This window comes from Hyperolius riggenbachi, chromosome 1 (assembly GCF_040937935.1).
Source record: "Hyperolius riggenbachi isolate aHypRig1 chromosome 1, aHypRig1.pri, whole genome shotgun sequence".
Taxonomy (NCBI): domain Eukaryota; kingdom Metazoa; phylum Chordata; class Amphibia; order Anura; family Hyperoliidae; genus Hyperolius; species Hyperolius riggenbachi.
The window spans coordinates 152,500,940-152,645,118 of NC_090646.1; the positions used below are offsets into that span (position 1 = coordinate 152,500,940).

Genomic DNA, 144,179 nt, shown 5'->3' on the forward strand with positions numbered 1-144,179 from the left:
AATACTTACCCCAGTAGTACCCCAGTAGTAGGAGGCCTCTGGGTTTCTCAAAGACTTCCTGGATCCTTGTAATAGCCCACTGTTACAGTGGAAGGTGGGTCCTTGTTCATCATATAGCTATGCTCCTGGCCATGGACAAGTGCTTCCATGCTTAATGTGTGGGAGTGCATGCTCTGTAGAACAAAACTATTCAAGCAGGGCTTTTTTCTTCTGTGGACGATTGCTTCATTCTTCTGGGCATGCATAGACCTAACTTGTGTATGCCCAGCAGTCTGGATGTGCTTTTCTATGGCTGAGATAATGGCCAGAAGAAACCGATTCAACAAGTTTTGTCCAATAGGTTTAGAAGGACCTTGCACTTGTCTAGGACCATCTAGAGACTTCCAACTACTGAGGTAAGTATCTAGTTTTTTTTCTCCCTTTATTTTAGGTCCTCTTTAAAATATTGCTCCAAAAACCCTCCTTTCACTTCTTAACTGCTGTAGGTTCATGTGTAAAGAATAATTTTCATCAACATCATTGTCACTCGAATCTTGCACCATTTAAAAGATTAGATTTCTTCCTTTTGCTCATTTCTAGTCAGCAGGACCATATGATTAATTTAAAAGTATGTCATTAGCATGGACCAAATTAAAACCTATCTTAAATTACAATTAATTTTGGCAAATAAGCATCCATTGATCACTGCCACTTACATTTATGGAAATTAAATAACTCATTCGGTGTCCTACTGACTTCATATTTTACATCTGATTAATTTCCCGTAATGTTTAATTAGAATACAAATCACTTTAGAGTAAAGAAGAATCAATAATAGACACCCCACAGCTATCTGAATTGCTTGATAAAGCATTTGATTATTTTTAATTATTTACTTAGTCCCATTCAACATATATATGATTGGACTTCGCACGTATATTTTTCAGTGGAAGACAGGTATTTATGTAAGATGACCTTTTCCTGATACATTGCTCACTAGCTATAAAACTGAGATGAATAATGACTGCTTCCCTATGAAGGAATTTTTTGAGCACAAAATAAATTACGGTCAATTGACTGAACTTTTCTGATGTGTAAATTGAATCATTCCTACACACTAGGGTTTCATAATTAAAAAGCACTTTTCACTGTGGGAAATTTTACTGAATTTCATATTAAAAGAAAAAACAAACCATCAATCAGGAGGAGGTAGAGTTTCTCAAAGAGCTCAACCCATTAAACTTGAAGAGTACAGGCAAACGGTGACTGATTTGCTTCAGGAAACTGTAAATCTTTTAAGACTTAGTGCTGTACAAACATTAATGAGCAGATTACTTATGTGATATTCTGTTCTGAAGCTGTTTGTAGATTTTTTCAGTGGAACATGTTTCCAGTTCTTAGAAGAAAAACAGAGAGTGAAATAATAAGAATATATTAAAGGGAACCTATCAGGAGCTAAATACGTGCACTGCCATGTTCAGCCCCAAACAATTTGCACTTTGGGAATTCCAGCAGCACAGATCGCATATATTTTTTGATAGTACAAGTTGTGGGAGTGAAGCTGTGGAAGTGAAGATATGTTCCATTCAGATGTAGACTTGGGATGATCCCAGTGAATGCAACCCAAAGTCAAAGATCACATCCAGTAAATGAGAAGAAAACTACAGGCCTGTACAGATGCCAAACGAAACTCAGATGAGGCATCCAATAATGACTGCCTCTGCCAAAACTCCAACATGTGTACAGCACTCCCAATGCCCTCGACCAGCGATTTGCCTGGTGGATCACTTCAGCCAAGCGACGGGAGACAACATTTTCTCTTACTGTGCCCTCTGCGCGACATCACTCCCATCAGGGATGCTCATTACGACCTCGGAATCATGGGTATCCTGTGATTACAGGGCGATTTAAACAAACATGCAGGGCCGGCCCGCTCATGAGGCGGGGTGAAACTTTTGCCTCAGGCGGCACTTCTTGGGGGGCGGCAACCGCCCGTCCGTGGGTGCGGGGGGCCGGCCGCCGAGCTGGAGGGGTAGCGGGCAGGAAGGGGGGATTGGGCCTAGCGGTGGGTCTGACAATTCAGTGGGCGACGTTGAAGGAAGTGACGTCAGTGGAGCGCACGCTGGAACCGGAAGAGGTGAGTGATCCCCGCCCGTCCCTCTTACTATCGGCAGCTACGGAGCTATTTAAAGCTGGAGGTGGAGCGCAGATCGGGGGACCCAGACGAGGGAGGGGGGGTCCGACCCCCCTCCCCACCGCTAGGCCCAATCTCCCCTTCCTGCCCGCTACCCCCTCCAGCTCGGCGGCCCCCCCACCCACGGCTTGGGGGGGGGGCGGCATTTTTTTCTAAATTTGCCTCAGGCAGCAAAAAGTCTAGGGCCGGCCCTGCAAACATGGGCTCAAAAACAGAATCTGTGATCAGCTGCGATCATGGTTTCCGATTTCGAATGCATCTATAATTTCATCTGCATTCCACCCATAATCACGGCTGACGGCCGTAATCACGAGTCGAAAATCCATGAATAATTTAATGGTTAATAGCAATGCTCCCGTATGTGCTAGAAACACCAACTTTGCAGTGTATGTTAAGGAGAACCGTGGAAACTTTTTTTTCAGAAAGACTTTATAGTTTTTGAGAAAATCAATTTTAAAATTATAGTGCAGTGTGTGGAAAATGTTTCCCTTGCTGCTGAGGATGTTCATTGAGTGAAATTTAAAGAAAAATGATGTGGGGTCCCCCCCGAGCCTCTTTAACCCCTTGTCCCCTTGCCCTGCAGGCTGGGATAGCCAGAATTTGCTATTTGCTTTGCTATTAACCATTAGTCATGGGTAATCACGGATTCTGACTCAAAACCGCATTCCAATTCGGAACTCTGACTCTATCCGCTAATCACGGTCACTGCCAAACCGGAAGTGGGCGGAGCCTTGATAAAAACCATTTGAATCCAGAATTGGGGGTATCCAAGCAACACTGACTCCCATGCTGCTCCACCCCTACCGCATAGAGCAGAATACTTTGCACATTTGCAAAGCGAGCAAGCAGTCTGCACAGCTTCAGCCTTGCAATGTTGCCTGAGGGTTTGGCTCCCAATACCCGTTGACCAATCAGGAGCTTGTATACAATAAAACATGTATACGGTCCTTTAATGCAACTAACAGTGGTTTCAGGACAATTTAAACGCCCACAGTAAAAACATAACAGAATAAAATGTTTAAATTGAAAAAATTATAGGACAGTAAAGTAATGCAGCGTGGGGTTTGTTTCTAGTCTTTTGTAGTAGGTGTTGCTGGAGAGCTGTCTGTTTACTTCTTGAATAGAGCTGGATTTATTCAAAATCACTACAGCACCTCCTTTGTCAGCTGGTTTAATTACTATGTTGGCATTGCTTTTAAGGCTCAGTATTGCTTTCCTTTCTTGAGTATTGAGGTTGTAGAGTGTCTGTTTTTGTTTGTCCAGTATCTCTAATTTGATTATTTTTCTGAAGTTGTCAATATACTCTTCTAATTTCTTGATTTAGGTGTCCAGGTACTGCTCTTCTTGGTTTTGCTATTTGCAGGTTCAGTATCTTCAAATGATGAATAATTAGATCTGTTGTGAAAAAATTCCTTTAGCCTTATCCTTTGAAAAAATTCTTCCATGTCACTACAAAATTCTATTTCATCAAATCTTTTGGTGGGGAAAAAGTGAGTCCTTTAGATAGAACAGCTAATTCAGTCTTGCTTGGGTTAAAGCTGGACAAGTTAACCACAGGTAAAAGATTGTCAGTTTTAGGCTCTGAACGGGGTACACTTGTATTGTCTTCCAGAATTATGTTTTCAGCTTTGAGTCTAAGGCTGTGGAGTTTCTTTTTCTTGTTTTGTATTAAACGGTGCTGTAATTGTTTGTAGAATTTATGTAATGTATATTTCATGCTTTCTGATGATGGTCCTTGCAGTGTAGAATAGAGTAAACGTAGATTATCTTGGGCAATTCTCTTTTTGCTGTAACAAACCTTAATGAGATGATTCCTCATCCTTTCTGATGTTCTGAAGTAGAGTCGCTGTGCAAAATTGGTATTGAAGGTATGTTGAACTGGGTTTCTGATAGTAATACCTTTTGGTATCAGATTTTCTTTTTTGCACTTGGATAGAAAAAAGATGTCACTGTCCAGCTGTGCTAATTTCTTCAGTAAGGTTTTACATTCCAAATGTGTGCAGTACATTATGGTATCTCGCATGATGATATCCGCAAAAATGTTTCTGTACCGTGTTAGCCAAACAAATTATATAGGAAGAAAAAACAACGTTTTGTAAAAAATAATACCTTTTAATGGCTAACTGATAGAGTTAAATTATGCAAACTTTCTGGGATCTAATACCCTTCTTCGGGCATATTTCCAGATGTTAGCTGAAGTAAAACACTGATGCTGGTAAATAGTAAACACTAAGATGACAGTTGTGCTGGTTACTGTTTATCCGTTAGGTGTCAGGTGATCAGCAGGCTGGAGCCCATGCTGGGTGAGAGAAATATCTCTGTAAATGGACAATTGTGTGTAAAAAAAAAATCAAAAAAATCTAATTTACAGAGATATTTCTCCCACGCAGCATGGGTATGTGTAAAAATACACCCCTAAACACATTATATTATTTCTCTTGAGTACAGCAATATCACATGTGTGACACTTTTTTGCAGCCTAGGTGCACTAAGGGGCCCAAAGTCCTATGAGCACCTTAAAGAGACTCCGTAACAAAAATTGCATCCTGTTTTTTATCATCCTACAAGTTCCAAAAGCTATTCTAATGTGTTCTGGCTTACTGCAGCACTTTGTACTATCACAGTCTCTGTAATAAATCAACTTATCTCTCTCTTGTCAGACTTGTCAGCCTGTGTCTGGAAGGCTGCCAAGTTCTTCAGTGTTGTGGTTCTGCTATGAACTCCACCTTCCAGGCCCCTCTATGCACACTGCCTGTGTGTTATTTAGATTAGAGCAGCCTCTCTCTTCTCTCTTATCTTTTACAAGCTGGATAAATCGTCCTCTGAGCTGGCTGGGCTTTCACATAGTGAGGAATTACAGACAAGGGCAAAGCTGTTTGCAGGAAGAAACGAGCAGCCTGAAACTTCAGTGCATGAGAACAGGGGGAAAGAAACACACAAATGATCTCTTGAGATTCAAAAGGAAGGCTGTATACAGCCTGCTTGTGTATGGATGTATTTTCTATGTGTGGACATACTGTACATCAACCTACTTCCTGTTTTGGTGGCCATTTTGTTTGTTTATAAACAAACATTTTAAAACAGTTTTTAACCACTTTTAATGCGGCGGGGAGCAGCAAAATTGTGACAGAGAGTAATAGGAGATGTCCCCTAACGCACTGGTATGTTTACTTTTGTGTGATTTTAACAATACAGATTCTCTTTAAGGCTTTACAGGGGTGCTTACAATTTAGCACCCCCCAAAATGCCAGGACATTAAACACACCCCACAAATGACCCCATTTTGGAAAGTAGACACCCCAAAGTATTCAGAGAGGGGCATGGTGAGTCCGTGGCATATTTCATTTTTTATGTCACAAGTTAGCAGGAATGGAAACTTTTTTTTATTTTATTTTTTTTGTCACAAAGTGTCATTTTCCGCTAACTTGTGCCAAAAAATAAAATCTATAAACTCACCATGCCTCTTATTGAATACTTTGGGATGTCTTCTTTCCAAAATGGGGTCATTTGGGGGGTATTTATACTATCCTGGAATTTTAGCACCTGATGAAACATGACAGGTGCTCAGAAAAGTCAGAAATGCTTCAAAATGGAAAAATTCACTTTTTGCACCATAGTTTGTAAACGCTATAACTTTTACCCAAACCAATAAATATACACTTATTGGATTTTTTTTATCAAAGACATGTGGCACAATAAATTTGGACAAAAATGCATATAGAAATTTTACTTTATTTGAAAAATGTCAGCACAGAAAGTTAAAAAAATCATTTTTTTGACTAAATTCATGTCTTTTTTGATGAATATAATAAAAACTAAAAATCACAGCAGCAATCAAATAGCACCAAAAGGAAACTGTATTATTGACAAGAAAAGGAGGTACAATTAATTTAGGTGGTAGGTTGTATGACCAAGCAATAAACCGTTAAAGCTGCAGTGGTCTGAATGGAAAAAAAGTGTCTGGTCCTTAAGGGGTTTTAAGACTGCAGTCCTTAACCAGCCGGGCGGTATGGACGAGCTCAGCTCGTCCATCACCGCCGGAGGCTGCCGCTCAGGCCCTGCTGGGCCGATTTTCATCAAATAAAGAGCAGCACACGCAGCCGGCACTTTGCCAGCCGCGTGTGCTGCCTGATCGCCGCCGCGAGCAGCAGCGAAAGAGGGTCCCCCCAGCCGCCTGAGCCCAGCGTAGCCGGAACAAAAAGTTCCGGCCAGCGCTAAGGGCTGGATCGGAGGCGGCTGACGTCAGGACGTCGGCTGACGTCCATGACGTCACTCCGCTCGTCGCTATGGCGACGATGTAAGCAAAACAAGGAAGGCCGCTCATTGCGGCCTTCCTTGTTTATTATGGGCGCCGGAGGCGATCAGAAGAACGCCTCCGGAGCGCCCTCTAGTGGGCTTTCATGCAGCCAACTTTCAGTTGGCTGCATGAAATAGTTTTTTTTTTATTTAAAAAAAACCCTCCTGCAGCCGCCAGGGTGGTTAAAGAGACACTGAAGAGAAAAAAAAATTATGATATTATGATTTGTATGTGTAGTACAGCTAAGAAATAAACCATTAAGATCAGATACATCAGTCTAATTGTTTCCAGTACAGGAAGAGTTAAGAAACTCCAGTTGTTATCTCTATGCAAACAAGCCATTAAGCTCTACGACTTTCAAAGTCGTGGAGAGGGCTGTCTTCTGACTTTTATTATCTCAACTGTTATTGAACTATTTACTTTTTCTCTGCCAGAGGAGAGGTCATTAGTTCACAGACTGCTCTGAAAGAATCATTTTGAATGCTGAGTGTTGTGTAATCTGCACATATTATAGAATGATGCAATGTTAGAAAAAACACCATATACCTGAAAATAAAAATATGAAAATATTTTCTTTGCTGCTAATCTTCTAGTAATTATTCATAGTACACAACCAATTCACTATATCATATATTTTTTTTCGCTTCAGTGTCTCTTTAAGTGGTTAAAGAAATACTATTAAAGTATCTCAATTTCTGGCAGCAGCATTAATCAATATGGCAATAACAGTCAGAACGAACACAGCATATGTTTCTGCTGTGCAGTGTGTCTTTTTTTTTTAATACACCTTGCAGACAGCGCCCCCTGAACAAACTGACGACGGCAGGTTATTGCGGCAGCTCATTATGCTAGAGGTGATGCCACTTGCTGAGTGCAGCTGTGGATTATACTATTTTTATGCTCCCCCACAACAGTGCAAGTTATGTAGTGTTTTACTATGAGGAGGGAGAGACAAAAGCTCTCCCTCCCTCACTCCAAGTCTGCCCGGCCGCCAATAACATGCTTACTTGTCCTCTTCTGTTTGCGTGTGAAGGGAAACTTCAGTGTGCAGCGGCTCAGCACACAGAAGATTCCATTCACATTAGTGATGTCCGGTTCATGAGTGATTGGCTCATTTGAGCCGGTTCTTTCCTGTGAGTCGAGTGATCCGACTCATCACACTGAACCAAATCAGTTCAGTGGATGAGCAAGGAATCCTTTCTCATCCACTGAACTGATTTGGTTCAGTGTCTTTCTCATCCACTGAACAGATTCGGTTCAGTGTGATGAGTCGGATCACTTGACTCGCAGGAAAGAACTGGCTCAAATGAGCCAATCACTCATGAACCGGACATCACTAGTGTGAAGGGAATCTTCTGTGTGCTGAGCCGCTGCACACTGAAGTTTCCTTTCACACGCAAACAGAAGGGGACAAGTACGCATGTTATTGGCCGGGCAGACTTGGAGTGAGAGGGAGGGAGAGCTGTTGTCTCTCCCTCCTCATAGTAACATGCTGCATAACTTGCACTGATATGGGGGAGCATAAAAATAGTATAATCCACAGCTGCACTCAGCAAGTGGCATCACCTCTAGCATAATGAGCTGCCCCAATAACCTGTCGCTATCAGTTTGTTTAGGGGACGCTGTCTGCAAGGTATGTTAAAAAAAGACACACTGCACAGCAGAAACATATGCTGTGTTTGTTCTGACTGTTATTGCCATATTGATTAATGCTGCTTCCAGAAATTTAGATACTTTAATAGTATTCCTTTAACAGAAGGTTTAAATTGTGGAACAGGATTCATGACTCCTTATGTAACATGATTGATTTGACTTCATGATCTTCAAAAACCTGCTGGATTTCATGTATGGTTGCACTAACTCACTGGCTCCAGCCTGCTGATCACCTGACATCTAACTGCTAAACAGCAGCCAGCACAAATACCATCTTCATGTTTGCTATTTCCCTGCATCAGTGTTTTACTTCAGCTAACATCTGGAAATATGCATGAAGAAGGGGACTAGAAGGGGACTGAAAGCTTGCATAATTTAACTATCAGTTAGCAATTAAAAGGTATTCTTTTTTACAAAGTTGTTTTTTCTACCTATATAATTTGTTTGGCTAACACGGTACAGAAACTTTTTTGCTACTGTATTCTTAAAATCAATGAGGGTAAAATGGACAGTGGGGCAACACTTCTGTGAACCAGGACACAGCATGCAAGATCTAAAAGTACTTGTTCTTAAGGGTAACTTCAAAAATGAACAATCAAGAAAAAATTCTTAGTACAAATTTATGAAAATGTTCAAAACATTAACAGAAGGTTTAATGTGATGATTTGCTCAGCTGCCTGTGCAGGCAGGCAGCTTTTTGACCATTGTGTAGGTTTGCATGCTGCAGGACTCTGGAAAGAAGAGCTTCTGTCAGTTTTGCAGCTTGTGCTTGCAGAGGAATTTGCATACGTTGTCATGCAAATTGCCTGGCCACATTCATTGGAGGCGTGTACTATAAGTACTATGTCTTTTCCACAATGCTGGGCTGTTCATAAGGAGTCTTCCTGTGAAACACTCTGGAGAGTGTCAGCCATGCTCTTTGTTTGAAGATCAGTTTAGAGTTTTCCTGGAAACTGTGCTAGGCAGGTTCCCTAGTGCCGTTAGGATTGTTATATGTTTTGTTTGTCTGTTGCGATTGTCCTGTCCCAATGGTGGTTGACAGGAAATCGTTCTGATCTCTGTTCTTGGAGTATAGCTGGTGCAGCGGTTGCTACCAGCTATCTCTTCTGATCTGTCTCACTGGGATCGCACTAGCATCTTGCGCTAGCGCTGTGGATCCTTCTGTTCTGTCTCTTTGGATCGCGCTAGCCACTTTTCGCTAGCGCTGTGGATCCTTCTGTTCTGTCTCTTTGGATCGCGCTAACCACTTTTCGCTAGCGCTGTGGATCCTTCTGTTCTGCTACTCTGTACCTGGATTGCACTCGCTTCGCGCTAGTGCTGTGGATCCTTCTGTTCTGTCTCTTTGAATCACGCTAACCACTTTTCGCTAGCACTGTGGATCCTTCTGTTCTGCTACTCTGTACCTGGATCACACTTGCTTCGCGCTAGTGCTGTGGATCCTTCTGTTCTGTCTTCCTGGATCGCGCTAGCCAATTTCGCTAGTGCTGTGGATCCTATCTCTCGCTTGTCCCTGTTTTCGTGTGTCTGTCTTGTCTGCTACGACCGCTTGCTGGAGGCTCGGTGAGGTAACCGTTAAGCAAGCGTTCGCGTCCTCTGTTTCATGTTTGTCTGTCAATGGTTAGTTAGGCGTGCTTGTCTCTATTGTGCTTATCACGTGGAGACCGCGCATAACCGCGTGCACTGTTGCGAATGAGTGCGGTGTTCGCGGTTAGCTAGCGTTTGTTATTTTCCGTATCTCCTCATTGTATGATTTGCTGTGCCTTTGCTATCCTCGTATTCTGTTCTGATCTGCCTTGTGTCACTTCTGGCAATCGCCTTTCTTGCGGTTGCATTTCTGTTTCGTATCTGCTGTTGTGTGTGCGCGGTCGCGGGGTGGCGACTAGATTGGCGCACACACATACAATCTGTCCCTTTGCTTGTTCTCATTCGCAATCGCTTCTCTTGCGATTTCGTTCTGCGCTTCGTACAATTCCTGTCTGGCATTTGTGGAGGTACAGAGGATTGGTTCCTCTGCACTCCCCAGCGCCATCTGCCGACAGGAATTTCCCTCTACGTGTGCGTAGCACCTTTTGCTGGGTGCCTGCAATTATACGCTTGTGGAGGATTTCCGCCGTATCAGCGCACGCGTTGTGCGCTGCTCACGGAGAAAGTTCCACAATCGTTACATTTAAATTGTGGAACAGGATTCATGACTCCTTATGTAACATGATTTATTTGGCTTCATGATCTTCAGAAACCTGCTGGATTTCATGTATGGTTGCACTAACTCACTGGCTCCAGCCTGCTGATCACCTGACACTTAACGGATAAACAGTAACCAGCACAACTGTCATCTTAGTGTTTACTATTTACCTGCATCAGTGTTTTACTTCAGCTAACATCTGGAAATATGCCCGAAGAAGGGGATTAGATCCCAGAAAGCTTGCATAATTTAACTCTATCAGTTAGCAATTAAAAGGTATTATTTTTTACAAAGTAGTTTTTTCTACCTATATAATGTGTTTGGCTAACACGGTACAGAAACTTTTTTGCTACTGTATTCTTATGAGAAATGTTTTGTTAAGCAGGAACAGTTAAACAGAGCTCCAACTGGGCAATTTAAAGCCAGTTGCTTTTGGTAATCCTTTTCACTTTGGCACATTTCTGGAACATATGTTTTTTCTTTCTTTTTAAAGTGTAAACCCTATTGGATGCTAGGGGCCTGATGCAGTAAAGCTCAGTAAAATTGCCGTGCACAGGGAACGCACAGCAATATTACTGTTGGTCTGTTACTATTGCAGAGAGAATAAAGCCATTAACCCTTAGCGCCTTGTGGGTTACCATTGCAATGCATCCATTGCTGGGGTAACCAAATAGAAAATGAAAAGAAGAAGCGATGATCGGCACAAGATAGCATGTAGCCAGTATTGCGGGTAACAGGTGTAGCAGTTGTGCCTCCAGACAGCAGTTTTCAATGGATAAAGTATGGAGAGGAAAAGAATCCGGGCACCAACCACAGAAAGATCCAATCAGTTCACACCTTTATTGCATCCCCAATAAACCCGATATAGGGCTTGATTCACAAAGTGGTGCTAACTGTTAGCACGCCTGTGAAAACCCCCTTAGCACGTCTAAACGAGCTTTTACACGCATAAAACTTTACGCGCATAAAACTTTATGCGCGCACTGCACAGAGCGCAGGGTGCTCCGCGCGAAGTGCCCATTAAAGCCTATGGGACTTAGCGCGCGCATAGGACTTTGCGCGTGCAAAACTTTGCGCGCGGTACTTAGCGCGCGATCTGATTGAGAAAACCGGTGCTAACCTACTTAGCACCCTGGTTAGCGCACCTACAGACTTTAGACGTGTTAAGTAGGTTAGCACCGCATAGTGAATCAAGCCCATAAATGGCAAAGTGTAGGCCTGACAGCCGTTCCGCAGGTACAACCTGTTTCGTCAGAGGAAAGATTTACAAAGAGCCTACATTTTGCCTCTGACAAAGCAGGTTGTACCTGAGAAGCGGCTGTCAGGCCTACACTTTGCCACTTATGTTGGGTTTATTGGGGATGCAATAAAGGTGTGAATTGATTGGATCCTTCTGTGGTTAGTACCCGGATTCTTTTCCCCTCCATACTTTATCCATTGCTGTGGTAATGCGCATTACACCATGTGTTACCATAGCAAGACACCGCTTAACCCTGTATTGCATGTTCTGCTAACAGCAGCAGCTACTCCCCCATGCTAGTAATGGTAAAATTGCTGAGCATGGCAACTTTACCAGACTTTACTGCATCATAACCTATGTGTGAAATGTCCATCATGCAGTTCATGCATACATAGGAAAGAAATTTTACAATGACCGGAGGGAAATAATTATACATGGTATCCGAACATCCTATTAAGGTCATATGAGGTTCTTGTTTATATTTTGTGATGCTGCACATACACCAGTAATCACAGGGCATGTAACTTGCTATAAATAAAAGCAGACATGGTTGGACCTGGTGGCTACAAGTACAGCCTGCCATTCCCATGGTATATATAGAAGTGACTTGGAAAATGATCCAAGGTCTCTTCATTTCACTTTCAATATGTGCTTCTGACCCTCATTATCTCTGGCTTGTAAAAGCTGCCATGCTTTGCTGGAAACATATAAAGTAGTCAGGAAATGAATCATCTTCCTTACTTCTTGGACATCAAAGTTCTACTAATAGTATGAATTGTGTGCTGATGCTGAACAATGTAATTTTTCCAGCTGCTGCTGCATACAGCAAATCCAATGTTGGCCTTGGTAGTACCAGCTGAAGAAAGAATCATTTGTAGGATTTACTGCTTGGTGACCCATTAACAGACTTTCAGAAAGGTGGCCAGTGTTTACACTAACAGCGATCAATATTCACTTGTTTCCTGAGGGACAACTGACAGCTGATCTGGAAGCCAGTCAGAGCCTGATATGTGAAAGAGTTATTACAAAAAAAATATATATATATACAGTATATCATTATTTACAGCCACTGGTCTGTTTTAAACACAAGATTACAATCTGCTTCTACCACTTGTAAGAACAAAATCGAATGTGATTAGCATGTGTATAAATGTAATAATGATTCTCTGACTGAAGACAGTTTGAATTGCAAGTTTGATACATGAAAAGAGGTCTTAAAGAGAAACCGTAACCAAGAATTAAACTTCATCCCAATCAGTAGCTGATGCCCCCTTTCCAATGAGAAATCTTTTCCTTTTCACAGACGGATCATCAGGGGAGTCTGTATGGCTGATATTGTGGTGAAGACCCTCCCACAGTGTGATGTCAGGACTATGGTTCTGACATCACACTGTGGGAGCCTTGTTACATTGTGGGAAATAACAGCTGTTTCCAACTGCCAAAAAAGCAAGCAGCATCACCTTCCACTGACATTATCTGCCAGCAGTAAAAATGTCACCATGTGATAAATGTCAGAATGTAGATCAGGGAGAGGAAATATTTTACAATGGGCAAACAATGACTAAATAATTTATACATAATTATTGTAAAAATGAAGCACTGTTTTATTACATTATTTTCACTGGAGTTCCACTTTAAAGAGACTCTGTAACAAAATGTTCAGCCTTAGTTCTTCTATCCTATAAATCCCTTTGCCTGCTCTAATGTGCTTACTGCAGCTTTTCCTAATTGCACAGTGGCTGTGTTATCTCTGTTATATGATCTAATCTGTTTTCTTCTGTCAGCACAGTCGGCTAAGGCTGGAATGTGTGGAATGTGCAGGGCTGCTTGTGATTGGATAGAAGCGATACACACCCTCTGCAGGCCCCCTGCAAGCTCTGTATGACTCACACACTCTGCTTATGTGAGCCTATCACAAGCTGGTTAGTTTGTTTGTAAACACTGCGTAAAACTGGCAATTACAAGCCAGGATTGCAGCAGGGAGTGGCGGAAACAGAGGGGCCCAGGAGAACATAATGAATAGAATGGTATGCTTTTTGCTGTAAAAATGTTAGAGTACAGATTCTCTTTAAGGCCCATAGAGATGTTAAACAATTGTTGCCAGAAACCATCAATGTTGTCTTTTTTGGGTAACTGTTTTAGTCTTTGCTATAGACATGCTGTTTGGTTATTATTTATTTATTATTTATTTATTGTATTTATAAAGCGCCAACATATTGAGCAGCGCTGGACAATAAATAGGGATACATACAATATTTAGGGGTGACATACAGCAAAATGACAATACCTGAATACAAGAAAGATCAGTTCATGCAGCACAGTATGAGTACAAGGTAATGCTTAGTCAGTCACTGGATGGAGCATGGAGATTAAGCAAGTTAGGTTCACTCAAGAGGCCTAGCATGGAATCACAGTAATGGAGGTGCATAATCAGGTTGGACACAAAAGGAGCAGGACCCTGCCCAAAGGCTTACAATCTAAAGGATTGGTTACAGCTGAGCTGCCTATCCTGTTCTATGAAAAAGGGAGTTGGCACACGGAGGAGAAGATGAGATGGTGGAGGTAAGTAATAGTGGTAATTTGTCTCCATCAGTTAACAGATCAATAAATGACACAAATATGGCATATACAGTGATGTGAATTTTTTTTTTCCCCCTTCCTGATTTCTTATTCTTTTGCATGTTTGTCACACTTAAATGTTTCTGCTCATCAAAAACCGTTAACTATTAGTCAAAGATAACATAATTGAACACAAAATGCAGTTTTAAATTATGTTTTTTATTATTTAGTGAGAAAAAAAAACTCAAAATCTACATGGCCCTGTGTGAAAAAGTGATTGCCCCCCTTGTTAAAAAATAACTTAACTGTGGTTTATCACACCTGAGTTTAACTTCTGTAGTCACCCCCAGGCCTGATTACTGCCACACCTGTTTCAATCAAGAAATCACTTAAATAGGAGCTATCTGACACAGAGAAGTAGACCAAAAGCACCTCAAAAGCTAGACATCATGCCAAGTTCCAAAGAAATTCAGGAACAAATGAGAACAAAAGTAATTGAGATCTATCAGTCTGGTAAAGATTATAAAGCCATTTCTAAAGCTTTGGGACTCCAGCGAACCACAGTAAGAGTCATTATCCACAAATGGCAAAAACATGGAACAGTGATGAACCTTCCCAGGAGTGGCCGGCCAACCAAAATTACCCCAAGAGCGCAGAGAAAACTAATCCGAGAGGCCACAAAAGACCCCAGGACAACATCTAAAGAACTGCAGGCCTCAATTAAGGTCAGTGTTCACGACTCCACCATAAGAAAGAGACTGGGCAAAAACGGCCTGCATGGCATATATCCAAGGCGCAAACCACTTTTAAGCAAAAATAACATTAAGGCTCATCTCAATTTTGCTAAAAAAAATCTCAATGATTGCCAAGACTTTTGGGAAAATACCTTGTGGACCGCCGAGACAAAAGTTGAACTTTTTGGAAGGTGCGTGTCCCGTTACATCTGGCGTAGAAGTAACACAGTATTTCAGCAAAAGTACATCATACCAACAGTAACCAGTGGTGGTGGTAGTGTGATGGTCTGGGGTTGTTTTGCTGCTTCAGGACCTGGAAGGCTTGCTGTGATAGATGGAACCATGAATTCTACTGTCTACCAAAAAATCCTGAAGGAGAATGTCCGGCCATCTGTTCGTCAACTCAAGCTGAAGCGATCTTGGGTGCTGCAGCAGGACAATGACTCAAAACACACCAGCAAATACACCTCTGAATTGCTGAATAAAAACAAAATGAAGACTTTGGAGTGGCCTAGTCAAAGTCCTGACCTGAATCCTATTGAGATGTTGTGGCATGACCTTAAAAAGGCGGTTCATGCTAGAAAACCCTCAAATAAAGCTGAATTACAACAATTCTGCAAAGATGAGTGGGCCAAAATTCCTCCAGAGCGCTGTAAAAGACTAGTTGCAAGTTATCGCAAACGCTTGATTGCAGTTATTGCTGCTAAGGGTGGCCCAACCAGTTATTAGGTTCAGGGGGCAATTTCTTTTTCACACAGGGCCATGTAGGTTTTGAGGTCTTTTTTCTCACTAAATAATAAAAACCATCATTTAAAACTGCATTTTGTGTTCAATTATGTTATCTTTGACTAATAGTTAACGGTTTTTGATGAGCAGAAACATTTAAGTGTGAGAAACATGCAAAAGAATAAGAAATCAGGAAGGGGGCAAATAGTTTTTCCCATCACTGTATATGTACCTAGGGATTAAGTTGGGCATACATTATAGCAATATGTCACGTCAATGTCCAGTGATAGGCCAGTCAGACAATATTACTCAATAACGCAATGCATTGTGTACAGCAATGTACACAATGGACACATTTCTTATACTATATACTGTAGAAATAGCATGACACACGTCCTACAAGTAATGTGTGCATTGTGTATGTAGGGAGAGCTAAACAATACCTATCATGAAGTTTACATAAACACCGTGTTTCATAAATCTGCCCTACAGACTCTAACAAAAATTATTAAAAACATGAAGGCTCCGTTGGTTCAGGATTAATTATTTTGTCATTCAAACATTGCTGACAAAACATCATTCTTCAATGTGCGTATGGCTGTGCAGCAGTGTAATTCAGGTGCAGACAATAGCCGGACCCTGAATTACTTCTCCCTCTGAGTTGCTATGACTCAGAGGGGTAATAGTAATTAACACCACCTTTTCAGCAGCAGCAGAGTGAGCTGTCATTTGGGTATGCCTCAATGGTGCATGTTTTGTAGAAAACCACAAACATTTATAGGTGAAGTAATTAGTGTCTCAGCAGAACTCATGAACCACCTGTGTGGATTTCTACAAAACATGCACTGTTGGGGGTACTTAATGGACCTCAGTCGTAAAAATATTAAAATTTAAAATACATGTAAACATATACAAATAAGAAGTATGTTTCTTCCAGAGTAAAACGAGCCATAAATTACTTTTCTCCTATGTGGCTGTGACTTACAGTAAGTAGTAGAAATCTGACATTACCGACGAGATTTTGGACTAGCCCATCTTCTCATGGGGGTTCTCGGGGTTTCTTTGTTTTTAAAAGCACTTAGTGATTGGCAGTTGCTCTGTCTAACTGCCAAGAAAGTGTATAGTGAGCAGGGAGGTTGGCCAGCATCTTTGTATAAATCTTTTTCAGGGAATGTCTTTATAAAGAATAAATAAATAAAGGCCATGCTGAGAATCCCACATGAAGAGATGAACTAACCCAAAACCTGTCAGTAATGTCAGATTTCGACTACCTACTGTAAGTGACAGCAACATAGGAGAAAAGTAATGTATGGCTCATTTTACTCTGGAAGAAATGTACTTCTTATTTGTATGTGTTTTAAATGTTAAGATTTTTGTGACCGTTCCTCTTTACTGAGGTGTGTGTGCGCGTGTGCCTGTGTGTGTGGGTGGTGCGTGTCTGTGGGTGCTGTGTGTGTGTGTGTGTGTGTGTGTGTGTGTGTGTGTGTGTGTGTGTGTGTGTGTGTGTGTGTCAAGAGGTAGAATACCACAGGGAGGAGTTAGTATTGGGTTTGCACTTCATCCAGCAATAAAAAAAAAAACTAAAAAAAAAAACTTGTGGCTTCAGCGTGTGGTTGGTATTGGATGAGATCTAATGCTGAGAGTGGCAAGTTGAAAACAGTTAATTTCAGGAGACATTTGCTAACGGTATCCTGCCTTTATGCTGCTACACCCTAAATTTGTTTCAGACAGGTGAGTGAACTGAATATACAAGAGTGAAACTTTCTTCAATGGGTACATAGAAACATACATACTCATATCCATTCCTAGGACACCCCCATTGCTTTAATGTGACTTTTCTGTTTGTCAATTTGTCAGAAAGCCAGACAATGAGAAATGGAAATAAAAACTTAACAGAAGGTTACGTTTTAAGAAACTGACTGCTTCATCTGCCATTGGATTTATCAATGACCTCTTAAATTAAAAAAAAATACAAGATTTCAGAAATAAAATCTATTTTTTAAATTATACTAATAAATAACAGCCTTTTTTCAGCTGCATGATGCCAAATATAAAATATTTTACATTTATTGGAGGAACCCCTCCCTTCCTTTCATATTGCTGGGACAGAATCTGGCAAACTGGTGGAGTAGATGGTGTCTGGCAAAGAAGGAATAGCTAATGGCTGCCACCTGTATAACCCTAGTTATGAAAAGAAAAGGGTGAAAAGCATGCACTGAAATGCTCATAGGCTTGAAGGAGTGTTTATTCATCTTTGTATGTGTCAGAGTGGTGCAACTAAATATTTTGAATTAAAAAAATATTTGGTTTGGGTCCACTTTAAACAAACAAGAAAACTTCTACTGGATAGAAATACAGGAAGCCATAAAAATGCAGTCCTTTTGCTATGCTATTTACTCCTATACTCCTTTTGCTATACTATTTACAATCCTTTAACTAGGAAAAATACTTACCTCAGTAGTGGGAAACCTCTTGTATAGTCCAGAAGCTTCTCAGAGTCTCCTACAGCCCACTGTTCAAGTGCAGGGTCTATCTAAACCTATTTGGCAAAAGCTTGTGTGTTAATAAGTGTTGTTGTGGTGTCACTCATGACTATTGGATGGGTGCATTCAGATTGGGCATGTGCACATGCCCAATAGACCAAAACTCTTGTGCATGCAGGGTAAAAGCAGTGCACAAGTTGCTTTGTTCTACTGGGCATGCATAGGGCTTGATTCACTTAAGGGTGCTAAGTGTTAGCACACCAGTGAAAAGCCCCTTAGCACGTGCAAAGTGACTTTGCATGCGCTAATGCGCGCGCAAAAGTTTGCACGCACAAACTTTAGTGCTGCACGGCGCGCCCAAAACGTTGCATCGATGCATGCTAAACGTCACACCGGTGCGCGCGAAATGTCGCACCGTCCGCGTGCAAAATAGCCTGAAAAGCTATTTTGCGCGCGGACGGTGCGTCATTTTGCGCGCAGCGGTGCGATGTTTCGGGCTCATCGGATATCACATGATCAGTAACAGCTTTGACCGTGCACACTACTTAGCACCCTAGTTTGCATGGGCAAAACTTTTAGGCATGCTAACTCTGTTAGCACGCTTTTAGGGAATAAAGCCCATGGACTTTACTTGCACATGCCCAGTCCATGTACACTCATTCACATCCAGGTATGCCACCAGAAGATGAAGAGGGACCTTGTGCTGCAATGGTGAGCTTTACAATTATCCGGTAAGATCTGAGATACTCACCTCATCCTAAGTGCCTGCTGTCCCCTGTGGCTGTGGTGTCTTGAGTGCTCCCGCTTCTGTAAAAGTAATCAGCAGCAGCAGCAGCCACCTGTTGTACTCACTCCTCCACTCCTCTCTCTTGAACCTGCGGTGATCGGCTGCTTCCTTCTTGCACTCCTTCCCTTTAGCGTTGGCACTTCCTTGGCAGACGTGACGTGACCAGCCGCTATGCAGAAGGAGTGGGAGAGAAAGAAGCAGCTGACCACTGCAGGCTTAAGAGAGGAGGTGAGTGATAACTGTGGGTGGCTGCCGCTTCTAATTACTTTTACAGGGGCGTTCAGGATACTGTGACCACGGGGGATATTCCACGCACATGGAGGGGGACAGCAGCTGATCGCCGCAGGCACTTAGAATGGGGTGAGTAATAGCGGCTGACGCTTACTACCTTTAACAGGGGACACGGGGAGACACAGGGGACATGGAGGGGGACACAAGGGGTATGAAGGGAGAAACAGGGGACATTGAGGTAGACTCAGGGGAAATGGAGGAAGACACAGGGGACATGGAGGGAGATACAGGGGACATGGGCAATGGAGGGAGACACAGGGGACTTGGAAGGAGACTCAGGGGACATGGAGGGAGACACAGGGGACATGGAGGGAGACACAGGGGACATGGAGGGAGGGAGGCACAGGGGACATGGAGGGAGACACAGGGGACATGGAGGGGGACACTGGGGACATGGATGAAGACTCAGAGGACATGGAGGGAGGCACAAGGGGTATGAAGGGAGAAAGAGGGGACATTGGTGTAGACACAGGGTACATGGAGGGAGGTACAGGGGACATGGGGCATGGAGGGAGACACAGGGGACTTGGAAGGAGACTCAGGGGACATGGAGGGAGACACAGGGGACATGGATGGAGACACAGGGGACATGGAGGGAGAGAGACACAGGGGACATGGAGGGAGACACAGGGGACATAGAGGGAGACACAGGGGATATGGAGGGAAACTCAGGGGCATGGAGAGAGACACAGGGGACATGGAGGGGGACACGGGATATGGAGGCAGACACAGGGGACATGGAAGGAGACACAGGGGACATGGAGAGGGACAAGAGGTAGACACAGAGGGGACAGGAGGCAGACATGAATGAGGACAGGAGGACACAGAGGGGGACAAGAATAGGACACCAAGAGGGACAGGAATAGGACACCAACAAGGACACAAAGGGAGGGCAGGAGGAGGACACAATAATTGGGGGCGGGGGCACCTAAAAGATGCCCCTGGATCATAGACGCACAAGATTTAGTATATTTTTCCCCCTTGCTTTTGCCCTCTAAACCTAAGTGCATCTTATAGTCTGGAGCATCTTATAGTCCCAAAAATATGGTAAGTTTCTAATTCCCTCCTTCCCTACTACAGGTTTGCTTTGAAATGTAACTAAACGTGTGCTGCTTAAAATGTATCTTTAGTTTCACCACAGAACACTAATGCTGTGTTTAATTTTAGTTTTTTTTTTTAAATTGCACATTTACCTGCCAGAAAGCTTATTTTGTTTCTTGCGCCACTCCCTTATCTTCACACTGCGGCCATAGGATTACCTTGACCAAATGTCCTGTACATATCCTCTCACATCCTGTTCAGCCATACACTCATGTTTTCCTGCTCTTTTTGCAGATTTTCCAGAAGACACTGTCAGTCCAAGTAATTCCCTTGATGTTACACGCAAGACTATTACGCATGTGCATGTGCACACAATGGGGAACATGGAAGTATATGAAGAGTCCACTATGGGCTTGGGAAGACAAGGGGAGAAAGGGATGGTCACCAATGCTGCTTTTCTTATAATTAAAAAACCTTTAAGCTGGAAATGTATTAAGAAAATGTAGCAATATATTGTTTTTTCTCATAGATGTTGTAAAACCCTTTTGGCCGAGCAGACTAGCATTAACTTGTTTACTGTCGAGTAGATGATTATCACTTTTGGACATCAAGGCTACACAGAAATCCAGAAATGCTTCAACAAGGTTTGTGGGACAATAATTTATTTTCTTCATGTGTTCATTTAATTTGGAGGTGTTAAGTGAAGAAAACATTACCCTTCAATTATTCTTTTGTCATTGCTTCATGCACACAATTGAAAAATGAAGACTCCTTTCATTTAGTGAAGAAAGATTTCAATTTCTTTCACAATTTCTCACAGGATTTCAAGGGACAAAGAACAAGGACAGTTACAGAGGAGCTAGGGATGTCTTTATTTCCAATTAACAACTCCAATTACCACACAATAAATCTTGCCACGTGTAGAATAATGCATAATTCTTTTTCTTTTGACAGCAGTGTTACAGCATAAAGCAGGTCATGATTTTAAGGTAGATCAATACAGCATTAACTACTTGGTTAATGTGATAAAAATAATTTGCTATATGGTTTGATGTTCATGTAGTGATTTGAGCCAAAACAAGAAAAATAAGAAATGTTAAAGGTTTCCTTATCATGTTTGTTTGCTTGTTACATTTCTTGTTTGAAGTGAAGCTTCTTTTTTGTTTTGGAAAAGAAAAAAAAAATTAAATGACCTCATGTCAGTTTTACAAATTATGAGGACTTTAGAAAACATGATATAAGGTTATGTACTCAGGTCGCATATTGGTTGCAAGCCACTGCTGAATTGGGCTAATGTCGATAGTGAAAATATCTTTAATGCAATTTTATTGGTATTTTACTACTCAGTACCTAATTGTAATGGAAAACCTCCTCCTAATGCTGCTCACAATTCCCCTACTAATGCCTAAAGCTAATCCCAGTCCTAATGCCCAGCACTACCCCCATCTATGTGTTATTTATGGTTATTTATGCTGGCTAGAGCACAGTAAAAGGTAAGGGTTAGGCATATGGTAAGGGAGTGTAACACACATTATTCTATTTGCAATGTAATTTAATGCTATTTGTAATGTGTGTTACGCAAGTAGCATAACATGACCCATCTACTGCAGGTTGCACTAATTGCATAATGTGCGGTACACTGTTGGCAGTAACAATGGTAATATTGTTGTGTGCTGCCTGCGCCCAGCAATATTACCGATGATCAGAGCTGTATTAAAGCCAAATGGGTCCCTAAGGAAAATAGCAGATCTGGGCCCCCCTCCCTCAAGCCACCTCATATCACCCTCTGTTCCCCCGTGCCACCTCTTGTCCCCATGTCCCCTCTGTGCATCCCCTTGTGCCCCTGTGTCCCCTCTGTAGCCCCCATGCCACCTTCTCACTCACTCTCACACAACACATAGAGACACTGCCTGTCACACCACAATGTACAGAGACACTGCATGTCACACCACAACGCAGAGATACTGCCTGTCACACCACAACGCAGAGACACTGCCTGACACACCACAACACACACACTGCCTGTCACACCACAACACACACACGTACTGCCTGTCACACCACAACACACACACATACTGCCTGTCACACCACACAACACACACATACTGCCTGTCACACCACAACACACACACATATTGCCTGTCACACCACAACAGACAGAGACACTGCCTGTCACACCACAACACAGACTGCCTGTCACACCACCATAACACACAGAGAAACTGCCTGCCATACCACACCGCACAGAGACACTGCCTGCCACACCACACAGCACAGAGATACTGCCTGCCACACCACACCGCACAGAGACACTGCCTGCCACACCACACAGCACAGAGATACTGCCTGCCACACCTCACAGCACAGAGATACTGCATGTCAAAACACAAACACACAGAAACGCTGCCTGTCACACCACAACACACACACTGCCTGCCACACCACAACACACAGAGGCACTGCCTGTCACACCACAACACAGAGACACTACCTACCACACCACAACACACAGAGGCACTGCCTGTCACACCACAACACACAGAGGCACTGCTTGTCACACCACAACACACAGAGGCACTGCTTGTCACACCGCAACACACAGAGACACTGCCTACCACACCACAACACACACAGACACTACCTGTCACACTGCAAGAAGTGTGCAAGCAAAGTCAAGAGAATAGCTTTGAGAGATAATCCAACCATATTTTCAGTGCTCTGAAAGTCATGTTAGTTTCCTCTACCCCCGGTAATCCATATGCCTGTGCAATGCTTCTGTGGCTACCAATAATCACACTAGATACTGTCATTTTCCAGACATAGAATCTGTCCCAGCAGCACAGAACAATACATGTGTAGATTGAGTGTACAAGCAATGAAAGTTACTGAATAAGGAAGCCAGCATTGTGACAGGACAGAGCTTGCCTGCTGTCCTTCTCACCATCTTTGCCTGCCAGAGAAGAGAGATGCCTGGGACAGAAGACTGAGAGAGGAGGAAGATCATGCAGGGAGAAGTAACAGGAGATAGTGTCAGACATCTCTTTCACTTTCAGAAGACACTAAAGTTGATGGAAAGCCTGCTGTGAGCCTGCTCTGGAAATGCCTGTTCTCCTCTCCTGATTCATGCTGAAGCCCATATTCATGTGATGAGAGGAGACAGGGCATACATACAGTGCAGGGAAACAGCCATAGCAGATACATGCAATGCAATGCTGCCGGAAGTCAGGGCTGCTTCCAGAACCTGGCTTCCTGTTGTTGCCTGGTGACACACAGCCACAGCTCTGCAGCGTCTCTCAAGGGCTAAACTATTAACTGAAGTGGGGAGAGCAAACCTTTAGCAATTAAAAAAAAACAAGTGGCTCTGTTCTCCAATGTTCTCTCCTTCCCCCCCCCCCCCCCCCCACATCCTGCAGCAGGACCACAGGAGCCTTGCTGGAATTACAGGCACGCTGAGCAGGGATGAGCAGAAAATATGCCAGTGCGAATTTACGCATCGTAGTTCGCATCTACGCATCGTAGTTTGTAGATGAAGTTTCAAAACTACACTTACGAATTTACGTGTAGCAAAGTACAGCTACGCGTAACTTATGCCCAGTATGCGTAGTTAACATGTGTATTGCATAGTGAACTATGAATGCGTTACTCGCATCTAACTTTCCGCGTGCGACTGTATGCTCACAAATTTACGCATTGGAAAGGGGAATGAATGCATAGAAGAATTCCCGGTTTAGGCATTTAAAAGGGAATTAATGCGTAACATTTTCTAAATACGGGCATAAGCATCCGCATATACTATGCTTCGCACTACGCGTAATTGCGTATTTTATTGCGTATTCTACGAAATGCATACGAATCGAATATTTGATTTTGAAACCGTAGTTTGGCGAAGCGTAATTGTTTAAAACTACCCATAATTTGCTAAATCCTATATGAACTCAGAATTATTTGCATCTCGTTTACCATCCCTAATGGGTTCTGTACCAGTTGAACTTTCTAATTCACAGTCCTGTCCAATCAGAATTCAGGAGTTGGCTCCTGACATGAGTGTTCACAGTATTGCAGTAAAAAATGAAGAAATAATGGTGCTTGTAATTGGTCAATTACATTGCATAATTGCGATTACAGTATGTACAGCATACTACGTTTGTGAATCGTAATTACGCCTACAATTACTTGTAATTCGCCTTAAATACGTACAAATATTTACTAGTATAATGTGCATGCACATCTATTAGTTAAATATTCGATGCAAAAAATGCTTTCATATGTGAAAAAAAAAAATTGCATTGATCAACCAGTTTACTGTAGACGTATGGCTATTATTTAATTATTCAATACGAAAAATGCATTTGTATGCAAAAGAATGGTCGCGTCTAAAATTATGCGTAAATTGCACTAACATGTGTAATCACAATAGTGATTACATTTACATACAAAATGCTTTACTCATAATCTGCAAATTTCGCATTACGATTACGATACGTAACTGCGATTCGCGATGTGTAATTACGTATAAGCATAATTTCTGACCACCACTAAGAAATGGTGCTCTGCAGAAAGCTGCTGTGATCATTTGTATGGTAAAGTTATCTTAAGTTCGTGTTACAATTACCGTATATTCCGGTGTATAAGACGACTGGGCGTATAAGACGACCCCCCTACTTTTCCAGTTAAAATGTAGAGTTTAGTATATACTCGTCGTATAAGACTACCCCTCTTCCAATGCCCTGGAATCTGAACAGATTACAACATCAGGCAGGGGAAGGACTCAGGACTTCCAGTGGTGGAGATCTGATCTGTGGAGCAGTCTGGCATGAGTACAAGAATGCTACCAGAACACTAATGCTGGGGTGCTGGAGGCATGGTGTCTGATGGATGGTGGACATACAGCCGTAATTCAGAGTCAGGAGCGGGCACTGTGACCCTTCTTACAATGTGCAGCTGATTTCATGTGACCGACCTGCAGGCAAGCAGTGTTGTGCCGATCCGGGAACAATGGTGGAGGGCAGCCCCTTTGGCGATGTGGCAGGCGAAAGGTAGCGGTGATGAAAGGAGATCCCGATGTGTGCAGTGGCATTGAGAGTAGCAGTTTCCAGCAGCGGCAGACCCACGATGCGTCTGGTTTCTGACGATGAGGAGCAGTCTAGGCAACAGAGTTCCGGGACCAGGCAGCGGTGACGAAAAGAGCATCCTTGCGACGCACAGAGATAGAGTGGCCGATTTCCGCTTCCTGTATCCCCTAGTAGCAGCGAGATCCAAGTTAGAGCACATGCCCTGATCAGCTGACCGCTAGATCAGCGGGCAGGCGCAGCTCAGCGGCTGAAACTCGGGTACTGTGGGCAAGCAAGCCAGTGTTCCTGCATCCCACTAGAGCCCTGTGACCGTGAAGCCCTGTGGCCGTGACTATCAGTGCAGCACCATTTTAGCACCCACTAATTTAAAGCAGCTGACCTGACACCCAGCGTATACGTCAACCCCCAACTTTTCAGAATATTTTCAGGGGTTAAAAAGTTGTCTTATACACCGTAATATACGGTACAAATGGGAATCACAGAACATGGGACTCTTACATATCTGTGAAGGCTGCAAGTGGTTTATTTGTCCTGTAATCCTACATTACCTAAATCACAGTGATTATCTATTGGACTGAATTATTCTAAATTATGCACTCATAAACTTGTGTTGTTTCTATGGAATACTTCAAAGAAAACTCAAGGTTTGTTAAAAAATGCAAAACAAATTCAGGAAGAAATTTGAATTGACAAAGGAGAGTATATTGTTACTGGCACTGAAGCACTGATATCAGGCACCTTTTATGACAGCCTCTCTGAGGGCTTTCAGCTTTACAAGAGAGAAAAAGCTAGTGCTTTCTATACAGGTAAACACTGGGGAAATTGCCATTTCAAGCTGATAAAAATTCACAGTTAAATAGCAGCAGAATTATACTATTAAAAATGGCAGTGTAACGATTGGTGTCAGCAAAACAGATTTTCTGATTATTGGTGATCTTCAGTATCACCAATAATACAGATGCTATACCTGATTATGTTGTGATTAGTGTTGGGCGAACATCTGGATGTTCGGGTTCGGTGTGGTTCGGCCGAACATGCCCCTGATGTTCGGCATGTTTGAGCCGAACCCCGAACCCAACCCGAACATGTCCCTTTGGGGCCCCTATAGGGTCCCAGCATAAAGGGAGAGCATGCCCCGAGCGTGGGGGGGGTCAGAAATGCCCCCCACCCCTCCCCGCTAAGCTCTCCCTTTTGCCGGTTCCCTATAATGTTAAATTTAAGCCCCCCAAAAGTACCTGAGGAGGAGGGCAGGAAGCGGGCAGCCAGAGATGCTAGGCACTAGTACCATCTGGTACTTCCGCCCTCTCTTGACGCACTTCCTGTTTATATTTGAAGTCGCATCAAGAGAGCGCAGAAGTACCGCGATGACGCGAACGAGGGTACGCGTCATCTACATGATGACACGTACCCTCGTACGCGTCATCGCGTCATCGCGGTACGTCTGCGCTCTCTTGACGCGACTTCAAATGCAGAAGTACCGCGATGACGCGAACGAGGGTACGCGTCATGTACATGATGACACGTACCCTCGTACGCGTCATCGCGGTACTTCTGCGCTCTCTTGACGCGACTTCAAATGTAAAAGGGAAGTGCGTCAAGAGAGGGTGGAAGTACCAGATAGTACTAGCACCTAGCATCTCCGGCTGCCCGCTTCCTGCCCTCCTCCTCAGGTACTTTTGGGGGGCTTAAATTTAACATTATAGGGAACCGGCAAAAGGGAGAGCTTAGCGGGGAGGGGTGGGGGGCATTTCCACCCCCCCCCCCCCTGCGCTTGGGGCATGCTCTCCCTTTATGCTGGGACCCTATAGGGGGCTATGTTAGGCCGGACACGGCTGTGTTCGGCCGAACAAAGAAGGCCTGTTCGGGTTCAGGCAGCGTGCCCGAACACCCTCCCGAACACCATGAGGTGTTCGGGGGGTGCCGAACCGAACCCGAACAGGCCAAGATCCGGGCAAACCCGAACAGTGGCGAACACTGTTCGCCCATGAGTAGTTGTGATCTGCAGAATCACCAATAATGCTAGTATAGCCAGACACTGGACAACCAATGTGAGATAGTGTTTGGTGCAACAGTAATGAGTAAGAGGAGATCTCCCGAAGAGCGGGTGACTCAGACAGTACTGCAGCCAATGATCACCTGAGGAGCAGGCAATTAAGACTATACTGCAGCCAGTGGACACCTGAGGAGCAGGGACCACTGACTGTGCTGCAAAGGCTGATCACCTGAGGAGCAGGCGATTAAGGCTAAACTGCAGCCAGTGGATACCTGAGGAGCAGGGACCACTGACTATGCTGCAAAGGCTGATCACCTGAGGAGCAGGTGATTAAGACTATACTGCAGCTAGTGGACACCTAAGGAGCAGGTGTTACAGACAGTGCTGCAGCTGAGCTTCACCTGAGGAGTAGGTGAAAGCTACTACAGATCCCTCACCAGTGGCTAGGCCCACCGGTGAGAACAGGAAGGTCAGACAAGCAGAGTAGGCAACGTACGGACAGATAAAGTACAAAGACAGAAGGCTGATTCAGTGTCACGTCCAGGCAGAGTCGGCAACAGGAATAAGATGAGCAGAGGTACAGAGTCGACAAGCAGGAGAATAGTCAAAGGAAGCAGAAGGTCATAACAGATAATACAATGCAATTAGTACTTTAAGCTATCAACAGAATCTGGCTAAGTGTGGATCCCCAGCTCCAGCTGGTTCTAGCACACTTTGGGATCTGACAAGGGTCTGAGCGCTAACACGTTAGCATTCGCAACAGCAGACACGGGGCAACTGACAGACTAGTACTATATATACAGAGATGCCCGGCAGTGCCGCCCCCATCACTCAGCCAATCCAAAGTACCGTTGGAGTCAGCTGACTAGGCAGATCAGCTGACTCCCCTTCTATTCGCATAAAGGTCCTGCCGCCTGCCGCGGGCGCGCCTAGCCCTCAATCTATGTGTAATAGAAGGACCAGGCAGAGCAGCATGTAACTGCGTGGCAGAGGCCGCCGGCTGATACGCGGAGATAGCCGCCACGCCGCCTGCCTCTGTGGCGCTATCTCCGCTATCCACTACAGGCAGTTTGATGAAGATTACTTAAAGACTGGGCGTTAATTAAGCTTTACTTGCCTGATTCAGACTTACTCCTGATGGATACTTATACATACAGTATATATATATATATATATATAAAAAATATTCAAATGTATCTGTTATCGTGGTTGTTGCAAGACTGGTAAAAGTACTGTAAATCACTATTAATTCCTGCAGATGTACGGTATGTGTTCATCAGCAATGGAGCAGAGGTTGTGGTTAAACAGGTTGTATTCACAGCCCTGGGTTAAGTAACAGGTCAAGGTTGATCAGTGGTGCAGCAATGAGAGCTCTGCAAACAGAACACCCAAATACTTCTGCCTGCCACTGTTCAGCACCGAACAAGTGGACAGGGTCAGGAGACGTTCACTGCCATGCATGTCATGCTGTGTTTCACGTAACTCTGATGACTCTTTCTTCCAAATAGGCAGTGAACACCTCCTGACCCTGTCCACTGTGACCCTGATCTGAACAGTGCTGAACACAAAGTCTGAACTATTCAGGTAATGGGTGTTATACTGTACTGTAATGCTATACTGAATGTGAACACCCACACTACTTGCCTCGTATAACACCTTTCTTCTAGGCATGAGACCTGAAGAAGTGAGCTAAGTCCCGTGAAACCTTTTGGAAAATCCAGTACCAATAAAGCATCCAGCTAGCTATTAACCATTATTTTGACTTTAGATTTTTCAGGAGTGTAACTACTTTACGTATTTACAGTAACTCTTTATTTGTTTAATTTGCTGTTGAGAGTCACCATAACATGCAAAAAAAAGATACTTCATTTCACTTCTCAAATATCACTGTGTGTGTCTCCTATATGATATATTTAACTGACGTCTTTTATCGTAAAAACCAGCGATTTATACAGGAAAATCATGACAATTAACAAGGTTGCCCAAACTTTCGAGAGAGAGAGATTCTCAGGTATATAATCCCTAAACTTCCCTACTCTGAATGGAGAGATAGATTTCTAATTACCTCTAGAGACTGTGGTCGAAATCTTTTGGGAAATCCTTCTATCCATTTATTTTCTGACATTAGCCTTAAACAATTAACAAAAGAAGGGCATTTAAGCCAGATGATAATGGCTTTGTATTTTTCTCTTTCTCTTTTTCCTTACACCTTTTTTGCTATAGCAGAGGACATGGAGTAATTTCCTCTATGTAGGGATGGTGGAAAGAGATTAGTAGGATCGTTTGTAGCACTCATATAAACACAGTTATCAAGAAAAAGGAAGTCCATCGGGCTCTAAGGTGATCACCAAGCAATCTACATTAGGCTAAACAAAGGCACTGACATGTATATTTAATAATATCCAAAAACTATAGGACTCACATTGGCTCTTATTCAATTTACTTTTTCTCCTGACTTTTTATCTTCTTTTTAAAATAACTTTTTAGGAGTTTGCAACAACAAAAATGACAAAAATGTGAAAAAGTACTAACAGTTTGCGAATTTTCTTGCTTGCTGATGGTTTCAAAGGCATTTTATTGATAAGGTGAGAACATATAAACTTGCTGAAAACTAAGGAGAAAAGCTAATGGCATATGGGCCATGGTCTTCAGTCGCTACTATATACAGTGGGATGCGAAAGTTTGGACAACCTTGTTAATCATCATGATTTTCCTGTATAAATCGTTGGTTGTTACAATACAAAAATGTCAGTTAAATATATAATATAGGAGAGACACACAGTGATATTTGAGAAGTGAAATTAAGTGTATTAAATTTACAGAGAGTGTACAATAATTGTTTAAACAAAATTAGGCAGGTGTATAAATTTGGGCACAAAAAAGAAATTAAATCAATATTTAGTAGCTCCTCCTTTTACAGACATTACAGCCTCTAAACGCTTCCTGTAGGTTCCAATGAGAGTCTGGATTCTGGTTGAAGGTATTATTCCTCTTTTCAAAACATCTCTACTTCATTCAGGTTTGATGGCTTCCGAGCATGGACAGCTCTCTTTAACTCATACCACAGATTTTCAATTAAATTCAGGTCTTGCGACTGATATGGCCATTCCAGAACATTGTACTTGTTCCTCTGCTTGAATGCCTTAGTGGATTTTGAGCAGTGTTTAGGGTCACTGTCTTGTTGAAAGATCCAGCCCGGCGCAGCTTCAGCTTTGTCACTGATTCCTGGACATTGGTCTCCAGAATCTGCCGATACTGAGTGGAATCCATGCGTCCCTCAACGTTGACAAGATTCCCAGTTCCCGCATTGGCCACACAGCCACACAGCATGATGGAACCACCACAATATTTTACTACAGGGAGCAGGTTTTTTTTCTTAGAATGCTGGGTTCTTTTTCCATGCATAATGCTCCTTGTCATGCCCAAATAACTCAATTTTAGTTTCATTAGTCCACTGCACCTTATTCCAAAATTAAGCTGGCTTTTACAAATGTGCTTTAGCATACCCCAAGCGGCTCTGTTTATGCTCCATGCTCCCACTGCATTACTCTTGCATACAGCATCTCCTTGTGTAAAGTGTGCCAAATAGTTAAACGATGCACAAAGACTGAATCTGCAGCAAGATGATGTTATAGGTCTGTGGGTTGACTCTGACTGTTCTCACCATTCGTCACTTCTGTCTATCTGAGATTTTTCTTGGTCTGCCACTTCGAGCCTTAACTTGAACTGAGCCTGTGGTCTTCCATTTCCTCAATATGTTCCTAACTGTGAAAACACACAGCTGAAATCTCCAAGACAGCTTTCTGAATCCTTCCCCTAAACCATAATGGTGAACAATCTTTGTCTTCAGGTCATTTGAGAGTTGTTTTGAGACCATTATGTTGCCACTCTTCAGAGAAATTATAAGAGGAGGGAAAATTACAATTGACCCCCTTAAATACTCTTTCTCATAATTGGATTCACCTTTGTATGTAGGTCAGGGGTCACTGAGCTTACCAAGCCAATTTGAGTTCTAATAATTAGTTCTAAAGGTTTTGGAATCAATAAAATGACAACAGTGCCCAAATGTATGCACCTGCCTAATTTTATTTAAACAATTACTGCACATTTTCTGAAAATCCAATAAACTTTATTTCACTTCTCAAATATCACTGTGTGTGTCTCCTATATGATACATATATGATATTTTTTTTATCGAAACAGCCAACGATTTATACAGGAAAATCATCACGACAAGGTTGCCCAACAAGGTTGCCCAAACTTTCGCATTCCACTGTAATAAGTGCATCTGATTTATCCACTTTTGTATTTTGACCGTGTCTCTGGTACATACACTTAAATTATATATTAAAGTGTCTTCTTTCTTTCCTCAGGTCTATTAAACATTTGAATCCTTATTTATTAATTTACCTGACCAACCAAACTATTTTTATAGGGAGCAGAATGCTACATGTTGTACTTCAGTTAAAGTCTTTTTTTGTTCATTAATATAACTATGTTTTGGCTGAGGACCATTTTGTAAGATTTAACCATTTCACCTCGAAGGGTTTTAAAAAATAATGAAAATGTATTTCATTTTTCTATGGGAAGGTGTATAATAGGGTATTTGGATGTGGTTTTACTTTTTGGCCACAAGATGGAGATACAGAGTTAGTGGTTTCTAAAAATAGAAACAGAACCAAGTGTTTGTATTTGTTTATATTTGTGTAAATACAGGGACGTAGATACTCGTGCTGGGGGAGGTGAAAAGGTTAAACACAGTGGGCTTGATTCACTAAACTGTGATAACTGATATCACGGTCGCGCTAATGTTTTGCATGCGTTATGATGCGCGTAATGGTTTTTTTTGTGGAATCGTGAATTTTTGCATGCAAACAGTCGCGTTTTTGCACAAAAATTCACGTTTGCACACAAGAATTCGCAATTGGATGAGGAAATATAAAACATATAAGGTGTGCAAAATGCTAGCACGACCATGATATCAGGTATTATGGTTTAGTGACTCAAGCCCAGTAAGTGATCAATTTGTTTGAATATGGAGATATACAGGAACTATGGTAGGTGATTATTGCTTTAGGGCTAGTTCCAAGTGCTCAGTTGTGTTGCAGAATAAATCAGCATTTCAACTCACTACCCATACAATTCTATGGACCTGTGTACAGTATTGCATTGTAACTGATTGCGTGATTCCAACTCGCTGCACGCAGGCTTTGTATTAAAGTCTGTCAGTCTCCGTTGCAGTTCACACTCATTATAAAGCATTATAACTTGTATGTTATGCAAATGACCACTGTGAACCTAGCCTCAGAGTCACTGGTTCTTGGATTTATGTTTATGACTTACTGAAGATGTTGCATTATATTGAACTTTGTTTTGAAATGATTATGCCTGTTTGTTGCCCATTGTTATTGATCCACAGGATCTTGATCATAGTTATATATACTTCTGGACAGATCTTAAATCCAGGACCAACTTTTGTAATGTACAGGGTGCAAGAGAAGTAGAATGAGCCCCTGCAATGACATATGACATCATTTGCTTCTCCTATTCCTTTAGATTGTAAGATCACAAGGGCAGGGCTCTCTCACCTTTTATGTTTTGTTTATGGATTTTGTTACACATTATATTCATATTAATGATGTCACTGTTATTACCAGTTCTGTACTTTGTACTGGTTCTGTATTTTGTACCAACTCTGTATTTTGTATACTGATGTACAGGGGTGTTGCTAGCTTCAAAGATCAGTGGCACATGCCAGAGATCTATTCTGGGGTTCCCTGGATGTCCCCCAGGCAGAGTCAGAGCTGTGGAGCATCTGTAGGGCATGCTGGGAGCTGTGGTGCCCAGGGCCGGATTTGTGGAAAGGCCCCCAAGGCACAGGACTAGGGCGAATTATATTGCTACATTGCATGGGGCGGCCGCGGGTGACAGGTCAACTAACTGACTGACCTGTCACTCACAGCTGAGCCGCCCGCTGCTGCCCCGCTAGTGTGTGTCCCCGTGTCCGCAGCCACCTGCTCCGCTTGCCGCTCTGCATGCAATCATGTGAGCAGAGAGGCAAGGCGGGTAAAAGCGGCTGCGGTTGCCTGGCAACATGGATGGGAGGCGGGATCCCAGAGGAGGCCTGAGAGCAGATCGGATCCCGTCTCCGAGTGCCGATGGTGGTGCGCCCTGGCCCTGCCCGCCCCCTGCCCTGGACTCGAGCGAGCCTGCTGCTGCCTCAGTACAAGGCAGGCTTTCACTCTGGAGTCCCAGCCAGGGCCAGGCAGCTCAAACTTCTTGCAGCTGTGAGATAGCGAGGGAGAGCGCATCCTTCAATAGGGCGCCCCCGCTGTCAATCAGTGACGTGACGTCACAGATTTACACAGCGCTGGCCAGGAGTCTAGGGGAGGTCTCGCGGTGCCGCTGGGGCTGATGGATATGAAAGCCTCAGTGCGCGGGCGCTCTGCAGAATGAGACCCCCTGGCCCCTTAGCTAATTATCTGCTGCGCACATCCCTCCTTCCTGGCTGGCTGGCTCGTGGCTCCAGATTTGTGACAGAATTGACTGTAAGTTTTTGCTGCAGGCTGCAGCCGCATGAAGCATGATGCCTAAAGGGGGTCCCAGTCACTCACTGCCTAAAGGGGCTACCTGACGCTCACTGCCTAAAGGGGGTCCCTGTCTCTCACTGCCTAAAGGGGGTCCCTGTCTCTCACTGCTTAAAGGGGTCCCAGTCTCTCACTGCCTAAAGGGGGTCCCTGTCTCTCACTGCCTAAAGGGGTCCCTGTCTCTCACTGCCTAAAGGGGGTCCCTGTTGCTCACTGCCTAAAGGGGGTCCCTGTCGCTCACTGCCTAAAGGGGGTCCCTGTCGCTCACTGCCTAAAGGGGGTCCCTGTCGCTCACTGCCTAAAGGGGGTGCCTGTCGCTCACTGCCTAAAGGGGGTCCCTGTCGCTCACTGCCTAAAGGGGGTCCCTGTCGCTCACTCCCTAAAGGGGCTCCCTGGCACTCACTCACTGCCTAAAGGGGCTCCCTGGCACTCACTCACTTCCTAAAGGGGCTCCCTGGCACTCACTCACTGCCTGAAGGGGCTCCCTGGCACTCACTCACTGCCTTAAGGGGCTCCCTGGCACTCACTCACTACCTAAAGGGGCTCCCTGTCACTCACTCACTGCCTGAAGGGGCTCCCTGGCACTCACTCACTACCTAAAGGGGCTCCCTGGCACTCACTCACTATCTAAAGGGGCTCCCTGTCACTCACTATCGGGGTCCCTGTCACTCACTACCTAACTGGAGGCACCTGTCACTCACTAGCTAACCTGGGGGTCCCTGTCACTCACTACCTAACTTGGGGGGCTACCATATTAAGGGGGCATTCTGCCTATTTATGTAAAATGCTGTCTATTTATGTGCCTCATGACTGCTGAATTTGTCTTGTTGGGAGCCTTATGATTTGTTGGGGGCCTCAATATTGCTGAATTTGTCTTGTTGGGGGCCTCATGATAGTTGAATTTGTCTTGTTGGGGGCCTCATGATTTGTTGGAGGCCTCATGATTGCTGAATTTGTCTTGTTGGGGGCCTCATGATTTGTTGGGGGCCTCATGATTGCTGAATTTGTCTTGTTGGGGGTCACATGATTGCTAACTGCGAGACTATGGGAAAAGCTGAATCCTTATCATATGAGACAATAGCATTAAATCTACTTTTTTAGCTTTTTAAAACAGATAATAAAACTGGGAGGTTCTAAAAAATTGAACACATTTTTCAGGAGTAGGATAGGAAATTGTTTATCTTCACAGTTTATTTTCAACTTGGATTTTCCATAATGTTCATGTATGAGTTAAAACGTTTGTACAGTATTTAGTTTAAATTGCTGTTGCCACTTTGCGATAGATAAGTGACTTTTGGGTTGCAGTTTGGGCACTCGGCCTCCAAAAGGTTCGCCACCACTGTCATAATCTAATGTCCCACCATTGCTAGGTTCATGTAAATTTGTCTCCACCCGTTACCACACCTATATTCTGGTCCATGGCCCACCCATTTTTCGGTGCGGCGCGATAAGCATGCAGCACAACGTGATCCTCATATTTTTGGCACGCTAGCTGCAGTGTGCTGAATTCTGCTGCCTACAGTATGTACAGTATACGCTGTTCTCTAGTGCCTGCACTGTGTGCTGATTTACCTCCAGTGTGTACAGTGTAAGGTGTTACTCTGTGCCTTTACTGATTGTAAACCAGCTATATTGTATGCTGATCCCTGCTACTTTCAGTATGTACAGTATTAGCTGTAAAGCCTGGTACACACATACAATTTTTATTAGCCAATTTTAGCTCTGTTCATAAAATTCATTGTCTGTTGGCCCACTTACTGCACGGGGGTGGTAAAATTGGGGGGGGGGTCAGTGATTGACCAATCAAAATTGTATGTGCGTATACATCTTTGATCCATGCCTATACTGATTGTAAATTATCCAAATAAAGGACAGGGGGCTCCATCCAATATTTCGATGGGCAGGCCCGTTATCTGTAGCTTACACCGCTGCTAAGTTCATGTACATTTGGCCCCACCCATGGCCACGCCCACTCACCTCATGGCCACACCCATTCTTTGCCGTGGCGCGCTGAGCGCGCTGCATATACCTCCCCGTCTGGTGCCCACAGGTGCCCCCGATCTCCAAGGACCCTAGAAACGCCCCTGATGATCGCTAGTCAGAGTGTTGGACTTTTGGGGGGGGGGGGGGGCGCTTGGTGACAGCAGGCCTAGGGCACTGGAAAGTACAAATGCGGCCCTGGTGGTGCCTCAATGGTGGGCGCATGCTGGGAGCTGTCATACATTAATGGGGGTGTGTTGGGTGCTGTGGTGACTCTATGGGGGCATGTTGGGTGCTGTGGTGCCATGCTGGGTGTTGTGATGCCTTTATGTGGGTATGCAGGGAGCTGTGGTTATTCTATGGGTGCAAGATGGGAGTTGTGGTGCCTCAATGGAAGGCCTATGGAAGCATGGGAAGGGGTCCACTAGAAGATCATGGAATGATATGGGGGACAACCTGGCAGCAGGCCAGCCCGCCCAGCAGAAAGCCAAACCAGTCAGCACAGAAGCCAGGTAACTCTGTCTAGTTATGTTTAAGTGAAACTGCGTATTTGTGTGATATGCTGTATTTATTTATGTATTGTATTCAATGAGAGGGGGGTCTTCCTCCAACATTTTGCTGGGAGGGCCTACTGAGACCGCTGTTAAGTTCATGTAAATATGGCTCCACCCATGACCACACCCACATTCTAGTGCATGGCTCCACTCATTTTTTGGCTGGAGTGCCCAAAAGTGCCCCGGATCCCTAAGGACTCTAGAAATCTGCTGGTGTATACCATTGTCTGTATTATTTTGTACCCCATGTTTGCTTCTTACTTTGTACAGCACCACAGAATATGTTGGCGCTTTATAAATGAATAATAATAATAATGACTAACAGCCCATGAAACATAATCATATTATTTTTAGGTAGTGAACCCTGGCCAGTACAGTGTTAATGTACAAATTGCACTAAAATTTCTGATGTTAAAGTGTACCTGAGTCTGGATAATTAGGTACATTTATACTTACCTGGGGCCTCCTCCAGCCCATGAGGTGCATGGGCTTCCTCACGATCCTCTCCCGCTGGTCCGTTCACTGGATATCCCTTTCAGTAATATGGCCAGTCGTGGCCAGTTGTATGCTTCCGCCCAGTATGGCTGCGGGGAGCACATGGGGGATGCACATGCAGCCGAGCCGCGTGTGCACAAAATATTACCTTGAGGGATATCCAGTGAACGGAGTGGCAGGAGAGGACGGTGAGGCAGCCTACACACCTTATGTGGCTGCAGAAAGCCCAAGGTAAGTATAAATGCACCAATTTACACCATATCTGGTTCCCTTTAAAGAAAAGCAGTACTGTATGTCCTAAACCAGATGTCCATTGGTGTTTGGTGACTTAGTAGTGCCATATAAACTACTATTTCATCTTATGATAACAGTAGATCAGCAATGCCTGATTATTGGCTTGCGTAATGATTTGATGAAATGCTGTCACGGCCTTTAATATATTACAATATTTATGCAACACAAAAACTTGTATGTGTATTGATTCACATTAAAACTTCTAATTTAAAACCCTTGAATATTATTAATAGTGATGCACTTACTGTTTTCTGTAGTTAACTGTAGATTGGTATATTCCCAGTTGCAAAATCCAACATAATAACTAAGTGGTCTAGGAAAATCAATGATTTTTATTACAACAGTCTTTGAAAATTCAATATTCATTTTTTATTTAATGCAATTTGGTTTACTTGAGTACATCCACTACATGTGTATTCTCATGTATTAGAAATGACTGCTTAAATATTCTCATCCAGTACCCAAATCTCTTATTGTATCATTGCTGTAATTTCAGCTTTGTTAATTCGCTCATGGCATGAATGAACGCTCTGGCTTAAGAGCTTGCCTTTTGTAAATGTTATTTCATTTTAATGAATTCTCACAGCAAGGTAATATTTTAACCCTGAAATCATTATATTCAGCATGTAGAATTATTATTGAAAATTAAAACAAATATTGCCCTACTTTTGTTTTAAATGATTCAGATTAACTTTTGATTCACATTCAACTGCTGTTATGTTGGCTATTTTCTACTTTTTATACAGTTTACAGCTTTAGATTTAATCTTTACCAGCGAACAACAATTACAAATGTACAGCATTAAACACACGTTGTCAAATTGACTCATGACGAGCAACATGCCCATCCATACAAGTAAGAAGAATGTTTCCTGATGGCTTTGCTGAAACAGTTCCACAATATTTTCATTAATGATCATCTCATAAGAGACCCAGGATTATTACTGAAGCAGATCCAACCATGTAGGAAATTTCCCTTTAGAGGTTTCAAGGCATAATTAAAGGACATTTTGTATTTGAGTTTTGGATAATATGGAAAGCGGCTACAAGTCCTTTTGAATGTTTTATGGTGCGAGTGTCATCATAGCAGAAACTTTCCCATACTTTCAGTCCTGGAGCCCCCCAAGAGCTTTGTGGCTTGCATATAAATTGCTGTGGTCCTGGTGACAGGAAACAAGGGAACTAGAAAATTAATGCAGAGGATGAACACCAAAGGGTTTTGCAGACGGACAGAAATTTCTACCCCCCTCCCTCATTCCTTTATCATGTAGACCAGCTTACCATTAATGGATGAAAACTATTCAGGTAGACTTACCTGCTGCAGGTAAATCTCTTAAATTTAAAAATTTTGAAGTTTGTTGAAATCATCATTTTTATTGAAACTTTGAAGATAGTATAAGAATAACTCAGCACAGTTCAATCACAAGTCATAGTAGAAGTAAACCACTGTACTGTACTAGATGTAAGGCCACAGAAGGTGAGACAGCTCCAATCCATTTCAAATCTAATGATTTTTCATCAAGTACAAAAGCAACGTTAATGCAACAGTAATGTTGGAATAAATTTCTACCATTTACATACTAAACGCTATGCTTTTACAAAGATCATCACCTCTTTGCATTTTGCACTGGCTCTCTAAAGGAAAGCGTAAGTTATTTTTAGTCAGATGAGAAATGTTGAAGCTAATCAATAGTGGAGAATCATACTTTGCATTGTGGGAGCAGTGGCAGAGTTCTAGAATAAGATGGACTGAGCTGGAGGTAAATTGAGCATCACCATGACTACAAGTCTATTTATTATTATTAGTTCAACATAGTTTAACTTGGTCCAACTATAGCTGATGATGCTTCAGTGCTGGTACTGCACTAGCACTGCTAGTGTTAACCATCCATTGGTCCTGCCTTTTATTTAATTTTTTTTTTTTGGGGGGGGGGGGGTTGAAGAGGCAGTACCATGCTAACTGCGGTCCGCTGCCACCTAAAATATACTAAATTTGTTACAGTCGTGCATTGTATTGAATTAAGACGATGTTCACATCTATTAGAAACATAAAACTAAAACACCTACAGGGCTTAAGATTTTATTCTTTTTACTTATTATACTATAGTCATATTTACATAGTTTTCTTTATTAAAAATCAATGTACCATCAATAAATATACTTGCAGAAAAATAATCATGTTGAACAAATACAATATAGGGACAGGTACATATCGCAATATGAAAGCAACACTCTCAATAAAAAAAAAGGAAAAAAGCTTTACAGGACTGTGTGCTGCAACGAATACAAGGACAATGAGAGGTACATTAGTTAAAAACGGGTATGTTATATCAGGTAAATATGAAGCCTTAACCACTTCCCAACCACAATTTTTTTTCCCTTAAAAACCAGAGCAATTTTCATATCACGCTCCTTCCATTAATTCGCTAATAACATTATTAATCACACAGAAATTATCTATATATTGGGTTTTTTTTGCCAACAATAAGGCTTTCTTTGGGTGGTACTTTTTGCTAGGAATTTGTGAGAAAACGCGGAAGAGCCGCCGCCATGAGCCAGCGGCAGGCGGCTCTTTCCGCGCATAGTGGCGCCACACACGGAGAAGCAGCCGCCTCCTCTCAGTATGAGGCGGCTGTCTCCGTGCAGGGCTCAATGGAGCGCGGAGAAACCGCCGCTTCGGACACGGCGGTTAGTGCGCATGCCTCCACTGCGGAGGTACCGCAGAGCGGGGCTGGTGTGGCTGGGACACGTAGTCCCTCTAGATTTAGAGTGACGCGCGCACGCGCACTCAGGCAGGGTTTATATGACAGCCAGAAGTAGTCAGCTGACCAGGCTGGTCAGCTGACGCTGGCTCCACTACTCATTGGTCCAGCACCGTGGGAGGTGCAAGAGAGGTATATGTGTATATATACTGCTAGCTGGTCATTCCCCTGGTGTCTGGCGTTGCGATCACATACGTGGGAGCACCCAGATCCGTAGTCAGATCCGCAAGTGTGCCGGGACCAGCTGGAGCTGTAATCCTACACTTAGCTAGATTCTGTTGATAGCTTAAAGTACTAGTTTGATTGTGACTATCTGTTATGACTTCCTGCTTGCCTGACTATCCTCCTGAACTCTGATCTTACACCTCGATATCTCTGATACTCTGTTGCCGAACCCCGGCTCTTCCCTAGACTCTGCTTCTGCATCCTGATTTTGTACCTTGATATATCTGATACCCCGTTGCCGAACTCTGCCTGTACTTAGACTCCGCCTTTGTCTCCTGATCTTGTACTGTATCTGTCCGTGTGTGTATGACCTGGCTTGTCCGACCTCGAGAACCGACCTTACCGTTAGAGGTTCCTTGCTCTGTTAGCGACCCTTCCTCCTGAGGGTTACTTTCAGACTATCCTTCCTGCTGTCAGCCCGACTTCTCCCGTCTTGGAGAGTCCGGGTCTGCGGAAGGTATCTGTGCAGTACTCCTTACTGCACTGAGGCCTAGTCCTCTAAGTGTTACTGTTACACCAAACACTACACTCTACTCAGGTGAACAGAGGTTAGCTGGTATATCGGATTATCGGTGATACTGCAGATCACTTATAATCTGGCATACATCTGTATTCCCTGTGATACTGCAGATCACCAGTAATCAGATCCTCTCTGTGCTTCACCGATCGTTACAGAACGCCAGACCAAAAAACAGATGGAAAACCGCACTGACCCTCTGACTGTGCTTGCCACTTTCGGTGGATAGCATCCATCAAGCACTGGGCCAGCACAAAGCCTTGATTGACGCCCTTTCAGGCTCCGTGCGAACCCTCCAGACGTCAGTTGATTCAGCGCGATCCCCTCCTAGTGATGACATACGTATGCCCGTACCTGATAAATTTTCCGGCCACAAGTCTGACTTCCGGAATTTTAAGAGTAGAGTGTTGTCATATTTCGAGTTGAGACCCCGATCCTCGGGGGCTGAGACCCAACGGGTCATTTTTATTAAAACCTTGTTAACTGGTGACTCCCAGTCCTGGGCATACAACCTGCCTCCTAAAGATACAGCTCTGACCTCAGTAGAGGAATTTTTAAGGCTATGGCCGTAATCTACGACGACCCAGACCTTGCTGCGACCCCGGAGCGGAAACTCAAGCTCCTACGGCAAGGCAAGGGTTCAGTCGAAGACTACGCGGCCGAATTTCGTAGGTGGTCAGTTACCGCCAGATTTGACACCTATGCCCTGATGGATTATTTCCTGTCTGGGTTGTCGGAGGAGGTCTCCGACTTAATGTTAACCTTACCCGAGCCCAAAACAGTTGATGAGGCCATTTCATCAGCCATTCGAGTTGACCGTAGGCTACGCCATCAGAGGCAGACTAGGGGCAGTAACCGGGTCAGGGTGACATCTTATGCGTCACCTGCTGCTGCACCCTTAGCAACACCATCTCCGTCTGTCTCATCCTCTCTGGCCCTGCCTCCACCCGAGCCGATGCAGATTGGTCGATCAAAACTGACCCAGGTGGAACATAGGCGGAGAATAACAGAACAACTGTGCCTGTATTGTGCAGAAACGGGGCACAGAGTGCGACACTGCCCTAACAAGCCGGGAAACGAGTCTGCCTAGGAGTAGTGGGGGGTGACACCCTAGGCACACCATTCTCACCCCAAAAAGAAAATAAAATGCTTCTTCCCTGTACGATTACATGGGATAATAAGACCGTAGCCACTGAGGCTTTTATTGATTCTGGCTCAGCGGCTAATTTTATGACTGTTGAATTTGCTCAGGAGTTGGGTATTCCTCTCACTCCAGTGAGTCCCCCCATTCAGGTCACGGCAGTAGACGATTCCCCTCTGCAACGGAATCGTCCCCTGTCACAGACCCCACAGGTGAAGGTCACGTTAGGGGCACTGCATGGGGAACAATTACAGTTTTTTGTATTGCATATGTCAACCTCCACTATCATCCTAGGCATGCCATGGTTACAAGTCCATTCACCACAAATAGACTGGGCTACGGGTCAGGTAACCAGATGGTCCGATCATTGTCACCAGCAATGTTTAAGGAGGGTGACTTTGGGCCAGACCAGGATTAAGGTGGAGGGGGTTCCGGAACAGTATATGGAATATTCTGATGTATTTTGCCCCAAGGCAGCGGATAAGCTACCCCCACATCGCCCTTTCGACTGTCCCATCGATCTCCGTTCAGGTTGTGTGCCCCCCCGGGGTCATTTGTACAATTTGTCGGGGTCTGAAAAATTGGCCATGCAGGATTACATTCATGAAAATTTGGCCAAGGGTTTCATTCGCCTGTCCCGGTCGCCCGCTGGGGCAGGTTTCTTTTTCGTTAAAAAGAAAGACGGAGGCCTACGGCCCTGCATTGATTACCGAGGTCTTAATAAGATTACGGTGAAGAATCTCTATCCGCTACCTCTGATAGACGATTTATTCACACAGATCACTGACGCTAAGATCTTTTCTAAGCTGGATTTGCGGGGCGCGTACAACCTAATACGCATAAGAAAGGGCGATGAGTGGAAAACGGCCTTTAATACACCAGACGGGCATTACGAGTACTTGGTGATGCCTTTCGGGCTGTGTAATGCCCCGGCCGTTTTCCAGGAACTCATCAACGAGGTCTTCAGGGAGGTGTTGGGGAGATTTGTTCTAGTGTACCTTGATGATATACTTATTTTCTTCAACAAACTCTCTGAACATAGGACCCATGTGAAGTTTGTGTTGAATAAACTGAGGCAAAACTCTTTATACGCTAAACTTGAGAAATGTATTTTTGAAGTTACGTCTGTCGCCTTTCTGGGGCATATAATTTCCACCACAGGCCTGTCTATGGACCCTGCCAAGGTCTCCGCTGTTCTGGAATAGCCTCAGCCGGTTGGGCTGAAGTCTCTTCAGCGGTTTCTTGGCTTTGCTAACTATTACAGGCGGTTCATAAAGGGGTACTCCATGGTCATTTCTCCCCTTACCAGTCTCACTAAGAAAGGGGCAGATACCACTCACTGGTCTCCTGAAGCTCTACGTGCTTTCTCCACCCTGAAGGATCTATTCTGTTCGGCACCCATACTCAGGCATGTGGATACGTCTTTCCCATTTATTGTTGAAGTACATGCTTCGGAGGTCGGAGTGGGGGCTGTGCTGTCTCAGCGATCGGGCGTGCAGGGTAGAATGCACCCCTGTGCTTACTTCTCCCGTAGATTCTCTCCAGCAGAAAGGAACTACGATATAGGCAACAGGGAGCTCCTGGCCATTAAATTGGCTTTCGAGGAATGGCGACATTGGTTAGAAGGAGCAGAGCATACGATCACGGTTTACACTGATCACAAAAACTTAGAATACATCGAGGGGGCTAAGAGGTTAAGCCCCGTCAGGCTCGATGGTCGTTATTTTTCTCCAGGTTCAGTTTCATTATTACATACACTCCGGGTAGCAAAAATGTTAAAGCAGATGCTTTATCTAGGTGCTTCGAGCCAGAGACAGCACAGCCCTTCGTTCCAGAGACCATTATTCCCCAGAAGTTGGTACTAGCAGCTACTGAGACTTGGGAAGATTTAAAAGAGACTTTGGTTCCCTTCCAACAAGACATCCCAGAAGGGAAGCCCACAGGGGTGATGTTCATTCCCCTACCTTTTCATCTCCAGGTTCTAGAGATGTTCCATGCGCATAAGAATGCTGGACATCCTGGGGCATCTAGAACACAGGATCTGGTGGCCAGATGTGCCTGGTGGTGGCCTTCCTTGGCAGCAGATTGCAGGGAATATGTTAGGGAGTGTGCGATTTGTGCGAAAAGCAAACCCTCCCGGCTGGCACCTGTCAGTACTTTGCAGCCCTTGCCTACCCCGAGTGAGCCGTGGACCCACCTGTCCATGGATTTTGTGGGCGAGCTTCCCGGATCCGAAGGCATGTCGGTCATTTGGGTGGTGGTCGACCGCTTTAGCAAAATGGCCCATTTTGTGCCCTTAAAAGGACTCCCCTTGGCTCAGGAATTGGCCAAGTTATTCATTGTTCACATTTTCCGTTTACACGGCATTCCAGAAAATATAGTCTCTAACAGGGGAGTCCAATTTGTTTCCAGGTTTTGGAAGGCTTTTTGCCATCTAATGGGCATGAAGCTGTCATTCTCATCGGGCTACCACCCACAGACAAATGGCCAGACTGAGAGGATAAATCAGTCATTAGAACAATTTTTGAGATGTTATGTTGCGGAGGCACAAGACGACTGGGTCAGATTCTTGCCCTTTGCAGAATTTGCTCAAAATAACTTGAGAAATTCCTCCTCCGGATTTTCTCCGTTTCAGGTGGTGACGGGGAGATCGCCCAAATTCTCCCCCTTGCCAGTTGTCTCTTCTCCGTTTTTAACCCTGGAAGCCTGGCACAGGGCATTTAAAGACATCTGGGGGACGGTGAAGAATAATCTGTAAAGGGCATTCCAGTGTCAAAAGGGTCAGGCTGACAAAAGACGCTCATTGGAGTGGAAGTTTCAGCCAGGAGACTTGGTCTGGGTGTCCACTCGTCACTTGACCCTGAGACAGCCCTCGGATAAACTGGGCCCCAGGTTTGTGGGTCCATTTTCAGTAGCCAAGAAGATCAACAACGTTACTTATTCCATTGATCTTCCCACCAGCATGCGTGGGGTAAGATCCTTCCACGTATCTCTGCTTAAACCAGCAGTCCATGTGGGTCCCACTCCTCCTCCTCCTGTGGTGGTAGATGACCAACCTGAGTACAAGGTAGAAAAGATTTTGGATTCACGCCTTGTACAGAACTCGGTACAATATCTTGTGCATTGCAAAGGATACGGCATTGAGGAAAGACGATGGGTACCAGGGACGCGCATGCATGCCGATGAGTTAAAAAGGGAGTTTCGCACTTTGCACCCAGAAAAACCTGGAAGCAGCTGTCCGGAGTCCACTCCTCGGGGGGGGGGGGGTACTGTGAGAAAACGCGGAAGAGCCGCCTCCATGAGCCAGCGGCAGGCGGCTCTTTCCGCGCATAGTGGCGCCACACACGGAAAAGCAGCCGCCTCCTCTCAGTATGAGGCGGCTGTCTCCGTGCAGGGCTCAACGGAGCGCGGAGAAACCACCGCGTCGGACGCAGTGGTTAGCGCGCATGCCTCCGCTGCGGAGGTACCGCAGAGCGGGGCTGGTGTGGCTGGGACACGTAGTCCCTCTAGATTTAGAGTGACGCGCGCGCACTCAGGCAGGGTTTATATGACAGCCAGAAGTAGTCAGCTGACCAGGCTGGTGAGCTGACTCTGGCTCCACTACTCATTGGTCCAGCACCGTGGGAGGTGCTGGAGAGGTACATGTGTATATATACTGCTAGCTGGTCATTCCCCTGGTGTCTGGCGTTGCGATCACATACGTGGGAGCACCCAGATCCGTAGTCAGATCCGCAAATGTGCCGGGACCAGCTGGAGCTGTAATCCTACACTTAGCTAGATTCTGTTGATAGCTTAAAGTACTAGTTTGATTGTGATTATCTGTTATGACTTCCTGCTTGCCTGACTATCCTTCCTCCTGAACTCTGATCTTGCACCTCGATATCTCTGATACTCTGTTGCCGAACCTCGGCTCTTCCCTAGACTCTGCTTCTGCATCCTGATTTTGTACCTCGATATATCTGATACCCCGTTCCCGAACCCTGCCTGTACTTAGACTCCACCTTTGTCTCCTGATCTTGTACTGTATCTGTCCGTGTGTGTACGACCTGGCTTGTCCGACCTCGAGAACTGACCTTACCGTTAGAGGCGGTTCCTCGCTCTGTTAGCGACCCTTCCTCCTGAGGGTTACTTTCAGACTATCCTTCCTGCTGTCAGCCCGACTCCTCCCGTCATGGAGAGTCCGGGTCTGCGGAAGGTATCCGTGCAGTACTCCTTACTGCACTGAGGCCTAGTCCTCTAAGTGTTACTGTTACACCAAACACTACACTCTACTCAGGTGAACAGAGGTTAGCTGGTATATCGGATTATCGGTGATACTGCAGATCACTTATAATCTGGTATACATCTGTATTCCCCGTGATACTGCAGATCACCGGTAATCAGATCCTCTCTGTGCTTCACCGATCGTTACAGAATTATTTTATGTTACATATATTTTAAAGGGAATAATAAGAAAAAAAATGAAAAAAAAATATTTCTCAGTTTTCGGCCATTATAGTTTTAAAATAAAACATGCTGCCGTAATTAAAACCCGCACATTTTATTTGCCCATTTGTCCTGGTTATTGCAACATTTAAAATATTTCCCTAGGTCAATGTATGGTGCCAATATTTTATCTGGAAATAAAGGTGCATTTTTTCAGTTTAGTGACTTCTAATTATAGATATCTAATTAAAATCCTTTATTTGCAAAATTAACAGTAATATTCCTTCCTGGCTGTAAGGCTTGGTGGTGTATTCTCCACAGTCAGCATGCAACGCATGAGCTGACGTGGAGGAGGTACACACACTAGCACAAGGAAACAGGCTATCCCTAGTATAGTGGAGGGGAGGACTGACTCCAATAGGAGATTGTGGCGCACAGAGCCAGTGCAGATCCAACAGCCACAAACAATACTTTCGCTATAACGTCTCAGCGCAAATTAGCGCTGAGCGCATAAACCAGGACTGAGGAGATCAGGACAGGTAGACAGAAAGAACCCTTGCTAGCTAGCCGCTACGTAGTGACAGCAAGCGTCCAAAACAAGACAGACTGGAATGAGGCAGCCAATGCGTTTGCAGCGATGGCGTGCCTCACAAAGACATAGTCAGGAAATAGCAGGATCAAGATAGATGAACGTAACACAGACAAATATACAATAAGTATGTTTTCCTAGCGTATTACTATTACAGCTATCAATGCAACTATTTGTAATGTCTGACTAACATATGTATATATCGGCAATGAACCGATATATGACATAAGCAGGAACTCTGACTAGGACAGGAGTAATACAGGGAACAGGACTCAGAAGGATTCGCTATCTCTTCGCAGAGATGAACACAATCCACAAATGGTAACAGAACAGGATTCAGAAGGATTCGTTATCTCTTTGCAGAGATGAACGCAATCCACAAACGGTAACAGAACAGGATTCAGAAGGATTCGTTATCTCTTCGCAGAGATGAACGCAATCCACAAACAGAACCAGGAGCAGGGTAACTACCTCAGCACGGGTGATCACGGTACGCGCAACCTACCAAAACGTGCTGGAAAGCTGACTAAATGCACACAGGATATAAACAGTTCGTGTACGTATACATCAGCAACACTGATGTATCAACGTAACACGAATACAAAGAAAATAATAAACGTGCTGGTATGCATATATATTGGCAATGAACCAATATATGATGCAAAGACCAGCAAAGTATCTTTAGAACAAGAAACACGATCGGGGGCTGAAGCGACAGCAAGGCAGGCTTAAACTGAAGCTATGAAAACCCGAGGAGTCCTGCAGGAAGCAGATCTTTATACTGAGGTCATCCAATGGGAGCAGACATGCAGATTCCCACACAGGTGAATGATAATCAGTCACAAGCTGACAGCATGGAAAGACAGACAAAGCTATGCAGCTTGCATGGAAAGAGATCAGAACTGCCTGAGCTGCAGCACTACTATTTCCAGCAATACCTGCTGCAGCAGCGATCATGACAGTACCCCCGCCCTTAAAAGCGGATTCCAGACGCTTTTCAAAACTGAAATTCCAAACAAAACAGTCTGACTGATAATTCATGATGACCGGGACAGCCCGGCAAGACCGAATTCCAGAATCAGTCCCCACAAGACTGGACCCATCAGAACCAGAACCTACAGAACCATGCCCATCAGTATTACAAGCCCCAGTGTGACACCCATCAGAACCATGATTTCCAGAAGAAAGCCCTCCGAAACTCCCTGAGCGATACCCACCGCCTTCCAGGAACCGTTCAAAAACGCCAAAGCCTTTGCAATGCCCACCGGGACTGTCTTTACCAACACAAAACCCACTGTTGAACCAGTCCAAGGCACCAGGACAAGTTTTCTCAGAGACCTCCCAGAACACCTTGAAGCTCCAAAGAGATCCCCATAGGTCAGAATGCCCCTTAGGCTCACATGCAGAACTATCAAGAACCCCTATGGAACCTAGGGCAATTCCCGAGTCAGGGCCACAAGGACAAACATCAAGATTAGGGCTTTCAGGGACCAGAACCATCTCTGGGCATGCAGGCAGACTGGCAACATCAGAACATGTTCCCACTAAGGAAGCATCAGAGCACGCTAACACCTTAGACACACTTGGGCATTCTGGCACACAAAGAACATCTGGGCACACTGGCACAAGAGAAACCTCTGGGCATGTCAAGGAACTGTGAGCCTCAGGGTCAGCCTCAGGGTCAGCCAAGACAGGACCAAAACCAGGACTGGCCAAAAAAAATCATCATGACTAGACTTCGCAACTACTGGACTTTTACACGAGAATGCAGGATCAGACTTAGATGTCGCTGATTCCAGCAAAGTCAGTAACAAATCAGATTCAGGGGCACTAACAAGACAGGACAAATCTTCTGATGTATGCACTGAACCAGATAGGGACTCCACAACTACCTCTGGACTGGACAGAGACTCATCTAATACACTGTATTGGAGCTCATGAGGCGCTGCAGAACAAGTCAGTATTGCAGCAGCCCCCACTGGACTAGGCAAAACTGAGGAATTCCCTGGACAGGAAGGGGACTCTGGAACCTCTGCCACAGCGGCCAGAGAACCAGAATCTTTCAGGTAACAGGGCTGGGTTTCAGGAACACTCATCAGACCGGACTGAAATTCTGAGATTTCTATCATTTTGACCAGAGAATCAGAATTATCCATGTTACAGGGCAAGACTTCTGAAACATTCAGAGGACAGGGATGGAGTTCCTCGGCTGTTACAACACTGGAGAGGGACTCAACAACATTGGTTAAATCAGACTGTGTACAGGGCAAGGTATCTAACACACTTGCTGACGAGGACAATATTTCAATGGCTTCTGCTTTGCTGGGCAGAAATTCATCAAGTTTTATTAGAGCAGACTGTAATTCCAAAACAGCTGCTAGACGAGTGAATATTACTGCAACACCAACTGAGGTAAGCAGTGCCTCAGACTCCTCTGCTAGAGGGTTTGAAGTATCCAAAGTACTGGGTGAAGCATAAGACTCTGCGACCACAGCTTCACTGGACAGGATCACTGAACAGTCCATATTGCAGGGCAAAACCATGGAAGCACCTGCTGGACAGCATAATGATTCTGTGACCTGAGTTTCATTGGAGAGATCTACTGCACAATTCATGGTACAGGGCAAATTTACTGGAACATTTTCTGAACGAGGTAATAATTCTGTGATTTCAGGTTCACATAGCAGATGCTCTGAGCTATTCACTATACAGGGCGAATTTACTGGAACATTTTCTGAACAAGGTAATAATTCTGCGATTTCAGGTTCACATAGCAGATGCTCTGAGCTATTCACGAAACTAGAGCGAGGTGTAGAAACAGGAAGATCAAGACACAATGTTTGCGCATCTGAATCACCATTCATTTGTAAAATTGGAAAATTCAGATGCTGGGGTTCTGAGGTTTCTAGACAGGATTGCTGGGACTCGGAAACTAATGTAGTGCATCTATTGGCATCTGCTGGATCAGACAGGAGTTGAACTTTATTAACACAGGTAATTTCTGCAGAAGTGTTTGCAGAGACAGGCAAGATTTTTCTGGTGTCTGTTTCACTGAACAAAGACTCATGAGTACTGGCTAGGCTGGACTCGGAAGTCAGCAGGACCTCTGGATTCTCTGCTGAGAAATTTGCGCAGGGCAAGGTTAAGAATGTATCAGTGGCTTCTGTTTTACTGGTAAGTAACACTGAGTTATCCATGGTACAGGGTGGAATTGCAGGAACTTCAATTTCACACAAAAAGAGCTCCGAATCACCTGCTGAATCAGCGAAAGGTGCTGAAGCAGGCGGGTCAGAACGCCATATTTGCGAATTCGGAGTCACATAAAAATCATCCAAAATCAGTTCCCACACATCAATCAAAGGAGCCACACAGTCATACCTACACACACCAGTCTCTATTAGGTTATAGGCTGACTTAATGCATGCATTCAATACCATTTCACTTTTTGCACTGTAAAATTGACAAAATGAACTTGAATCATTCTTCCATTCACAGACCAGGGCTTCCATCTCTCCCCTCTCGAATGGAGGATCCCATGCATACTTAACAGCGAAACATTTAGGCTGATCACAGTTGGCAGATATGATTGTGGCAGGCACATGTATAGGGTTAATTAGCAGGTGATTGGCAGATTCCTTATTCTTAAGAATCTCCAATACCTGTAGCAAGTGTTGAACTGTAGTGTATGCAAACTTCCCTTGGTTCACAAATAAGTTGATTTGTTCAATACTCTGTAATATCTCCTCATAATCATACTCAGATAATTCTTTTAAACAAAAATCTTTATTTTCCCTAGCCAGGGAGGAAAGTTCATTAGTAGTCTCATAAGTCCATATAACTCCCCTGAAAGACAATTGCATTTCATTATCTGTTAATGGCAGAATCTCATTATAGGTCTCAGTCGCTAAGGATAACGACTCTGCAGATCGGACATGTTTCTTAGAACGTTTGCATTTTGCCTTAGACCCTGCTGCCTTTGGTGATTTATTCAAAGCTGCAGGAAAATTATCAGGAACACTCTCTGCTTGCTGATCATTTTTGCAAACAATTGAAGGGGAAGCTGATTGGCCTGCTGCCAGGAGTTCATTTAGAGGAAAAGGCAATGGATCTATGCGCAACCAGTTATGGATCACAAACGCTAGAAATTCCAGCGGTCTCTCTTTCAAATCGGAATGATTGAGAACATCAAATGCCCACGGAAACAATTGCCCTTTAAACAAAATATAACTTAATTGGAGTGCCCAGGTTGAAACAGGAGTCGCTTGGAGATTGGGATTGGCCAGGAACCTGGCACATTCAGAGAAAAACTCATTTTCTGTTTCAGAGTTAAGTTCTTCAAATTTCTTAAAGGAACAGGAACCATAATTAACAGTGTCATACTTTCTGGGAATCCCCCCTACAATGGGGATTGGTAATGGGGTTTTCATAATGTAAGGCTTGGTGGTGTATTCTCCACAGTCAGCATGCAACGCATGAGCTGACGTGGAGGAGGTACACACACTAGCACAAGGAAACAGGCTATCCCTAGTATAGTGGAGGGGAGGACTGACTCCAATAGGAGATTGTGGCGCACAGAGCCAGTGCAGATCCGACAGCCACAAACAATACTTTCGCTATAACGTCTCAGCGCAAAGTAGCGCTGAGCGCATAAACCAGAACTGAGGAGATCAGGACAGGTAGACAGAATGAACGCTTGCTAGCTAGCCGCTACTTAGTGACAGCAAGCGTCCAAAACAAGACAGACTGGAATGAGGCAGCCAATGCGTTTGCAGCGATGGCGTGCCTCACAAAGACAGGACAGGATAGTCAGGAAATAGCAGGATCAAGATAGATGAACGTAACACAGACAAATATACAATAAGTATGTTTTCCTAGCGTATTACAATTACAGCTATCAATGAAACTATTTGTAACGTCTGACTAACATATATATATATATGTAATGAACCGATATATGACATAAGCAGGAACTCTGACTAGGACAGGAGTAATACAGGGAACAGGACTCAGAAGGATTCGCTATCTCTTCGCAGAGATGAACGCAATCCACAAATGGTAACAGAACAGGATTCAGAAGGATTCGTTATCTCTTTGCAGAGATGAACGCAATCCACAAACGGTAACAGAACAGGATTCAGAAGGATTCGTTATCTCTTCGCAGAGATGAACGCAATCCACAAACAGAACCAGGAGCAGGGTAACTACCTCAGCACGGGTGATCATGGTACGCGCAACCTACCAAAACGTGCTGGAAAGCTGACTAACTGCACACAGGATATAAACAGTTCGTGTACGTATACATCAGCGACACTGATGTATCAACGTAACACGAATACAAGGAAAATAATAAACGTGCTGGTATGCATATATATTGGCAATGAACCAATATATGATGCAAAGACCAGCAAAGTATCTTTAGAACAAGAAACACGATCGGGGACTGAAGCGACAGCAAGGCAGGCTTAAACTGAAGCTATGAAAACCCGAGGAGTCCTGCAGGAAGCAGATCTTTATACTGAGGTCATCCAATGGGAGCAGACATGCAGATTCCCACACAGGTGAATGATAATCAGTCACAAGCTGACAGCAGGGAAAGACAGACAAAGCTATGCAGCTTGCATGGAAAGAGATCAGAACTGCCTGAGCTGCAGCACTACTATTTCCAGCAATACCTGCTGCAGCAGCGATCATGACACTGGCATTAACATATTAAAAAGTCTATAAGTTAACAATTTTTTATTATTATTATTTTTAAATTGTCTTTTTAATTTTTTTTATAAGTATTTTATTTGGGTAACTATAGGGTAGGAATGTAATGAGTTAAAATGTAATAAAGTACTCGGAAGTAGTTAGTGTATCTGTTGACGGGAATGAAATGCCGGCAGTAGCGTGATGCCGGCTTTTCATTCATGGCGGGGACAGCATTCGGGACGGGAACAAGCTGTTCCCAGTCCTTGTGAATTAAGCCCAATTAAATGAATCAAGCCCAATTAAATGAATGTGCAGATAATTCTTTTATATCCCTGAAAACCAAATCATAGATTCAATTAGGGATGGTCGAAAATGCTGATTTCTGATTCTGATTTCTGCAAATGCCAATTACCGATTCCACGGAAAGGGGTTTTGGATCATTTTGGTAATAAAGTTGTACAATTTTTTTTAAATAGTTGTTTTTGTGGCATACACCATTGTTTTCAGATGTCCGCTATTATGCGGACATACTTGGTGCAATACTGAATTCTCTGATTGGCAAAATGCTTCCAAGTTGGAAGGATTCGACCACTCACAGGCTGCAGAAGTTTTCCATGGAAATTTGAAAGACAATTTTAGACAAATCACAAGACCCAGTAAAACTCAGTAGTATCTGAGTCTTGTGATTTGTCTAATCAAAAAGAGCTGGCACATCCAAGATGAATACAGACACCTCGGGACTGTATGGGGTTTACTATGTCTTTAATAATGTCTTCTTGCCCTTTTTATATCTATGTTTTCATGTGACCCTACAACGGACCAGGTAGGAATACTTATTTTTGTCCCTTTTTTTGTAACAATTTTTATTAGGATTTGATGTGACTGTTTCTCTGCACCGTTTGCACATTAATGGGCTTGGAGTGGTTGCTTCTCTATATATTTTTTTGCCTTTGATGCTACCTTTTCAGCGCATCACTACGTGTGCCATCTTGTGGCGAGTTAGCATGCTACTCTGGCAATGCATTATACCATACACGCCGCCCTGAGAGACTGCAGTCCCTGATGATGTAAACATGCCCAGCCCCTCGCAGTCTTTGACCCAGAGGTTGGCTGAATAGTGGGCGGATTAGAGGTTGATTTGCTTAGAAGGAAACACGTTCTGGATGGCGCATTTTTTAACTGTGTGTTGTCGCTGCACCTCCCGCTGAGCGGGTGGTGGGGGGGGGGGTGGATGGTTTTGTAAAGGTATGTCTGTCTATTGCTAGCTTGGCATGTCCAAAACCACTCATTTTCTGATTTGCATGTTATGGGATTTAGTTTCCTATCAGGTCTATCAGGACTCCACCCACACTGAGAAGTGGTATTTAAAGGTGTCTTTATACCACTTTTTTTTAGAGTAGATGTGATGCTGTATGGCTTGAAAAAGGTCAGATAGTCCGAAACAGCAGGGCTGTTGCTGTTACAGATTGCTCATTATGCTGCTTTAATAAAAGAGCTTTAATACATTTGATGGTGCCAACTCCACTGTGGACTCATAATTTCAAAGTTGACATACTCACTTTAATTTGCTTGACATTGTGGTTAGATTTTCTGTTTCATGTTATATATAACATCAATATGTGATAAGTCTTAACAAAATTATCTTAAGAATCACTTCCCAGCAAGAACCTTGTCTGTTTTGGGGTTATGCTTATCTGTTACATTGACAATTAACTCATATTCAGTAGTTACTTCTAAATATGAAATGGAAGAACCAAAGTGGTATACCGTAACGCCTCTTCAGTTTTAGACTTTCCACCTGAAGTAGCTGTCACAAACTGGCAAAACATATAGTAAAGTTTGTGTCTTAACCACTTAATGACAATCTGACTTATAAAAATGTCCTGCTAGAGCCTCTTAATGGCTCCAGGACATTATTATAAGTCAGACAGTGCTGCTGCCATTGTGCGCGTTCATGCAGGGCTGCCACTTCAATGAAGGCAGGGAAGGCAGCTGCCCCAGGGCCCCGACTGCCTGGGGGCCCCAGCCCCCGCTGGCAGCAAAAATAAAAAATCTGCGCAGCCTGGGACACTGTGCTGTGCGTCGTGCACATGCCTGCTGCTGCTGCTGCTGCCTGTGTCCTGGGCTGCTGACTCTGTTGTGGGTGCCGGCCGGGTGCGGTGCGGAGACCGCGAGTTATAAAATTTGAGCCTGGCCAGAACTGGGGACATGGAGGAAGGAAGAGATACATACCGCTACCGCCACTTCCAGCGTCAGGTCTCCATGGATACCACCCAGCGTCCTGACTCCTGAGCCGTCCTCTTGTCCACTCAGTGCTGCCGGCTCCACCTCCTGGATGCACATCATGCAGGCATGGACGTCAGTGCGTGGACGTCCATGCCTGTGAGGAAAGAGGAGAGGACATCATCACGTGACGTCAGCGTCATCACTGGAGTGGCGGCATCAGCGTGCGGACTCGGAGAGCCTGTCCGGAGCCTGACTGACTGGTATATCTTAATGGTAAGTCAGTCAGGCAATCCATATGTATGTATGATAATGTTATAATAACGTGGATGTGCGCGGCGGGGGTGGCGGGGGCGAGTTAGCCGGGGGGGACTTTGGTGGTGATGGGGGTTTAGTTGGTTGTGGGATCCATGTTGTCATCTAGGGGGTCCCCTATATTTTTTCTGCCCCAGGGCCCCCTTTCACCTAGAACCGGCCCTGCGTGCATGTGCGCGCATCCGCGGGTGCACGTGCATCCACGTGCACGTGAAAATAGTGAAAAAAAAAACCACCAAAGAAAGAATACACCTTTATTTCCAAATACTATATTGTCACCATACTTTGTACTAGGGACATAATTAAAATTTTGTGATAACTAGGACAAATAGACAGGTAAAATGTGTGGGTTTTAGGCACAGTAGCAGTGTTTATATTAACCACTTCTGTGCCAGGGGGGTATTTTTCTGATCGGTGCTGCGTGGGCTCTCCATCCCGCAGCACCAATCAGATAGCAGCCAGGGCGATCATACTTCCCCCCCTTTTTTCCCCACTAGGGGGATGTCCTGCTGGGGGGGTCTGATCGCCGCCGGCTGCTTGCGCTTGCGGGGGGGGCTCTTTAAAGCCCCCCTCCGCAGCGCTTCCTGACCTCCTTCCCCTTCCCTCCCTCTCCCTCCCCGTGTGAGCGGCGCAGGACGGATTTCCGTCCTGCGCCTGATGGGATAGGCTTTAGCCTATCAGATGCCGGCGATCTCCGGCCAATCAGAGGCCGTTGATGGCCGATCTCCTCTACGGCGCTGCTGCGCAGCAGCGCCTTATATATGTAAACACCGGGGAAGATCTTCCCCGCGTGTTTACATTTACCCTGCGAGCCGCGATCGGCAGCTCGCAGGGTGTTCACGGAGACACCCTCCGTGAACTGACATGGAACGCCCGTTTCCATGGAATCCACTTCAGGATTCAGGGGCGTATTTAAGCGTACGCAGAATCCTGAAGTGGTTAAAACTATAGGGGATGAAATTTGAGAAATAGTGTAGTGTATTTTTTCATTTTTCCCTTGTTTTTCCTTTTAAAATGCATAGAAAATAAAGTAATTATTGAAAATAAATATCAACCCCAGAAATCACAAGAAAACATGAAAATACTCAAAGTAATTTTGAGATCAGTTTTTCAACTACGTTTTGGTACTTTTACAATTGCAAAATGCTGAAAAGTTATTTTAAATAGAAGATGAAAACTGATCTCTTAGGAGAAAACTTAGTTAACTGCGTAAGGACGAAAGTGAGTTAAATAAGGGCTCACGTCTATAATCCCTTCTACCACCAACTGAAATAGTAACATGCTGAAGATTTTCTCAATTCTTCAACATGTTAGAAACATGAAGGAATTAAAAATACATACTTTATTTGAATATTTATTTCTGAGGATGCACTGGAATTATGTAATCAGCAGACATGCAAATAATGCTCAGTGGAGTTCTACTGAACAACAGAGTTAGGCAAATGGGATATAAAAGTGCAAATAGTTTACAGCTGCATTCATTCAAATTTAAGATGGAAGCAAATAATGTTCCGGATGGCAAGTTCCACTGAACAAGCAGATCATATACCATTGGTTTAGATGGCCATCAATAATATAGTTCCTTCTAAATATTTTACAGTTATCCGCAACTTCGATTTATAAGTTACATTAACATATTACCTAGGATATTAAATGTTGAAAATAGTATTACGTAAATGCATCAAAGAAAATGGATATGAGAAAACCACGGTGAGACGCTTAGAAATAAAGCTGTAGGAATTTACTGAAATGTAGCCAGTTAAAGAGGAACTCTATGGCCCATACGCAATTAACTTTTTTCCTGAGTTTTCATAGAGATGTTTTCATATCTTATTAATAGAATATGTTAGATGCCCCCAAGGAACACAATACTCAAATAGGTTTGATATAGTTTTATACTTACATTTTAAAACTTTTTAAATTTGTAGGTGCTGAAAAATAATTTTGATTAAAGTTTCATTCGGTATCGTCACCATAAAAATCAAATTTCAACAGCAACTGGTCTGAGTGTATTAAGTGATAAAGATGCTAATCCTGCATTCAAAACTTTCAAAACGTTTTCTGCTGTTATGATTTGGAGTTATTATCATATACCTTAGGAGCACTGGCTCTTTAGTAGTCGGTGCCAAAGAATTGCATGCTGGGGGTTCTTTTTATCTATAATATATTCCTCCTCTTCCCTTTATTTCCCTGTCTGTTGCTTATCTGAAACCTGATCCCCTACTCACTTGTGTTTACAACCAAGGCTGAGGTGACTCAGTGATTGGAGGAGACAAGCAAAAAAGTAAAGGGCAGAAATGACATCACGAGTTATCCTTTACTGTGGGCAAAAGACATGGCCCCCACCAGGAACAGAATTCTCTTCATTTACTATATAACATTCACTGAAATCAAAACGTGGACAGTACAATACATGTGTTATGTAAGTAGATCAAGTGTTTATCTACTTATATATTTGTTTTTTCCCTGGAATAGTATGGCTGATCCTACTGCTTTAAAGTTGCAAAACAATATTCTGGGAGAAAACTCAGAAGAAAAAGTTAATTGAATTATGAACCATAAATGATATGGTCCTCTGTCCCATTCACTATTATTGGCTTAGTTGTGCTACCTAATATTTTGCCTAATATTTTTGTCAAATATAAATATGACACGATTTGGTGATGACACTATGATTAGGATTAGGAAAGCATTATGTAATTATGAAATATATATTTAATAACAAGTAAAGTGTTTGCACCTGTATTTGTTATTAAATATGTATTCCCTAATTAAATAATTAAATGCCCACCCTTCTCCCCCCCCATTCAGTATAGATCATCTGGATTGTCCCCCATTCCCTATGCAGAGAGTGGATCAGAACATAAATTAGTCACCTACCCAGGACCCAGCCACATGATGAAAGTCTTCCTCCGGGGGGTGCTTTATCTCTATGCTTAGCTCGTTCTCTGTTGTCATGGGACAGATAGCAATTTCAGCATAGAGATAGGAAGCCTCAGAGGACATGGAGAAGATGGGCAGCAGGATAGTGGGGAGGTGAGTGATAATACAGCTCTGCTGTGCACCTTGCACCCGGCCCTCCCAGTGGTATACACACATGTAGCTCAGGGTTACCAGCCGCTAGCTGCTGCTAAAATGACCTTGATCTACACTCAAGCATATTGCCAAGGGGGTTAACTTGTCGGTTTGGCTTTCAATAGATACAACTGTTTAAGATTGTTTCTTTTTATTAAAGTTTCAAAGGTAAGTCAAAGGGAAAAGTATAGCAGAATAGAGTTATATATTTGATATACAATGTGAAAGACACACTGAGGTAAGTAAAGTTAAAACATCAGACAAGAATGAGATGTACAGACATGTCGCAGTTAACGTGACAAACTCACTATTATGTTTTCATACTAAAATCAATGAACAACATGACCTATGAACTATAAACAGTCGTCTTGATTTCCTAATACAGTTAACTAAAATGTAAACTGTAAACACAATTATAACCTGCTGTGAACTATAAATTGCAATCTGTGAGATCCCACTTCAAAACCATGTAGAAGATCATTAGGATGGTACAGTAGATCAAATTCAGATGGTTTGCTAGACCTTTCACCTGGGATCATAGGAGGGTTTGCAAAAGGATCCTTAGAGGATTCATCAAGTAGTCACATGCCGCCCAATAAAAATATTAAGTTGTCACAATCACCCAGATAAATTAATTACCGTATTTTTTGAAATAAAAGACACTCTTGCATGAAAGACCCACTTAGGTTTAGAGGGCAAAAATCATGTAAAAAAGAAAAACTAAACCTAGGTGTGTCTATCGTTCAGAGTCATCTTATGACCTTTTGCTCCCCCCCCCCCCCCAACTGTTGCTAAGCTACTCTATGCTATGCTGACCAGATAAACTACACTGATCCTTGCTGCCCGACCAGCTAAACTACACTACACTACATATCACACTACACGTTCACTGTACTGTACTGTACTGTACTGTACTAACACTACACTATACTAACACTAAACTAACACTTAACCTACACTAAACTAACAGTTCTATACTACACCTGATCCTGCTACCGTGCTCCTCTCCCCCTGGCTCTGGTCCAGTGGATGCCGATGCACTCAAGCTACAGAATGAGAAGACCAGAAGAGGCTAAAGCTAAAAGGATGGATGAAGGAAGAACCTAAATCTGTCCCTCTGGTCCAGGGGCCCTGGTGCTGTTACAACCTCTGCACCCCCTATTGATACACCACTGAATATCACTTTTACTGAGATTACAACTGTGCTTCTACAAAGGTTATTACTGCTTCTACTAATACTGTTACCTCTGCTATTACTGACACATTTGTTAGTAGCACTGCTACTGATATTTCTGTACTTTTGCTACTATTTCTACAACATTTGCTGATCAAAATAATAGTAGGTCACTAGTCAATTAGGCCCTTTAAAAAAAAAAATGGACGATAGATTGACCCATAGCGTGCATGGCCACCAGCGCACATTTGCGTGCGTCCTGAACACCCACATGCCCAATATCACTTGCACACACGACCGCTTGGCACCTGCGTACTCCTCACACACAGACAGATACATGCTGCATCACACAGATGCAGCCCAGGGATGCAGATTCCTGGGCTTTATCAGGTAGGAATCTGATTAGAACTTTCTAAGAATGCATCTGAGGACTGGAATGAGGTTAATGATCCATCAAGATTTATGCTATACTATATACTGGAATCTTTGCATTTAACCAATCACATCTACAAAATAAGATTTTTTTTAAATCATTATTTCTCAGTTTGTGGCCATTATAGTTTTAAAATAATACATGCTAACAGAATTAAAACTGACATATTTTATTTGCCCATTTGTCCTGGTTATTGCAACATTTAACATTTTTCCCTAGCCAATATTTCATTTGGAAATAAAGGTGCATTTTTTTTCAGTTTTGCGTCCATCCCTGATTACAAGCCCATAATTTAAAAAGTTATATTAGTATACCCGATTGACATACATATTAACAAAGGTCAGTCCCTAAGGTAACTATTTATGTAATTTGCCAGCTATGGGGAGTGTGGAAGGTCAGGAGTTAATTTAAATAGAAAAACAAGGTAACTAGGGATCATTTGCTGAAAAAAAAGGGGGATGTAATTTTACAATTTGGCCACAAGATGTCCTCAGTGGCGTATTCAGTCTCGGTACTATTGGTATGGAAACGGAAGGACAATGTGGCTGGGATTTGTGAATGGCAGAGCCGTTTGAATAGATGGCTGCAGCCATTCACACGGGGAATTAGATCAATTAATGGGATCTGTTTTACCATTCATTGATCTAGCGGCTGAAGATCGGCGGTAATGAGCGGCGGTACTAGAAGGGGGGGCGAGCGGGGGGGGGGGCCGGCAGGAGGGACGTTGTACCTACGCCTCTGCACACAGTTGTGGCATTTTGCATTAGCGTATTTACTCGTCCTGGCAGAGGGGAAGTGGTTAAATTGGTTAGAACTAAACCGTGTTTATAAAATTACCTGCTTCATAAAATGAATCTAAGTCACATGTTTTAAAAACAATGAAGGTTCATAGTTAATTATTTTCACTAGCATGCTGTGTAAAAGAAAGTCCATCATTTTAAAGCATTATAATATTAATTTTAATATACCTATTTTTTTTTCTTTGAACTGAGAAATCTGGCCACCCGCTATTGGCAGAAACTTGGGTGCCACCATAGGTGCCTTGATAGAGTAAGCATGGGGGGAGAGTTAAGTTTAGGCATGGAGGTTGTGTTTTTAAGGGTTAAGTTTGAGGGGAATGGTTAAGGTTAAGCATGTGGGAGTTGTTTTTAGGAGTTCGGCGTGGGAGTAGGTATGGTTAAAGAGGAACTTCAGCCTAAACAAACATACTGTCATTAAGTTACATTATTTATGTTAATTAAAATAGATAGGTAATATAATCTCTTACCCACCCTGTTTTAAAAGAACAGGAAAAGGTTTGCGATTTCATAAGGGCAGCCATCTTTTTAGTTGAAAGAAGGTGACAGGGAGCATGAGACATAGTTCCAACTGTCCTGTGTGCTTATCACCCCTCCCAGTTGCTAGGCAACATGAATAACAACATAGGAAATCCCATCATGCTTTGCACAGCATCAGGGCAAAAAAGCCCGGGCAGTTTTCTTTGATGGGGCAGAGCTTAGCTAAAAATGAGACTTCTATAAGAAAAACAAAGGTCTGATGCTGTGAAACTGTTAAAGAAACAGCAAGCCTTTTCAGTTCTGCTGAGTAGATTTTTAGTCTGCAGGTTCACTTTAACTTTAGGCCTCGGCAATGGAGGGTTCTGTGTGAGAATAGTGTTAGGTTAAGTTGTAGTAACATATCAGTATTATTTACTGATATTTTACTAAAGCAAGTTACACTTTTAAAACTTAAAATATCGTTGAATTTTACTGATATTATTCTACTAACCGAAATCAGGCCCCACATTTTTCTGGTACTGAAACCAGGATAAACAACATAAAATTGTGTATTCTAAATAATTTAATACATTCTTCTTTATATAATTTATTAATTTTTATATAACTTTTATAAGTCACAATGGTGCCTCTTTAATCTCTTTCCACACCTAAAAAACGAATGAAGTAATGGTAGCATGTGGACCATTTCAGCCACAGATGGTAAAAGAAAGGAAAATAATTGTAGATAATGAATTTTGTTGACTTACTAAATATCTTACTTTTCCCAGGCATGAAATCAGACAAATTGGAACACCCCCATTTGGCAGTTTCTACTAGTGCAAATACAGAATGGCTACATCTTTTATACACACATAGAGTTGGGCCGAACCTCCGATTTTCGGTTCGCGAACCGGGTTCGCGAACTTTCGCGAAAGGTTCGGTTCGCGTTAAAGTTCGCGAACCGCAATAGACTTCAATGGGGATGCGAACTTTGAAGAAAAAAAAAATTATGCTGGCCACAAAAGTGATGGAAAAGATGTTTCAAGGGGTCTAACACCTGGAGGGGGGGATGGCGGAGTGGGATACATGCCAAAAGTCCCCGGGAAAAATCTGGATTTGACGCAAAGCAGCGTTTTAAGGGCAGAAATCACATTGAATGCTAAATGACAGGCCTAAAGTGCTTTCAAACATCTTGCATGTGTATACATCAATCAGGTAGTGTAATTAAGGTACTGCTTCACACTGACACACCAAACTCATCGTGTAACGCACCGCAAACAGCTGTTTGTGTAGTGACGGCCGTGCTTTACTGGTGCGCACCATGGCGAGAGTGCAGGTTTTGGTGGCTTTACAGCCCATATGGTCACCTGGCTGATGTAACTGAATGACAGAACAGTGACTGTCCAGCTGATCAAATTTGGTCTGACCACAATGAGGCAACGACCTTATTATCGTGGGTGTGCCCCCCGAGACACTCATCTAGGCGCCGGTCATTGCTCCATTGTGATACGCAAGCCCCTTCACCACGGCAAGGTAATGATCACGAAGGGGAATGGGCGCATGTACATGCCTTTTCTTTTGTTGTTGCAGCTGCCCGCAGTGCAGCCAGAAAAATTAGGCAGTCATGTACAGTGGCGGTTCACTAAAAAGAACAGGTATGCAGTGGCGGGTCCACTGAACAGAACAGGTATGCAGTGGCGGGTTCACTTAACTGCACAGGTATGCGCACTGATGCGGTGGGTTCACTGAACAGAACAGGTATGCAGTGGCGGGTTCACTTAACTGCACAGGTATGCGCACTGATGCGGTGGGTTCACTGAACAGAACAGGTATGCAGTGGCGGGTTCACTAAACAGAACAGGTATACAGTGGCGGTTCACTAAACAGAACAGGTAAGCAGTGGCGGGTCCACTGAACAGAACAGGTATGCAGTGGCGGGTTCACTAAACAGAACAGGTATGCAGTGGCGGGTTCACTAAACAGAACAGGTATACAGTGGCGGTTCACTAAAAAGAACAGGTATGCAGTGGCGGGTCCACTGAACAGAACAGGTATGCAGTGGCGGGTTCACTTAACTGCACAGGTATGCGCACTGATGCGGTGGGTTCACTGAACAGAACAGGTATGCAGTGGCGGGTTCACTTAACTGCACAGGTATGCGCACTGATGCGGTGGGTTCACTGAACAGAACAGGTATGCAGTGGCGGGTTCACTAAACAGAACAGGTATACAGTGGCGGGTCCACTGAACAGAACAGGTATGCAGTGGCGGGTTCACTAAACAGAACAGGTATGCAGTGGCGGGTCCACTGAACAGAACAGGTATGCAGTGGCGGGTTCACTAAACAGAACAGGTATACAGTGGCGGTTCACTAAACAGAACAGGTATACAGTGGCGGTTCACTAAACAGAACAGGTATACAGTGGCGGTTCACTAAACAGAACAGGTATGCAGTGGCGGGTCCACTGAACAGAACAGGTATGCGCACTGATGCGGTGGGTTCACTGAACAGAACAGGTATGCAGTGGCGGGTTCACTAAACAGAACAGGTATACAGTGGCGGTTCACTAAACAGAACAGGTATACAGTGGCGGTTCACTAAACAGAACAGGTATGCAGTGGCGGGTCCACTGAACAGAACAGGTATGCGCACTGATGCGGTGGGTTCACTGAACAGAACAGGTATGCAGTGGCGGGTTCACTAAACAGAACAGGTATACAGTGGCGGGTCCACTGAACAGAACAGGTATGCAGTGGTGGGTTCACAGCACAGGTATGCAGTGGTGGGTTCACAGCACAGGTATGCAGTGGTGGGTTCACAGCACAGGTATGCAGTGGTGGGTTCAATGAACAGGTATACAGTGGCGGGTCCACTGAACAGAACAGGTATGCAGTGGTGGGTTCACAGCACAGGTATGCAGTGGTGGGTTCACAGCACAGGTATGCAGTGGTGGGTTCACAGAACAGGTATGCAGCCAGACAGGAACAAGCTAAGCCTAACTAATCTTTCCCTGAGAGACAGTCTGCAGCAGCTCGCCCTACTCTGACTAATGCAGGCACACGAGTGGCCGTAATGGCCGCCGCTGCCTGCCTTATATAAGGGGGGGTGGGGCTCCAGGGGCTAGTGTAGCCTAATTGGCTACACTGGGCCTGCTGACTGTGATGTAGAGGGTCAAAGTTGACCCTCCATGTGCATTATGGGGCGAACCGAACTTCCGCAAAGGTTCGCCTGCGGGACGCGAACGCGAACCACTGAAGTTCGCATGGAACCGTTCGCAGGCGAACCGTTCGGCCCAACTCTATACACACACAGGGCTGGTTCTAGCTACAATGAGGCCCACTGGGAAAAGAAACCTGGGGAGCCATCAAAGCAATGTTAGAGGCCCCTTTGTGTCCAGAAAATACCCCCACCAACCCCCAGGACCTCTGAGCCAACTGCTGGGTCCCACCAGGCATAGGTATGATGGGAGTAGGGTGAGCCAAATACTGGGAGATGTAATTTGGGGTCTGCCATTCGCCGAATCCCTTAATTACTTGTGCTGTGATGGCACTGAGCGCTGGGTGCCCAAAATGAACTGCTTTGCCCACCAGGTCTCCCTCCAACTTTATTGTTGTTCCCGGGTCTCCTCTAAAGTTTTTTTGCAGTGTAGCGACTCACCTGTCCTGATGGTGAACTCCTCCAGTAGTCTGTGGCTCTATGCATTCCCATCTTCGCAGAGGCACCTCTCCTCTGTTACTTGGCATGTTATTATGTAATTATGCCATGTCACTGTCACTGAGAAGATGTGACCAGCGGGATGAAGATGGGCCTATGGCCCTGGGGCAATTGCCCAGTTTTCTCCTATGGAAGCAAACCTGTACATACAGCACTGTAAGAAAACTAAGATAATATTTGCAATAAATACTTTTTATGTATAAAGCTGAACTGAAGAAATAGTTCCCCTCCCCAGTCCCCAACAACAGTGAATGTTACCTTTTAAGTAAATCTTAACTTGAGAGTGAAACTTTGGCAAGTGTTTAGCTTTAATACATACATATGTACTTCTGTAACGGCTTCCTTTATGTTAACTTCACCATTTGCTGACACAGCCTTTTCAATAAGAGAGTATTAGAACTGATGCTGATTAATTTACAGTACACCCCTTAACATTATGACTTCTCTCTGTTGTGTTTCTGTAGTTCTTATGCTAGGTACACAAGATACAATTTTCTGGCAGATTTATCTGCCAAATTGATTTGAATTTTGATCGATTTTCGGATCGATTTCCATGAAAGTGAACGGAAATCAATCGGAAAATCGACTGAAATTCAGATCGGACATGTTGGAAAAAATCGATCTGGCAGGTAAATCTGAAAAAAAAATTGTATCGAGTGTACCTAGCATAATGTTTATACTGGACGGAAGATTGCGTGATCAAAATGAAAGGACAATGAATTGTTTCCTCATTAAAGAGAAGAGCCATGAACCACATGATACAAATTTTTAAGAGTCTTTTAAGAATTTGTTAAATATAAATGTATATGTTAATGCTTAAATTGCTGATGTATGGATACATACATAGTATTGGCATCTAAATTGATGCTCAGAGATCAGTTTTGGGATACACCTTTTTACCACTGATTACTGACAATGACAATGAACTGGGGCAATTTGCCTTTGAGGCAAATAGTGTCAACAAATAATCTTCTTGACTCATACCTAATAACTTGATGCCCATTAACTCTCCAGTGGATATAGTTTTATGTTTATATATTATGTATTTCTACAAGACAAACTTTTCCAGACCTTGTTATTGAGCACATAATATCAATCTATCTATTCAATATTCATTACCCTAAGTTGAAATTGACATGTTCTACTCCAGGCATCATATGCTGAAGGTGCCACAAGCCTATAAAGTATTTAACAAAATTATTTATTAATTCCTTTTCCAGTATAAATAACACTATATTTAGTGTTATATTGCTGGCATATTGGATTTCTACCCTGGAGAACTTATTATGTATTTTAATACCCGAGGCTACAAAAAACATACACTAAAATCTCTTTTAAAGGTTACTAGGTTTAAGAAAAATCATCAGTATTTCAATTCAATCTGAAGCAAGCATGAGAAAATCTGTTGTAGAGATAGTGAAATAATTATGTAAATTTAAATGCTAGAATTATAACTGAAGACTAACTTTTTTTTTTTGCATTTTGGAAGTGACCTCATTGTTTTTAAAGAAAGTTTAACAGCCAATCACACTTCATTGTAACTCTCACATTTACTAACTAACCAAAAATAATAGGTCATACACGGAACATAAATAGATCAAAGATGTCTAGAGTGCAATGTACAGCACAACTGATAGTTTACAGCCATAATGCAGGTCAAGCTACAGAACACACAGTAATGTGCTTTTGGCCACATGTGAAATAGATAAAATCCCTGCATTTTACAGTTATAATACATTACATCAGAGGTATACCCCATAGCCCCTATCACTGAGCATTATATGTGTGGGTTAGATCACAATACAAGTGATTTTTGATATTTAGTGCTAGTCTAGAAAAAATTCTAGGACAATGTAAGCTTAATTGTTCTCAATGTGGACAGTTTCTCCTGCAATTTTGGTGCTGGCAGGCACCTGTAAGATCCCGCAGGAGGCATTTTTCCTGGCCCAAATTAGTAATTTGATCCCCAGAGGAACCAGTGGACAATGTCTGTAAATTGTAGTGAATCCCTATCATGTGCCAGTTAGCTCATCTAAGTGTCAGTCACCATCTTTGAACTCCTGCCTGTAAAGTGTTCACCTAACTCCTGCAAAAGTGTCAGTTAGGGTCCTTTTACACTTAATCAGTTGCTCTCAGTTAAAACGAAAAGAAAACTGATTTTCAAAGTAATGCCCATGTTTTCCTATGGCACCTTTTACACTTAACACGTTTTAACTGAAATCTTCTTCCCAATACACTGCTATGGAGAAAACGCGTACCGATGTGCACTAACGCGCACTAATGCATACTAACGCATACCAACTGATTAAGTGTAAACAGGGCCTTAGCCCTAGTTTTTTTTTTTTTTTTTGCTTCTAGCTTGAATGATTACTTAATGATCGCTGAAGTCATTTATAATCCCTGGACAAAAGAAAAAGAATGTTACTGATGTATCTGATTTACAAGGAAAGTGCAAATACCTTCTTTCCCTCGCCTCTTGTCTATTGTTTGCAAACTCCCCACTCCAATCCAATAGTCCAATATTGCATACAGTCTAGTTGTGTACAGTCCAATTAATGACATACCTGTGTCCTGTGCTTTGGGTATTAGGTCTGATTAGCAAGCTTTCCTATAGAGCAATTATCTGTCTGTGTCCATCCAGAGCAATAACAACTTCTTACTTTTTGGCTCACAGCCAAGCAGTATGGTGTGTTCCAGAACAACGGGAAGTGGCAAATGAGTGGAAGGTGCTATGCTACAGAAGTTACAATAGCGGCAACCAGGGACTTTCCACTTTAACCCATTGCTAAAGTGGAGTGGGGCGAAGGCACCTGTACACACTGTAAATTTTGCCTGAAGCAATCATAATAATTCCATGCAAAGAAAATCTTAAGTACTCTATGTCCAAAGCTCATGATTCCATTAAAGAGCCAAAATGAATAGACCATTAAAATAACTCTAATGACCAGGGGATGGGGAGGGGCTAATTTATAGGGGTTTACAAGTGTATTTATTCCTTCAACAGCATCATTTTTGAAATAAAATGAAAAATAAATTAGTTTAATTTTAAATAAGGTTGGTAGTAAATGCCAGCAATGTATAGTGCTGATAAGACTAGAAAAGGTGAATGTACAAAACAAACCAATCAAGATACAGTAGAACACCCACATGCAAAGAGTGTTACTTTCTATGTCCGTACATCTCACACTTTCTCAGTTTCAGCCTCATTTTTACTTCTACAGGATTAAAAATAAATCCTACTGAGATATAACCTTCCATTTAAAGGCTGTCAATGATGTGTCACAGAGGCTTAAAATAATTGGTATCATAGGAGCAAGCAGCATTAAAGAATAATCATCTTTGTGATATAATCAATGGTTGCATGTACGGAAAGGTAGATGATAATAAAAGTGCAATGTCTTTCTCATTTCCTGCACAAATTGCGATGTAAAGAGAAATATAACGGGCCTGCCAAATTACGATTTTTTTGCTCAATCAAGAAAGTACACACTGAAAATAAATTGTCTCTTTCTATATGTTAAGCTGCTGTAATGATCAAATTCGATTTATAAAACAAAATGATTTTAGTGTGTCTGCCTTTTTGTCCTTAAAGCTTATGTCAAAAGATTGATAAGCCGGTGATTTTAGACAAGTTAGGTGTATTACAGACTTTAATTGAAACAACTACACCTGATTAATTCATTGCCATTTTGTCCAGGAGATTATTTTTCGCTTTCAGGCACTGTGTCAGTGGAGATGAGCAGGTACATAAATCACAGAGATGATGATGGACTGAAAGGTTACTAACCATATTAGAAACAGCTAAAATGGTCGTGGTGAGCCTGTTTTTTGAACTCTAACTCTTTGGCTTGGACTATGAGTACAGGGACATTCTTCCTATGGAGTGACAAGCTATGCTTGTTGCAGTTGAGCTGCAGGTAAACAGTAATTGTGTTTAATTTTTCCTCTTATTAAACTACTTACAAAACTGTGTTTTATCTGATGTCCACGCATATTGTTCTGGTGCACAATATAATAATCATAATAATCAGTCTATTTGTTTGGAGATTTTTGTGAATAGTCATTTTCACAATTATGATTCAATTGTAATTACGATTTTGTGGTTAAAGCATTGAAATCTATAGGCATGAGAAAACCCATTTTTGCTTATTCTTGCAAATCTTTTGAAAGCTATGGGAAATCTATAAGAAAGTTATATTTTTGCAAAATTATGCATCACTGGGAAATTAAAGGACAACTCTAATGAGAGGGATATGGAGGCTACCATATTTATTTCCTTTTATATATTTATTTCCTTCCTATCCTCCTGCTCCTCTTAGCCATAGACCCTGAACAAGCATGCAGCAGATCAGGTGTTTCTGACATTATTGTCAGATCTGACAAGATTAGCTGCATGCTTGTTTCTGGTATTATTCAAACACTACAGCAGCCAAATAGATCAGTAGGGCTGCCAGGCAGCTGGTATTGTTTAGAAGGAAAGAAATATAATTACATAGTTACATATGGCACCCTCCATTTTCTTCTCACTTCAGTTGTCCTTTAACCTCTTAAGGACCACAGGCTTTACCCCCTAGTGACCAGGCTATTTTTTTAAAGGGCTCTGCAGCTTTAATGGCTTGCTGCAGAGCCACACATACATGCACACAAATGAATCCCCCCCCTTTCTGCTCATCAACAGAGCTTTCTGTTGGTGGGCTCTGATCGTTGCTGCAGGCAGTGATTATTTTTTAATTAATTTTATTAATTTATTTTTAAATAAAAATGATGATTTTTTTTCTCTACCCGTTCCCTCCCCACCCCCCACTAGCCAATCAAGGTGATCGTCTCTCAAAGACATCAGCCTATGAGAGCCGATCACTTTTTGAGCCTCTCTAGCGGACAGCCGAGTGACATGGGTGTCCCCAGTACAGTGGTCCTGTAGATCGCAACGCTGCACCATGTAAATAGATGGCTGCACCATATCTCCTAGCGGCGATCGTCGTTAGAAGACTGATGACGGAACGGAGCCCTGTCATTCAAGTGGGGATGCGTGATCCCCAGCAAAACACGCCTGCAGGACTTGACGCTAATTGGCGTTACGCGGTCCCGAGGAGCCGCCGCAATCACACCAATTGGTGTAACACTGTCATAAAGAGGTTAAGCATGATAATTAAGATTGCATACAAAATAAATTTTGCAATAATTTGAAAAAATATTGTAATTTGCATTACAATATAATTCTAAATTTTGCTGCAAAATAACTATTGTGCAAAAACTGAGCTTATCGCTAGTCTTTGGTGGGAGTGCCTTACCTTCATTGCCAAACTCAAGCTTTGGGGTATTCCCATTCTCTTCAATAGCTACCTGAAAGGTAGGGATGCTCATTCAGATTTTCAGAATTGAAATTTCCAAATTTCCGAGTTCCATCTTCCAATTTCCGAGTTCCGATCGGAGATTCGGATTTCCAATCGGAATTCGGAAAATGGAACTCGGAAATCAGATTTCTGCGGAAATACTGCATTACTGCAATTCGGTAATTTCAGCCCAATTACAGAACTCGAAAGCATTGGACCAATCAGAGAATGCGGAGGCAACTTGGAGGTATTTGGCCAATCAGAGAATGCAAAAAAATGACCATAAAAACACTACTCGGAAATCGAAAATCCAAACTGGGAAATCGGATTTCTGTGGAAAAATTGCATTACCACAACTCGGTATTTTTAGCCCAATCACAGAACTCAGAAGCATTGGACCTACTCTAAGGTAGCACTTCTATTCAACAATGATTACAATATATCACATCTTTTTTAATTCCGTCCTCAGCAACTTTCCTTTCCAAGATGAGAGCTGACAGTCCACATTCATCACATATTTAAATTGGCCCCTTAGCTACACCTCCATAACTAGGCTGATAAGCGGATATAAATGATCAGTGCAATGCTGCCAAATTCAAGTTTCAAATTTATTTTAATTTTATGCAGATTGGGACTTGCCCAATCAAATGCAGTAAGGGCTGGAACCCACAGGAGCGCTTTTGGCAGCGTTTTGGCAGCACTGCGATACGCTAGCAGTTTGCCAAAACGCTGGGCTAATGTTAATGGATGGGGCAACTTCCACAGGAGCGTTTGCGTTTCTCAGAAACGCAAACGCAGGACCTGCAGCATTTTGGGAGCGTTAGCGCTTCAATGTAAAGTATTGAACCGCTAGCGGAAACGCTCAGCAAAACCTAAACTGAGCGGTTTTGCTAGCGTTTTGCGGTTCAGCACACTGTAACAAAATGAAAAATAATTAACAGGACCAATCAGGATAAAAACGCAAAACGCAAAACGCTAGGCACCCGCTGGGGGAAAAAATACAATGTTGCAAAACACGACCAAAAACGCGCATGAATCCGCTTGCAAACCGCTCAGACAAAACGCTAGCGGTTGCGTTTTGCGTTTGCGGTTTTCAGTGGGTTCCAGGCCTAACTGATCATTTTAATAAATCTAAAGGCAAGCTTAAAGGAGAACTATAATGAGAGGGATATGTGCTGCCATATTTATTTTCTAATAAACAATACCAGTTACCTGGCTATCATGTGGATCCTCTGCCTCTAATACTTTTAGCAACAGACCCTGAACAAGCAGCATATGCAGATCAGGTGTTTCTGAAATTGTCAGATCTGACAAGATTAGCTGCATGTTAGTTTCTGGTGTGATTAAGACACTATTGCAGCCAAATAGACCAGCAGGGCTGACAGGCAACTGGTGTTGTTTAAAAGGAAATACATATGGCAGCCTTTATCTCACTAATATTATAAATGTGAAAGTTTGGATGGTTGTTACTTAAAGCGGAATATAACCCTGCATTTCAACTTTGCTCTAAAACATTATTTACAGCATATTATATGCAAAAAGCATTTTTTTTTTTACTAGACCAGCATTGGAAGGGTTAAACACAGAGGTTTTAAGTTCCGTGCAGACGTTCAGATAGTTACATTCTATTTAGTTAGATGTATCTATTGATAAACAGTTACACACTCTTTGGCTGTCCTCCAAGCTCCTTCTCAGTGAGAGAGATGAGTCACAATAAACACTTAAAAGATACATATTTGTAAACAAAAAGTATCTAACTGAAGTTCGGATGCGTCTGCAGAAATCTCTAGGGACTTTAAAGCCCTGTGTAACCCTTCCAATGCTGGTCTAGTAAAAAAAAAAATGCTGGTTGCATATAATATACTGTAAATAATGTTTTAGAGCAAAGTTGAAATGCAGGGTTATATTCCGCTTTAATACCAAACAATGGTTGAATGGATTTGAATGAAATTTGACACACACATAGTAACATATAGGATACTTTTTATCCCCATAACCAAAAAGTGTCAAATACAAATTTCACTGAGAAGATGTAAACTGCAGCCATTCTTACACTGTTAATGGCGGGTTTCTCAAACTTTGTACAGCTGGTCACTGGGTGACTGGGATTAAGATTCAGAAAAGTGGGTGGAGCCTACAAAAGCCAATCAAAATTCACCTATTTATTTTCGAGGGGAATATTTCATTGCTGCCATTCTTGCACTGTTAATGGCACAAGCCTCAAACCTGGTACAGTTGGTCATTGGGTGACTAGGGTTCAGACAACGGGGTGGAGCCACAGCCAATCAGACACGTTTCAATTCAAATTATTGATGCCAAAGACCGCAAAGCTCACAAAATAGGTAATTGAGTAATTGAATGCCATCAGCTACTATATATATATGTATATATATATATATATATATATATATATATATATATATATATATATATATATATATATATATATATATATCACTTACGTTGTCCTGTAATATATTTATATAACATTTTTATCAACTCAAAATGTTTAGCGTTCATTTATCATTTACCATATCAGATTGTTGGTATTTATATAAATGAAGCCTTTTGGTGTGAAAATATGTAATACATGAGAGAATCAGAACTGAGGTAAGTTCTTCTTCACACTGCTTTAGGCAGTGGGTAAAGGGTATTTTTAGCTAACTGAATGGTTGGTAAAGTGTCTCTAGACTTTGCAGTCATCTATTTGGAAATGTAAACACAAAGAGGGGGAAACATGAAACAAAAAAACTGTGCCACAACTATGAAAACATCTATACTTGCACTGGGTGCTAAGACACTAAACAGAATTCCACTGAAAGAGTTAAGCTCCTGAAAAAGCTTTTTAAACAACACCTAACCTAACACACATATGACAAGCTGAAGGAAAAGTGTAGTGATACTGTAGATTGTTCTCTAAAGAATTGTATCCTTGGTTCTAATTATGCATTGTGATTGGTCTTTTGTTCAGGCTAAGCTACCGAATTACTATTATATTTTTCAAAACAGCTTGGCAGGTACATTATACATGCCTGACAGTAATGAATCTGTCCTCATTTTATTCATGGCAAGTCCATAAAAATGTGTTAAATGGGTAAATATTCTTAAAAAAAAAACTGCACATAATGGTTTCATAATAAAATTATATTAAATTATATTAAATTAAATGTGCCTCTTTAATGACTAGATGTCAGAATAAACTTCATAATTTCCTAATTATTCTAAATCAACACAATCAAAGCTAATTTTAAAAGAGATGAATTTTCTTGGTTGCTAAGCAGCTTCAATAAACTACAAGTAGATATACTTTGTCTGTTGACATGAACTCCTGAGCTTATGAATCTGGAACTTGTTTATATGAGACTAAGTGGATGCCTCTGAACTACACATACTGAAAGTTTTTACTATTATTAATATTATTTTTTTTACTGTCAGCTGTGGCTCTTAATTATTATAACTGATATCAGTAGATTTTTTATACATTAGCTTTGGAGAGGTTCGTGGATAAAAAATGAGTGTCTATCACAAATATGGGAGCTAATTATTTCCTATTTCCTTAAAGAGACTCTGTAACACAATTGTCAGGCTTATTTCTTCTATCCTGTAAGTTCCTATACCTGTTCTAATGTGGTCTGGATTACTGTAGCCTTTTCTAGTTGCACTCTCTGTAATATATCTAATCTTCTTTTCTTTGTCAAGCTTAGTCGACCCAGAGAGGAATGCACTGCCTCTGCTGTGATAGGGATAAGTTATGCACGCCCCCTCCATGCCCCGTGCAGGCTCTTTGTGTGTGCTTTGTTTATCCCTCACAGACAGGTCTCTGTTCTCAATTTCAGCTTGTCTGAGGGGGGAGGGAGCTGCCCATGCTGAGAAACTGTGAGAATCCCAGACTGGAGTGCAGAAAATGTGCTATGGAATAAAAACTTGTAGTATACTGTAACATGATATATGATATAATATACATCACTTGCTGGTTAGCAGCCATGTTTTTTGTTTGTAAGCACTGCCTAAAACTGGCAATTAAAAGCCAGGATCATGGTGGGAGCTGCGGAAATGGCAAAGAGGGATCCAGGAGATCACAGTGACTCGATTGGTATGTTTTTTTATTGTACAAATCGGACAGTACAGATTCTCTTTAAATCTTCATCAAGGCACAATATCTACTGATGGATCCCATTATATCCTCATGTTTCCTCTGTGTTTTGTATGCTCAGTATGACAATGTTCCAGCAATTAAAGACATCCTAAGGAAAAATCACCTTAGCTTTAATGTTAGTGTAAAAATATTTAAGGGTGGCTAACATTACATGGCTGAAAATAAGACTCTAACCAATGATGAATTACATTTACATTATTGATTTTTCTTTGTGTTAAAATGCAGGAATATCATTGTTTTTGTTTACATTTAAAAATGACTTATCAATTGCCTATACTTTTTTTTCTATTCACCTTTACTGAAGTGATATTACAATTCCTAAGGGGATCAGTGATGAGCTACAATGTTGATATTCTTTTCACAATAATTTTTGCAAAAATAATGTTAAATTTGACTTGAAAATGTTGTGATTTTTTTTTTAATAACTATTTTTCTCATGTTTGCCTTATTGTGAAAATACAATGTACAACCACAGAGGAATGTTGGCACTGCAGCTTTAAGGAGACACTGGAGGATAGCGATGGAGGAAGGTGAGGCTGGCTGCATATGAAACATGTGGCTGCTAGCACTTACAGCATGCTCAGACCTTGATTGTCTAGGAGTTAGTAATTAGGCATAAGGAGAGGATGGTCAGCACTGCTATACAGGTGCTTAAATCATAAACTGGCATCACAGTGACAAACTTGTGCAAGCATCAAACAAAGGTCACATACTATACAAGTGCAGGGCACGTAGGTGGGTGCAGGGGGAAAAGATGAGCCTGACGGCTACTTTGCACTGATACACTTCTATGGAGGGTAGCAAGAGTCTAGTGGCGGCTTCAGACTCAGTACCTAGATACTGAGGACGCATCGTATCCAGGGGGCGTGTCTGCCATCTAGCCACATACTATTAATCTGCTATGTCGCGCAGGGCACATAGACATTACTCATGGCAAGTCCATGAAAATTTGTTAAATGGGTAAATATATACAGTATATATATATATATATATATATATATATATATATATATATATATATATATATATATACTGTACATATACACACAAAAAATATATATATATATATATATATGGTTTCATAATAAATGTATATTACATTAATGTGCCTCTTTAATAACTAGATGTCAAAATGAACTTCATAATTCGCTATTTACTACAAAATCAACACAATCAAAGCTAATTTTAAAAGATATTAATTTTCTTGGTTGCTATGTAGCTAAGCAAATCTATACACAAGTCCTGTCCGCCCTACATCTCTGACCTGGTGAGCAGATACACACCTAGCCATCCACTTTGCTCCTCCAACAACCTCCTCCTAACCACCCCATGCATTTCGCACTCCCATGCATGACTACTGGACTTAACTAGAGCTGCCCCTATCTTGTGGCACTCTCTCACATTGCAATCAGGCTTGCCCCCTCCTTCAAGACCTTCAAAAAAACACAAACTCACCTCTTCAAGGAGGCTAGCTTTCTCTGCCGAAAACCTCTCGATGAACCCACCTCCTTTTGTGTCACCATCCCCTCCCTCTAGATTGTAAGCCTTTGGCAGGGCCCTCTCTCCTTGTGTATTATACTTGATTGTACACCAGAACTACCACTCCAGTGTATGATCTGCCATTGTATTATTACATGTATTGTGTTGTGTATCGTGTTGCTTATTACCTGTATTGTGTTGTTCTATCTATTGCCTATTACCTGTATTGTGTTGTCAGTCACCCTTGTTATCATTGTCTGTAATCCTATGTATTGTACAGTGCTGCATAATATGTTGGTGCTATATAAATCCAATAAATAATAATAATAGTTACAGTGGCCATTCATGTCTATGAGAAAGACCACAGAACCTGCAGTGCTACATGATGCGACGGAAGTTGTTTGGGCAATGCAGAGGCTTCAGTGCATTGCCATGTGGAGTGTGTGGCACCACGCAGTACACAACTCTATGGGAGACAATGGCACTGTGAACAATCTTCAAAGATGTTCACAGTAGTGGTGTACCCAGCATGCACAGATTGGGGAAACTGATGTGGCATACTTCCTGTCTGGAAGTTAGCGCGCCACTGAGCAGGGGGTGGGGTGACACAGATTTCCCGGCTTAACCACACCGTTCAGTTGATTCACTAACAATTATAGCGCTCATTTGCGTGAGTTAAATTTAGCAGGTGCACAGTATGTATGGTCCTGGCAGTGTAGTGTGTGCTCCTAAGTAACGCGTGATCGCTCTCAGTGTCGCACGCTATACTTGTAGCATGACCGTGATGCTCCACTAGCACGGCCACTACAACATCAATTAACATAGTAGCGACCACGCTAGTGAAGTAACATGGTCATGCTACAAGTATAGTGCATGGCACTGAGAACGATCGCACGTTGGAAGCACAAGCTGCGCTGCAGGACCGCATGTAGCATGCACACTGAAATGAACTCCTGCTGACGAGTGCAATAATGGTTAGTGGATCACCGCCCAGGGGCATAGCAATAGGGGTTGTGAACGCATCGGGGCCCTTTGGCAAGAGGGGCCCCAAAGGGCCCTCCCTCAACTGCAGTATTAGCTCTCTATTGGTCCTGTGCTCATAATAATCACTTCTATAGATACTTTGAATATTGGTAATCATTAACAAACTGTTCCTCATCCCCTTCTTGTACCTCTGACACTGTAGTTGTCTTTGGCAGGTTTTGGTGCACTGTAGCAATTGTTATGTATAGAGTGCTTGCGGGCCCCATGTAAAACTTGCATCAGGGGCCCACAGCTTCTTAGCTATGCCACTGTCACTGCCCTTGTGTGGAAGGGTCCTCAAAAGATGCTATAATGCTCTGTCCAATCTAAACACCTAAATATGAAATGTAATCATACTCCCCTGCCATCTCAAAGGAATGTCTTCTTTATCTGCCTTGATGATCCATATGAGGTGCCACCTGTTATGCTCACAGGATAATGTTGACCTTGCCACTGATGTGAGGACTTTCCAAAGCACAGAATCTAAGTGACCATGGTTTTTCACCAAACAGCCCATGGGGCCCGAAGAACTTCGCTGCCTAGTGCCCACCAGGTTGCGCTTCAGGATGTTCTAACAGTGGCTCAGAGAACAGGTAACACTGCGATTTGGAGTTCAGGGTTTAGCATGGTACAGAATCAGCAAGCAGAACGTAGTCAAACAATCTGGAGTCAGGGCAAGCAGAGTTTTTTTCATAAACGGATAACAGGCCAAGGGTCGAGGCAGGCAGTGTTCTTTCATAAATGGAATAAAAGGCCAAGGGTCAAGGCAGGCAGAGTTCTTTCACAATGGTATACAGGCAATGGGTCAGGGGTTGGGTTGCTGCCATGAAACATGAAATATGTTGGCCTCACCTGTTCACATATGTGCAACCAGGAGCCTGGCAAGGACAACCATGCAGCAGGGACCGGTGAGTATGACTCTGGATGCCTCTAGGACTGGGCTTGTCAGGATACCTTTGGTGGAAGGATCTAATTAAAGTGGTCTGAAACTCTGACATAGCATACAATAAAAATGTGTTTTCCTACTTTTTATTACTCATACAGTTATCGTATTTGCTTTTGTGCATAAGTAATATTATCTTTTTACAAATTACAAGTTTCCAAAGTGTAGTTTATCGTGCCCTAAAAGCTGTCATTGCATTTTATTCAAACTGCTTTTTATTATATATTAACATCGTCTAATGAGCTATCCTGAACTGTGTGTGTGTCTGAAGCACAGAGAGCTTCACAGAGAGCTCATTTTCACTTGTTACACTGTGTTTACACACATTGTAACAACATTGGAATGTAAACAAAGATACGGTTATCTCCAGTTTGGATGCTGATTTGAAGCTGAATAGCAAGACAAAGTGCTTTGTTTAACCATTTCAGTGGTGTTCTGCTAAAAACAATTCTGGGATAGTAGCTTTCAAGCTGTGAGGAATCTTTTATAGCAAGGTAGAAATGCTGGCTTTCAGACCACTTTAATCTAGGCGCATGAATATTGACAGCTGGCTCCCAAGAATTTTCTTCTACTCCGAACCCCTTCCATTTGACCAGATAATAAAGTTTTGTTCTCGTTGTTTTGGAATCTAGAATATTTTCCACTTCAAATTCTTCTGCACTGTCAATCACAACAGGCGAGGGTGGTGGAATAACTCTGTTTGGGAAGGAGTCAGGAACCACTTGTTTGAAGCATGATAATTGGAACACTGGATGAATCTTCATAGAATCAGGAAGTTTCAATCTAAAGGCTACAGAATCTGTTTGTCAATAGGAAAAGGTCCAACGAATCTTGGCCCCAGCTTCTTAGGAGGATATTTCAATGTGAGGTTGTAGAAAGTCATACTAAATCACTGATCTGAAAATCAGGTGCGGCTCTTTTTATCCGCTTGAAGCCTAGCTCTGGACTGTGCTTTACTCAAATTAGTTTGTAGTTTCTTGAAATTATCTGTTACACTGACTAATCCTTGTTCAACCTCTGGACCTTAGAGTAGGTAATAATGTGGTGGGTGAAAAGCGTCATTTGCATAGAACGGAGTTTGTTTATTGGAAGTATGAACACAGTTGTTATAAGCAAATTCAGCAGTGGCAAATAAAGAGATCCAATCTTCTTGGGAAGCAGAAGAAAAACAATGTAAATATTGTTCCAATGTCTGATTTGTTCTTTTGGTTTTGCCATTAGATTGCGGAACGTCTGCATAGACCCGATTGTGCGCGGATGTGCATGCACGTGTCACACCGAATGGGGTAACACCATGAAACAAACAAATATTTTGGCCTCTCCTGCACACATCTGTGCGACCAGGAGGACCATGCAGTGGTGACCGATGTGTATGACACCATCACTCTCAGAATGCTGAACACTAGAGCAGTCCAACTGCAGGTTCAGACAAATTGATGTATGCCATTCACAAACATCTGCACATATATCACAACACTTCCTAGCATACCTTTCTGAAACAGAAACTGGGACAATATTATAATCTTTTATTCAGCCCTCATAGTTTGCTTTCAGTTTAAGTTTGTTATAAACTTCATACCAATCAAATTACTTGATTTATAAAAATAAAGTTTTAGGAAACTCACACAAAAACTAAGAATTTAGTTCTCAAATTAGTTCATTGGGATAAAAGGAAAAATACCTACCAAGTCAGTTGTTCTCAAATAAAATCACAATGAAAGAAATGCAAACTACTATGCAGCAATGAAAATGATATGTAATTATCTGGATGGCTCAGTTGAGTTGTGGTTTACAAATTATTAATCACAAGCTCTGCCTTGTTCATCCTAAAACCACTATCTATAATCAACCATATTTGTCTGAATACTCTTCTGGTTGTTCTACTTCTAGAATAACAAATATATCTTACCTTCTACACTATTTTATTTTTTTCTAAATTGAAGCTTACTGTGTTATCTAGTTACAGTTTGTGCACACAGAATAAATAATTTTAATTGGCTGGTTCCTTCCTAATGCTATCAGGAAGATTTATGAAATAAATATCTATGTGCTTTTGTGTCTTCCAGCAGCTACTTAGGAGTCATTGTATTATAGCATAACTTCCATTGTCTCGTAAAGTACAAGTCTAACTGAAACGCGGTTTTAGGAACATATAGAAATGTAAGAGTGAACAAAATAGTCAGGTATAGGAGTTACATTGCTTTCATATTTGAAAAGTATTAATACCTCATACCTATTATATGTTTCTAATGTTATTAGAATCATTATTATGAGTGCATATTATTGTGGCGCTGTTTAGTTCGGCAAAGCTGCTGCTAAAACTGCCGCTAAACTCCGAGGCACGGTTAAATACTATTCCCTCTCCAAGGTGTTGCAACTTGAAGGGAGATGTATTTTGGGGTCTGGCAGCCGCCAGCGCCATGAATTACCACTACGCGGTAATGCTGGTAAAGCATTTCTGCTATGATGGCGCCCAGCTTCAGCTCAGCGCCGCGCGCTGAAATAACTTGCTTCGATTATTATAGCTCATGATTTTGTACTTGTTTTTGTTGTGTCAAATGATGGGTGTGCAAATGTGAAATTCAGTCTCGCTTAAGGTGAAACTGAGCATTTGTGCAAGAGGGCTGTGGCAAAGGGAGTTATCTTACTTTTTTCCACACCCCTCTACAACCTTCCAATACTTCCTCTTTCCAGCTGTGAAGTTAGAAGTATCAGGAGGATGGAGCACAGTGGGCTGAGGTGGCAACCAAAGGTAAGTTAACCCCTTTACTGCAACCCATTCCACAAATACTTTAACACTGAATTTTGCATTTGCCCGCTAATTTTTAGTGACAAACTGTTTCCACAATTCCTGTTATGAGTGGATAATTAGTTAGCACTCTCACCATGCAGCACTACAGTCCCAGGTTCCATTCCTGTCCAGAACAGTGTCTCTGTAAGCTTGAATGTTTTCACCATGTTTGCATGGGATTCCTCTCACACCTGATAATTATACTGGTTGGTTAATTGACTTCTCCCTAGCTGGTCCTAGACTATGGTAGGGAGTTGCTATCAGGATTATGATACATTTAGAATATGAGCTGCTTTGAGGGACAATCTGCGACATTAATTATTGACTGTACGCTGAGTTACAGATCGCCCAGCTAGCTCATAGTGAACCAAAACTCCTAGGGGTGTGTAAGGAGTTGAAAGAGATCAAAAAGCCTCCTTACTAAAATGCTATGCAAAACAGAAGTTTGCCTTCTTAAAACAGATGTTATTTGTAATTATTCGGGTTGGTGTGAGCCCTAAGGTATCCCACAATGCATCACTGCTGAATCTGCAAAATCATCTCTTTGCAATTAACAAGCTGACACATCATTGCTTTCCAGCAGTTCTGGAGGTGTGTTTAGCTATCAGGGACTGAAAAGAGATGATTTGCATATTCGGCAGTGATGCAGTTTGGGACACCTCTGAGCTCATTCCAACCTAAATTATCACAAATACCTTCTGTTTTAAGAAGGCCATCTTCTGTTTTGCATAGCATTTTAGTAAGGAGGATTTTTGGTTTCTTTCAGCCTCTTACACACTCCTGGGAGCTTTGGTTCACCATGAGCTTGTTGAGCAATCTGTAACTCTGGGTGTTTCAAGTCCTACCCCATAGAGCCAAATTAATCCATGCTATGCACTGATGAGGATCAACTAATCTAAAACAGTCTGTATGCATGTTGGATTTGGCTCTGTATTATTAACAAGCTGACAAATCATTGCATTCCAGTGGTTCTAGTTCATCATTGCATTCCTGTGTTTAACTATCAGGGACAACAAAGAGATGATTTGCATATTCAGCAGTGATGCACTGTCCCATCTCAGGACTCATGCCAACCTGAATAATTGCAAATACCTCCTGTTTAGGAAGGCAAACTTCGATTCAGTATTCAGTGTAATTGAATTTGCAGGTAAACCTAGAACAATCTCAGGCGATAAGAAGCTCGCACTCTGCAAGCTTCTTATCACCTTTAATGGCATATTGACGATTGTCATTATTTAGTGATGACTGTAGAAACTTCCCTCACTATTGCACTGCTGCACTTTTGGTCCTCTTTAGCTCTGTAAATATCATTTGCATTCCCTACCAAAGCTAATTTTGCACAGAGATTAGACAAATAATGTGGGCACCGGAGTGGCAGCCTCGGACACATTGGCTCCCGGCAAATCCTTAGTTTTGATTCGCACCATGCCAATTGCCTGTATCCACAAATAATTCCGGGTGCAGCGCCTGTCGCACTTGGCAAATAAAGTATTCTGATTCTGATTCTGAGATGCAATGCTGCTCTGCTAATTTTCCTTAAACAATCTTTGTATGGATTTTCTTAGCATTACACATGTGGAATTACTGGTTTAGAGGATTTATACCATTAAAAAAGTGTGTGGATGATATTCCACTTGATCAACCTTTGTAAAGTTCACAAACCCATGTGAGATAATTAACATTTCTATCTAACAAAATTAGGTGCATCGGAGTATTGTATCAGTAAGAGAAGAGGACATAATTAAAGCAAATAAATGATTCTATATTTTGTTTACATCAGGTTTCTGACATTGTACTTAGAGGTATTTATCATTGTAATTCTGTTAAGATGAATAATTACATTCCATTTATATCATCAACTGAATGAACCGACTCCATTGTTGTTGGAAAGAAGTGAAAGCTTAGACAGATATGAAACATGCCACTTGACATCTCTGTATCTTGTAATAATTATGTATCATTAGCAGTTGTTTATTTCTATGAGACTTAGGCAAGAGTGATGAGAACAATAAAAAGTTGTTAAATATATTGATGCATCCAGAAATTAATCAAATGAGGCAGAGACTACGTGCATCATCACATGTTCCTCAGGGAACTAGGCGTGTTTGGTTGTAGCTTTAAACTCATACACTACAAGGATAGTACAAATGGTAGTCCAGGAGTTGGGGTGGGTGTTTTGTGTGTGTGTGTGTGTGTGTGTGTGTGTGTGTGTGTGTGTGTGTGTGTGTGTGTGTGTGTGTGTGTGTGTGTGTGTGTAATATTATATGCCTGATGCTAGATCAACTCACAACTCAGCAGCCTGACATCTCAGTGCACCACTCGACGGTACCAGAAATACTATTCAAGTGGACAGAGTAGCTGGTTCAGTGGTACTAAAATAAGACAGGTGTCAATATGACCTTACTTATGCCTCGCTTGTACTGAGATTACATAGCAGTCTGTGTAATCTAATTTGTAATTGCTCTGGTTTACTGCACATGCGGAGGTGTGCTTGTGTTGCTACTGAGCTTGTGTGTTTACTGTGCGTCCACAGTGATCGAAGAGAATGTGCGTAACCATGATATGATTGGCAACAATGCCTTGTGGGGGGCTGCACAAAGTGAGGGGGGACGCCAGATCACTGAGGAAAGCCTCAATAGAATCTTGAGGCTCTCCTCTCTTAAAGTAACTATTTATTTCATTTTTTACTTGACCTTCAGCTTGGGTACACTTTAAGAGGGCTTAAAGCACCTCTAAATTGAGAGGCATATAGAGGCTGACAGATTTATTTTCTTTTAACCAGATCACCCCCAAGGGGTTTTTACCCTAATGGACCAAAGCAATTTTCACCTGTCAGAGCTCCTCTGAGTTATTGCCAATAACTTTATTACTACTTATCACAACAAAATGATCTATACCTTGTTTTTTCGCCACTAATTAGGCTTTCTGTGGATTGTACATTTTGCTAATTGCATTTTAATGGGAAAAATAAGAAAAACATTGGAAAAAAATCATTATTTCTTAGTTTTTGGCCATTATAGTTTTAAAATAAAACTTTCTCCTGTGGATAAAACCCACACATTTTATTTGCCCATTTGTCCCGATTATTAAACCATTTAAATTATGTCCCCATCACAATGTATGGCGACAGTATATTGCTTGGAAATATAGGTGTTATTTTTCAGTTTTGTTTTTCTTTTAGTCCACTCTATAATTACAAGCCCCTATGTAGAAAAGTAATAGTAATATATCCTCATAAAATATAGATTGAAAAAGCTGAGTCTCTAAGGCAACTATTTATGAATTTTTCTAACTGATTTTTTTTTACAAGTGTTTTTTTTTAGGGGGGGGGGGCAGCCTTTGGAAGTATAAGTTATTCATTCTATTATTCTATTAATATTTAATTATAAGTGTATGTGTATGTATTTATGTATGTGTAATTTTACTTTTTGGCCACTAGATGGTGCTGCAAACACTCTCCTGTTTTATAGGAAGCGTTCACATTATTTTAACATTTTAATGCCTCTGACTGCTTCCTGGTGTATAAATGGACATGGCCCCTGATTGGGGCCATGCTCATTCACTCCAGGCATTGCGATTGGGTAGAGGAGCACTCAGTCCTCTTCCACAATCACGGAATGCAGTGTCCTAATTGGTAACGGTGGTGGGTGTGTGTGCACGTATGCACATGTGCACAGCGGCGGCGGGAGCGAGTGACTTATTAAAACGTCCTGTGGCCGTTAACAGGCTCACACAGGACGTTTTAATAAGGCGGCTTGTCGTTAACTGGTTAAACAATACCAATTACCTGATAGTCCTGCTGAGCTTTCTGGAATCAGTAGTGTCTGAATCACACACTTGAAACAAGCATATGGTAACTGCAGTCAAACATCTGATCTGCATGGTTACTCAGGGTCTGTGGCTAAAAACATGAGAAACAGAGGATCAGCAGGAGCATGTAGAAGTATTCTGAGTGCCTTATAGGGCAGCGTATTACCCCCCTGGTCCTCTCCTGGGTACATCTCTTGAGTTTCCTTCTATCTATGCTTTGTATTCTATGCTGTGTGTATTTGCTGTATGTAATGTATGTACCTACTGTATGTCTACTGTATGCAAAATTGCACCATTCTGCTAATGTACCGACCCTGTTGTGCCAAAATCAATTCTGGGTACAACTCTTGTACTTTGCAAAATAAACCTGATTCTGATTTAATAGTGCTTTCATGTCTGAGGTTTTTAAATTTTGAGTACCGGTAAGCATTTGTTGAAAACTGTGTAAATAATAACACAAAAAGCTCTGCATTTTTCTACTTAACTTATTTTGGGCACGTAGCAGCTTTCAGTCTTCAACTATCCCTGAAATGTGGTCTTCCTTTTATTACACAAGTGCAGGGTGGGGGTCAAGAAACTAGGAAGGGATAATGAATTGGTGTTTCATGAATTATCAACATTTTATATTTTATTTTTTATTTTGTTAAAATAAAATCATAACCAGATTTGCAAATTTTGCTTTGAGTTACTATACTTTCTGCTGTATAAGACGCTCCGGAATATAAGGTTTAGAGGGCAAAAAACAGGGGAAAAAATATAAACTAAACCTGGTGCGTCCGTATTTCAGAAGCGTCTTGTACATGCCCTCCCCCAAATGGTGTCCTCCTGTGTACCTCATGTGTCCTCTTATCTCTCCCTGTCTACCCTAAGTGTCCTGTGGTCTCCACCTGTGTCCTGTGGTCTCCCCCCTGTGTCCTGTAGTCTCCCCCCTGTGCCCTGTGGTCTCCTCCTGTGTCCTGTGGTTTCCCCCCTGTGGTCTCCCCCCTGTGTCCTCTGGTCTCCCCCTGTGCCCTGTGGTCTCCCCGTGCCCTGTGGTTGCCCTCCTGTGTCCTGTGGTCTCCCTCCTGTGTCCTGTGGTTGCCCCTTGTGCCCTGTGGTTGCCCCCCTGTGGTCACCCCCCCGTGTCCTCTGGCCCCCCTCTGTGCCCTGTGGTTGCCCCGTGTCCTCTGGTCCACCCCCTGTGCCCTGTGGTTTCCCCCTATGCCCTGAGGTTGCCCCCTGTGTCCTCTGGTCCCCCTGTATCCTCTTGTCCCCCCCCTGTACCCCGTTGTCCCCCCGTTTCCTCTGGTCCCCCATGTGGTCGCCCTCCTGTGTCCTCTGGTTCCCAACCCCATGTCCTCATGTTTCCCCACTGGGCCTGGCCTGCCCCCCGCTTATGTCTCCGGGTCCCCCGTGCAGTGTCAGTGGCAGCAGCTTACCTCCTCCATCTTGCCTGCGGCGATTGAAGACATCCGGCTTCCCTGTGCAGCTTCCTCTAGTGCTGGGCTGGCTTCTAATGATGCGTCATTGATGACGTGTCCTTAGAAGCTGGCACTAGAGGAAGCCACACAAGGAAGCCGGATGTCTTGAATTGCCACGGGCAAGATGGAGGAGGTAAGCAGCCGGCACAGACTGAACGGGGGACCCGGAGACATAGGCGGGGGGGGCTGCGAGACATAAGCAGGGGGCAGGATAAACGCACAGTGGAGAGCCAGGCCCAGCGGGGACACAGGCAGTGAATCACCAATGGCGGCGGGTCGGCGGTTTGTATCGGTGGGCGTTCGGAATCGGAAGTCGGGGATTCCCTGCCTTTGCCGTATAAGACGCAGGGACGTTTTCTCTCCGTTTTTGGGGAGAAAACGTGCGCCTTATACAGCGAAAAGTACGGTATGTCTTTTCTTAACACTTAAAGAACTCCGGAAATGGTACTTCTTACTTTGATCATGAAAGCTGGACGCAGGAGCTTTGCAAGCTCAGACTTACTGTATTTAACAGTTGCTCCTGTTATAGTCTGATGAAACAGGTATAGACCCACGAAAATGTGTTGCTTTTTAGAGTTACGAATAAAATCATTTTTTTCTACTGTAAACTGACTATTTTGAGTCTGCTTGGGGAGGTAAGTCCACCACTACCTCCTTTTTTTTTATAAACTGTTTTTAAAAATTTTACTCTGCACTGGCACCTCTGTTCAAATTATAACCTAATGAAACCTGGATTTTTGGGTTCTGTTTTGAAAACAGGTGCTATTTGCCTCTGACCAATAGCTCTAACCAATCAAGCAAGCTTTCCTCTGGTCAATTCCAGATACAACAGCAAAAAATTTGGATGCGTAATCTTGATTGCAAATGTTGAACTCATATGCTAATTTTAGCTGAGATCTGCTTTTAAATGAAAGACTCAGAAACTAGATTAAAGAACTAGCTAAAGCAGAAACAGAGAGAAAATGTGTTGATCTTAAAGAGACACTGAAGCGAAGAAAAAATGATGATATTATGATTTGTATGTGTAGTAGTGTTGGGCGAACACCTGGATGTTCGGGTTCGGGCCGAACAGGCCGAACATGGGCCAGATGTTCGGCATGTTCGGCCTGAACGCCGAACTCAATGGGAGTCAATGGGACCCCCGAACATGCCCATTTTGGGGGCCCCATGGGGTCGCAGGCATAAGGGGGGAGCATGCCCCGGTCGCGGGGGGGGTCGGAAATTCCCCCCACCCCCTCCGCTAGCGCTCCCCCCTCTGCCCGCTTCCCCATACAAAAAGTTTGAAACAAGTTCAATAGTACCTGGGCTGGTGGCACTGGCTGGCAGTGGAGTGAGGAGGAGGAGGAGTCCGAGTAGCAGAGTGACGCTGAGGCCGGGCAGCGGGCGGTTCAGCGCTAGTACCCTTGTGGTACTTCCGCCCTTTCTCTGACCTCACGTCCTCTGCGTGATGACGCATACGAGGGTACGCGTGATGCGTACCCTCGTATGCAGAGGACGTGAGGTCAGAGAAAGGGCGGAAGTACCACAAGGGTACTAGCGCTGAACCGCCCGCTGCCCGGCCTCAACGTCACTCTGCTACTCGGACTCCTCCTCCTCCTCACTCCACTGCCAGCCAGTGCCACCAGCCCAGGTACTATTGAACTTGTTTCAAACTTTTTGTATGGGGAAGCGGGCAGAGGGGGGAGCGCTAGCGGAGGGGGGGGGGGGAATTTCCGACCCCCCCGCGATCGGGGCATGCTCCCCCCTTATGCCTGCGACCCCATGGGGGGCAGTATTCGGCCGAACAGGGCCCTGTTCGGCCGAACAGGGGCCCTGTTCGGCCATGCATTCAGTAGTTCGGCGAACCCCGAACAGTTTGGCCGAACACCACCAGGTGTTCGGCCGAACTCGAACATCACCCGAACAGGGTGATGTTCTGCAGAACCCGAACAGTGGCGAACACTGTTCGCCCAACACTAAGTGTAGTACAGCTAAGAAATAAAACATTAAGATCAGATACATCAGTCTAAGGGCTGGTTCAGACGGACGTTTGCAGAGCGTTTACTGCCAGCGTTCGGGGCTTGGCGTTAAACGCTCCCATTCAAGTGAATGGGAGCGTTTGTACCAAGCTTTTACGCGCGTTTGCACAAACGCGGCGTTTGGGTCCCGAATTTCACTGGCGTTCAAGGAGCCCCTGGAAGCTACATGTTGCTTCCAGGGGTGGTTAACCGCGACGGGTAATGTCCCTCTAGGGGAAGAAAAAACGCGACCGCATCCGAACGCAATGCGAACGCTGCTGAAAGCCCAAACGCGTCACGAACGCAACGCCAACGAACGCGACACCTCCAAACGTCCGTCTGAACCAGCCCTAATTGTTTCCAGTACAGGAAGAGTTGAGAAACTCCAGTTGTTATCTCTATGCAAACAAGCCATTAACCCCTTCCGACTAAGTCTTAGTCGTGGAGAGTGCTGTTATCTGACTTTTATTATCTCAACTGTAAGTGAACTGTTTACTTTTTCTCTGCTAGAGGAGAGGTCATTACTTCACAGACTGCTCTGAAAGACTCATTTTGAATGCTGTGTGTTGTGTAATCTGCACATATTATAGAATGATGCAATGTTAGAAAAAACACTATGTACCTGAAAATAAAAGTATGAGAATATTTTCTTTGCTGCTAATCTTCTAGTAATTATTCATAGTACACAACCAATTCACTATATCATATTTTTTTTCGCTTCAGTGTCTCTTTAAAAGATGTCTGTATTTGTCCACCTTTTTTTACAGTAACCATTGAAAATGATAAACTCACTACAAACTACACCTTTCCCCTAAGTTTCACCAACATTTGTGAAAAGGACTTAATTTTGCTTTTCAGTGAAAATGGGCACTGACTACTATGAGTGACAAGTGATTTTCAACTTTTCCAGGCAGAAATTACAGAAAAAGTGTGTGTGTGTGTCATATTTATCCTGAAATATATTTATCATTGTGTTGAGACTTTACATGTGCCTGTGCATACAAAACCTGACAAGTTTTGAAATGTTTGCAACCAATTACCAGTATCAGGAACAATTTATATTGTTCATTAAACAATATGTGTTTTTTACAAGAGGAGAAAATTGCAGCGCTTTCAAATGCAGGCTGTACCTGAGTTGACCAGCTGCATAGATGTGCAGAGTGCAAAACACAGGCAGAATACACAACTTACATTCAAAACTGATGCATGTAACGATTGGTGTCAGCACGCAGAGAGAATCTGATTATTGGTGATCTGCAGTATCACCAAGAATGCAGATATATACCTGATTATTGATGATCTGCAGAATCAACGATAATACAGATATATTGCTAACCTCTGGACACCTAAGGTATGTGAGTGTTTGGTGTAACAGTAATACGTTGAGTAATGCACCTGCTGAGCAAGTGACCAGATGCAGCATGGAATACTGCTCTTGAGGACACAGGAACCTTCCAGCAGCCTGAGACTCTCCAAGAGGTGGAGTCAGGCTGGAGATAGGAAGGACCAGAGAGTAAGTGACACCTGAAGGTGGATGTCACTATCTGATCTGGAGACTATTTCTTAAGAGGAGAGATAGCTCTCGAGGTCGGGCAACACACTGACAGATAAAGTACAAAAACAGAAGACTGATACGGTATCCAAGGCAAGCAGGGTCTGGCAACGGAATATCAGATATGCGAGGTACCGAATCAGAGATCAGAGGGATAGTCAAAAAAGCAGTAGGTCATAACAGATATCAACAATGCCTAGTCTGAGTGTGAGGTCCTTGGTCTCTACACCCTGGAACTAGTCTGAAGTATAACAGATTGATAACACAAGTTCCCTAGTCTGGGTGTGAGGTCCGTGGTCTCTACACCCTGGAACTAGTCTAAAGTATAACAGATTGATAACACAAGTTCCCTAGTCTGGGTATGAGGTCCGTGGTCTCTACACCCTGGAACTAGTCTGAAGTATAACAGATGATAACACAAGTTCCCTAGTCTGGGTGTGAGGTCCGTGGTCTCTACATCCTGGAACTAGTCTAAAGTATAACAGATGATAACACAAGTTCCCTAGTCTGGGTATGAGGTCCGTGGTCTCTACACCCTGGAACTAGTCTAAGCATAAACAGAATAACAATAAGTAATCTTGCTCAGTGTGAATTCCCAGGTCCACCTGGTTCAAAAACACTGTTGGATCTGACTAAAGGTCTGAGTGGGTGAGTGCTTCCACGTAGTGTTCGCAAAGGCAGACAACTTGAGACTGGCCAGCAGTAACTATATATGGAGTAGTGCTCTCCGGCACCACCCCTAATTGATCAACCAATAATATCCTGCTCTGAAGTCAGCTGATCGGCGTGATCAGCTGACCTCTCCTGCCCAGTACAAGAGTTCTGCCTCTCAGCGCGCGCGCGCATATTCCTAAGCCTGTGTGCACTAACAGACTCAGCCACACCAGACACACGCTGCCGCGTGCAAACCGCCGCGCTGGACGCGGAACCAGCCGCTTTACTGTAGTTACATGCGGCGGCTTTTCCGCGTTCTGCCCTGTTACCAGACGCACGCTTCCGCATGCAAACCGCCACATTGGACGCGGAATCAGCCGCCTCCTCAGCAGCACACACGGCAGCTTTTCCGCGTTCTCTCACAATGCAGCAAATTGAGGACATTAGCTTCCAAAAACTGTTTACGCGCAGATTGCTCAGTATTAGACTTTTCCACGATGTTGACATGTCCTCACGTAATAGACCTAACCACTAACAAACAATTAAAACATATTGTGAACCTGGGGCTGCAAGCAACAAATGGTCTACACATGTTCTAAATAAAAGCAAAAGATTGGTAGTGCTCTTAATCAGGCTGCAATTGAAATGAAGCCAACCAACAGTTTTTCTAAGTTGGTCTGCGGCTCACCTTAGCGCAACATTGTAGCAGGCCTCATATCCCAGGATATTGCAATCTGCTTTCACAGACTCTCTGCCCTCCTCAACTAGTCTGATATTAGTGAGAAATCCTTTGTGTTATCTATAAGTGTAATTAGTTATTCTGCATCATGTGAGGTAGTGGACTTGAAAGTAGGCAGAGTAATGTGATGGTAACGTTACTTCTGATTAGTCCTCCTTGAATAGGCTGAAGAAACTTGTCTGGATAAGAGATGCAAAGGGCAGTGAAAAAAATCAGACTAGTTTATATGGCTAAAAAGAACTATAAATCCGTGTCTGTTCTGTTCCATTATTCATATAACTGGAATCTCAAAGTATGCATCCAAGTGAGTCAGCATCAGCTTAGGAGCTAAACATCCTCCTTATTGTAGCTCTCATAAAATGGACATGGATAAAATCCAAATGTTTGATGCTGAATTATTTCAGAGCATCCTGATCCTTTCTCAAATACATTTAATTTGATTGATACTTGTGTCCATCAGTTATTTATAGCATTGCTAATAAACATATCATCCAAAAGATAAGAAAGTCTGCCACTATGAGGTTTATTAAACATCAATATAGTGCTGGTGCATACATTAGCATATGTAGGCAAGTTTCAATGTAAATGACAGTCTGTACAAATGCAAGACAATACTTAGCAGTTAGCAGCTCTAATAAGCTAGAGTGGGAGGGGCAAAGGTGGGCTCCTGTGGTGCACAGCCTAACAACTGTTTCACAGAGTGATTCCTGCCTTCTTCCGAGGCTGGGTGCACAAATGAGCATTGCACAGAGCAATTGTAATAAGTGTCTCAGATTGAGAAGTACTTTTGGGCCACCGCAGCACAGCACTGCACCTGTTGTCTTGAGCACATGAAGGTTTACTGGAGTGTCTACCTCTGACAGCTGCCTTTTTACCACTGGTTTTGTACTGCATGTCCTGAGTGCCAGCCTCCTCCTCTATATCATTAAAATTGATAAATCGCTTTAAAAATGTTCATAGCTTATACCATTAAAGTGTACCAGAGATGAGAAATAATAAAATATTTATACATACCTGGGGTGTTCTCCAGGCCCCTCTGCACGGATCTTTCCCAGGTCGTCCAGCTCCGTAAGTTTGGCAAGTCAGAGCCATTTAGCAAATGTGCAGTGCAGATGCTGGGAGCGCTGTGTGCACTGCGCAACCTGACTGCCTAAACTTATGGGGCTGCTAACGGGAGACCGAGAAGCAGGAGGAGGGCGGCGTGGGAGTTATCGGTGTGGAGGGCCTGGAGGGCCCTCCCACGTATGTATAAATCTTTTATTATTTCACATCTTAGGTTATCTTTAAGTCTACTCTGACCAATAACTAACATAATGTCATCGTATTTTCCACCTACTGGAATGTCATATTATTAAAAAGCATCTTTATATTTCAATTTGAGGACAGCTATGAATTTTCAAAATTAGTTGAAGCTAATCTCTAACATCATTTCTAATATTTGAAGAACGTAAATTGAGAACACTATAAGTGTGAAAGGAATTAAGGTGGGAAGTCAAATAGGCTTATTTGTCTTTGTTGAACCGGAGGGCTGTTTACCTCTCATAAGAAAAGTTAATAAAACATAAGGATGCTTGCTTACTATAAAATTAAAGGGGACAAGTCACAGTGCCTGCTTATTAATATACATTGAAAATGCATAAGAAACATATTGTTCCAATGGATTTATTCTGAGAAAAAATATCTGGATATAAATCTAGTTATTCCATTCTTAGCCACTCTTTATTTTAGCTACATTTCACTTTCAAACTAAGTGATAAAGTGATATACAAATTAAGCTAACCAAAAAAAGTCTGTGATTTAGCAGTATTTAAGATGATAATATTACCAATAACATTTTATTGTTTAGAACATTTCCAGTTATGGTCCTTCAAGCATACCTTCAAAAACTCAAAAGAGCAGTTCTTTATGTTGCATGAGCTGAAAGACTTAGGCCCATATCCAATTAACTTTTTCTCCTGCGATTTCTCCTAGGTGATATTTTTGAACTTGTCAGTTAAGACACCAGAAAGTAATAACATACTCAAAATAAATTTGACAGTACTTTTTCATCTACTTGTTGGTACTTTTTTAGTTGAAAAGTGCAGGAAAATTAATTTAAATCGAAGATGGAAAACTACCTAATAGGAGAAAACTCGGGTGAAAAAGTAAATTGCATATGGGTCCTAGAGTTTCAGCCAAACTAATGACAAACAAGTAAGGAAAAGCAGCAATAAATAACCATTAAAACCTTTGTATAACAAAATTGCAACAAGCTCTGAACTTCTACAGACTTGAAAACAGTTACACAGGGCAGAACGATAACTATATGCATTGCTCCTTGCTTGGGTTGCAATCTGGCATACGTGTACATTGGGAAAATGGAGCGACCAGTTAAACAGCAGCTACAGAGGCATAAACGGGATATTACCAATTTTGCACAAGGCAAGAAGGATTCTCAAACATCTGTTTCAAGACATTTTTTGAATAAACATCATACATCTGCTCAGTTAAAATGGTTTGTCCTTGATGGAGTAATGGCACTTCCTAGGGGGGGTGATAGGAAAAAACTGCTTCTGCAGCATGAGGCTAGGTGGATCAGAAGATTTAATTGTGTCCAGCCAAATTGGCTGAATGAATGCTTAAAGTGAACCTAAAGGCAAAAAAAAAATGAAATGAACTCACCTGGGGCTTCCCTCAGCCCCCTGCAGACGATCAGTACCCTCGCAGCTCCGGTCCGATGCTTCTGGACCCGCCGGCGACGACTTCCGGTTTCGCCGCCACCGGCCGACAGGCACGGGAACGCGAGTGATTGTTCGCGTTCCCAGCCTGTATATCGCCCCCTATGCTGCTATTGAGGCCTCCTGGCCGCAATAGCAGCATAGGGGGCGATATACAGGCTAGGAACGCGAACAATCACTCGCGTTCCCATGCCTTTCGGCCGGTGACGGCCAAACCGGAAGTGTTCGCCGGCGGGTGCAGAGGCATCGGAGCGGAGCTGCAAGGGCACCGATCGGCTGCAGGGGGCTGAGGGAAGCCCCAGGTGAGTTCATCTAATTTTTTTTTTGACTTTAGGTTATCTTTAAGTTTAAAATGCTTTCTTTGATGTGTTTCTCTCCTAGGATCTACTTGACTGCTATGAAAAATTCAACATGAGACTTAAACGAAACAATTGGTATCGTTAACAAATTAAAATTAATTGGTTGTATTGTTAAAAATATGAAATGATGATTATTTGCAATACATGTTCCGGGTTTGACTAACCTCAGTGATTTGGCTGGGGTAGACACTTATGTGTAGTTCCCTGGATCTTGTGAAAGATGTGGGTTTATTTTTTCTATGTGGTGATCATGTGATTATGCTTTGTTCCTGTGGGTGGGGTATATAAATGTCACTGATGAAGGGTATGGTACACCTGAGGAAGGGCGACGCCCGAAACATGTTGTGTACCTTGTCATGCTTTGTTTGTGTGAATACAGTGATTAAGAAGCCTTTCTGAGTACAGTCTCTATTTTGTAGGTTTCTATCTTCTGGCATAAGGGTACTCAACTTTATACTCCAGCTTGTAAAGAGTTAAGAAACAGATCATAACTCCCAGAATGCTAGCCCAGCACCAAAACCCATGGCTGTAAAGAACCTTTGAATTTTGTATCCTCAACTTACAGTAAGTATTTCCAGATGCATAGATTTCAATATTTATTATCTTGAATGTATACGTGAAAATCAATCCCATCGTACTTTTACAAAATTCAGTAGAAATTTGAGATGAAATATTCAGAATACCTTTCTTATATTTGATATATATTTTTTATCAAAAAAGATCCCTGAGTAGTCAAAAAATAGGAGAATGTATCATTCATTTCCCTAGCTTAGAGTCAGTAAGGCAAAAGGTTCCAATTATTTTATAACCAATTATTAGGATGAAGTCAGTTTGAAAAAGAGCCCTCTTTTAAGAATCAGAAAAATTATCTAAGGAAAAACTTTTCAGAAAGCCAGTGGTTTAAAGCAATATTGTGGTCTTATAACATCACTGACTCTGCTACTCACTGAGGATGAGTAAATAATATTACACTGAAGTCATATTCCATCTAGACTATCAGAATTGCTATCCATCAGTTACTACTGCTGGTTGTAGGCAATGTGGGGTGGAAGGCTTGCCATAATCCAGGAAATATGTTACACAATGTATTTTGCACCACCAAGCCATGCTTCCCTATACTAGTAAAAGATGACCATCTAGAAATATTTTGCTAAAAAAGTAAATAAAATTATAAATCAATTTATTTTACACGTTATAAAATGTAAGCTCCCTCCTCAAATGGTGCTACAGCCTAATTTGGGTCTTGGCCTCCTTCAGTTTTCTGCCCCATTCTGGTCCTCCAAGTCTGGGGGTTGGGCAATGGGCTAACAACCTTTTCAAGTAAAAAACGAATCGTTAACCACTTGCCGACTGCACGCTTATACCGTGCGTCGGCAAAGTGGCAGCTGCAGGACCAGCGACGCAGTACTGCGTCGCCAGCTGCAGGCTGATTAATTAGGAAGCAGCCGCTCGCGCGAGCGGCTGCTTCCTGTCAAATCACGGCGGGGGGCTCCGTGAATAGCCTGCGGGCCGCCGATGGCGGCTCGCAGGCTAAATGTAAACACAAGCGGAAATAATCCGCTTTGTTTACATTGTACGGCGCTGCTGCGCAGCAGCGCCGTAAGGCAGATCGGCGATCCCCGGCCAATCAGCGGCCAGGGATCGCCTCCAGGGGACGTCCTGTCACTGGCTGCACAGGACGGATAGCGTCCTGTGCAGCCCGGATCACCGGGAGGGAGAAGTAGGAGAGGGAGGGGGGTGAATGTCGCAGCGGAGGGGGGCTTTGAGGTGCCCCCCCCGCAACTAGCCTGCACGCAGGAGCGATCAGACCCCCCCTGCACATCATCCCCATAGGGGGGAAAAAAGGGGGCGATCTGATCGCTCTGCGTGCCCTCTGATCTGTGCTGGGGGCTGCAGAGCCCACCCAGCACAGATCCCTTCAAACAGCGCTGGTCCTTAAGGGGGGGTAAAGGGTGGGTCCTAAAGTGGTTAAGAAACCTTCAGAGAGGAAATGTAAGCCTAGTCTACTTATATGGGGTGCTGCAGTTTTATTAGCTTGTTAATCATTCACCAGAATATTCTAATCAGTAAAACGGAAGACTGGACTATTACTGTGTGATGGTGGATCATCTCCAGAAGATAAGTGAAACCTGCACGGAATTCTTAACTCGTTATCATTGTTGGAACTCTGGATGTCTAGGTCTACCTCTGAGGTGTGTATCTTAACAATAACCAAAACCCCTAATGTGTCTATTAGTCGTTTAATTACAGTGAGTTACCCATCCAAGTGCACATGATGAATGGTAGTGTCTGCAATCTTGGTACAAGGGAACCATTTGATATGAGTGTGCAGGTTCATTTGTTATTGCTATAATCCATGTCCTCTGGGAATGTAAATAACCTAAGTTTCTTTAGGGTAATTTTGGAACTCAGTGTATATATTGAAGAGGTAACTATATTCCATTAAGCTGCAAGGTAGGGTGACCAAACAACCAGGGGCGTAACTAGATTTAATAGGGCCCCCCCTAAAAAAATGATAGCATGGGGCCCCCATGGTCCCTGAACCCCATGTGGGTCACGTGATCAGGAGCTGGGGAATGGCAGCAGAGAGTGTTCTGCTGTGAAGCAGTGTCTGGAAGCAGGACAAAATGACACACACTCCCGCTACTTGCTACTCTGCATGGCAAGAGGAGGTGGTGGGGACGATTTTGTGAGGAACTTGGAGGTTTTTTGCTAATTGGCTGCACTTGTGGTTGGGGAGAGGAAGGAGGGGCTGCCAAAGCCTCCAGGCCCCTCTGCGATGGCGGGGGTCGCAGGTGTGATTGTTATGCCCATGCAAACAACCTTAAAAGAAAAACACTAATACAGTGGGAGCCCAAATGGTGCAGTATGTCCCAAGAAGAATGATGGAGAAAAAAGGAAGGTTGCACAAAGGGCAAACAACCTCTGAAAGCAGGTGGAGATCTACAAACCCGACTCCACTTGGGTGTCAGGCTAGAGCTGGATGTAGTCACACTCTTGTGAAAAACAACAAAAGGTCCTATCGATGGAAAAGCCACTAGGTACCAATGTACACCCCTCCCAAATGAAATTTATATTAATATGAACTTGTCATTATTGAGGTTACTCACCTCTATTTTTAGCTATCTTTCAGTTTTATATACTCCTGGTCACCTTTTCCCCCCTTTGTCCATTTAAATAGATCCCCCAAAATAGCACAGCTTAAAGAGAAACTCCGACCTAGAATTGAACTTTATCCCAATCAGTAGCTGATACCCCCTTTTACACGAGAAATATAATGATTTTGACAAACAGACCATCAGGGGGCGCTGTATGACTGATTTTGTGCTGAAACCCCTCCCACAAGAGGCTCTGGTACCGTACGGTACTCTGGGCAAACTGCCACAATGTAACAATGTTCACAGAGAGGAAATGGCTGTTTATAGCTGTCTGCAACAGCCAAAACAGCTAGGAGCAGCTACATAACCTGCCCACAGTAAAAATGTCACCATGTAATACATGTCAGAATGTGAAACTGGGAGAGGAAAGATTTTACAATGAGCAAACACTGCCTAAATCATTTATACATAATTATGGTAAAAATGAAGCACTTTTTTATTACATTATTTTCACTGGAGTTCCTCTTTAATGCAGGTATTTTGAAAATCACTTAACAGCTATGGATAACTAGGCTGAATAATATTCCAATGTATATCAATTCCGAACAACAACAGACAAAGGACTCCTGTAAAATTTTAAAAGTTAATAGTTAGGTAAATATATGCCACATGCATGAAAGAAAAATTGCCAAAAGAACAGCAATATTATATCTGTGCTCTGTACTGTGATTTGTGGATTAAGTACTCAAACTTCATAATAATAATTATCAATGGAAAAGAGGTTCTTCCCCATCTTTGATTCTCTAAGAGGAATTGAGAGTATAAGAATTAGCAAGGATTTTATATCGCTTTATATCTCTGTTTCACAGCGCCAAATTGGAGAAAAATAGCTCAGACATTGTCCCGTATTGACCTGAGGAAGTGGGTCGGTCCCATGAAATGCATTGTCTTTTTATTGGTGTCTAACAATAAAAATCTTAAACTCTTATCATGAGATAAGACTGTTCCTATTACTTACCTCCACTTACAACATATTGTCTCAAAATTGGAGCACTAACAGTAAATTCTTACCTTCAATAAATTATCCCATGCCAATATCCTGTAGACCTTGATGAAGTAGCAACTGATGCCGTACAGAGCTGAAAAACTCCAAGAGCTGGAAGCCTATCAGTTTTTGCAGAAAGCACTGCTGTAACTAAAGCTAATAAATTCCTAGAGCAGGGGATTTCTCACCAAAGCAGGGGGTTTATCAGCAAGTCCTGCACTTATTAAACCCGAGAAACTCCTTGACTCACCATCACGGAGCATTTCCATCAAGGTCTAGAGGATATTGCTTTTGTATACCGTATATACTCGCATATAAGCCAACCCGCATATAAGCCGACCCCCGAACTTTTCCCTGAAAAACCAGGGAAAAATAATTGACCCCCATATAAGCCGGAGGTAGGAAATGCTGGATTGTTGCAGCCCTCCAGTGTGTCCCAGTATAGCTAATATAGAGTCCAGTATGGGTAGGTAGTGCCTCAGTATAGCTAGTATAGTGCCCAGTTTAGCTAGTATAGTGCCCAGTTTAGCTAGTATAGTGCCCATTATAGCTAGTAAAGTGCCCAGTATAGCTAGTATAGTGCCCAGTATAGCCAGTATAGTGCCCAATATAGCCAGTATAGTGCCCAGTGTAGCCAGTATAGTGCCCAGTATAGGTAGGTAGTGTCCAGTGTAGCTAGTATAGTGCCCAGTATAGCTAGTAAAGTGCCCAGTTTAGCTAGTATAGTGCCCAGTATAGCTAGTATAGTGCCCAGTATAGCCAGTATAGTGCCCAGTATAGGTAGGTAGTGTCCAGTATAGCTAGTATAGCGCCCAATATAGCTAGTAAAGTGCCCAGTTTAGCTAGTATAGTGCCCAGTTTAGCTAGTATAGTACCCCAGTATGGCAAGTATAGTGCCCCAGTATGGCTAGTATAGTGCCCCAGTATGGCTAGTAAAGTGCCCAGTTTAGCCAGTATAGTGCCCAGTATAGGTAGTTAGTGTCCAGTATAGCTAGTATAGTGCCCAGTATAGCTAGTAAAGTGCCCAGTTTAGCTAGTATAGTGCCCAGTATAGCCAGTATAGTGCACAGTATAGCTAGTATAGTGCCCAGTATAGGTAGGTAGTTGCCAGTATAGCGCTCCCCCCTCCCCCCGTGGCCGCAGCTGCTATTACCTACTTAGGCAGCGGCTTCCTCTAATCCACGTTCCCCTCTCATGTTGCATATAAGTGTATCACAGCAGCGCGCCCGGCGCTGCTGCTGTGACGATGCAGGGGGCAGGAAAGAGCGCGGTTTCCTGTAGCGGCGATCTGTATCGTCGTTACCAGGGGAACCGCTTTTTCCTGCCCCCTGCATCATCACAACAGCAGCGCCGGGCGCGCTGCAGTGATACACTTATATGCAACATAAGAGGGGAACGCGGATTAGGAAGCGGCCGCTGCCTAAGCAGGTAATAGCAGCGGCGGCCGCGGGGGAAGTGGGGGGAGGGGGGAGCGAGGAGGGGGCGCGGACCACCAGACCATCAGGAAAGACTCGCATACAAGCCGCCCCCCAACTTTTCACCCCCTTTTTTGGGGTCAAAAATTCGGCTTGTAATTAACGTTAGACATTGACTCCTATTAAAGAATATTACAAATAATTTGGAATGGGGTATAAAAACACCTTTTCCATCCCAAACATTACGATCAATTTTCTCAAAAACTACAAGCTCTTTAAAAAAAGGTTGGGGGCTTCACAATAATTACATTATTTGTGAAATGCAGTAAATTCACAAATATTCTACTGGTCCACTCACCCTTAGCCAAAATAGGGATCTGCTCACTAAGAACAGTATGTGTGAATATGTCTGAATAAAAAAAGGTGGCCCATTGGTGTAAGACTAACATTCTGTTCTAACAAGCCCTGACTAGTCATAAAAAGGACTAACTATATTATCCTATTACATATACACAGGCAGTATTGTATTGATCTTCTAGTTTACTTTCCTATTCAAAGCACCCCAGTATGAAATTATCTTGGAGCACCCTCTGCCTATAAGATTGGTGTTGGGAAATTCACAATTCCAGCAGCATAAAATACATGGCAGGGCTCATTTGTGGGAAAAAATACAGTATATGCACATGATTTTAACCAAGCTATTTATTAAATTAGTTAAAAACATATCTTTTTATTTCAATCATTAAACAATCATGATTTTTTTTAGAGCCATAATATTCAGTTGTCTATTCCCTCAATTTTCACTGCCTCTATCTGACGTCTACAGAGAGCTTGAGGTCAGATTACAAGTAATTGGGCTTGATTCACAAAAGCGTGTTAACTCCGTTACCACGCCTAAAAACTCAGTTATTACGCCTAAAAGCTTTGCACGTGCAAACTAGGGTGCTAAGTAGTTTGCACTCTAGTTTGCACCCTAGTTTGCACATGCAATCTAGAGTGCAAACTACTTAACACCCTGGCTTGCATGTGAAAAGCTTTTAGGCATGATAGCTCAGTTATCACCCTTTTGTGAATCAAGCCCATTGCGTGCATTTAATGCACATAAGGTAGATAAGGCATACTTTTAAAATCTGCAGACCTAGAGAGCCTACTTTATTTCAGGAACATTTGCAAGAATTGTGTGATTATAATGAAGAATGAGTCTTTAATTTCCCCACATTTTAATTTTCATTTTTCCCCCATTGTTATTCAAAAACAATTGAAATATACTAGATTCACAGTGGTCAATTGCATAACGCAGGTGTTATAATGAAAGTGAACTGCAATGGAGACTGGACATAGACTTTAATGCAAAGCCTGCATGCAGTAATTTAGAATATTGTGTTCAGTTACACAGCACAGTACTGTGAACAGGCCCATAGAACTGTATGGGCAGTGAGTTGACATGTAGAATTATTATGCAACACAAATGAGCACTGTGAACCGGCCTTATATAGTTTATTTCTTTAGGAGCTTATGAACACAGAAAGAATCACAACATTTTCTGCTTTCCGAAGCTTTAAAATCTGCTGCCACTTTAACTGCACTAACACAAAAAAAAATATAGATGTTGAGATCCGGTGATAAACTATAATGTCCTTTATAGGAGAGGTTTGAGTAGAGGCCCCTCTCCTATCCAGTGCATCATTCAGATCTGGTAACTTTATTTTCAGTCTAATTTCAATCAAATTCAAGAAAATCACCAGGTCATCTCTGCAGGGAAGGATCTGCAATAAAATTAGCTGAAATCCTTGTGATGTATATAGCCGTCCCAGAGGGATTTCTTACAGTTAATGGAGTTCTCCTTAAGTTAAAAATGCTGACTACAGTGAAAATTGTCCTAGTGGTTGTCATTCTGATGTTAATAAAATATACTCTATACGATTTGAATGTTATTCCAATTAAATTCAGTCGGATACATCCTAAAACATTGTGACATTGTGATGTGCTAGTACAATCGGTACAAACAGTTATTTCCTGAGAAGCACATATCAGGAATATATATATACTAACTAGTTCAAGCTCTCTCTCAAACAGAAATTGCAGTTGAATAATGTTTGTATGATATAATTGCCCTTGTCAACCTTGAGCTCGGAATAAATAAACCCTAGAAAAGAAATCAAATCAATAAGCCACACACTGAGCAACTAACTACAACGCATCTTTGTTCACAGAAAGAACACATACATCAATTTATTGTGTGCAGCTTGCAATATTTGCCAAATTTGATCTGTCTTCCAATGTATTAATGTTATTGATTTTGCTAAGGCTAAAGAGGATGATGCTGAAATCTCTGCACCTGTGATTACACTTTTCTGCTTTGTATTCCAAAACCACAGCTGCCTTTTATGATTCAATAACAATGCTATGTGCTGTTGGGACACATATAAATATATCTCAGAAGGTCATTACTATGTAATTAAATATAGAAATTTAATTAATAGGGTCTAAATATACAAGTAAGGGCACTGTGGCTCTTTTCTGGCATGGTGGTGCAATGGGACTGCAATGACCGCTCAGCTTTCACAGCCTACGTCTCGTGACAAAATCAATAAATAAATACAATGTGAAAAAGGCAACTCGCTCAAAACTGAAACCCAATGAAAAACGTTGCTTGCAGCGATCAGTCCATTACTGAATAAGCAATCCTCTCACATAGCATATTTGAATGAACTCCAGATAACATTTGTGTTTCAAAATGATTTAGAGGACATTTATTTGTATATGAAATACCATATAAATCTTATATACCGTATTTTTCGCCGTATAAGACGCTCCGGCATATAAGACGCACCCAGATTTAGAGGGCAAAAATCAGGAAAAAAAGAAAAAACTAAACCTAGGTGTGTCTATGATGCAGGGGTGTCTTAAGGACTTTTTACCTCCCCCTTTCCAGTTACATTACATACTATTACACCACATATGGGGACAGTGTTATGTGCTGTGTCCCCCTGTGCCTGCTGTGTCCCCCTGTGCCTGCTGTGTCCCCCTGTGCTGTGTCTCCCTGTGCCTGCTGTGTCCCCCTGTGCCTTCTGTGTCCCCCTGTGCCTGCTGTGTCCCCCTGTGCCTGCTGTGTCCCCCTGTTCTGCCTGCCGTGTCCCCCTGTTCTGCCTGCAGCCCCCTGTGCCAGTGTCCCCCGTCCCCCTGTTGTGGCAGTGTCCCCCTGTTGTGGCAGTGTCCCCCTGTTGTGGCAGTGTCCCCTGTGGCAGTGTCCCCTATTGTGCCAGTGTCCCCTGTGGCAGTGTCCCCCTGTTGTGGCAGTGTCCCCCTGTTGTGCCAGTGTCCCCTGTGGTAGCGTCCCCTGTGCCTGTGGCCCCGTTGTCCGTGTGTCCTCCAGTGCCGGTGTCCCCCTGTGCAGGCAGTGTGAGTACACATACATTACCTGCTCCTGCCGCCGCGCTCCTGGCTCCCCGATCCTCTTCTTCCATCTACCGCTGCCCGCTGCTGCCCCCGCCGAACATCGCTGGCCTGTCTTAGCCGCATGGATACGCTATCAGCACACCACGTGCCGGGGTCACGCATGCCGCTGAACAACGCTGGCCGGTCCTAATTATCCGCGCAGGGATACGCTATCAGCGTGCGCCGGGTCACACATGCATATGCGTGACCCCGGCGCACGTGGTGTGCTGATAGTGTATCCCTGAGCGGCTAATTAGGACCGGCCAGCGTTCGGCGGCTTGCGTGACCCCGGCACGTGGTGTGCTGATAGCGTATCCCTGCGGCTAATTAAGACCGGCCAGCGATGTTCGTCGGGGGCAGCAGTAGATGGAAGAAGAGGATCGGGGAGCCAGGATTGGAGCCAGGAGCGCGGCGGCAAGAGCAGGTAATGTATATAGTGCTTCCCTGCGCACCTCTGCCTCCCGAAATCCGTACCTTCGCCGCATAAGACGCACCCACTTTTCCCCCAACATTTTGGGGAAGAAAAAGTGCGTCTTATACGGCGAAAAATACGGTACTTCCTTTTTGCATCTTTGAATATTTTTATTGTTCTGTGGTCACATATAATTGGTACTTTTTGTCTTTGTACACACGTTGTTGAATTAACATTGCAGTATGCAATGTGCACTTTATCAAGAAACTAAGGCCAAATTCACAGTGGTGCGTTGCGGCATAACAGCTGCTTTGTAATGCGGTGCGCTGCACTGCAATGCACCCCCTATGTAACATGTAACGTTTACCACACTTCTCCTCACAGACATAATTAGGATCCTCGTGTAATTGAAGTGGGAAATTTAGGCACGCGCTGTTATGTAGTTTGGAAACTTGGGCACCTCCATAGGTTCCATTATGAAAAGCAGCTATAGTGTAAAATTTGGGCGCCTGATAAATAGAACATTTTACACTATGGGCACCGGGGAAATAGAACATTTTACACTACAGTCGCTATTTATAAAGGTGCCTGTGGTGGCGCCCCAAAAGTATCACAATAGCAGCAGATTGGCAGTAGGGGTCAGTGAAGGTTAGGCTTGGGAGGGGGGTGGTTAAGGTTAGACATGGAGGCAGGTGTTTTTAAAGTGCATCTGTAATTAAAAAAACAGCCCCTATGGGTATTTACCTCGGGAGGGGGAAGCCTCAGGATCCCAATGAGGGTTCCCTTGTCCTCTTTGGCCTGGGGGATCCAGAGCTGGCAGCCCCGAAAATTCCCTGACAAGCACTGCGCAGGCGCAGCAACATTTACCTTCCCCAGCTCCAGCACAGGTGCAGTAATGGCTTTCTGATGGGCTCAGGAAGATATAGCCAAGCCTGATTAGGTCTGCTCTACTGCGCACAAGCCTGCAAATGCTCAGTGGAGCAGACATGATCAGGCTCGGCTATTTCCATCTGAGCCCAAATGGAAATCCTAGTGGCGTAGCTACAGATCTCAGGGCCCCGATGCAGAATTTGGACCCAGGCCCTGGTTACATTAATGTGTCCCCCTTCCCACCCCAGTATGGAAGCCAGATGAGCCCCACTTCTTTACCCCCCTCCTTCCCCATATGGTAGCCAGGTGTAGGTGCCTCCAGTATACAGTAGGTAGCAAGAAATAGGTGCCCCAGTATAGGTAGCCAGGAATAGGTGCCCCAGTATAGGTAGCCAGGAATAGGTGCCCCAAGTATAGGTAGCCAGGAATAGGTGCCCCAAGTATAGGTAGCCAGGAATAAGTGCCCCAGCATAAGTAGCCAGGAATAGGTGCCCCAGTATAGGTAGCCAGGAATAGGTGCCCCAGTATAGGTAGCCAGTAATAGGTGCCCCAAGTATAGGTAGCCAGGAATAGGTGCCCCAAGTATAGGTAGCCAGGAATAGGTGCCCCAGTATAGGTAGCCAGGAATAGGTGCCCCAAGTATAGGTAGCCAGGAATAGGTGCCCCAGCATAAGTAGCCAGGAATAGGTGCCCCAGTATAGGTAGCCAGGAATAGGGGCCTCCAGTATAGGTAGCCAGGAATAGGTGCCCCCAAGTATAGGTAGCCAGTTATAGGTTCCCCAGTATAGCTAGACAGCTATAGTATAGGAAGCCAAGAATAGCTCAGCCAGGAATAGGTGCCCCCAGTCTCCAGATGTCAGCATGTAGGGGGTTGACAACTGGTGTAAAGCAAGACAGCAGGAGTGACACCCTATGATTCAGCCTAATTTGCTGATCTGTGATGAAATCAGCCACTAATGTCGGTTAGCATGTCTTATACTATCATTCTGTGGATGGAAATAGTTGGAAACACTGAGGAATAATTATAGTGGACTTTGATGGACTGATCTATGCAGTAATACGTGTGCATGGTGTAAGCGCTGCATAAGCTCTGCTTATTCTAATCTTGATAGGGTGGTGATACCCCCCATTTTTGTGCAGCAATCAAGTAATTAAGTGTGGATAGGCCATTTATTGTTTGTGCGAGGAGCGCTCATACAACTACAGAAATAGCATAGTATTTAAAACCTGATGTCAGCAGTGCAGATCACCATTCTGCAAAACATCAGACAAGTTACCTTCCCTCCCTTCCTGTGATAGTGTCACAAGTCCGCAACCTTAATGCTTGAACTTTATTGGGTGTTTGTCTCCATTTTAACAGACAACTGACCTGAGAGGGATATGAAGGCTGCCATAGTTTTTTTTTCTTTTGAAACAATACCAGTAGCCTGGCATCTGTAGTGTCTGAATCTATGTATAATTATATCATATGGAAAACAAAAGTTTGCTTTCTTAAAACAGAAAATATTTGTAATTATTCAGGTTGGAGTGAGCTCCGAGATGTCTCCCAGTGCATCACTGCTGAATATAAGCAAATTAACCATTGTTGTCCCTGGAAGCTAGCCACTAGCCAGGAATAGGAATCTCCAGATCTAACTAGAAATCTCCAGCTCTGCCGGAATGCAATGATGTGTCAGTCTGTTAAATATGTTAAATAAATATGTTAAATATGCTAAATCAATATGTTAAATATTTAACAAGCTGACGCATCATTGCATTCCAGCGGATCTGGAGGCGTGTTTAGCTTACAGAGACAATAGATCATTTGCATATTTCAGCAGCGATGCACTGGGAGAAATCTCAGAGCTCACTCCAACCTAAATTATTGCAAATACGTTCTGTTTTAAGAAAGCAACATTTTGTTTTCCATGGCATTTTGTAAGAGGGCTTTTTGGTCCATTGTAGGCCCTTCTTCTGGTTCACCATGAGCTTGTTGGGTACTCTGTAACTCTAATTATATCCTATCAGTGTAGAAACCACTGCCACTGCCAATATATTCTTTACTACATACACCACATAAAAAATCACATAAAATAAAAATGTAGTTGTGAAACACTATGTGGAACAAAGTGTTACACTCAGTGCGCAGGGAATGATAATCAAAAGCCGTAGATACCAAGCACTTGTTTGTCATAGCCAGCACACTCATTATTTATTTGTTATGGATGTGCACTCTGATTACATATGACCACCCTGAGCTCAAAGATGTCTCTCTACAGCTGGGTCACCTACTACAGACTGCTTTCCACTGTTACATACTCACTAATCTTTTGGAACCCCTGATGTGATGGTCTGTATTTGGTGCAGCAGAAGCCAGTGCTAATCAGAAGTCAGAAGTCTTCAATCTTACTAACAACCCTGCCTCTGAAGAAGTGGACTTTGAACATTGGTGTTAGGTCCTGAGCATAGTTTTTTTTTTTTTCAAGGAAACAATACTTCCAAAGAAAAACTTACAGTAAAAAAATTGACTTGTGTTAGAACATATGTGGTGGTTTATAGTTATTGAGTGAATATACTGTATATGGATTCATGTGGACCTACTGATGCTCATATTATGTGTCAGTTTGGAAGTGTTATAACTACCTGTAACTGTTTAGCTTGGTAATTTCTGGCCTTAGCATTTAATATACTTTTTTTTACAGTATTGTCTTTTGTTGTTTATCTTTTATTCAACATCAAGCGCAACATCATACACTATAAAGTGTCTGCAAATAAGATTTTTAATGTATTTGTGTTTTTTATGTGTTTTTTTTTTATGTGTTCTACATTGCCTCGGTGGTTTATTGGTATCCACATGAATAGATTAATTACACATAGATTTTCAAAAATATTATATACGTTAATTACTAACAAGAAGTTTCATGTGAGGAGCCTATACATTTATGTATATTACATTTAGATTTGATTTTCTTCCTCTTATCATGTATCTGCAGTCCATATTGTCAGGCTCTGCAGTGGGTAAAGCTGACTTTTTGCCACAGACAAACACCAGCAGTAAAAGATTGAAGTATGCAATGCAATGTTTTGATAATGAGGGACCGTGACAGAAAGTCAGCTGTTCAACAGCTGAAAACAGAATTTTTTCCACTTTAGGGAGTTAATTTAAACACCAGTGTTTGGCCACTATTTTGCCAGAATGGTGGCTATTGAGATATTGGCCTTAGACTTAGACAACAGAAGGTCAGTATTGGTTTCAGTCATCAGTGAGGTTTAGGTGTCATTTATGGTGTTTCATCGTAGCGAATATGGTAGGAGAGGTTTCTTTCTTCTTTCTTTTTTTTTTTTTTTGTATTGGCTAGGATTAAAAGATAAAGATTGCACATTAAGAAAGGGACTTAGGCATCAGGAATTTGTTAAAGAGGAACTCCAGTGAAAATAATGTAGTAAAAAAAAGTGCTTCATTTTTTACCATAATTATGGATAAATGATTTAGTCAGTGTTTGCCCATTGTAAAATCTTTCCTCTCCCAGATTCACATTCTGACATGTATTACATGGTGACATTTTTACTGTGGGCAGGTTATGTAGCTGCTCCTAGCTGTTTTGGCTGTTAGAGACAGCTGTAAACAGCTAATTCCTGTCTGTGAACATTGTTACATTGTGGCAGTTTGCCCAGAGTACTCAGAGCTTCTTGTGGGAGGGGTTTCATCACAAAATCAGTCATACAGCGCCCCCTGATGGTCTGTTTGTGAAAATCATTATATTTCTCATGTAAAAGGGGGTATCAGCTACTGATTGGGATAAAGTTCAATTCTAGGTTGGAGTTTCTCTTTAATGTTAAAGGTGGAGGTTAAATTCCATTTAGGGGTAAATAGTAGGGTAAAGTTTTAGAATAAGCATCAGGACTATGGTTATTGCTTATGGAAAGCAAAGGAGGTTTTTATTTAGTTTACAAACAGTCAGATGAACTTCCTCTAGGAAATACATTCTATTCTATTCTATTCACATTCGATGTTTCTGGAACTTGCAATAACCCAGTGTAACGATTGTGGAATTCTCTCCGTGTTCAGCGCACAAGACGTGCGCTGACACTGCGGAAATCCTCCACAAGCGTATAATTTGCGGGAACCCAGCAAAAGGTGCAATGCACCTGTAGAGGGAAATTCCTGTCGACAGGGGGAGCTGTGGAGTGCAGAAGAACAGCTCCTCTGCCCTGCCACACACGCCAGACAGGAATTGCAAGGGAAGAAACGCAGGGCAAGATAGCCCTGAAAGAGAGTGAGCAAAGGGACAGATTGTATGTGTGTGCACTAAACTAGTCGCCAACCCGCGACGGTGCATACACAACAGCAGATATGAAGTAGGAACGCAATCGCGGGAGAGGCGATTGCCAGAGGTGACACAAGGCTACAGCAAGGCAGAGCACGAGAGTAGCAAAGGCACAGCAAATCATACAATGAGAAGATACGGAAAATAACAAACACTAGCTAAACGCGAACACCGCACCCATTCGCAACAGTGCACGCGTTTTTGCATGGTCCCCGCGTGATAAGCACAACAGAGACAAGCACGCCTAACTAACCACCGACAGACAAACATGAAACAGAGGACGCAAGCGCTTGCTTAACGATTACCTCACGAGCCTCCAGCAAGCGTTCGTAGCAGACAAGACAGACACACGAATACAGGAATAAGCGAGCGATAGGATCCACAGCACTAGCGCAGGTGGCTAGTGCGATCCAGAAAGACAGAACAGGAGGATCCACAGCGCTAGCGCAAGATGCTAGTGCGATCCAAGTACAGAGTAGCAGAACAGAAGGATCCACAGCACTAGCGCAAGAGGCTGGTGCGATCCAGGGAAACAGATCAGAAGGGGCTACCAGTAACAACCGCTGTTCCGGTTAGCACCCAGACACACAGAACGATTTCCTGTCGACCACCGCTGGCACAGGACAATCGCAACAGACAAACAAAACAGATAAGCAATCCTAACTGCACTAGGGAAACCTGCCTAGTGCAGTCCCAGGAATTACTCTAGGCTAATCTTCAAACAAAGAGCAAGGCTGTCACTCCAGGCGAGTGTTCCACAGGACTAACTCTTATGACCAGCCACTTACTGTGGGAAACATAGCTCTTTATAGAGCAAGCCCACAAGGGATGTGGCTAGGCAATCTGCATGACAAACATATGCAAATTCCTCAGCAGCAAGCTGCACAACTGACAAAAGGTCTCTCTTCCAGAGACCTGCAGAATGCAGACCTGAACAGTGGTCAAAAGGCTGCCTGCCTGCGCAGGCAGCCACGCGGATCCTCACAGTACCCCCCACTCTAGGGTCGGATTCCAGACGACCCTCTAACCTGATATTTGCAAAAGACTCTAACTGAAGACTCATGAAGGTCAGGACAGCCCGACAAGGCTCAATTCCAGAGTCAGTCCAGCCGAAACCGACCTCATCGGAAGCAAACACCACCGAAACATGTCCATCAGTACTACCAGTCTCAGTATAACACCCATCAGGACTGTGAACACCAGAGAAGAAGCCATCGACACCCTCCAGACAATACCCACCACCTTCCAAGGAGCGTCCGAAAATACCAAACCTGCCACAATACCTGTTCGAAGTGTCCCTTACAACAGTGTTTCTCAACATTTTATTGGTATGTACCCCTTTTAAAACCCTGGACTCACCAAGTACCCCCTAGCATGGTAAACAATATCACACGTACCCCTTGACAAATATATATTTAATCATAGTACATTATAATTTGTTCTAAACAATTTCCAAGCATTTACTATTGCTTTTAATTATTTAAACAGCACTAAATTAGTATTTTAGCTAAGATTTATAATTTTCTAAAACTCTAAATTTGTTATTTTTGGTTAAGTATATCAAGCCCGAGTACCCCCTGGAACCATCAGAAGTACCCCCTGGGGTACGCGTACCACACGTTGAGAACCTATGCCTTACAACACAAAAGCCACTGTTGATTTTATCCAGGGTACCAAGCAAAATTTCTCCCGGAATCTCCCAGAACCTTTTGAAGCTCCACAGAGATCCCAAGAGGGCAGAACAATCACCAGGCTCACATGGAGAACTATCAAGCCCTCCTATGGAATCAATGACTATTCTGGATTCAGAATTACAAGGACACCCATCAAGATCAGGACTTTCAGGGACCACTTCTGGGCATGCAAGCAGGCAGGCCATATCAGAGCATGTCTCCACCGAGGAAGCATCTGAGCATGCTGGTAACCGAGGCACACTTGGGCTTTCTGGGTCACAGAGCACATTGGGGTACACCAGCACAGGAGAAACCTCAGAACATGTCGGGGAACTGCCAACCTCAGAGTCCGGCACGACAGGACCAAAACCAGTACCGGGCAGAGGATCATCATGAGCAGTGGTCTCAAGCACTGGACTTTCAAAAAAAACTCGGACTCAGGCTTAGAAGTCTCAGTGACTGTAATGGTATCTGACAAAAACCCATCATTGACTACGCATAACTGAAGCTTCACCAGAGCTGAAAAAGTAGTCAGCAAGGCAGCAATGCCTACTGAAGTGGGCAACACCTCAGAAGGGCTTGAGGGGCAGGAGACATCTCCTACAAGTTCTGCACCCTTTGGGAGGAACACGGAGGTCTCCAGGAAATCAGGCAAGACCTCAGGAACATCATTTTTCAAGTTTTCTAAGAAGGATTCTGAACTATGCATGTTACAGGGCAAAACTGGAACTTTATTTTGTGAACAGGGCAGATGTCCCAGGGAAGGTTCCACCATAAACTGAGACTGAATTTCATCATCATGAGCGGAACGTACAGGAATATTTACTGGAACACACACTGACTCCCTAACTTTAATCTCACTGCACCCAGAAGTCTGCGTAGCAGTCAAACTAGCTTGCAACTCAAAAACTGCAGAAAAACAGGTGAGTATAGTAGCAATACCTAGACGAGCCTCTAGGGACACTGCAGGAGACTCTAAACAAGGCCATATTAACTCAGCCAGAATACAGGGTGCAGAATCAGCATTTTCCTCAGAACCAGAAAGGGACTCACAAATGTCAGTGTGATTGGACATCATATTGTTATTCATGGTACAGGGCAGGCTCAGAGAAACTTTCTCTGGACCCAGCAAAGATGCTTCAGAGTCAGATTCGCAAAACCGAAGCGCTGTCTCACTCTTAGATTCGGCTAACAATGTCAAATCCGAGGAGTCAGAACGCAAAACTTGCGAATCAAAAATCGCTTTAGGTTGCTTCCATAGCGCAAACCTCCGCGATCTGCGGGGCAGACTGTAAGGTGTACAGGACAGAAACACTGGAGCAACTGTCACCAGGCAACGGGCCCTTACAGGTGTGAACAGGGTGAGACAAAGACGCATCTGCAGTAGAAATAGCGACAACATCAGGAAAAACTTTATTAGACATATTCATTTTACTTTTGATGCTGCAAAATTTAGGAATTTTCCCCATGGCAGGATCACAGATGGAAGATCTTAAAGATCTGTCTCTAAATGATAAGGGGTCCCACACATCCTTGAGAAAACTGGCACATTCATGCTGATCACAATCTGCAGGAACATCAGAGAAACAGGCATCAGATCGCACAGATTTAAACTGCACGCAGTCAGGAGAGAATCCTCCAGGATTCGCACAGGAATCAACCACAGTGGCACACCCACTCATTTCAGATCGCACAATGTCACGACTCACATGCTTTACCCCAGAAAGGCAGGAACAATCATCCGACAACGATGTCTCTTTATTGGAATCAATTGGTTGGTGTGTGTGCAACTCATCCAAAATCGTCTGCCATACATAAATCATCAGATTCACATCACCCTCGTCACATTCATCGGAATCAATCAATAGGTACATAGAATCGAGACAATCATTCAAGACATCTTCGCTTTTTGCGATGTAAAACTCGCAAAAGGCTTTCCAATCAAAATCAAATTCCTCCATCAAGGCCCCAATGTCCCATGAGGCAAATGGAGGTTCAAACAGGCCAGTATCCAGATAATCTCCATATGGGTGGAGTTCAGGAACAAGAACAGATTTTTTAACTGCTTTAATATAGTGGGTGATCCTACCTATAGTAGGATCCACACAAGCTTTGGATTGAGGCAAAAAACCCGGAGACAGATCAACATCATGGTAAACATCATTATCATACTGAATGGTTTTGCACATTTCAGACTTGACAGAAATAACCTCTTTAGTTGTGGTTGCTATGGGCAACACATCTTTTGACTGACAAGCCAAATCAGCAGCTTGGCCTGCAAGCACCAACTCATTGACATATGGTAATGACACAGAAATGTTGCATAAGCTAATCTGATCAGCATCATGCTCTTCAGGAAAAAAACCTCATAGAAATAACCTGGCAGGGGAATTCTAAGCCTCAGATTCACGTGTTTGGCACACTCATCCGCCCACACAAACAAATCCTCTTGGAAAAGATTGTAAGCAATCTGAGCATTCCAAGTAGAAATGCTGGTGGCCTGAAATTCAGGATTTGCCAAGAATCTGGAACATTCTGATATAAAGTCATCTCTGGTCTCAGAGTCCAGTATCTTAAACCTCTTAAAGATACAGGACCCATATTCAACAAAATCGTACAAATCAGAAATTCCCTCTACACTGGGAATTTTGGTTGGGCTGGTCATACTGTAACGATTGTGGAATTCTCTCTGTGATCAGTTTTTGTCAGATACCATTACAGTCACTGAGACTTCAAAGCGTGAGTCCGAGTGGGACATGGTGGTTGGGGTGTCTGGAATAGTACCACAGATATGTGCCCCTTCTGCTTTCCTGTTGTTAAGAGTCAGTGCTGTGGAGCAAGAGGGTTGCACTATAATTATTTTCTTTACTTTACATAGTTATTTAGTTGAGGAAAACATATTGGCAGGTCCCATTGTTTAATTGCTGGTTTGTTGCAAGTCCCACAAATGTCTCACATGAAGAGAGTTCTTGTATTGCCTGGAAGAAGCACATCTGACTCTTTGTAAACTAAATTGCTTGGGCGATACGGATGTCACATATGAAGATGCAGCAAACCATATAATTTTGAAATGACATTTTTTACCAAATGTGCATAAGAGCATTGTGGTTACCTGGGAGCACACTTTACTTTATTGTATTTTCTGAAGGAGGCTTTTATTATTGTCAACAAGGACAAAACTAACACCAAAAGCTTCTTAGCCTAACCGATACCTGATGCTGCTAGCACCAAGTCCGGGTTGAGACAGAGGCGAGAGAGGCTCCAGCCTCAGGGCGCAGTGCAGGAGGTGGCACACAACCTGCGCAGCTATCATTCCTCTGTTATGTTTAAAACAGAGAGAAATAAGAAAAGAGGATACATGGCAGTGACTGCAAGTCAGATAACTAGAGATTAAGGTATTAGGAGCCCTGGGCACCTCTTAGTCTTAGTCACAGTGTTAGATGGCTGGGGTGGGAGGGATGGATGGGTGCACTTTGATGTCTCAGCCTTGGGTGCTGGAGGACCTTGTCCCAGCTCTGGCTAGCACCAAAAAACCTTGCAACAGGAATACATGCCCTAAATCATAGCTTGTACATTATACAGGGTGGTGCACAAAAGACAGGCCTGGCTACCTGCCCAGAGCATGATTATACAGGCAGGTGTATGGGTAACACTCTCATATAGCAGCGATTGCAGCTGACACAGGCTTCAATATAGTCGTGTAGGACACATACCGCATGGATAGAGAAAGAGGAACAGGGTGACTGGCTGATAAACTCCCTCTCGTGGCAGGCAACCAGACTAGTTTTTCATGTGCCAACCTGTAGTTTCAGCTGAACCTGTGTAACTTTTTTATTCCCCACTGCTAACAAATGTCTAAGAAGGTATAATGCAGAGTTGTTTATGTCATAAAATGCAGGGATGGTCGCAGTCAGCCAACTTCACTACGCTGTAACTACTCCTATTTTTACGCAAATACGCTTCGCAATCTACGGCTATGTAATCAGAAACTTCACTGCGTTTGCATTTCGTAGACTACGTGTTAAAATACGCAAGCTTCGCGTATTGCGAAGCGTAGTTGATGCGACCGCTTATGTCCTTATGCGGAAAAATTTCTGCAATAATCTTCAACCTATTTGCAAATATAAACTAATATCAGCGTACATTCCACCTTCCAATGTGGAATTGTATGCGTATAAAAGTGCAATAATATTTCTGTGCATGCGCAATGATCCATATAGATGCAGTTACCGCACGCGTAGTTGACTTCGCAATACATACGTCAACTATGCGTAGCGGGCGAATCTTCACATAGCGGGACTACGACTACACGGAAATCAGTATGTGTAGTTCTTAAACTTTGCCTATGAACTACGATGCATAGTTGCGTACTACGACGCGTAGATTCGCGCTGGCGTAGTTTACGAGCAACCCTGAGAAAATGCATAAATCTCCTATTGGGATATAGGACACACACTCTACCATATGGGCATTAGAGAGGGACCCAGCCCACTACCCCACTGTTATAGGATAATATAATTTCTGTTTAGGAGAAGAGGACCATTCACCACCATGGAGAGAGTGTGAGGGGCATCCATTTTTTTTATCTGTCTGCTATCATGATTTCTGATTATGCACCTGCACGGATTACTGAATTCCTCCTACAGAATAACTGTTGCTTCTGTGTAGCAATGTTACATTTATTTTTCCTCTGAACTACACTTTGTTGTACACATTAAAATTGTATTTCTGACTTTTTCACCTCTGTTATTTATTTGGTGCTCTTCAATTTCAAATCCACATTGAAAACTCACAAACTTTTAATCTTTTTTCTGTGTTGTCTGTATGAGAATTCGGAGTAATACATAGTCATATCTCTTCCCTTTGATTTCTGACATTATCTCTGCTGTATTAAACATTGCCTCCACTAGTAGGGCAATTTATACAGCAATGTCTGATGAAGGAGCTCCTGCTGACTGATAAGTGACTAGATGAACAGTAGTCTCGGGTCAGTGTGTATCTGCCTCAGATTAAGAATTACGAATTGTCATCCTTGAAGAGGTACATCAATATCTCGGAGCTCTTGAAGTGATGCACTTTTCAGAAGTCTTAAATAAAATGGCAAAAATAGAAAGAGAAGAAATTTGTGAGCAACACGAAAAGATAAGTAGCGGCTTCTAATATGTTAAACTGTTCCATTTAGGAACTGACATATATACTAAGCTACAGGGTGCCATAGCATAAAGGGCTCAGGTTACAAAAAGAAACCATGCATGAAATGTGATTCATTCACTACCTAAAATATAAAGGAATACAAAGGAATACTCTGCTGTTTATATTAGGCTTATACAGTAAAGTTGTATAAGGCTGGAGACAAGGGCGTAACTAGACATAATAGGGCCCCCTTACAAAAATGATAGCATGGGACCCCCATTGTCCCTGCAACCCATGCAGGTCATGTGATCAGGAGCCGGCGAATGGCAGCAGAGAGTGTTCTGCTGTGAAGCAGCATCTGGAAGCAGGAAAGATCTAAGATGGCGCCGGGTGCCGACGCCACGGCCACAGGGCTCCGGCTTTTTCTCTTCCTTTTTCCTTAATTCCTCCCCACTGCTCTCACCAGCAACCTCCATCTGCCTGGGTGAGATGCAGGGACCACAGGAGTGTGCGGCAGGCTACCATCGGCTGCCCGGGCTGCTCTGCTCTGCCACGGGGACCGACTACAGGAGAGCACACCAGCTCGCAGGCACTGCAGACCTGGGTGAGAAGAGGGACGAGCACTGACTCCACCGGCTCGGCCTCCGCATTTCGCGGGCTGTTGAAAGGGGACCACTAGCGGCTTCCTCCACCACTGTCCCGGTCTGCAGCAGGCTGCCTGCCAGCCTGAAAACATCAGAGCCGAACGCCGATGTCCCTCACGTGACCGTCACCCACGTGCTTGCCAGCCTGAGGTCATCGGAGACCGCGGGACCAGGCATTGCAGGGCTCTTTGCCGCTGAGGAGATGCCCTCCTCCCCTTGCTGCTGCTTGCCAGGCCAGAGGAGTTCCCGCACCATCGTCGCTCCTGCACCGTCGGCTGCTGCAACCCACGTGGTTCGGACCATCGTCGCTCCTGCACCGTCGGCTGCTGCCACCCACGTGGTCCGGACCTCAGCATCGGGATCTCCGCCGCTGCCAGGATTTGGAGCCAATGGAGCACACTGCAGGGCAGATCACAAGGAATCTAGTACAACACCGCTACTGCCCAGGTGAGCCCCCATGCTGGCTGCTCTCTTTGTCCTCTGGGCAAGCTGAACTTGCTGGCGATCTCCGGGCCCCTCAGCTGCCATTCCCTGCTCCACCACGCTGTTCCCTGCTCCACCAAATTGGCCCGGGCTGCATGGCCTTATGCATGGCCCTTTGCAAACATCAGCTTCATGGCAGGGCCTGTGCACCCACCAGCTCCATCTCGCATCACTGCGGCACAGCCAGCCAAACGGGATGCTTTCCAGTCACACCGCACTGCCCAAGGGGCCTCACTCTCACTTTCATTGTTCTTCTTCCTTATTCTCTCTCTAGCTATCCCTTCTCTCTTTCTCTATCCCCAGCTTCCTCTCTACTCTTCGTGGACAATCGGTAGCACCTGTCTAGTTGGGAGCGTGTTGCTGTGCAGCATCCAGTGCCAAAAATGGCAGCGCTCATATCAGCTCTCAGGCTGCTCCTCCATTCCCACTCTTTTCTGTTCCTGCTATCAGTGTATGTCTTGCTATGTTTGTATTACGTTAATTGTACGTGTATGCTGTAATGCTCTGGTTTAATTACGTTAACTGTATGTGTATGCTGTAATGCTCTCTGTTTTTGCTTTTGTTTTGCTTTTATTGTTTATACGTATGTACCATGCTTAACTGTATACGACGCTCTGCTTAAGTGTACGCACAAACTGTAATGTTGTCCTATGTATGCCTGTCCCACGTCTACGTATGTACCATGTTTAACCATGCTATTTTCTTGTTTTTCATCAACGACCCTGTATGTGCCAAAACCAATTCCGGGTACAATTCACCGTTGTACTTGGCAAAATAAATTCTGATTCTGATTCTGAAAAAATGACACACACTCCCTCTACTCTGCATGATGAGAGGAGGTGGTGGGGATGGTTTTTGTGAGCAAAGTTGGAGGTTTTTTGCTAATTGGCTGCACTTGTGTTTGGGGATGGGGAGAGGAAGGAGGGGCTGCCAAAGCCTCCAGGCCCCTCTGTGAGGAAGGGGGTTGCAGGTATGATTGTTACGCCCGTGGATGGAGAGGTGCAAACAATAATTAACCATAGCAACCATACAGATCCAGTCTGTCATTTGTTCTGACACCTTTAATATTTAACACATAGGCGCTTATACCTTTTGTTTCCTCACATATTTTCTCCAAGGTGATGTTTTTACACCTTGTAAAAAATGCCTTTTATGCCAGCAGCAAGCAAGAAAATATTCAGAATAATTTTGACAGTACATTTCACCTACTTTTTAGTCCTTTTACAATTGCAGAGTGCTGAAAAGTTATTTTAAACAAAAGATGAAAAATGATCTCCTAGGAAAAAACGTATGAGAAAAAGTAAGTTGAAGAAGGGCCAGTGGGGTTGATGAACTACAGAATTACAGTGGGGTAATATTGTTGTGCATAGACAATGCACAGCAATATTATTGTTGCTACTGGCAGCATTGCACTGCAAGTTATACTATAAGCGCGCAACCCATGGTATTCGTGTAGCTTAAACATTGCTACAATAACATGCATTACTAACAAATGTTACCATTAATAATGCGTGTTACCGCAGCAACGCTTGTGCTGCTGAAGTAGGCCAATAATGTAACTCAAGGTACAATGCTGTCAGTAATAACATTAGTGCATCAAACCCATTAATTCAACTCTCCTCCTTGTTTTACTAAAGAACTGAGTATAAATACAAATTCTCTAGTATTGTTATTCATTTTTTTTCTAAAAATAAATAAATAAATTAAACTAAATCCATATGCACTGACATGAAATGGAGGTTTGACAATTTTTTTTTAAGGGGAACAAAATGTTTCAAAACGTGATAACACTTGCTGTACTGCTTAACTACTTGCCGACTGCTCCACGCCAGTTGGCGCGAGCAGTGCGGCAGCCCCAGGTGCGCTCCATGCCGATTGGCATGAATGGCCTTCTATGGGACTAGCAGGAGATCGTGCGCACGCTCCGCTCCACCTTCAGTTGATTGCCACTCTGAGCCGTCTAATTACCCCATACAATACTGTGATATAAGGCAATGCTGTGCTGGGGACAGCCGTGCCCGTGTGACATGATTGTCCCCTCCATAGGCTGGGGAGTGATCGGCTGTCATAGGCTGAAGCCTAGGACAGCTGATCGCGCTGATTGGTTGGCTGGGGAAGGGAGGGGGGAATAAAAAAAATAAAAAAGGCCAATTTAATAAGAAAAACATAAAATAAATATTCATAAATATTTATAAAAAAATAAACAACTGGGGGTCGATCGGACCCCACCAACAGAGAGTTCTGTTGGTGGGGAGCAAAGGGGGGGATCACTTGTGTGCTGAGTTGTGCAGCCCTGCAGCTAGGCCTTAAAGCTGCTGTGGCCATTTTAATAAAAAATGTTCTGGTCACTAGGGGGGTTTAACACCGCAGTCCTCAAGAGATTAAGGTGGTGGTTATAGTGTTGACATGCATATTTGCCATGTAGTACTCAGGCGCGGAGCTAGGGGGGGTCGGGGTAGGACAAGTGCCCCGGGGCGCCGGGTCCCCAAGGGCGCCCAGCTGAGCTTCGGGGTTTTTTTTTTTTTGTTTGTTTTTTGTTGCGGAGACCTGAGGAGAGCAGCGCAGAGAAGAGAGAGAGCTGTGCGGACGGTGGGGAAGGGGGGCCATATCCCCCCTCCTTCCCTCACCTTAGGTGCTCTCTCTCCCTCGCTGTCCCCTCCAATGTCTGTCCGGGACGGTGCTGGCAGCGGCGGGCGGAACTCACCTCCGTCTCGCTCCAGCGCCGGGCGGAAGTTCGGGTGCGCAGCCGCTGCTCTGGTCTGGACCAGACCAGAGTAGCGGCAGATCCATCCTGCGCTGCGAGAGACGGAGGTAAGTTCCGCCCGCGGCTGCCAGCACCGTCCCGGACAGACATTGGAGGGGACAGCGAGGGAGAGAGAGCAGCTCTTCCTCTTCTCTGCGCTGCTCCCCTCCTGCTGGGGAGGGGGACACCTGACCTGGCTACCTACTCTGGGCACATATATACCCCTGGCTACCTACTCTGGGCACATATATACCCCTGGCTACCTACTCTGGGCACATATATACCCCTGGCTACCTACTCTGGGCACATATATACCCCTGGCTACCTACTCTGGGCACATATATACCCCTGGCTACCTACTCTGGGCACATATATACCCCTGGCTACCTACTCTGGGCACCTATACCCCTGGCTACCTACTCTGGGCACATATATACCCCTGGCTACCTACTCTGGGCACATATATACCCCTGGCTACCTACTCTGGGCACATATATACCCCTGGCTACCTACTCTGGGCACATATATACCCCTGGCTACCTACTCTGGGTACATATATACCCCTGGCTACCTACTCTGGGCACCTATACCTCTGGCTACCTACTCTGGGCACCTATACCCCTGGCTACCTACTCTGGGCACCTATACCCCTGGCTACCTACTCTGGGCACATATATACCCCTGGCTACCTACTCTGGGCACCTATACCCCTGGCTACCTACTCTGGGCACATATATACCCCTGGCTACCTACTCTGGGCACCTATACCCCTGGCTACCTACTCTGGGCACCTATACCCCTGGCTACCTACTCTGGGCACCTATATCCCTGGCTACCTACTCTGGGCACCTATACCCCTGGCTACCTACTCTGGGCACATATATACCCCTGGCTACCTACTCTGGGCACATATATACCCCTGGCTACCTACTCTGGGCACATATATACCCCTGGCTACCTACTCTGGGCACATATATACCCCTGGCTACCTACTCTGGGCACATATATACCCCTGGCTACCTACTCTGGGCACATATATACCCCTGGCTACCTACTCTGGGCACATATATACCCCTGGCTACCTACTCTGGGCACCTATACCCCTGGCTACCTACTCTGGGCACCTATACCCCTGGCTACCTACTCTGGGCACCTATACCCCTGGCTACCTACTCTGGGCACATATATACCCCTGGCTACCTACTCTGGGCACCTATACCCCTGGCTACCTACTCTGGGCACATATATACCCCTGGCTACCTACTCTGGGCACCTATACCCCTGGCTACCTACTCTGGGCACCTATACCCCTGGCTACCTACTCTGGGCACCTATACCCCTGGCTACCTACTCTGGGCACCTATACCCCTGGCTACCTACTCTGGGCACATATATACCCCTGGCTACCTACTCTGGGCACCTATACCCCTGGCTACCTACTCTGGGCACCTATACCCCTGGCTACCTACTCTGGGCACCTATACCCCTGGCTACCTACTCTGGGCACATATATACCCCTGGCTACCTACTCTGGGCACCTATACCCCTGGCTACCTACTCTGGGCACATATACCCCTGGCTACCTACTCTGGGCACATATATACCCCTGGCTACCTACTCTGGGCACATATACCCCTGGCTACCTACTCTGGGCACATATATACCCCTGGCTACCTACTCTGGGCACATATACCCCTGCCTACATATATTGGGCACATATACCCCTAACTACATATACTGGGCATATACCCCTGGCTACATATACTGGGCACATATACCCCTGACTATATATACTGGGCACATATACCCCTGACTATATATACTGGGCACATATACCCCTGGCTACATATACTGGGCACATATACCTCTGGCTACATATACTGGGGACACATACCCCTGCCTACATATACTGGGCACATATACCCCTGGCTACCTGTTCTGTGGACATCTCTACTCCTGGCTACCTGTTCTGGGGACATCTATACTGCTGGCCACCTATACTGGGGCTACCTATTTTTGGGGAACCACTGCTGTCAGATTGAGTGTATTTTGGGGAACTGCTGCCAGGTGAGAGGTGTCTACCATATTAAGGGGGCATTCTGCCTATTTATGTGAAATGCTGTCTATTTATGTGCCTCATGACTGCTGAATTTGTCTTGTTGGGGGCCTCATGGTTACTGAATTTGTCTTGTTGGGGGTCTCATGATTTGTTGGGGGCCTCATGATTGCTGAATTTGTCTTGTTGGGGGCCTCATGATTGCTAAATTTGTCTTGTTAGGGGCCTCATGATTGCTGAGTTGGTCATGTTTGCTCATGATTGCGGAATTTGTCTTGATGGGGGGGAGCTCATGATTGCTGAATTTGTCTTGGAACATGCTGGAAGGTACCTACTGAGGGAGGGTGGGTGAGCGTGAGCCTGCTAACCTCCATGTACGTTTGGCTCCACCCATAACCACGCCCATATTTGGCCACGCCCCTTCACCTTAGGGGGCGCATTAATAGTCTTTGTCCCCGGGCGCTGAAAACCCTAGCTACGCCTCTGGTAGTACTAAGCTCTTTGATTTGTTTCTATCTCTTGTGATTTTGTATTGCCAGTAAATGTATAAATGAATATAGAGGCAAAAGAGTAGGAAATCCCTGGATTTCACTCAAATTTGCCTGTAACCAATTTTGCAGCATAAAATATCCAGTCATAATCCAATCCAGAGAAGATTTCAAAATGCCTTTCTTAACAGTCATATTTCATATACAGTATGTATGGTAAATCCAGTGGTAGGTAAACCTCTAGAAGATGATAGTGTGGTAGGAATGTAAAGCCATAAGAATGAAGCCAAGGAATAGGGTAGAACGTGAGTGGCTTCTATCAAAGGCCATTGTGTTTGTGCTCTGAAATCAGACCATTCAGTTAGCCGGTGAAGATGAGCAGCCTTATATTATATAGCTATATTGGGTAACCCCATACCTCCTTGATCCGGCAAAGCCATTAAGAATGAATTAGGTACTCTAGTTTTTTTTTTTTTGTATGATTCCATATAAGCTTAGTCATTTCTTTTTGAAGTAGAGCTAATTGGGAGGCTGGCACTGGTAGGGTCTCAAATACATATAAAAGTTTTGAGAGAATATTAATTTTGACAGAGTAAAGTCTACCTATCCAGGAAATATGATACTTACTCCACTTATGAAGATCTCGGATTACATGATGAATAACCTGGGGAAAATAATATTTGTACAAGGTTGTATATGAAGTGGAGAGAAATAGCCCCAGACATTTTAAGGTTCCAGTGATAATAGAAGGTTTGTTGCAGCAGAGTTAAGAATGGATGTGGAATGTCTAATAGTAAGGTCTCTGTCTTGTCATGATTGAGGTTATATCCTGACAATTCTTCAAATTCCTTACCTGGGGCCAGGGCCGGCCTTTAACCTGAGCGACCGGTGCGATCGTTCAGGGCGCCGGCTTCCAGGGGGCGCTCCTGCCGCCTGTGTTTTAATGTGGAAGCTGCGGCCCCGGCTGTGTCCGTCTCGCTCCGCCCCCTGGTGCCGCTGCTGGGGGTGATGGGGGGCAAAGTTGGCAAACATGCCCATGCGCCCGCCGTGATAGAGGGGGAGTTGCGGGGAGGGCAGCCCGACCTCTCCCTCCCTTCCTCTCCGGGCCACCCTCCGTGCTCCCCCCTTCGATGCAGACTGCAGAGAGAACAACTCACCTCCTGGGTTCCGATCGCCGGCGCCTCTCACTTGCCGCTGGTCTCCTCTTCTACGGGAGGGTGGCCCGGAGAGGAAGGGAGAGAGAGGTCGGGCTGCCCTCCCCGCGGCTCCCCCTCCACTATGAGGGGGGGCAGCTACCTATCTAATCTATACCGGGGGCAGCTACCTATCTAACCTATACGGGGGGGGGGGAGCTACCTATCTAATCTATACTGGGGGCACATACCTATCTAACCTATACTGGGGGCAGCTACCTATCTAATCTATACTGGGGCAGCTACCTATCGAATCTATACTGTGGGCAGCTACCTATCTAACCTATATTGGGGGCAGCTACCTATCTAATCTATACTGGGGGCAGCTACCTATCTAATCTATACTGGGGGGAGCTACCTATCTAGCCAATACTGGGGGCACCTACCTATCTAACCTATACTGGGGGCAGCTACCTATCTAATCTGTGCTGGGGGCACCTACCTATCTAACCTATACTGGGGGGAAGGCAGATACCTATCTAATCTATACTGGGGGCACCTACCTATCTAACCCTGTACTGGGGGGGGGGGCAGCTACCTATCTAATCTATACTGGGGGCAGCTACCTATCTAATCTATACTGGGGGCAGCAACCTATCTAATCTATACTGGGGGCAGCAACCTATCTAATCTATACTGGGGGCAGCTACCTATCTAATCCATACTGGGGGGGAGCTACCTATCTAGCCAATACTGGGGGCACCTACCTATCTAACCTATACTGGGGGGGGGGCAGATACCTATCTAATCTATACTGGGGGCACCTACCTATCTAACCTATACTGGGGGGGCAGCTCCCTATCTAATCTATACTGGGGGCAGCTACCTATCTAATCTATACTGGGGGCAGCAACCTATCTAATCTATACTGGGGGCCAGTGGCGTAGCTAAGGAGCTGAGGGCCCTGATGCAAGTTTTACTATGGGGCCCCCCCAAGCACTCTATACATAACAATTGATACGGTGCACCAAAACCTGCCAATGGCAACTACAGTGTCAGGGGTGCAAGAGGGGGATGGGGAACAGTGTGTTAATGATTACTACTATTCAAAGTATCTATAGAAGTGATTATTATGAGTACAGGGTCAATACAGAGCTAATACTGTAGTTGAAGGAGCGCCCTTCGGGGCCCCTCTGGCCCAAGGGCCCCGATGCGGTCGCTACCTCTGCACCCCCTATTGCTACGCCCCTGCTGGGGGCAGCAACCTATCTAACCTATACTGGGGGCAGCTACCTATCTAATCTATACTGGGGCAGCTACCTATCTAATCTATACTGGGGGCAGCTACCTATCTAATCTATACTGGGGGCAGCTACCTATCTAACCTATACTGGGGGCAGCTACCTATCTAACATGTACTGGGGCAGCTACCTATCTAACCTATACTGGGGGCAGCTACCTATCTAACCTATACTGGGGGCAGCTACCTATCTAACCTATACTGGGGGCAGCTACATATCTAATCTATACTGGGGGCAGCTACATATCTAATCTATACTGGGGGCAGCTACCTAGCTAACCTATACTGTGGGCACCTACCTATGGTAGACCCCCCCCCCCCTTAGTGTATATAGGCTACTAGTCTTGTAGATGTAGGCAGATTCCCCCTTTAGGGTATATAGGCTACTGGTCTTGCAGTCGCAGATGCCCTTTTAGTGTATTTAGGCAGAAGATTCCACCCCCCATTAGTGTATGTGTGTGGTGCGCTCACACGCAAAGAGGATGAATGGGGGGGGGCACCAAAATCTGGTTACGCTCAGGGCCCTGTGAAACCTAAGGCCGGCCCTGCCTGGGGCTTCCTCTAGCCCCATGAGCACCATGGCTTCCCTCACCATCCTCTTCAGAACCTCCTTTCTGGCGCTATGACTCCCGGTAATCCCATCAGCCGCTGCCAGTCATGGGCTTCAGCGCATGCAGGGCTTGGCCATGCATGCACCCTTGCCGTGCTCTCATCCCCTGGAGCATTCTGCACCTGTGCAGCACTACTGCGCAGCCGCAGAATGCTCCAGAGGACAGGAGCGCGATGAGGGGTGTGCGCGCAGCTGGGCCACATATGCGCAGAAGCCCGTGACTGCCCGGATTACCATTAGTCATACCGGCATATTGGAGAGTCCAAGAAGGATGGAGAGGTAAGCCACAGTGCTCATGGGGCTGGAGGAAGCCCCAGGTAAGTTTAGATAAGCGCTAGTGAACTATCTCAAGTTCACTTTAAGGAGCTTATGAAGGACAGGTAAAGTAGTCAGTGGGTAAGTCAAAGTGAGCAAGATCATCTGCAAATAAATACATTTTATATCCCCACTGTCCCTGTTATGAATGGCAGAAGCCATAGGTTCTATACTGATTGCAAAAAGAAGTATGGATAGAGGATACCCTTGCCTTGTGCCATTTCTGATTGGGAGAAATATTACATTTGTATAGAATTTTTCTCCTGACAGCTGAGATGATTAAACATATTTCACAATGTATAGCTACCTTCACATATCTGTTTGTCTAATGTTCTGTTCATCAAGGTCATCTTACACATAATGGCTCCATTCCTAGTTTCAAAACAATGTTTATTTCATAGACAAGGCAGTCTATTTGTAGATATGCAGTATTTGCATTCAGTGTTTAACACGCTGAGATGCGCTATCCAGTCTAAATCAATTAAAATCACCAAGACTTGAGGATACATTTTAATTTGCAATTTTAAACATTCTTCAAATCAATTTCTATACTCAACTGTGTAGATTAGGAGAGTCACATGGAAGGATAATGTTATGCGATGGACAGGAAGAGCCAGGTTTTACTTAACGGTAGCAATGATCAATACGCCTGTCACATGTTGTTAAGAATAGCATTCTTAATGCAGAAGTATAACCTTTTGCTTGTTTTTTTTTGTTTGTTTGTTTTAAACACTGCGTAGACAAGTTTAGTGTAAATATTGTTATCAATGTGCAAGAATGCCTTTACAAACCTTATCTCAACATATTAATTGCAATTACATGCTGTGTGTAAATGAAATAATGTGTGTTGATTACATAGTTAATGCGGTTTGCTTTATAGCAGTGCCTTATTGTTCTTTCTAGATCACCCATGTGGGCTTGGCTATATCTGTTATGTCTCATATAATAGATTTTGTATCAATATGAAACATGCATAATGGTTCATAGTCATTGTTGATTAAAAACATTTTTCTATTCATAATTAGGGGGAAAAACCTATTTTTTACTCTAATAATAACACAGAATGAAAGCTTCCCCTTCATTCAAAAGACATACACTAAATATAAAATATTGTATCTTAGAGTCCACCTGTCCAAGATTAGATGGCATTTTTTGACTTGGTTTCTTCTGAATGTGTATACATGTTTCTTGTAAGCCAATAAGCAATCAACTTCCCTCAAACTGCACAATTTAACAAATGCAAAAACAGGAAAATGATTTTTATAAAGCACTTAAAGAGAGTCTGAAGCGAGAATAAATCTCGCTTCAGACCTCATAAATAGCAGGGGCATGTGTGCCCCTGCTAAAACGCCGCTATAGCGCGGCTTAACGGGGGTCCCTTCACCCCCAAATCCCCCTCGATACACCGGGGGAGCGCTTCCTGGTTGGGGCAGGGCTAACCGCCGCAGCCCTGCCCCACGCGCGTCTGTCAGCGCGTATCTCCGCCTCTCCCCCGCCCCTCTCAGTCTTCCTTCACTGAGAGGGGCGGGGGAGAGGCGGCGATGCGCCGCTGACAGACGCGACTGGAGGCAGGGCTGCAGCCGTTAGCCCTGCCTCCAGGAAGAGACAGCCAGCGACCTTTTCACGACACACTTTTGCGGGGGGTGGGTTGGGGGTGAAGGGACCCCCGTTTAGCCGCGGGATAGCGGCGTTTTAGCAGGGGCACACGTGCCCCTGCTATTTATGAGCTCTGAAGCGAGATTTATTCTCGCTTCAGAGTCTCTTTAAAGTGGAATGAAACAAAGCATTGCTTCTTTGCTCTAATAGATTATTTACAGCATAGTATATACAACCAGCATTTTTTTTCTAGAACAGCATTTAAAGGGTTAAACACGGGCCTGATGCTGAATACACACGGTGCATTCGCGCACTCGATTTCCCGCTCGATTCATGTCGATTCGTTTATTTACAACATGTCCGATTTGGATTTTGATGGATCGTTAGGTCGATTCGCATGTAAAGTATGCCAAATCGACCTAACGATCCATCGAAATCCAAATCGGACATGTTGGAAATAAACGAATCGATGGGAATCGAGCGGGAAATCGAGTGCACAAACGCACCGTGTGTATCCAGCATTAGAAGCTCCCCTGCAGGGAAAGCTGGATGGATTCAAACTAGAGATAATGTTATCTTGTGTTTAATTGTATCAAGTGAGGAATGTAAACAACCCCTTCTCTGACACTGCAAACTCTCCAGAAGACATTAAGACAATCGGAAAGCATTTCTGCTTATGTTAGAAGATTTCAGCTTTAGAATTCAGCTTTCAGAGCAAAAAAAATGTACTTTGGGAACATATAATTTCTAAATGAATAATAATACTTATGCACAAAAGCAAATATGATAACTGTATGGCATATAAAAAGTAGGAAAACATGTTTTTATTGAATATTATGCCAGGGTTTTATACTGCTTTAAACAGAAAAATATAAGATCATTTTTCTTTTTTTTTTTTTTTGCTGAAAAAATGCACATGAATTGACTGGTAGCTTTGCACAATTAAACAAATTTTAAATGGAGTCTGAAGTTAAGATAAAAAACAAACAAAAAGAAAACAAAGGAGAGGGGGAACCTAAGGAGAGGTAAGGCTCTGGGTCCAATAGAGCCTTCACTTTCTACCTATGGTCCCCACATTCTACTGCTGGCTACCCCGTTAGGAGCCCAAGTGTTCCCAAAGACGCGCCTCTCCGTACTGTGCATGTGCGAGTGCATGAGAGAGTGTGCTCACGCATGAGCAGTATGGAACGGCATGTCTTTGGGAGCACTCAGGCTCCCAAAGACTGCTGAAGCCTCCAACAGCGGAAGAGGGAGTAGTCTCTGACCAATCAGTTGGAGCCTGCTAACGGGGACCCAGTACTGGAACACGGCGGCTGTAGGAGGAATGGGAAGGCTCTATAGGATCCAGAGCCTTTCCTCTCCTTAGGTGAGTATCTGTTTGTTTGTTTTTTAACTTCAGACTCAGTTTAAGCTAGAAAATGAGCAAGTACTGTTTTCAATTATGCATCACTGCCAAATATGCAAATAATCTCTTTATGCTCCTGAAATACAGGACCACATCCAGATCCACTGGTGTATAGTAAACCTATAGTTTATGACTCTTAAGCTACATACACCCATGCGACAACGATCGTTCGTTGTGAACGACGAACGATCTTTTAACTGAGGAAAGAATGACCTAAGTAAAGTTAGCTTTTAAATGTGTGTAACGATCTGATCGTTAGAACGAACGTTACATCACGTAAAGCAACTATTGCGCTTGCGCATCAAAATGAAACGTTCTATGGAGAAATAGCGAAATGTGCATGTCAAGCCTAGTAAGAACGACCGTTTCCAACGATGTACTACTTTTGCAAAAGATTGTCGTTGGAAAAATCCGCCAAGCTAGATCGTTCGTTTTTAACGATCTAGCTCGTCCGTCGTTAGACTTAATGGTCGTTGGCTGCTTTTTTTTAAAACGATCGTTGTTTGAAATGATCGGGGAATGATCGTTTCAAACGACTATAGTCGCATGTGTGTACGCACCTTAAAGCCTTGTTCACATCCAAAATCACAATTGCTGATGCCAGCGCTTTGAGTTTTTGTGCGTGATTATTTTTAGTGCCTCCCAGCGTTTACCTGCGTGTTATGATATTTATTAAAGCGCTTTTCTAAGCCCTTTTGCAGAGTGATTTGTTTTTTCACTTCCTTATACAAGTGTTTTGCGATTTCCCTATACCATCCATTAAGGCAAATCACCCCAAAAATGGTACAAGCAGCGCTTTGGTGAGCAGATCGGAATCAAACCGCTCATATGTGATATAGGGAATCATCGCACAAGCACTTTTAGGGCAATTTTGAAAATTGCTGACGCTTAAAAAAAGAAGCCAAAAGCACCCTTAGTGTGAACAAACCCATTACAGTGCCACACCAATCCAACATACACACATTGTTTTATTTTCATGGGTGCATGGCATAAAATTATATGGTTGGGGAAGGGGGCTTTCCTGATAAATGAAAACCAGCGTGTTCTTTATTGATGGTTTCTGAGTCTGTTGGAGATTTAGCATATGAGACAATAGAGTGTGCGTGTTACCATAAAATGGCTGTTCTGTGCCTTAAAAGAGGTGGTGGTTGGAGGACACCTGTGCAGGGCTATCTACTCTGCTGCATCTTCAATGTGCTGTTTTTGTGATGGACAGTTAGCAATGTGGATAAGAATGGCAGGCATGTGTACATTTTTTAGGAGTTGTAAAGTCTAATATTATTATATCTGAGGAGCAAATTAAATCCCAGTTATATCTGAGAGGGGAAAAAGGTAACCCAACTTTATTAGAAGCTAGCAGTCAGATGAAAACAAGTACCTAGATGATTATTTGAGGAGCAAATAATATCTGTGAACATTTTAACTAAAGGTATAATGAGGATGAGCAGTGCCATTCCTCATTTTCTTAAATCCTAGTATCTATGTATGCCACCACTGACCTTTACGTATGGTCTTTTATCTATAGTTCCATAAAAGACCCTTATTTGTAACTCGATGAACAATATAATGATGGATTTTGCTTTGTAAGTTTTGTGCTTAACTTCTTTATTCTATCAACAGTGAAGCTAACTTGTTGTAACAAGTGAGGTACGCATATCTTTTCTCACAGGACAGATTCCATCTGACTACACATAGTACCTATAGTGATTTTCATAACTGTTGTTGGTATTTCTGTCCTCACTTGTTTCACATCTATTTACCTGGTGGCTTACTTGGAATTTCATGCAGGGTCTGGTAGCCGTACACCCTGATTGATTGCATTTGTAGAGATATCCCGATTCCCGATACACTCTCAGTTGAGGAGGCCTTCCTGATTAGACATTTGCTCTGGCTGTCTATATAATACCTGGTACACATAATGTAATTTTCCGTCAGATCAGGGTCAAATAGATTATTTCTGACAGGCCTGATCTGATTTTTGTCTTTTTTCAGATTGATTTTTTTTTTATAGAGGTGATCAGAAAATTGTTCAGAAAACAGATCAGAGATCACATTGGACCTGTCGAAAATAATCTACTATCTATTTATTTGATCCTCAATCCGACATAAAATGCTGTAGTGTGTACCAGGAATTAGAAAGACCTCTAGTCAGCTTTAGGTGACATGTCAACTGGGTGCACATTTTTAAAATGTAGTTTAATTTGAAGGGTAGAACAATCAAATTAACCAGAATTTACCAGCATTTCAACAAAATTGTGCAACACACCAAAGGTAACTTCCTCTGTTCAATAACCTCAGTTTGATTGCTGAACACCATCCCAGCCTAGATAGACCCTCTTGGTGGAATCTCTTGATGCAGCCCCCTCCTATTGTGTCACGAGTAGAGATGGCTCGAATCTCCGATTTTTGGTTCGTGAACCTCGAATGCGAACTTCCGCAAAAGTTCAGTTCGCGCAAACTTTTGCAAACCGCAATAGACTTCAATGAGGATGCGAACTTTGAAAACTAGAAACACTTATGCTGGCCACAAAAGTGATGGAAAAGATGTTTCAAGGGGTCTAACTCCTGGAGGGGGGCATGGCGGAGTGGGATACACGGCAAAAGTCCCAGGGAAAAATCTGGATTTGAAGCAAAGCAGAGTTTTAAGGGCCGAAATCACATTGCATGCTAAATTGGAGGCCTAAAGTGCTTTAAAACATCTTGCATGTGTATACATCAATCAGGGATTGTAATTAGAGTACTGCTTCACACTGACAGACCAAACTCACTGTGTAAAGCACCACAAACAGCTGTTTGTGTAGTGATGGCCATGCTGGACTACTGCGCACCATGGCGAGATTGCTCTTCCTCACTCAGTGATGTCAGGTAATGTCTGACTGCCTTATCAACTTTCGATGGTTCTTTCTCTACCATTGTTAAAGTTTACATCTATTTTTAAATACTTCTTCTGCTTGCTATTCAGTACCTTTAATGAGAATATGTTATGGAGGGCAAGTCTGCCATTCATTCAACTGTGTGACTGATAAACTTTTGATATTACTCTCTCAGTACTATGGTAACCACGGGAAATGGCCGGGGAATCAGGGTTCGATTCTGGTCCGGAGTGGGAGCCTGAGAAACGGCTACCACCACACATCCAAGGAAGGACCCATTGTGCTGTATAAGTAATGTACCTGCCCAGACCGTGCTTTGCAGACCAGGCATCTGTGATCAGATGGACCCTTGACCCAGCGCTGTGTGCCAGAGATGACACCACTTGCCTTTAATGAGAATCTGTTATGGAGGGCAGGTCTGCCATTCATTCAAATGTGTGACTGATAAACAAGTTTCCATATTACTTCCTCAGTACCATTGTCACAATGGGTAATGGCCGGGGAATCAGGGTTTGACTCCGGTCCGGAGTGGAAGCCTGAAAAATGGCTACCACCACCACATATCCAAGGAAGGCAGCAGGCACGCTGTGGGCAAAGGCGCAGGAAAGGCTACCACCACATATCCAAGGAAGGCAGCAGGCAAGGCATGTAGTCCCGACTCAGGGAGGTAGTGACAAAAAATAACAATACAGGAGGAATTTTGAGGCCCTACTGTATATGAGACGAATCAAATTTAAATCCATTAATGACAATCTGTTATGGAGGGCAGGTCTGCAATCCATTCAAGTGAAAGGTATGCACTGACTGCCAGGTACAATACAATGTGCAGTCACAGATGCAGTGAAAGGTATGCAGTGACTGCAAACAGCTGTTTGTGTAGTGACGGCAGTGCTGGACTGGTGCACACCATGGCAAGAGTGCAGGTTCCAGCCCATATGGTCGGGCCGAGGTATCTCAATGACAGAACAACAGTGACTGTGTCCAGCTGATCGAATTTGGTCTGTTCACAGTGAAGCAACAACCTTATTATCTTGGGTGTGCCCCCCCCCCCCCGGAGACACTCATATAGCCAGCGGTCATTGCTTCATTGTGATACGCAAGCCCCTTCACCATGGCAAGGTAATGATTTTTTGTTTTGTTTTGTTGTTGCAGCTGCAGTGCAGCCAGAAATATTAGGCAGGCATGTACACGCACCATAAAAATTATTATAGCATCCGCTGCTAGCCTTAAAAATTCAGGAATCCACCTGGAGTCCTGGACCCTGTTGGTGGTGGCGGAGAAGGCAGTCAAGCGGCCTGCAGGCAGAGATGCTGTGTGGGGACCGACTTAGTCTTGGGGCAGGCACTCACACAGCATGCAGGCAGAGATGCTATGTGTGGGGACTGACTTACTCTTCAGGCAGGCCTGACGTGCTTTGCAGACCAGGCATCCATGGTCAGATGGACCCTTGACCCAATGCTGTGTGCCAGAGATGTCACCACTTTCCTTTCAACATCACGGTACAGTTTAGGTATCGCCTTTTTTGAGAAATAATTGTGGCCTGGTATCTTACACTGCAGTGTGTGGCTTTGCTTTTGTGTGCTGCTTTTCCTCAGGTGGTCATCCCATTGCAGTTTGTGCTTTGTAATCATGTGCCTTCGTAAGGTAGTTGTCCCTATGCGGGTCTTGGTCTTTCCACGGCTCAATTTTCGGTTGTAGAGAGTACAGATGGCATTTCTCTCATCTGAGGCAGACACACAAAAACATTTCCACACCGCTGAGCCCTGTGATGATGGCACTTTGGTGATTATTATTATTATTATTTAGTATTTATATAGTGCCGACATATTACGCAGCGCTGTATAGTGTATATATATATATATATATATATATTGTCTTGTCACTAACTGTCCCTCAAAGGAGCTCACAATCTAATCCCTACCATTGTCATATGTCTATATTATGTAGTGTAAGTACTATAGTCTAGGGCCAATTTTAGGGGGAGCCAATTCACGTATCCGTATGTTTTTGGAATGTGGGAGGAAACCAGAGTGCCCGGAGGAAACCCACGCAGACACGGAGAGAACATACAAACTCTTTGCAGATAGTGCCCTGGCTGGGATTCAAACCAGGGACCCAGTGCTGCAAGGCGAGAGTGCTAACCACTGCGCCAATGGTGATGGCTGCCGACGGAGTGTTGGTGGGGTGCCAGAATCAGAGCAGGAGGAGGAAGATGTGGAAGCGGAGGAAGATGAGGTGTTTTGTGTTAAATGGTCAACTACATCCTGACAGTATTGGGGGTTGATGGCACATGTCTTCTTCTGAACACTGTACTTTGGTCGTGGGCTGCATTAAATCACTACAGCGTGATCTCAAAAAGACCTGCCAGGTGGCCTGCCTCTGGCTTGGCCTCTTGTTTTGTCCATATTGGGGGGGGATGAAGTGAAAGGTATGCACTGACTTGACTAATACAATGTACGGTTACACGGGTGCAGTGAACAGTTTGCAGTGACTGCTGGTACAACAATGTGAGATTACACAGGTGCAGTGAAAAGGTTGCAGTGACTGCTGGTACAACAATGTGCGGTTACACAGGTTCAGTGAACAGGTTGCAGTGACTGCTGGTACAACAATGTGCGGTTACACAGGTGTAGTTAACAGGTATGCACGGACTGGTATATAAAACAGCATGCAGTCACACAGGTGCAGTGAACAGGTATGCAGTGACTGGTATTACGAAAAGTGCAGCTGTCACACACACACACACACACACACACACACACACACACACACACACACACACACACACACACACACACACACACACACACACACACACACACACACACACACGTACCATGAACAGGTGCAGTGACACTGCGTGTGGTCACGTAGGTACGTAGGTAGGTGCACTGAACAACAGGTGGGTAGTGATTGGTATTACAAATGTGCAGCTGCCTGTCACACACAGGTAGTCACTGAATGTGCTGGGCCTGGCAGTGGCACAGTAGGAATTACCAAGGCTGTATAGGCAACACAAATGTGCACCTGTCACATGTAAGAATCTATATCGTTGCCTGCTATTGGCAACAGCACAACACACCTTTTATTCCAGCACCAGCAACTCATTAGAGCTGCAACTAAAAGCGACAGCATACAGGAGATAGAGCGGAGACAGCCACCTTCACCTTTCAAGGGGTTTATTAAGCAATCAGGCATCTTGTGTTACATGTTGATTTCTTCAGAGTATAAACAGTCTTTCCTATGTCCTATGTACATTACATATATTAACAGCATACCGACATGAAGCTAGTATTCTAACTAGGAAGCGTAGAGAGCAGGATAGCATGCAGCAGATGAAGCAGAAGTACAGTAGTCTCTGCCATCCTGTCTCCCTATTTTAAATGAACATCAAAGAGTTAACTGTGACATCATCTGAGCCTTACCCCCAAGCCTACAATTGGCGGGCATGGGCATGTGATCCACCTCATCATCTAATATACCAGTGCTTTATAACCTAGTTGCGAAGAATGCAATGTTTTCCAAACATTGGCTTTGTTTACCGTTTCATCACCTAACTCACACAGGTACCGTGAATAGCATGTAGGTATGCAGTGATTGGTATTACAATGTGCACCTGTCACACACACACAGGTACCGTGAACAGATGCAGTGACACTGCATGCGGGTAGGAAGGTAGGTAGGTGCATTGAACAACAACAGGTGGGTATGCAGTGATTGGTATTACAAATGTGCAGCTGCCTGTCACACACACAGGTAGTCACTGAATGTGCTGGGCTTGGCAGTGGCACAGTAGGAATTACCAAGGCAGTATATGCAACACAATAAATAACTAAGCTTTCTCTATGTCAGCAGCAGCAAGGTTCTCTCCCCTCTCTAATTACTGCAGCAATACGAGTGAGTGAAATGGCTGATGCTGCCTGTGTTTTATAAGGGGGGGGGGGGGGGGGCTCCAGTAGGGAGTGTAGCCTGATTGGCTACCCTGTGCTTGCTGACTGTGATGTAGAGGGTCAAAGTTGACCCTAATGATGTAGTATAGGGGGCGGGTCGAACCGCCATAAAGTTTGCGTTCGATCGTGAACGCGAACCACTGAAGTTCGCTCAAATAAGTCTGCGGGCAAAACATTCGGGCCATCTCTAGTCACGAGTCGACCACTTCCCTTTAGATTGCATGCCTTTGGCAGAGTCTTCCCTCCTTGTGCATTATACATCATGTGCATGCTACACAGAAAGCACCCGGCTACAGAAGTAAGACCACGAGCAGTGTGAGTGTGCATGCGCAGAAGCTGCCAAGCTATGGAGAGGACACCAGAAGAGTGGTAGATAGCTGAACTGTGGCAAGGGACACAGAGGCTTCCTAGGTCAGGAGGAAACCCCAGGTAAGTCAATCAGCATTTTTTTTCCAGTTCATGTATCCATTAACAACAGAAAATTAGTTTTTATTTCAAATATAGTAAAATAGGCTCAACAACACTAAGCAATGACAATGATGATGAATAGCAAAGCATTATTTATGGCTATAGCATGAAAAAAATGCAACGCAGCTACTCAATATCATACAATGATGATAAGGATGAAAAATAGTAAATATAATCTAATCCGTACCACAGTCATATGTTCAGCATACTCTAAGACCATTTTGCTTCCTTGTGGATGGAAAGCCAAGTACCGTATCTACATGTTTTTGGGATGTAGTAGGAAAGTGGAGTGCCAGCCCTGGAGGAAACTCACCCAAAACATGGTCAGAACATACAAGCTCCCTACAGTTAATGTTCTGGTACCAATTTGTTTGTGTAACAAGTGACTCAAGACAAGAATACTATCCACTTTGCTCCATGTAAGTAGACTGTAGACTAATTAAATGTTTTACTAGGTTAGAAAAATTATTTTCCAATGTTTTAAATGTATTACCAGGTTAGAAAAGTTATTATTTTCCCATTTTCTATGTGAACATATTAGTAAATATTTAGCATTGGGTGTGATCATTGCATGAACAAACTTGTTAAATGATTATAATATGACTGTAAATAGATTGAAAGGATTTCATTGATAAAGCCAGAAACATGTTACCTACTTCTTGTTTTTAATAACAGGCTAAATAACTTCATCAAAGATTTTCTGTCAAATTATTGCAAAGCTTATATGACAGGTGTGCAATATAAAGAACATATGTTAAAAGCAAACAGTACATTAAAATGGAGATTTTTCTCTTTTTGTCTTGATACCAATGAAGTTTCTCAGCTACATGTTCCAAAATTGAGGTCTTGCTGTGGCACTTGAAGAAAATATATCTAAAACAAATCATGCAATATACAGAAGAGCACAATAAATAAAACACTATGCCACCTATCGCTAGGTTCAACATAGAAAATTCAAGAGACTCGCAATAATAGTCCCAGTTCTTCCTAAAGTCAAAGTTTCCACCAAGAGTATATTTCACATTGTTACATGCATCAAACAAGGAAGGTCCCGCTGCTCTTACTAGCAATCACCATCACTACAGGATAAAAAGCACATTATGCTGGCTCACACGGGAAAATTCTCAGAGAGACCTAAATTATAATACATACAGTGAAAACAGTTTACAGCACAATTGTCAAGAATTAAACTAGTTGGAAACATACTAGAACCATAAAATAAAAACTCCCCTATTTGCTGAGATATTCAGAGACAAAAAGTTTAACTTCATGGGAATGTATAGTTTGTCAACTTCTAAAATAAGGAAGAAAATAAATAAAGAAAGAATATCTAAAGGATGCTTGTGGCCTAATTGACCAGTACCTGAGAGCAACACTTTTTTTTGGAAAGGAGGGGGGGGTGTCAGTCTACTGTTGGTCCCATTCACTGTAATAAAGACATTGATTTCCACTTCTTACTGTATATACTTTATGCTTATTGAGGTTGCATATTTTATGGACAGCAGAAAATGGCAAGAAGCACCAGCACTTTAGCAATCTTTGAGCTGTGTGAGAAAAGGGTTAGGTCATAGTAAAATATTGGTAAAGATTAGCAATATTCTACTATTGGAAGTAAGTTGTAGAATATTGTTAATTTTACCTGTAGTCTACTTGTCAGGCACCATTATCAAGCGGCATCTTTTTTACATGTACGCCTTTTGAAACTCAGCTGAATCCAGGATTGAACAATGCAAATTCTGTTAGCAGTCAGGTTTAACATTGAATATGAACATTGCTGTATAGAAGCAATAAAGTCGGCTAGATGCCCTTATCATACGCCAAATGTCTTGGATTGGCAGTACAGCTGGCTTTTATTCCCCTTTGTAGATTTACCTGGTGAGTGGATCAGTCACAAGTGACCATGTGACTATCAAAGTAGGCAGAATGAGAGCCAAATTCCATCATGCATACAGACTATTTCAGATTGGTTGATCCCTATCAATGTATGGAATGGATTAAAATGGCTCTATGACTCTGAAACAGTCTGTAAGCATGTTGGATTAGTTGTGCTCTGTTATATTAACAAGACAAAAGTTTTCCTTCTTAAAACAGAAGGTATTTGCGATTATTCAGGTTGGAGTGAGCATATGACATATGATTGTTGTCCCTGTAAGATGACCACACCTCCAGAACTTCTGGAATGCAATGATGTGTCAGCTTGTTAATTGTACAGAGCCACAATAATCCAACATGCATACAGACTGTTTTGGATTGGTTGACCCTCATCAGTACATGGCATGGAATAATATGGCTCTATGGAGTAGGTCTTGAAGCACTCAGAGTTACAGATTACCCAACAAGCTCATAGTGAACCAGAACTCCTAGGAGTGTGTAAGGGGCTAAAAAGGACCAAAAGCCATCTAACCAAAAGGTTATGCAAAACAAGTTTGCCATCTGAAACAAACTGATACATCATTGCATTCCAGTGGTTCTGGAGGTGTATTTAGCCATCTGGGACAGCAAAGAGATTATTTGCATATTCAGCAGTGATGCATTGTGGGCCACCTCAAAACTCATTCAAACCTAAATAATCACAAACACCTTCTGTTTTAAGAAGCCAAACTTCTATTTTGTATAGCAGTTTAGTAAGGAGGCTTTTTATCTCTTTCAGCCCCTTACACACTCACAAGAGTACTGGTTCACCACAAGCTTGCTGGGCAATGTGAAAGAATATCATGCATAACTACTTCAGTGTCTGTGGGAATTCTCAGCAAGGAAAGTTAGAAGAGTCTGCTTATGACTTATGGTTTCTTGGCTGCCATGTGTATGGAGAAAAAAGGAGATACTTTGATTTGACTGATGCTGGGTGATCCCATCTATGACCACTGCAGCATGGTGTGGTCACGAGAGCCACCCACCCCCAGGTTCCAAATTAGCTTCTTGGAAGCAAAATTGCTACAAGTGTGCTCCCTGCATGAAAGTAATAGTATAATCTGCATTTTTTTCTTTATTTCCTGAGATTTTATTGTAATTAAGAAGTACTACAACTGGCCCCAACCAAGGTCTGCTTCCCTCCTCCACTTCTACTGTTTATTTGCACCTTAGCTCTAATAAATCAATATTCTATTGAAAATTCTTTCCCTGAGCAGCCAGCAATATGAAAAGTATTTGTGTTAGAAAAATAAAATTTCAGTAGGAGCCGTTCCCCGAATACAAATTTTGTGTTAACAGCTGAAATAAACAGTTATTTGCTTAACAAATATTTATTCATGGAGTCATTTTTTTACACTGAGCAATATCAGTGAAATATATGTTGACGTAAACAGCTGTGGCTTGCTGTGTCAGTTCATATATAACTGCTGAGCATTTAGTGGCAGCAATTCCTAATGGCATTTGATACACATTATGCAGTAAAGACCTACATCAGTGTGTTGCGAGACAAGTTAATAAAGCAACATTGTTGTGTGCACTACTTTACTTTATTGTAACTTACCAGTACTCTAATTGCCAACTTTTAGCGTTAACTTTTTTTATTTTTTTATAGTAACTGTACCAGAGAACATATTAACCACTTCCCGACCGCCCACTACACAGGGGCGGCGGGGAAGTGGAGCCCTGCAGGACGGCCTCACCCACAGAGGCGGCGGTCCATTTAAGGGCATGGGCGGAGCGATCGCGTCATCCGTGACGCGATCCTCCGCCGGCGCCTGTCACCGCTCGCTCGCCGCAACATCCTGCCGGCTATACGGAAGCGCCGGCGGGATGTTAACCCCGCGATCGCCGCATACAAAGTGTATAATACACTTTGTAATGTTTACAAAGTGTATTATACAGGCTGCCTCCTGCCCTGGTGGTCCCAGTGTCCGAGGGACCACCAGGGCAGGCTGCAGCCACCCTAGTCTGCACCCAAGCACACTGATTTCTCCCTCCCCTGCCCCAGATCGCCCACAGCACCCATCAGACCCCCCCCTGCCCACCCCCCAGACCCCTGTTTGCACCCAATCACCCCCCTAATCACCCATCAATCACTCCCTGTCACTATCTGTCAACGCTATTTTTTTTTATCCCCCCCCCCCTGCTCCCTGCCCCCTCCTGATCACCCCCCACCCCTCAGATTCTCCCCAGACCCCCCCCCCCCCAGACCACCCCCCCCTGTTTACTGTATGCATCTATCCCCCTGATCACCTGTCAATCACCTGTCAATCACCCGTCAATCACCCGTCAATCACCCGTCAATCACCCCCTGTCACTGCCACCCATCAATCAGCCCCTAACCTGCCCCTTGCGGGCAATCTGATCACCCCCCCACACCAATAGATCGCCCACAGATCCGACATCAGATCACCTCCCAAATCCATTGTTTACATCTATTCTCTCCTCTAAACACCCACTAATTACCCATCAATCACCCATCAATCACCCCCTATCACCACCTGTCACTGTTACCTATCAGATCAGACCCTAATCTGCCCCTTGCGGGCACCCAATCACCTGCCTACACGCTCAGATTGCCCTCAGACCCCCCCTTATCAATTCGCCAGTGCATTAATTACATCTGTTCTTCCCTGTAATAACCCACTGATCACCTGTCAATCACCTGCCAATCACCTATCACCCATCAATCACCCCCTGTCACTGCCACCCATCAATCAGCCCCTAACCTGCCCCTTGCGGGCAATCTGATCACCCACCCACACCATTAGATCACCCGCAAACCCGCCGTCAGATTACCTCCCAAATGTATCGTTTACATCTGTTATCTTCTCTAAACACCCACTAATTACCCATCAATCACCCATCAATCACCCCCTATCACCACCTGTCACTTTTACCTATCAGATCAGACCCTAATCTGCCCCTTGCGGGCACCCAATCACCCGCCCACACGCTCAGATTGCCCTCTGACCCCCCCCCCCCCCCTTATCAATTCGCCAGTGCATTAATTACATCTGTCCTTCCCTGTAATAACCCACTGATCACCTGTCAATCACCTGCCAATCACCTATCACCCATCAATCACCCCCTGTCACTGCCACCCAACAATCAGCCCCTAACATTGCGGGCAAACTGATCACCCACCCACACCAATAGATCGCCCGCAGATCCGACATCAGATCACCACCCAAGCGCAGTGTTTCCATCTATTCTCTCCTCTAAACACCCACTAATTACCCATCAATCACCCATAAATCACCCCCTATCACCACCTGTCACTGTTACCCATCAGATCAGACCCTAATCTGCCCCTTGCGGGCACCCAATCGCCCGCCTACAATCTCAGATTGCCCTCAGACCCCCCCTTATCAATTCGCCAGTGCAATATTTACATCTGTTCTCCCCTGTAATAACCCACTGATTACCTGTCAATCACCTATCAATCACCCATCAATCACCCCCTGTCACTGACACCCATCAATCACCCGCTGTCACTGACACCCATCAATCAGCCCCTAACCTGCCCCTTGTGGGCAAACTGATCACCCACCCACACCAATAGATCGCCCGCAGATCCGACAACAGATCACCACCCAAGCGCAGTGTTTCCGTCTATTCTCTACCCTAAACACCCACTAATTACCCATCAATCACCCCCTGTCACTGCTACCTATCAGATTAGACCCCTATCTGCCCCTAGGGCACTCAATCACCCGCCCACACCCTCAGAATGCCCTCAGACCCCAGCCCTGATCACCTCGCCAGTGCATTGCTTGCATCTATTCTCCCCTCTAATCACACCTTGAGACACCCATCAATCACCTCCTGTCACCCCCTAGCACACCTACCCATCAGATCAGGCCCCAATTTGCCCCGTGTGGGCTCCTGATCACTCGGCCAAACCCTCAGACCCCCTTCCGATCACCTCCCTAGTGCATTGATTGCATCTATTTTCCCCTCTAACCACCCCCTGAGACACCCATCAATCACCTCCTGTCACCCCCCTAGCACTCCTATCCATCAGATCAGGCCCAATACAACCTGTCATCTAAAAGGCCACCCTGCTTATGACCGGTTCCACAAAATTCGCCCCCTCATAGACCACCTGTCATCAAAATTTGCAGATGCTTATACCCCTGAACAGTCATTTTGAGACATTTGGTTTCCAGACTACTCACGGTTTTGGGCCTGTAAAATGCCAGGGCGGTATAGGAACCCCACAAGTGACCCCATTTTAGAAAAAAAAGACACCCCAAGGTATTATGTTAGGTGTATGACGAGTTCATAGAAGATTTTATTTTTTGTCAAAAGTTAGCGGAAAATAATTTTTATTGGTTTTTTTTCACAAAGTGTCATTTTTCACTAACTTGTGACAAAAAATAAAATCTTCTATGAACTTGCCATACACCTAACGGAATACCTTGGGGTGTCTTCTTTCTAAAATGGGGTCACTTGTGGGGTTCCTATACTGCCCTGGCATTTTAGGGGCCCTAAACCGCGAGGAGTAGTCTAGAAAACAAATGCTTCAAAATGACCTGTGAATAGGACGTTGGGCCCCTTAGCGCACCTAGGCTGCAAAAAAGTGTCACACATGTGGTACCGCCGTACTCAGGAAAAGTAGTATAATGTGTTTTGGGGTGTATTTTTACACATACCCATGCTGGGTGGGAGAAATTTCTATGTAAATGGACAATTGTGTGTAAAAAAATCAAACAATTGTCATTTACAGAGATATTTCTCCCACTTAGCATGGGTATGTGTAAAAATACACCCCAAAACGCATTATACTACTTCTCCTGAGTACAGCGGTACCACATGTGTGGCACTTTTTTACACCCTAAGTACGCTAAGGGGCCCAAAGTCCAATGAGTACCTTTAGGATTTCACAGGTCATTTTGCGACATTTGGTTTCAAGACTACTCCTCACGGTTTAGGGCCCCTAAAATGCCAGGGCAGTATAGGAACCCCACAAATGACCCCATTCTAGAAAGAAGACACCCAAAGGTATTCCGTACGGAGTATGGTGAGTTCATAGAAGATTTTATTTTTTGTCACAAGTTAGCGGAAAATGACACTTTGTGAAAAAAAACTATTAAAATCAATTTCCGCTAACTTGTGACAAAAAAATAAAAACTTCTATGAACTCACCATACTCCTAACGGAATACCTTGGGGTGTCTTCTTTCTAAAATGGGGTCATTAGTGGGGTTCCTATACTGCCCTGGCATTTTAGGGGCCCTAAACCGTGAGGAGTAGTCTTGAAACAAAAATGACCTGTGAAATCCTAAAGGTACTCATTGGACTTTATGCCCCTTAGTGCAGTTAGGGTGCAAAAAAGTGCCACACATGTGGTATCGCCGTACTCGGGAGAAGTAGTACAATGTGTTTTGAGGTGTATTTTTACACATACCCATGCTGGGTGGGAGAAATACCTCTGTAAATGACAATCTTTTGATTTTTTTACACACAATTGTCCATTTACAGAGGTATTTCTCCCACCCAGCATGGGTATGTGTAAAAATACACCTCAAAACACATTGTACTGCTTCTCCCGAGTATGGCGATACCACATGTGTGGCACTTTTTTGCACCCTAACTGCGCTAAAGGGCCCAAAGTCCAATGAGTACCTTTAGGATTTCACAGGTCATTTTGAGAAATTTCGTTTCAAGACTACTCCTCACGGTTTAGGGCCCCTAAAATGCCAGGGCAGTATAGGAACCCCACAAATGACCCCATTTTAGAAAGAAGACACCCCAAGGTATTCCGTCAGGAGTATGGTGAGTTCATAGAAGTTTTTATTTTTTATCAAAAGTTAGCGGAAATTGATTTTAATTGTGTTTTTTCACAAAGTGTCATTTTCCGCTAACTTGTGACAAAAAATAAAATCTTCTATGAACTCGCCATACTACTAACGGAATACCTTGGGGTGTCTTCTTTCTAAAATGGGGTCATTTGTGGGGTTCCTATACTGCCCTGGCATTTTAGGGGCCCTAAACCGTGAGGAGTAGTCTTGAAACGAAATTTCTCAAAATGACCTGTGAAATCTTAAAGGTACTCATTGGACTTTGGGCCCTTTAGCGCAGTTAGGGTGCAAAAAAGTGCCACACATGTGGTATCGCCGTACTCAGGAGAAGTAGTATAATGTGTTTTGTGGTGTATTTTTACATATACCCATGCTGAGTGGGAGAAATATCTCTGTAAATGGACAATTGTGTGTAAAAAAAATTAACAAATTGTCATTTACAGAGATATTTCTCCCACCCAGCATGGGTATGTGTAAAAATACACCCCAAAACACATTATACTACTTCTCCTGAGTATGGCAATACCACATGTGTGGCACTTTTTTGCAGCCTAACTGCGCTAAGGGGTCCAAAGTCCAATGAGCACCTTTAGGCTTTACAGGGGTGCTTACAATTTAGCACCCCCCAAAATGTCAGGACAGTAAACACACCCCACAAATGATCCCATTTTGGAAAGTAGACCCTTCAAGGTATTCAGAGAGGGGCATGGTGAGTCCGTGGCAGATTTCATTTTTTTTTGTCGCAAGTTAGAAGAAATGGAAACTTTTTTTTTTTTTCTCACAAAGTGTCATTTTCCGCTTACTTGTGACAAAAAATAATATCTTCTATGAACTCACTATGCCTCTCAGTGAATACTTTGGGATGTCTTCTTTCCAAAATGGGGTCATTTGGGGGGTATTTATACTATCCTGGAATTCTAGCCCCTCATGAAACATGACAGGGGGTCAGAAAAGTCAGAGATGCTTGAAAATGGGAAAATTCACTTTTTGCACCATAGTTTGTAAACGCTATAACTTTTACCCAAACCAATAAATATACACTGAATGGGTTTTTTTTTTTATCAAAAACATGTTTGTCCACATTTTTCGCGCTGCATGTATACAGAAATTTTACTTTATTTGAAAAATGTCAGCACAGAAAGTTAAAAAAATCATTTTTTTGCCAAAATTCATGTCTTTTTTGATGAATATAATAAAAAGTAAAAATCGCAGGAGCAATCAAATAGCCCCAAAAGAAAGCTGTATTAGTGACAAGAAAAGGAGCCAAAATTCATTTAGGTGGTAGGTTGTATGAGCGAGCAATAAACCGT

At 43.5% G+C, this 144,179-nt stretch overlaps 1 long non-coding RNA gene across 2 annotated transcripts; it reads left to right on the forward strand.

Moving 5' to 3' along the window:
* The first annotated feature begins 10,448 nt into the window (after window positions 1-10,448).
* LOC137546492 (uncharacterized) lies at window positions 10,449-95,883 on the forward strand. Of its 2 annotated transcripts, XR_011026270.1 has the most exons (4): window positions 10,449-10,581; window positions 20,461-20,810; window positions 94,117-94,261; window positions 95,751-95,883. It is a non-coding gene; the product is annotated as an uncharacterized lncRNA (long non-coding RNA). The 2 variants fall into 2 exon arrangements; XR_011026271.1 differs by lacking the exons at window positions 94,117-94,261; window positions 95,751-95,883 and adding an exon at window positions 20,987-21,067.
* The last annotated feature ends 48,296 nt before the right edge of the window (window positions 95,884-144,179 follow it).